Source organism: Heteronotia binoei, chromosome 6 (assembly GCF_032191835.1).
Source record: "Heteronotia binoei isolate CCM8104 ecotype False Entrance Well chromosome 6, APGP_CSIRO_Hbin_v1, whole genome shotgun sequence".
Lineage (NCBI taxonomy): Eukaryota > Metazoa > Chordata > Lepidosauria > Squamata > Gekkonidae > Heteronotia > Heteronotia binoei.
Genome location: NC_083228.1, coordinates 7,827,454 through 7,936,668, shown reverse-complemented (window position 1 = coordinate 7,936,668; position 109,215 = coordinate 7,827,454). Strand labels below are relative to the sequence as shown.

At 50.1% G+C, this 109,215-nt stretch overlaps 1 protein-coding gene and 1 pseudogene across 1 annotated transcript; both read left to right on the top strand.

The window, feature by feature from the left end:
- The first annotated feature begins 8,653 nt into the window (after positions 1-8,653).
- On the top strand, positions 8,654-79,982 carry ANTXRL (ANTXR like). The gene is made up of 18 exons (XM_060240973.1): positions 8,654-8,838; positions 20,582-20,653; positions 20,779-20,850; positions 22,273-22,354; positions 22,459-22,492; positions 28,896-28,975; positions 29,107-29,175; positions 31,451-31,531; positions 31,662-31,722; positions 36,258-36,356; positions 38,244-38,313; positions 38,879-38,957; positions 43,204-43,299; positions 46,728-46,766; positions 48,991-49,089; positions 50,727-50,894; positions 54,859-54,939; positions 79,743-79,982. Exons 1-18 carry the CDS (start codon positions 8,654-8,656, stop codon positions 79,980-79,982), a joined length of 1,707 nt encoding a protein of 568 aa, XP_060096956.1.
- LOC132573417 (heterogeneous nuclear ribonucleoprotein A3-like) lies at positions 19,752-20,402 on the top strand (annotated as a pseudogene).
- Positions 79,983-109,215: the final 29,233 nt, after the last annotated feature.

The window sequence follows — 109,215 nt, the reverse complement described above, 5'->3', positions numbered from 1 at the left end:
GATAAATAAATACATAAAATAAATCTAGTCCAGCATCCTGTCTCACATAGAGGCCAACCAGTTCCTCTGGAGGGCCATCAATGGGGTAAAGAGGTCGAGGCCTTCCCCTGAGGTTGCCTCCAGGCTATGGGATTTAGTGGTTGACTGCCTCTGGGGGGGGGGGGAGAGAGACATGTCAGTTTCATGATTCCCTCTTGTGAGCAAAAATTCTACTTTGTGAGTTACTGGCATTAAAGTGGTGAGCCACTGGCATTAAAGTTGTGAACTACTGCATCAATTAGTTTGCTCTAGGGCCATTTTTCCTGAGCTGAGACAAAAATGTACGTGGGCATTCGATGAAATTGCTGAGCAGACAGGATAAAACGGATAAAAGGAAGTACTTCTTCACTCAAAGGGTGATTAACATGTAGAATTCACTGCCACAGGAGGTGGTGGCGGCCACAAGCATAGCCACCTTCAAGTGGGGTTTAGATAAAAATATGGAGCAGAGGTCCATCAGTGGCTATTAGCCACAGTGTGTGTGTATATATATACAATTTTTTGCCACTGTGTGACACAGAGTGTTGGACTGGATGGGCCATTGGCCTGATCCAACATGGCTTCTCTTATGTTCTTATGTTCTTATGAGCTGGAGGCTAAAAAATTGTGAGCTAGCTCACACTAACTCAGAGGGAACACTGGTCAGCTTGTCAGCAAATCAGCAAGAAAGGGTCTTGTGGCTCCTTTTAAATGAACAGATCGACAGAAGCATGTTGTGGCCTAAAATCTGCTTCATGGATGCCTGAATTGAATTCTCAGCCAGTGACTTTCCATACACATAAGGTGAGGTAATTTTTCTTGAGAAATAAGTTAAACAAAATATAGGCAATTATTACAAAGCGCACTAAAACTATACTTGAAAAACACTGGCACAATCTGCCCTTGAAGCAGTGAATATTTGAACAAAGCCCTGAATCTATATAACACAATACATTTTGATATTTTGAAATTAAAAGCCTTGAACCAATAAAACAGGACCAATGATATATCTAGGCTGATGACCCTGAACCACATTAAAAGAGGACCAATTGCCTTAGTGGCCTTCCTTAGTGGTTTTGTATATACATGCACATTGTAACATATAAATGTGTTAATGCCAAGGCAGATTCTCAAAGATTTCAGGTTTTCACGGCTGGTAACATCATTAGGGTTTGTAGACTCTTTCGGGATCAAGTGCCGTGTTCTACTGGAGAAAGTTTTCCTTCCAGACGTTTCGTTCTCAGCTGCGGAGAACATCCTCAGTGGCGTTGCAGCCGGAGCAGGCGCTCAGACCTTCTTGGCTGCTGTGCATTCCCAAGGCAGATTGTTTATAAAGTATTTCAAATATCCCCATGTGGCAAAATTGGGTTGTGTAAGGAGAGCCAGTTTGGTGTGGAGAGCCAGTTTGGTGTAGTGGTTAAGTGTGCGGACTCTTATCTGGGAGAACCGGGTTTGATTCCCCACTCCTCCACTTGCACCTGCTAGCATGGCCTTGGGTCAGCCATAGCTCTGGCAGAGGTTGTCCTTGAAAGGGCAGCTGCTGTGAGAGCCCTCTCCAGCCCCACCCACCTCACAGGGTGTTTGTTGTGGGGGAGGAAGGGAAAGGAGATTGTGAGCCACTCTGAGACTCTTCGGAGTGGAGGGCGGGATATAAATCCAATATCTTCATCTACCTCACAGGGTGTCTGTTGTGGGGGAGGAAGGTAGAGGAGATTGTGAGCCACTCTGAGACTCTTTGGAGTGGAGGGCGGGATATAAATCCAATATCTTCTTCTACCTCACAGGGAGTCTGTTGTGGGGGAGGAAGGTAAAGGAGATCGTGAGCCACTCTGAGTGGAGGGCGAGACATAAATCCAATATCATCTTCTTCTTTTCTTAAAACTTTTAAGCACACACAACCAAGGAACACAGGTTTAACAGTTCTTTCTGACCCTGGCTATCTCATAACTCTTGGGAGTGCACGTATTCATATAAACTTTTAACTGACAGTAACATTCAACCTTTAACTGACATAGTTCAGAACCTTTCCACTGTTCCCAAAGCTTTGACTTCTCCCTCTCAACACATGGCGTTCCACGGAGAAACATCTCTGCTGATATCTCACGTAGGGACAATGCCCTCATACACCCACAGACTGGACGAACCGGCCATTTGCGATAGGAAAAGTACTCTTTAGAATTCAGGGGGTGTCAAACTCATTTGCTATGGAGCCCTGTGTTAAGATCCCTGTAAGCTCCAGGAGGATTGGCTATATCAAGGGGGTGTGGACTAATATGCAAAGGAGTTCCTGTTACGAAACACCCCCACACACCCATTGCTTCTCTTGTTCTGTCGTTCAAAATCACTTCTCCCCTAGTTCCCTTCCCGTGTCTTCCTCTTCCGAACTATCTGGGCACTGTTCCGAGGCAAGGATTAGATGTCACTAGCCCAAAGCCATGCCGTTGCTTTCTGTTTACTAGCGTTGACATCCCAACACAGTGACAACACCATCGCGTCAGGATGGGTGGAGGTGGTGCGGCTTCCGTTGGCGTGTCCGTCGTGTTTTTTTCCTTAAGCCTGGAAGTCTGAGTTTGGATCAGGCCGCCCGGTACAAGGGACCCAAGTGCAGGAACGCCCACTGGTGCCGACGGGTGGCCATCTTCGTCTGATCACGCTGCTTAATTCCTGCTCCTTCCCTGCCCCTTCCACTACCTGCTGTTTCTTATTGGGACTTCCATCCATATGAGCAATGCACCAGGATTTCTGGGAAAGCGAAGAGGCTTGGTGGGAGACCCTTGGGGCCATCCCGAAGGCCACAGGGCCAGGCTGAAACATCAACGTGGACAGTCGCACAAGCAGCTGCAATTTGAACATGCCCCCTGGGAAGGGAAACATCCAGCCCTGCCAGTTCCTTTCATCCCAACAGGACTCGGCTTTGCCCGTCTCTCCCCAGGGCACTAGCGATTAATTAGGTCAGCCGGCCCAGTGCCTTCTCAGGAGCTGAGGTTGGGGGGAGGCGGGGAGGGCCTGGGAACAGACGGCGGCGGAGAGTCATTCATAATTACTGCAATAACTTCAGGGGGACGGGGACCCTTTCACAAAAAGGCAAGGGCAGCGATGGAAAGCCCGTTAGGTGTCGTGGTTAAGTGCGTGGACTCTTATCGGGGAGAACAGAGTTTGATTCCCCACTCCTCCACTTGCAGCTGCTGGAATGGCCTTGGGTCAGCCAGAGCTCTCTTATCTGAGAGAACAGGGTTTGATTCCCCACTCCTCCACTTGCAGCTGCTGGAACGGCCTTGGGTCAGCCAGAGCTCTCTTATCTGGGAGAACCGGGTTTGATTCCCCACTCTTCCACTTGCAGCTGCTGGAACGGCCTTGGGTCAGCCAGAGCTCTCTTAACTGGGAGAACAGGGTTTGATTCCCCACTCCTCCACTTGCAGCTGCTGGAACGGCCTTGGGTCAGCCAGAGCTCTCTTATCTGGGAGAACAGGGTTTGATTCCCCACTCCTCCACTTGCAGCTGCTGGAACGGCCTTGGGTCAGCCAGAGCTCTCTTATTTGGGAGAACCGGGTTTGATTCCCCACTCCTCCACTTGCAGCTGCTGGAATGGTCTTGGGTCAGCCAGAGCTCTCTTATCTGGGAGAACCGGGTTTGATTCCCCACTCCTCCACTTGCAGCTGCTGGAATGGCCTTGGGTCAGCCAGAGCTCTCTTATCTGGGAGAACCGGGTTTGATTCCCCACTCCTCCGCTTGCACCTGCTGGAATGGCCTTGAGTCAGCCATAGCTCTAACAGAGTTGTCCTTGAAAGGGCAGCTTCTGGGAGAGCTCTCTCAGCTCCACCTCCTCATAGGGTGTTTGTTGGTGGGGGGGGGGAGGTAAAGGAGATTGTAAGCTGCTCTGAGACTCTGAGGTTCAGAGTATAGGTTGGGGTATAAATCCAATATCTTCTTCTTCTCTTCGTAGTACCATAACTGCATCTAAAGAATTAATTTATTTGCGTAGTTCAACTTGCTTAACATAAGAGCCACATAGCATGAGCATCAGATGTTTGAGAGCCACAAGGAGGGTAGGAAGGAAATAGGTGGGGGAGGGAGAGGTGGAAAGAAAATAACTTTTAAATGCAATCTTCTAGCCGCCAGCTGGCTTGGAGAAATGATTTAAAGAGACAAATGCCTTCTCCAAGCCGGCTGACAGGGCAGTGGGGACTTTGAGAGCCACGCAATATGTGTGAAAGAGCCACAACACCCCTGTGAGGTAGCTTGGGCTGAGAAAGAGTGACTGGCGCAAGGTCACCCAGCAAGCTTCTAAGGCACAAGTGGGGGATTTGAACTTGGTTCCCGCAGGTCTTGGACCAAGGGTGTAAACTGCAGCTCTGGAGTCACATTGTGATTCTTTCACACATATTGTGTGCCTCCTGAATCCCCCACCGCCCCACTGGCTTGCTTGGAGAAGGCATTTCTCTCTTTAAATCACTTCTCCAAGCCAGCTGGCAGCTTTGAAAACGCATTTAAAGTTGCTTTTTTCCCCACCTCTCCCTCCCCCATCTGTTTGCCTTCCTTTCTGTCTGCCAGTCTTGCAGCTCTCAAACATCGGACATTCATGCCTTGTGGTTCTCAAACTTCTCACTTTATGTGACATTAAGGAAGTTTAGTCACCCCTGTCCGAGACCAACAGTAACTACTACACCACAGCGAATCCGTACAGCATGAGCCCCGCAAAGGGTAGATTTCCATGTGAGGAGCTATGTAATGTTAAAGGCGGCTTTGTATGTAAGGCTGTAAGGCATGTTAACCAAACTAATTCCATGGAAGTACACTTTTGCTGGCTTGTATTCCAAGCAGTGTTCCCTCTAAGCTGAGTGAGCGTGCGCTAGCTCACAGTTTTTTAGCCTCTGGCTCACACATTTTTGTCTCAGCTCAGGAAAACTGGCCCCAGAGCAAACTAATGTATGCAGGAGCTCACAACTTTAATGCCAGGAGCTCACACAGTTGAATTTTTGCTCACAAGGTCTTCTCTGGTCAGCTAAGCTCCGATGGGAGACGCCCCCCTTCCACCTCTGTTGGCCTCTTGCCATGCAAACCCTCAAGGGGTCTTGCTGCTCTGAGGCAGCCTTTCCCCTTCTCCACAGATTGCAGCCTGGTCCTGCTCCGTTCCTGCCCACCCCCCCTGGGTGGGCTAGGGTTGCCAAGTCCAATTTGAGAAATATCTGGGGATTTTGGGGGTGGTGCCAGGAGACACTTGGGGTGGAGCCAGCAGCAAGGTTGTGATGAGCATCATTGAACTCTGAAGGGAATTCTGGCCATCAGCTTTAAAGGGACCGCACACCTTTTAAATGCCTTCCCTCCGTTAGAAATAATGTCGGGGCACTTCCTTGTGGGGCTCATAGAATTGGGCCCCCTGGTCCAAGCTTTTTGAAACCTGGGAGGGTGTTTTGAGGAGAGCCACTGGATGCTGTGCTGCAAATTTGGGGCCTCGATGTCAAGCATGAGATTTCAAAATAACCAGTCCTTGGATTTTGAAACAAAGTTTGGTTTATTGATAATCCATGTGACTCAGCCGAGCGAGGTATTGGAAGTGATACCTTGTAACATTAGAATACATGCTTTAAAATGGCACATCAAAGGTTCTATAAACAATTCTACATTCACGTGTGAAATTCACACTCTACATTCCTTATCAATCTTGCAGCTAGCACATTCTGGGTCCAGGCCTTGCTGGGCCTGGGAACAAGTCCCAGGAGGTCTTATCTTCAAAGAGGACATTCCTGCATTTGTTAGTAAAAGTGAAAAAAGCAAAGGAGGAGGTTTGCTACTTTTATGTGCTTGAGCTTAATTCATGGTTAGTAGCAATTCTATGATCTGGAAACTACAATATAGAATTAATATACAATGCTTGACACTCAACCTCAAAAAACAGCCCCCCATGGATCAATTCTCCATTATAGCTTATGGGAATCAGTCTCCCTTGGGAATGAAGTGCCCAACAGACATTTCCCTCCCCCCCACTTTATTTTAAAATAAAAATTATTTTATCTCCCCCCCCCCTTTCTGATGACCCTGAGGCAGAGTGGGGGAGGGCCTCCAAAACCGGGGGATCGCCTGCCCCCACCTGGGGATTAAGACAGCACAACCAAAGTTATAGCAACCAAGTAACTGAATGTATTGAAACAAAATCATACAAATATGTTCCACAGAAGACTAAATAGCAATAGCCATTTCCCAAAAGTTTCACAGTTCCATCAAAGGAGCCCCAACGAACAGGAGGTCAACTTGATTATTTCTGCTTTGAATCCTGGAGGAGGGTAAAGGAGATGGTGAGCCGCTCTGAAACTCTTCGGAGTGGAGGGCGGGATATAAATCCAATATCTTCATCTACCTCACAGGGTGTCTGTTGTGGGGGAGGAAGGGAAAGGAGATGGTGAGCCGCTCTGAGACTCTTCGGAGTGGAGGGCGGGATATAAATCCAATATCTTCATCTACCTCACAGGGTGTCTGTTGTGGGGGAGGAAGGGAAAGGAGATGGTGAGCCACTCTGAGACTCTTCGGAGTGGAGGGCGGGATATAAATCCAATATCTTCATCTACCTCACAGGGTGTCTGTTGTGGGGGAGGAAGGGAAAGGAGATGGTGAGCCGCTCTGAGACTCTTCGGAGTGGAGGGCGGGATATAAATCCAATATCTTCATCTACCTCACAGGTTGTCTGTTGTGGGGGAGGAAGGTAGAGGAGATTGTGAGCCGCTCTGAGACTCTTCGGCATTTTGAAATCTTACTGGAGACTTTCTGTCCCACTTGTCCATTGGGAATTCTATGTGCAGTCTTTGGATGCACTGAAAAAGAATCTTGTGGGTTTCGCAGCTTTTTACAACTTATTGATGCTTCAGAAAGACTTTTTTCTGAGCTTTTGCCTTCGGTTGAAATATGTGGTTGGAGCCCCCTATGCTAGAAGAATAATCAAGTCGACCTCCTGTTCATCTGGGCTCCTTTGGTAGTGTCCAGATCACGCGATGTGATGGTATCGCTTTAGTCTGCTCTGGTAAGACCTCGCCTGGAGTCTTGTGTTCAGTTTGGGGCACCACATTTTAAGAAGGATCTAGACAAGCTAGAACAAGTCCAGAGGAGGGCGGCAAAGATGGTGAGGGGTCTGGAGACCAAGTCCTATGAGGGAAGGTTGAAGGAGCTGGGGATGTTTAGCCTGGAGAGGAGATGGCTGAGAGGTGATATGATCACCATCTTCAAGTCCTTGAAGGGCTGTCATCTAGAGGATGGTGTGGAATTGTTTTCTGTGGCCCCGGAAGGTAGGGCCAGAACCAATGGGTTGAAATTAAATCAAAAGAGTTTCCGGCTCAACATTAGGAAGAACGTCCTGGCCGTTAGAGTGGTTCCTCAGTGGAACAGGCTTCCTCCTTGGGAGGTGGTGGGCTCTCCTTCCTTGGAGGTTTTTCAACAGAGGCTAGATGGCCATCTGACTGCAAGGAAGATCCTGTGAATTTAGGGGGAGGTAGTTGTGAGTTTCCTGCATTGTGCAGGGGGTTGGACTAGATGACCCCAGTGGTCCCTTCCAACTCAGGAGGTGGTGGGCTCTCCTTCCTTGGAGGTTTTCAACAGAGGCTAGATGGCTACCTGACAGCACTGAAGATCCTGTGAATTTAGGGGGACATATTTGTGAGTCTCCTGCATTGTGCATAGGGTTGCCAATCCCCAGGTGGGGGCAGGGGATCCCCCGGTTTGGAGCCCCCCCCGCTTCAGAGTCGTCAGAAAGCGGGGGGAGGGGAGGGAAATGTCTGCTGGGAACTCTGTTATTCCCTATGGAGATTTATTCCCATAGAAAATCATGGAGAATTGATCCATGGGTATCTGGGACTCTGGGGGGGGCTGTTTTTTGGGGTAGAGGCACCAAATTTTCAGTATAGCATCTAGTGCCTCTACCCAAAATATCCTCCAAGTTTCAAAATGATTGGACCAGGGGGTCCAATTGTATGAGCCCCAAAAGAAGGTACCCGTATCCTTCATGATTTCCTATGGAAGGAAGGAATTGAAAAGGTGTGCCTTTCCTTTAAATGTGATGGCCAGAACTCCCTTTGGAGTTCAATGATGCTTGTCACAGCCTTGATCTTGGCTCCACCCCTAATGTCTCCTGGCTCCACCCCCAAAGTCCCCAGATCTTTCTTGAATTGGACTTGGCAACCCTAATTGTGCAGGGGGTTGGACTAGATGACCCTGGAGGTCCCTTCCAACTCTAGGATTCTATGCTGGACCTGTGAAACTTTTGGGGAATCGTTATTGCTGTTTAGTCTTCTCTGGAACATGTTTGCATGATTTTGTTGCGACAGATTCTGAGTTATTCGGTCACTAGAACTTCGGTTGTGCCGTCTTTGTCCCACAAGTGAGCTCTGTCCCTTTCCCACTTTTCCCACCTGGGGATAGCCAACACTATGGTGGGCGGCCGGCCCGTTCCGGCCCAGGAGGCAGCGGCCTGGCCAGCCTCGCCTTTCCCTTCCCTTCCCTTCCCCGCCCCGCCGCCGAGCAAGGCGGGCTGCTGGCAGGAAACGGGCGGGCGGGGAGGCAGGCGGCGGCGGCCTCCTCCTCCTGCTGCTGCTGCAGCTGCCGGGGGAAAGGCGGGCATGTAGCGGCGGGAGCTGCTGCTGCTGCTGCGGGGATGGCGCGGTGGCGTCGTGGCGCAACTGCAGCGGGGCTCCTTGTCCTTTGCGCCGCCTGGCTCTTGGCCTCGGGCGCCCGGGCGGCGGAGGAGGAGGAGGCGGCAGCAGGCGGCGGCGACGCGGGGCCCCCGGAGCGGCGTTCCTCCTGCTACGGCGCCTTCGACCTCTACTTCGTGCTGGACAAGTAAGGCAGGCGGCCGTCGAGGGGGGAGGCTGCCCGGGGCAGAGCGCACGAAGCGCAGCGCGGCCGCTAGTTGGCACGGCGAGGCGGCGGCTTGGCGAGGGCGCGCAGGCCGGCTCGGTTGGCAGCCCCGGGGCCCGGCCCCTTCCTTGGCTCGGCCTTCGGCTCTTCGGCAAACGTCTCCGCCCCGCCCGTCGAGAGCCAGCCAAGTTTCCTCCGCTCGGACATAAAATATCCTCCCCCCAAACCCCGTTTTTGTCGTGATGGGCTCTATTTCGAATAGGTTCTGGGCTCGCTTTCTCTCCTCTGATCTGAATACAAAGCACTGTGAGTTCTAATTAGTTGGGTTGGATTAACTGGAATAGAATCGTTTGATTAACTGGAATAGAATTTCTTAATAGAATAGTGGGACAGTTGCTTGTACATTCCTACAGTAGAATCCGTCAATAGAATGTATTGCCGCTGGATGCTCTCCAGTATAGTTGCATGACCGCTCCTTGGTTCTCTGTTTTATGGATTACTCTTTCTTTTTCTTTTTAAAATTTGTTTATTATATCCTCACTAAGGCTGCATGATTTGAGGTGATAGATTACGGTGTTCTTTATTGTAAACTGAAAATCATATGAACATATGAAGCTGCCTTATACGGAATCAGACCCTTGGTCCATCAAAGTCAGTATTGTCTTCTCAGACTGGCAGCAGCTCTCAAGCTGAGGTTTTTCACACCTATTTGCCTGGACCCTTTTTTTGGAGATGCCGGGGATTGACCCTGGGACCTTCTGCTTCCCAAGCAGATGCTCTACCACTGAGCCACCATCCCGCTATGTTAATAATCTGTTAATAAAAATCTGATTAATTAAAAAAAAGTTTCCTCCGCTGAGCGAGACGCACGTTTGGGAACTGCCCGCCCGCGTGCTCGGGTTGCCAACTCCGGACTGGGGGAATCCTGGAGATCTGCGGGGGTGGGAGCAGTGTTCCCTCTAGGCTGCTCACGATTCTTTTAATCCGCTAAAAAAACCCATTTCCATGACTCAGCATACTGACCCACAGCCCACTTTCTCTCTATTCAGGACTGCCTGCCATTCCTTACTCTTGTCTGATGAAGGGTTCTTCGAGCACTAGACAGCTTCCATTCTGAATAAATCTTGGTTGGGCTTAAAGGTGCCACTTGACTCCTGCTTTGTTCTACGGCAGAGTCTTGGGAGCAACAGTGCTGCTTCGTGAGCTCCTGGCGTACAAGCGGTGAGCTCCTGCATGAACTAGTGTGCTCTGGGGTCATCCTTCCTGAGCTAAGGCAACAATGTGTGAGCTGGAGGGTAAAAATCTGTGAACTGGCTCACGCTCACTCAGCTGAGAGGGAAGACTGCTGGGGAGGGAGCTCAGTGAAGTCTAAGGCCCTGGAAGCCACCATCCCACGCTGATCCATGCTTCTGGGGGACCGGTCTCTGCAGTCTGAAAAGATGCAGTTCTGGGAGATCTCCAGGCTCCACCTGGAGGAATGGAGAAAAGCCCACTGGCTCCGTGTACAGTCAGCTTTCCAATGATATTTATCAAAAAGTCTCGCTGTCGTATTAAATAGAGTTTATTGAACCACTCCGATAATGCAAATCCAGCTTATTTTCCCAAAAGCAAACCGCCTAGAAAAAGTGTGGTTTCCAGTTTCTATGCCATACATCCACAGAGTCCGTTTTTTCTGTAGCTGCATGCGCACATTGTATTTACAGCAAATTAATCCATATCGCGACAGGTCCAATCGATCTTACTTCCCCTGTTTCGCTTTAATGCTTTATCTTAGCCCAAGCCTATCGCCTATAATGAAATACAAACAATAAATGGACTCTGTGGATGTATGGCATAGAAACTGGAACCAATCCACACTTTTTCTAGGCTGTTTCCTTTTGGGAAAATAAACTGGATTTGCATTATCAGAGTGGTTCAATAGACTCTATTTAATATGACAGCAGACTTTTTGATAAATATCATTGGAAAGCTGATTGTACACGGAGCCAGTGGGCTTTTCTCCATTCCTCCTTTCTGTGTGACTCTTTCAGTGTTTGCTCCACCTGGAGGTTGGCAACTGTAGGTTGGTGCCTGGGAACTTGAGGAGGGCTAGGTTTGGGGAGGGGAGGGGCCTCAGAGCCCGCCCTTCAAAGCAGTTGTTTTCTCTAGGGCAGTGCTCCCCAACCTTTTTGACACCAGGGGACCAGTTTTGTGGAAGACAATTTTTCCAGGGACGGGGGGTGGGGGTGGAGAGGATGGTTTTGGGATGATACAGCTGTGCACTTTATTTCTATTAGTTTGGTGTGGTGCTTAAGCATGCGGCCTCTTATCTGGGAGAACCGGGTTTGATTTCCCGCTCCTCCACTTGCAGCTGCTGGAATGGCCTTGGGGCAGCCATAGCTCTGCAGAGTTGCCCTTGAAAGGGCAACTTCTGGGAGAGCTCTCTCAGCTCCACCCAACTCACCCCACCCCACCTGTGGGAGAGGAAAATAAAGGAGATTGTGAGCCACTCTGAGACTCTGAAATTCGGAGTGGAGGGCAGGATATAAATCCAGTGTCTTATTATGATTATTATTATTGCTACATTGTACTATATAATGAAATAATTATACAACTCACGGCCCAGTTGCTAACAAGCTATGGACCGGTGCTAGTCCACAGACTGGGGGACCCCTGCTCTAGGGGATACTGATCTCTGTAGTTTGGAGATGAGTTGTAATTCTGAACACTGACCCTGAACGCAGTACTCCAGGTGAGGTCTTCACTCTGCTCTGGTAAGTCCTCACCTGGAGTCTTGTGTTCAGTTTGGGGCACCACATTTTAAGAAGGATATAGATAAGCTGAAACAGGTCCAGAGGAGGGCGACGAAGATAGTGAGGGGTCTGGAGACCAAGTCCTATGAGAAAAGGTTGAAGGAGCTGGGCATGTTTAGCCTGGAGAGGAAACAGCTGAGAGGTGATATGATCACCATCTTCAAGTACTTGAAGGGCTGTCATATAGAGGATGGTGTGGAATTGTTTTCTGTGGCCCCAGAAGGTAGGACTAGAACCAGTGGGTTGAAATTAAAACAAAAACGTTTCTGCCTCAACATTAGGAAGAACTTCCTGACCGTTAGAGCGATTCCTCAGTGGAACAGGCTTCCTCGGGAGGTGGTGGGCTCTCCTTCCTTGGAGGTTTTGCAACAGAGGCTCGATGGCCATCTGACAGCAATGAAGATCCTGTGAATTCAGGGGGAGGTGTTTGTGAGTTTCCTGCATTGTGCAGGGGGTTGGACTAGATGTCCTTGGGGGATCCCTTCCAACTCTATGATTCTGTGCTACCTCCAGGGCCCAGCTGGAGACTGGCAACCCTATGCCATGTCACAGACTGGGCTTGAAGACTTGGCCGGGGTGGGGGGACGACTGCAGGGCACGTGTGCAAATTGCTCCAAGAGACCAGCCGCATTCTGGTCACCTTTGGCTGTTGGGTCTCTTTGTTCCTCCTCTGGAACTGGGGCTGTGGTGCAGCCAGAGGCAGAAACGGTTGCATTTGTGCATCTGGAGCTGGAAGGACATTGAATCTGTGCTGAGGCTGCGGAGAGCGGACTGCAGACCACTCGGCTCAGTGCGGGTCCTACGCGCTTGCCAGAGTCGGGCCCTGTGGCTGAAAGTCGCCACGGATGAGGCCGGAGTTAATGACAGAGGGCCGCTGCTGCGGATTTCCTGCCGTTTTGAGCAGAGGAGGCAGCTCCGGCTGGCAGACAATGACCTCAGCGCTCACCCTGCTGTGCTCCCGAGAGGCTGGCTGGCTGGCAGAGGGATTTGGGAGGCGAAAGGGGCCCTCCCTTCCAAGGGAAGGCCTCCGGCTGTGCAGCTGTTGAGTTGTGCCCAGAGAAAGAAGGGGTGGGGGGAGTGAAGGTGAAAGGAGCAATGGTCCGGGCACCGCAGAGACGAACAATATTCTCGAAAGCACGAGCTTTTTGAAAGTTAAGGCTTCCTTTAGACACCCTCACCAGAGCTCTGACTCTCAAAATCTTCTGTCTTGGAAATAGGGTTGGTCTTTAAGGTGCCCCTGCGCTTCTCTTTCTACTGCCATCCAAAACAGCTGCCCACCTGAAAGGGGAGTATGGAGGAGACCTGTCTCAACCTAGTGATGCCATCAAGCTGCAGCTGATTTAGGGCAGCTCCTTAGAGCAGGGGTGTCAAACTCATTTGTTATGAGGGCCGGATCTGACATAAAAGAGACCTTGCAGGGCTGAGCCATGGCTGGCTGGGCTGTGTACGTGCCTACTTAAGACAGAGAGATGAACTTTATAAAGGACACAAAGATTTTTTTAAAGGAAAAAACCTTAAAATAAAGCATGCTTAAACATTAACACCCATTGGTCTTAAAGGTGCTTTCTTTGTAGCTTTACCATGGGATCCAGGGAACTGGGCAAAGGAAGCTCTGGCTCTTTCCTTCCTTCCCCAGGGGACCAGGACGGGGAGGAGCCTTAGCCAATAGAAGGAAGAGAAGCTTGGCTTAGTAGCTCTGCTGTGCGATTGAGAGCGCCTGGCAAAGCAAGCTCTCCCTTCCCCCTTTCTCCCCCCAAGGGAGGAGCCTCAGCCAATGGAGAAAACAGAGGCTTTCCTCTAGCTCCTGTGCAGTTGAGCAAGCCTTGCAAAGCAAGCTGTTTTGCAGAAGGAAGCAAGAGAGACAGAGAAGGAAGCAGACGACAGCCAGTTGCTCGGGGGCCTGATTTGGCCCCTGGGCTGCATGTTTAACACCCCTGCCCTATAGGGTTTTCAGGGCAAGAGACGTTCAGTGACGGGTTGCCTTCACATAGCAACCCGGGACTTCCTGGCTGGTCTCCCACCCAAGCACCGACCAGGGCCGATCCTGCTTCGCTTCTGAGATGCGACAAGATCGGACGAGATGCGGGTGCTCTGCACTATTTGGGCTAGATCTTGATGCTTGGTCCAGAGCGGTGGTGGCCAAACTTGCTTAACATAAGAGCCACATAGAATAAATGTCAGGTGTTTGAGAGTCGCAAGACATGACTGTCGCATGTTTGAGAGCCTCAGGATAAGCAGGAAGGAAGATGGGGAGGTGGAGGAAGGGGGAAGTGAAAAGAAAGCAACTTTAAATGCATTCTCCAAGCGGCTAGCTGGCTTGGCTTGGCGGAGTGATTTAAAGAGACAAACGCCTTCTCCAGGCTGACCAACGGGGCGGGGTGGGGGCTTCGAGAGGCACACAATATGTGTGAAAGAGCCGTGTGTGGCTCCCAAGCCACAATTTGGCCACCCGTGGCCTCGAGTACTTCTTCTCTGGGTCCCATTGGAGGCATCAGCGGCTGGAAGTTCATGCAAGCAGCTGTGCAACTCCACCCTAAGAGGAGGGGCTCTTTGCAAGGAGAGTGTCCACACTCTGTAGTTCAGGTTCCCTGCGGGGCAGCTCTTTGGAGGTCACCCAGAGACCTCTCTGGTGCTTGTGAAGGGACAGGCAGTGCCGGATTGAACCCTATGGAGGCCCCCAGGCAGTCAAAATCTTGGGGCCCCCTCGCAGATTATCTCAGTCCGAGCACCTGCGCCACCACCCACAGCCCCCCCCCCCTGCAGCCTGCAGGCCCCTTCTCAAAAGCCCCTTGGACAAAGCTGTGGGGGAGAGGCAGAGAGAGGCAAACTTGGGGACAGTGCCAGCAGCAGCCGCAGCGGGCAAGTGGGGTCAAAGAGTGGCTCAGTTGCTGGCTGCGCGTGCAGGCTGGGAGGGCTGCAAGCAGGGGGGAAACCAGGAGGGAAAGCTGGCCAGGGGGCCCTAAAGCCATGGGGGCCCAGAGGGCAGTGCCTGCTTTGCCTAATTGTTAATCCGGCCCTCAGGACAGGGAGGGAGAAGTCGCCACTGTTGCCACCCCCAGTCTGGTTTTGGGCAGGAGGTCAGGAGCTGCCCCCATGCCTGGTTTTAGGAGGGGTTTGGGAGATGTCACTCGAGGGCTGTGACAAGATTGTGATTTTATTTATCACATTTACACCCCATTTTTCTCCCTGATGGGGATCCAAAGCAGCTTACGTCACTCTCCTCCATTTTCTCCTCACAACAACCCTGTGAAGTAGGCTAGGCTGAGAGTCTGTGACTGGCCCAAGGTCACCCAGCAAGCTTCCCTGGCAAACTGGGTCTTCAAACTTGGGTCTCCCTTGTCCTAGGGATCCGCCAGCTTTTTGGAGCCTTTGGGATTTTGATACTGCATGGTGGGTGGGTGCAGCTACATCTGCCACAAAATGGCTGCTGCGGAAGGTGGAGCCAGCCTCAAAATGGCTGCCGCCATATAGCTTGATTCACACAGCGCAGGTCCTTGTGCTCTGGTAGTAGCTGTTCCCGAAGCAATATTTTTAAAAATCTACACTGCCCATCAAATCTCCAGCGGCCAATCAGAAGCCTTGCTAAGCAAAAGGACCCCATCCACTTTCTAAATACACTTGTTGATATTCTCCATTGTCTCAGAGAGGAAGGGGGGGGGGAGGCAGAGCTTGTTTTCCCAGGCTCTCTCAATCACACAGCAGAGCTACTGACCCAAGCCTTTCTTCCTTCTATTGGCTGAGGAAGGAAGGAAAGAGCCAGACCTTCCTTTGCCCAGTTCCCTGGATCCCATGGGAGAAATACAAAGGAAGCACCTTTAAGGACAATGAGTGCTGATGTTTTAAGTTTTTAAAGAAATATATTTAATTGTGTTTGTCTTTGTCCTTTATAAAGTTTATATCTCTCCTACCTAATCTTAAATAGGTACACCCAAGGCCCGGCCCAACAAGGTCTCATTTATATCAGATCCGGCCGTCATAACAAATGAGTTTGACAAGCCTGGTTTAGCCTTTTCCCCATTCCCAGTCAAAAATACACTCCTCTCCCAGATATCCGGATTCCCCTCCCCCTTCTGTGAATAAAACTGAAATTTGGAGAAATTTTGTTTGGAAGTCACTGTGGGTTGAAAAAAAAGTAAAAGCCTGTCTGCTGAAGAGATAGGCAGGTCAACAGCTGCATTTCAGAAGGAGAAAGTGAGCCAAGGGATCCGGTTCTGGATGGTGCTGAAGAACTCTGCCTCTGTCGCCTATGAACCACCCAAATCCGCTCTTGAGTCTTGTGGCCCGGACTTCGCGCGCAACCAGCGTCTCGGCTTGAGCGCCGGCTCACAAAGCTCTAACAAAGCAGTCTCTGTGTACGGCGGCAGCCCCATCCACGCCTTCTGAAAGGGGTTCTGTTCTGCTGCTATCGGGACCCAGCTCTGCGCATGTCACGGTCTCAAAGAGGAACATTTAAAACCATGGCAGCAGCTGGCGGGGAGACCTCCTGGCCCACCTGTTTCACACAGAAGAAGAAGAACACTGCAGATTTATACCCCACCCTTCTGTCTGAAATCAGAGACTCAGAGCGGCTTATAATCTCCTATGTCTTCTCCCCCCACAACAGACACCCTGTGAGGCGGGTGGGGCCGAGAGGGCTCTCGCAGCAGCTGCTCTTTCAAGGACAACTCCTGCCAGAGCTATGGCTGACCCAAGGCTCTTTAGCTTGGAGAAACATCGACTGCGGGGTGACATGAGAGAGGTTTACAAGATAATGCATGGGATGGAGAAAGCAGAGAAAGAAGTACTCTTCTCCCTTTCTCACAATACAAGAACTCGTGGGCATTCGATGAAATTGCTGAGCAGTCAGGTTAAAACGGATAAAAGGAAGTCCTTCTTCACCCAAAGGGTGATTAACATGTGGAATTCACTGCCACAGGAGGTGGTGGCGGCTACAAGCATAGACAGGATTGGATAAAGATATGGAGCAGAGGTCCATCAGTGGCTATTAGCCACAGTCTCCAGGGTCATCTAGTCCAACCCCCTGCACAATGCAGGAAATTCGCAAATACTTTCCCCCCTCCGGTGACCCAGAAGATGGCAAAACCCCTCCAGGATCCCCGGCCCAACTCACCTGGAGAAAAATCGCTCCTGATTCCAAAGTGGCAATCAGCATTTCCCTGGGCATGTAAGAAATGTGACAGGGTTGATGCTGGCTTGCGACGCACATGCTCGGCCAGGTGGGTCGTTTGCAGTTAGAATTGGAGCATGTCACTCCTTATGGATAGCCACCTTCCAATTGCCTTTCCAGCCCTGGAAGGCTAGTCTGACTTTGGAATGGGAATATGAATGGGGTGCTCTCCTGGACACGCTAGGCCAGATTTCTTCGGGTTCCCACGTAGCTGGAGCAATAAAATCCTCATTCAGCGTATCTGACTGCATGTCTCTTCATGTGTCTCTTGAACTGCGTGTCTCTTGAACGGCTTCTCTGTTGAGAATATTATCCCCCCCCCCCCCCCGGTGCTGAAATAGGGCAGTATCAAGGTTGGTCAGATGAATCCTCACCCATGAAGGGGCGTCCTGTACATCCAAGCCTTTGAGTTTAGTGGAAGTGTGAGGAGAACTTCTAGTCCCTGGAGTGGCCTTTCCCTCTAGATGTACCCTGGAAGGTTGAGGCTGACCCTCCTTTTGCTTTTGGGTCAGGTTTGTAACATCCCCGGCTGTCACTGCCTTGAGTGGCAGTGAGATGTGATGAGCTGATCCTGAAGTTTGGCATCAGCTACATCAGTTGTGATGCAACTCTTGACCTCACAAAAAGGAGAGATTTGCCCATCACACATTGGACGAAGATGAGGAAGAAGCCTTTCTTGGTCTTTCTAGTGAACAAGGAGAGGCAAGTTTTTTGAAAGTATTTCATACAGTGAAACTGTTACCTTTGTACTTGGACGGTGGCTCAGTGGTAGAGCATCCGCTTGGTAAGCAGAAGGTCCCAGGTTCAATCCCCAGCATCTCCAACTAAAAAGGGTCCAGGCAAGTAGGCGTGAAAAACCTCAGCTTGAGATCCTGGAGAGCTGCTGCTGGTCTGAGTAGACAATACTGACTTTGATGGATCCAGGGGGGTCTGATTCAGTAGAAGGCAGCTTCATAGGTTCATATGTTCTTCATATGTTCATATGCTCTGTTGAGCTCCGTATTGCTGATTTTTCAGTCAAGATGCACAAAATGAAGTGGCGTGGCAGCAATTACGCTCGGTAAGAGCTTCTGGCTGCACCGAGGTTGTTGTGGTGGAAAGTGCTGGCTAGTCACGGCTGATTTATGGTGATCCCATCAGGCAGGGGTGGCCAACGGTAGCTCTCCAGGTGTTTTCTGCCTACAACTCCCATCAGCCCCAGCCATTGGCCATGCTGGCTGGGGCTGATGGGAGTTGCAGGCAAAAAACATCTGGAGAGCTACCGTTGGCCACCCCCGCCATAAGGTTTTCAAGGCGAGAAGCATTCAGAGCTGGTTTGCCATTCCCTGCCTCCGTGTCATGGCCCTGGTCTGCCTTGGCGGTCTCCCATCCAGGGACTGGTCTGCCTAGCTTGCCGGAGCGGATGAGATCAGGCTCGCCTGGACTATTCAGGTCAGGGCACCGAGGTGGTTTATCTGTTTCTCTTTTTAAAATGCTTGGGTCCTGGCCTTCCATCTCGTGGTGGTGGAAAAACCAAGAGATTTACTGCCTCGGAATCTGGAGGTTCTCTTTAGTCACCATGGCTGCTAGTGGCTGAGAGACGTCTCCTCCAATTTACTCTGGCCTGCTTCATGCAACACGGTTTTCTCTCTAGAGCGGGCGTGTCAAACTCGTTTGTTATGAGGGCCAGATCTGACATAAATGAGACCTTGTTGGGCCGGGCCATGTCGGGTTGGGCCGGGCCGGGCCGTATGTGTTCTTATTTATGATTAGCTAGCAGAGATACAAACTTTATAAAGCACACAATTAAACACAACACAATTAAAGATTCTTTTTTAAAAAAAACAAAGCAAAACCTTAAAATAAAACATGCTTAAAACATTAGCGCTCACTGGTGTTAAAGGTGCTTTCTTTGTATTTCTCCCATGGGATCCAGGGGACTGGGCAAAGGAAGCTCTGGCTCTTTCTCTCCCTCCCCAGGGGACCAGGAGGCAGAGGAGCCTCAGCCAATAGAAGGAAGGCTTGGCTCAGTAGCTCTGCTGTGCAACTGAGAGAGCCTGGCTCTGCCTCCCCATTTTCTTCCCCCCAAGGGAGGAACATCAGCCAATGGAGAAAACAGAGTCTTTGCTCTGTGGCTCCTGTGCGATTGAGCAAGCCTTGCAAAGCAAACTGTTATGCAGAAGGAAGCAAGAGAGGGGGAGAAGGAAGCAGATGACAGCCAGTTGCTCAGGGGCCTGATAGGAGCCCTCTGGGGGCCAGATTCGGCCCTGAGCCACATGTTTGACACCCCTGAGCATCCGTTGGTCCAGGCCATTTCTCCACCTGCCTGTACATGTACTCTTCTGCTTCTTCCCGTCTACCACTCACTGCTGCATGCATAGACCTGGGCTCACCTTGTCTCTGGAAGAGTAGCATTGCCAACCTGCAGGTGGTGACTGGAGATGCAGCTGGTCTCCAGGCGACAGAGGTCAGTTCGCTGGGAGAAAAGGGCTGCTTTGGAAGGTGGACTTGGTGGCCCCACCAGAATCCTTCCCCTCCCCCAAACCCCCCCTTTTCAGGCTGCTTCCCCCAAAAGCTCCAATAATTTCCCAGCTTGGAGCTGGCATTGCTGCAGGAGACGCAAGCATCATATCCAGAAAAGGTCCTTTATTTCTTTATAATGTAGATGCGTCTAGTGCCCTTCTCTGAATTCGCAGAGCTCAGGGCGGTTAAACAACGCAAACTTTATAATTTAAAATCCAATTAAAATGACCTCAGAATGGTGCAGGAAGAGTCATACAATACGCATTGCTATCTTGCAATCTGCAGAAAGAGCAGAGGAGGGGAGGGGAGGGGAAGGGAAGGGTGTTGCAGGTGAAAGGGTACGAGGGCTGGACTGGAACATGGAAGGTTGCTGTATATGACCACAACCCCGTGGCTATGTTTCTAGGGGAAGATTTGGCTGAACAGGTGCTTGGATGGCAGGCAAGCTGTCAAAAGGAGCAACTGCGTCTGGACCCTCTCCCAAAGTGGCCTGTAAGGGACAAGGGGGAGAGCAAAAGATCTTCACAAAGATCTTCACAAAGGAACCAGAGCAGATGGGGAAACAGTTTGTTGGTGGCTTCAGCTTTGAGACTAGATGACAGCTTGAGAGGACACTTTGAAACCTGGGGCACACTCATTGACTATGTGGTAGTGAAAGAGCTACAGACAAAACGTTCCCACAGGTTTGGGTTTGTGACTCAGGAGGAGGCAAATGCTGCACTGGCAGCTCAGCCACATAAGGTGGTGGGACTAAAGAAAGCAGTCCCTAGGGAAGGTTCTGGGAACACCTGGGGCCCACTTAACGGGAGAAAAAAATATTTGTAGGGGGAACTGGAGACCTGGAAGAATGTAATCTAAGGAACTAAGGAACTACTTTGGGAAATATGGCCAGGTTACACACATCAATGTAACGGAAGATAAGCAGAGTGGAAAGAAAAGAGGGTTTGATTTTTTTGAGGTTGGATGATTGCGATGCACTTAACAAGATTGCTTTGCAGCGGCACCACACCATAAATGGACACCACTGTGAAGTGAAACCTGCGCTTCCCAAGCAAGAAGAGCAAGCTGGTCAGAGGAATCTGTAGAGCTGGTGACCAGGAGCGACTTTATTGGATCTGTTTTGATCTACTGTTCGTTGTTGTAATATTTGTATTCATAATAGCTTAAGGAGATATCATGAAGAAGGTTCTCAGCCTGTTGGAAGATCTTTGTGGGGCTGCTGGAGGACTGAGGCTGACACTTGTGTTATCTGTCATTTTTTTAGGTCTGGAAGCGTCAAACATCACTGGATAGAAATCTATTCCTTTGTGGAAAGTCTGGCAGAAAAGTTCCTGAGGTGAAGTATCACCCCCGGGAGAGCTGGGGGCCGTGGACTTTGGTATTACAACCTCCTTTGTAAGCCCCAGATTGGGCTGGGGTGTCCTGAGCTTCACTCCGCTCTGTTCCCTTTTTGTCCCGCAGCCCAATGCTACGGATGTCTTTCATCGTCTTTTCATCGCGGGGGGTCACGGTAATGAAGTTGACCGAAGACAGGTAAATGTTTTGTTTTTTTTAAATGAAGAATCTGGAGGGTAGAGTTGAAGAGGAGCGATCTGGTGACATTTGGATTTCTTTACTTGGGCTGCGATCACACACACTAAGTGGTGCGCTTTCAGTCCACTTTCCAACTGGATTTTGCCAGTTCACACAGTAAAATCCAGTTGGAAAGTTCATTGAAAGTGCATTGTTTGGTGTGTGTGATCGCAGCCTTGGTTGGCAGTTCCCTGGAGGAAAGCTGGTTTTAAAAGCAGGCATGGATAGTGTTTAACTAGCTTTCCCCCTTTTATGTGGTGGAGGGGAACCCTCAATTATTAAGACAAACTAGACCTTTAATCCTGGTTTAGGAAAGGAAAGGTCCTCTGTGCGAGCACCAGTCATTTCCGACTCTGGGGTGACGTTGCTTTCACGTTTTCATGGCAGACTTTTTACGGGGTGGTTTGCCATTGCCTTCCCCAATCATCTACACTTTCCCCCCAGCAAGCTGGGGACTCATTTGACCGACCTTGAAGGATGCAAGGCTGAGTCAACCTGGAGCCGGCTACCTGAAAACCCAGCTTCCGCTGGGGATCGAACTCAGAGCATGAGCAGAGCTTAGGACTGCAGTACTGTAGCTTTAATGCTCTGCGCCACTGAGCTCTTAATCCTGGTTTAGACCTGTCCCCAAACTGACATTCTACACTAGAATCAGAGAAATTTTATGACTATAATTTTATTGTAGAATGTCAGCTTGGGAACAAGGCTAAACTAGGATTAAAAGTCTAATGCGAAATTCAAAGTTTGAGTCCGGGGGCACCTTTAAGACCAACAAAGTTTAATTCTGGGTATAAGCTTTAGTGTACTTCTGTAGGCCAACACGGCTACCCACCGGAATTGTATCAATCATTAAGACTCCGTGAACGTTATTGAAACACGTATTGGAATTTCTGCCAGTTGTGCTTAACAAAGAATTCAGTAATATGTGGAATATTGGGAACTCTGACAGAACTGGAGGATTTGGGGATGGGAACCCCTCATGAGGTCTGCGTGGGGCGCAATGTGTGGTTTGGAGAATGAGACAATGTGTGAGCGTGGGAAGTGAAGCGGGTCAGAGCTCATTTCCCTGATCTCCACCTCTCTCCAGCTGCTGGAAAAGAGGAAATAGTGTTTTTCCTCCCGTGGGTCAAGCAGCCCTATGGGTCGAGCGGCCTCTCCCCTGGAAAACAGCACACACAGATGGGATGGGAGGATTCCCGCTATCGACTGTTCTTCTGAGCCAGTTCTACAAGCTGCAGAGACCCTCTCATGATTCTTCCAAATTTTACCTCACCAAGGAGGCCCCTTTCCACCTCAGGACATTCCAGAAGATTCTCTTGGGACTTTGGGGGCTTATTCTTGGGCAGCGAAAGCAGAACTAAAAGGCTTGCCTTCTCTTCCAAGGGAAGCCATCCGACGGGGCCTTGCCATTTTACAGCGAGAAATGCCTGGAGGTGACACGTTCATGCATGAAGGCTTGAAAAGGGTAGGTGCTCCCCTCCCTCCATGCTGTGATTGACACACGCACGCTTTCCTTGCTGCCTCTCAGCCTTAAAGACAGCAGCAACATTTGTGTGTCTTTTGTTGCAGGCAAATGAACAGATTTACCAAGAAAACCATGGAGGTAGGCCCAGGATCCTTCTGTTACCAGCTTTCCCCCATTTCCACTGCAGGTCTCTCTGAAGAGGAGGACTCTGTAGTTTTTGAACAGAGATGTGGTAGGAGAAGGGCTTGAAAATTCCTCCTGTGTAATTATTTGTTCAGTTTTGTATTATCCTCCCCCCCCCCCCCATTTAAAGATAGTGATTTTTAAGGTCAGAAGTGTGTCTAGAACACCTCAAGCCAAGACGTCCCAGCCGTTTGCCTTACGTGAAATGTCAGCACTGAGCTGGGGCACTGGGGAAGTATTTGGGTCTTTTCTTGTCCCTGGGTTTTTGAGCACTCAGACTTGCAAATTATGTTGATGCCGTGTGTGTAACGTGCTTCTTCAGCTGGTTGCCTGTGCTACCCTGCCAGGGGGTGAGCAGACTTTTTATCATATTTCCCTGCTCCCAAATTTTTGTCAAGGGGGTAGAATTCTCCTTGTGACTTGACAAGGCAGTAGAGACAGTCAGTTTCCCAAGGGCCAATGCACACCATCCTTTTGTATTTCAAAGATCTAGAGTCATCTCTCTTGAGAGTGTTTACCTGTGGAACCCCACTTGATTTTAATGCTAACCTGAGAATTAGTTCTGGGATAAAAATGGGTTTTTTTATTTGCATGTTTTTTTAAAAGACGGTTAGCAGTATCTAGGGCTTTTTTTGAGCAGGAACGCACAGGAACACAGTTCCGGCTGGCTTGGCGTCAGGAGGTGTGGCCTAATATGCAAATGAGATCCTGCTGGGCTTTTTCTACAGAAAAGCCCTGTGTGAAACAATGATGATGTCAGGGGAGGTGTGGCCTACTATGCAAATGAGATCCTGCTGGGCTTTTTCTACAAAAAAAGTCCTGGCTCTACCCATTTTTACTTCCCCTCTCCCCCTGATATATCCAGAATGTTTTCATTAGACTTCTTAAAGATAGTTGTGAAATGTCTCGAGCTGTTACTGGTTTCTGATAATAAGTTGCAGTTATCACTTGGTGGTGGTGGAGAAGGCTGTCAAATCGCACTTGACATATGCCAACCCTGTAGGGCAGAGGTGGCCAAAATTGCTTAACATAAGGACCATGTAGAATAAACTTCAAATGTTGGAGAGCCGGAAGGAAGGAAGGAAGGAAGGAAGGAAGGAAGGAAGGAAGGAAGGAAGGAAGGAAGGAAGGAAGGAAGGAAGGAAGGAAGGAAGGAAGGAAGGAAGGAAAATAGATGGGCGGAGGGAGGGAGAGGTAGCAAGAAAGCAACTTTAACTTTAAATGCATTCTGCATTCTGCCAGCTAGCTTGGCTTGGAGAAGTGACTTAAAGAGAGAAATGCCTTCTCCCAGCTGGCTGACAGGGCAGTGGGGGCTTCAAGAGCCTCACAATACGTGTGAAGAGCCACAGTCTGGCCAGCCCTGCTGTAGGGTTTTCAAGGCTAGAGACATCGAGAGGTGGTTTGCCATTGCCTGAGTTTGCATGGCAACGCTGGCCTTCCTGCGTGGTCTCCCATCCAAGTACTAACCAGAGCCGATCCTGCTTAGCTTCTGAGACCTGACAATATTAGGCTAAACTGGACCACCCAGGTCAGGGCAGGTTTCATTTAAAAAGGTAAAGGTAGTTACCTGTGCAAGCACCAGTCGTTTCCGACTCTGGTGTGATGTTGCTTTCACGTTTTCACGGCAGACTTTTTACAGGGTGGTTTGCCATTGCCTTCCCCAGTCATCTACACTTTCCCCCCAGCAAGCTGGGGACTCATTTGACTGACCTCGGAAGGGTGGAAGGCTGAGTCAACCTCGAGCCGGCTACTTGAACCCAGCTTCCGCCGGGATCGAACTCAGTCGTGAGCAGAGCTTAGGACTGCAGTACTGCAGCTTTCACACTGCGCCATGGGGCTCCAGGGTTCATTTAGGAGCCCGAAAATGTAAAATTGCGACCTTGGCAGTTCACTTATTTTCATGCCTAGTTACTGCATGCTGGATATTAAGCCAGGAGCGGTTGTGAATTCCCTGACATTTGCATTATGTGAACTCTAATACCAAAATGACGTTTGATTTCATTTTCAAGAAGATGATTTGTATATTTCAGGTAAAATGAAAGAAAACGTTTGAAACCAATACCCCTCTTTTCCACCCTTCTCGGAAGAAGCAACACAAACATTCTCTCCCTCACCCCCCACCCCGTTTCCCCCCCACCCCCACATCCTTCCAAGGTCACCTTGCAGCGCTTGTCTTTCTGTAACATGAGCGAGAAAAGACGATCTGGCATAAGAAACCTGTCAGCTGTGATCAGTGTCTTTAATTTCAGGCTGCATTGAGAGAGACATCTCAAACAATGATGAATTAGATTAAAAACACGTCCTGTAATGCAGCAATATTCTTAATCGCTGGGCTCGGAGTTCTTTCAAGTCGATGTAACAATGAAGCTTATTTCTTGATAGATATTTGGTTAGCGTTCTTCGTTGGGTTACCTGGTGCTTAGGGCCCAGTTGCCAAACTCTTAGCATTGCTAAGCGCTTGATGCCGATGGACGATTTGTTCAAGTTTTATGAAAATAGTTCAAAAATCCTCATTGTAGAGTAGACCGTAGGGCACGATCCAGCCAAAGCACTGCTAGTCTTCTGAGAAATTTATAGCCCAGTCTTAAGCTCGGAACCAGAACCTTATGGAAGATGGCATAGGACAGCCGTCGCCAGGGAGTAGCTGAGGGGAGATAACTGGGAGGAGAGATCAACTACAGTTGGGAATACCTTGACTGGAAGAATACCTATCAACCTATATATGAACTACAGCTGGGGATACCTTGACCAGAACCTTATGGAAGGTGGCATAGAGCAGCCATTGCCAGGGAGCAGCTGAGGGGACATAAGTGGGAGGAAAGATCAACTACAGTGGAGAACGCCTTGACCTGGAGAATACCTATCAACCTATATATGAAATACAGCTGAGAATACCTTGACCAGAACCTTATGGAAGATGGCATAGAGCAGCCATTGCCAGCGAGTAGCTGAGGGGAGATAAGTAGGAGGAAAGATCAACTACAGTGGGGACTACCTTGACCAGAACCTTATGGAAGGTGGCATAGAGCAGCCATTGCCAAGGAGTAGCTGAGGGGAGATAAGTAGGAGGAAAGATCAACTACAGTGGGGACTACCTTGACCAGAACCTTATGGAAGGTGGCATAGAGCAGCCATTGCCAAGGAGTAGCTGAGGGGAGATAAGTAGGAGGAAAGATCAACTACAGCGGAGAACTCCTTGACCAGAACCTTATGGAAGATGGCATAGAGCAGCCATTGCCAGCGAGTAGCTGAGGGGAGATAAGTAGGAGGAAAGATCAACTACAGTGGGGACTACCTTGACCAGAACCTTATGGAAGGTGGCATAGAGCAGCCATTGCCAAGGAGTAGCTGAGGGGAGATAAGTAGGAGGAAAGATCAACTACAGCGGAGAACTCCTTGACCAGAACCTTATGGAAGATGGCATAGAGCAACCATTGCCAAGGAGTAGCTGAGGGGAGATAAGTGAGAGGAAAGATCAACTACAGTGGGGACTACCTTGACCAGAACCTTATGGAAGGTGGCATAGAGCAGCCATTGCCAGCGAGTAGCTGAGGGGAGATAAGTAGGAGGAAAGACAACTACAGTGGAGAACACCTTGACCAGAACCTTATGGAAGGTGGCATAGAGCAGCCATTGCCAAGGAGTAGCTGAGGGGAGATAAGTGGGAGGAAAGATCAACTACAGTGGGGAATTCCTTGACCTGGAGAATACCTCTCACCCTATATACGAAATACAGTTGGGAATACCTTGACCAGAACCTTATGGAAAATGGCATAGAGCAGCCATTGGCAGGGAGCAGCTGAGGGGAGATAAGTGGGAGGAAATAACTACAGTGGGGAATACCTTGACCAGAATCTTATGGAAGATGGCATAGGGCAGCCTTTGCCAGGGAGTAGCTGAGGGGTTTTCTCTACTGTTGCTGTTAGTGGGATTTTTCATGTGTGTGTGTGTATGTGGTTGAACTGAACAGTACTGAATATCGGCTTATTTTGAGGGGACTGTTCTGAATCCTGAGGGGGGAATTTGGTGGAAATCAATGCTGCCTTATATATGAGTAGCAGGCCCTTTTTTAAAACAACCCCCCCCCCCACTCCAGTTGTTAGCAAGCATTTTTTTGTGAAGAGAGAAGGTGTCGAGCACATAGGGAGTTCTTTTTCTCTCACAGAATTTATGCCCTTAAAATGTCAGGCCCTCAGCAGGTTCTGAGGTTTTGAGGGGAAACGGGGCTGCAAGGCCTCATGGCCTTGTCTTCCTCTCTTTTTCTCTCTTCCCAGAAAGGCAGGCAGCTCCAGGTGCTTTTTCTTCCTGAGGCAGAAAAAGCCCCAAGCAGATGGGTCATTGCCCTACCCGTTGACTGAATCTGCTGTGGTGTTTCTGCCACTACCAGGGAGGGGAGGTTTTCTCTCCCCTCCATTCCCCAACAGAACAGCCAGGAGGGAACAGAAGCTATGTCTTCCCTTGCCATTTGCTGGCTTCTGGGCATGGAATCTGCTGTCACCACCAGTGTCAAAGGCTGAGCGAAGCGGTGCTGTGGGCATGAGGTGTCTCTTTTCTCCAGTGTAGACCTACCATTCCCAGAGGCCTTTGCTTATTTCCCAGTGGCCACAGGGTGTAGGAAGACCGACGCAAAAGGCGTTTTGACAAATACAGTTAATGTCTGGTGAAGCGCAATGTGTGCATGCCTTAAGTTGTGATGGGTATAGATGTCTTGAATCCGGGCCCTGGAGGGAGGGAGGCAACCCCTCATGTGGCCTAGAGATGCCAGCCTCCAAGTGGGACCTGGGGATCCCCCAGAGTTACAGCTCCTCTCCAGGTTAGAGATCTGTTCCCCAGGAGGATGCTTTGGAGGGTGGACTCTCTGGCATTGTTCCCCTCTGATGTCCCTGTCCTCCTCAGAATCCACTCCCAACTCTCCAGGTGTTTCCTGACCTGGAGCTGGCAACCTTATGCCCTGCTGGTGGTCAACCCAAACTCTGTTTCATGTATTTGGGGAGACTGATAAGCAGCTTCCTGCTGCTGAGAGTGCAGAATCCTGTCATGTGACTGTAGAGCCACCCTGTCAGGTACCAGCTCCCGAGTTTTCTTCCTGGAGGGTGAATGGGAAACCAGTCATCAATTTCCCATTTTTCTTGCTTAAGTGGAATTCTTCCTGTGCTTCCTTCCTTCTCTCTGGGCGGTGTCCTGGATAGACATTCCATAAAAACGTCAGCATCTTCTTCCTGTCCATCAGAGGAACAAGAGTCTAGTAGCGCCTGGAAAACTAACAACATTTGTGGCAGGATAGAGCTTTTTAAGTCACTGCTCCCTTCTTCAGATACAGCTAGAATGTATATTTATTTATTTTATTTTTATTTATTTGTAATTTATATCCCGCCCTTCCCACCAGTTGGCTCAGGGCGGCTTACAACATGTAAAATCTAACATTAGAATATAAAATAAAGCATAAAAATTTAAGCAATTCACAATTTACATAGTTAAAAACTAAACATTTCACACAGTTATATACTTAAAACGTTAGAAACATACAGCGATCTTACAGACTACACTCAGTTTCAGGTTTCAGTGCCGGTTAGTTGTGAGCCAGCCAGAAGAGGGCTGTCTTACAGGCCCTGCGGAATTGAGCAAGGTCAATATGAAGAAGATCAGTAGCTCACAAGACCTTCTGCCCTACCACAAATGTTGATAGTCTTCCAGGTGATACTGGACTCTTGCACTTTTCTATTGCTGCAGACAAACTATATGAACATATGAAGCTGCCTTCTACTGAATCAGACCCTGGGTCCATCAAAATCAGTATTGTCTACTCAGACTGGCAGCAGCTCTCCAGAGTCTCAAGCTGAGGTTTTTCATGCTTACTTGCCTGGGCCCTGTTTAGTTGGGAATTGAACCTGGGATCTTCTGCTTACCAAGCAGATGCTCTGCCACTGAGCCACCGTCCCTCCCCTACAGCTACCAGCTCTAAGCTGCGGAGTCTTCTGAGCAAAATTTTTACTTTGTGAGCTTTTGGCATTCAAGTTGTGAGCTGCTGCATCAATGAGCTTGCTCTGAGGCCGTCCTTCCTGAGCTAAGACAAAAATGTGTGACCCCGAGGCTAAAAACCCCTGTGAGCTGGCTCACGCTAACTTAGCTTAGAGGGAACACTGTTATGGCTACCCGTCTTGATCTCTGTCCATGTAAGGAGGAGTTCCCATCCCTTGTTCGTAGAGCCCGGGCAGCAATTCTCAGTGGGGCAGCTTAGTTCCTTTCCATGGTTGCTTGCTGCGTAATATGGCTTGACCAGAATCGACTGAGTGGGACCAGTTTGCACCTCTGTCTGTTTGCTGTAGCTGTCTGACCCAAGTATCTGCTTAATATGCAGGGCTCCGAACGGCAAGTGTGATAATTGCTCTGACTGACGGGGAACTGCAAGAGGCTCAGTTTTATTACGCCGAGAAAGAAGTAAGTCTCGGCTGTATCTTCCCGGTGGCATTTGGGCAGGGCATCTGGCCAGTCTGCCTTTTACCCTTGCTGCCGTCCCTGCATGGCTTCTCTTCGGGGTCTTGTTTAATGCCTTGCTGCCTCTGATTTAGGCTGACAGAGCCAGGGCCCTCGGAGCGATTGTCTATTGTGTCGGCGTGAAGGACTTCAACGAGACCCAGGTAAAGGCTGACCTTTGCCCTCTTCAGCATGGCCCAGCGGGATGGCTACTTGTGTGGCACGGGAGGAAATCTGAATAAGTGACATCGGGATCAGTAATGCTCACGACCAATAGTCCCTCTAAGCTGTTGAGTCTTGCGAGCAACAATTCTGCCCCATGAGCTGCTGGCATTAAAGCTGTGAGCTACTGCGTAAATTAGTTTGCTCTGGGGCCATTTTTGGTGTAGTGGTGACGTGTGCAGGCTCTTATCTGAGATAACCGGGTTTGATTCCCCGCTCCTCCACTTGCACCTGCTGGAATGGCCTTGGGTCAGCCATAGCTCTGGCAGGTGTTGTCTCAGCCCCACCCACCTCACAGGGTGTCTGTTGTGGGGGAGGAAGGGAAAGGAGATTGTGAGCTGCTCTGAGTCTCTGATTCAGAGAGAAGGGCGGGGTATAAATCTGCAGTCTTCTCCTCCTGCAGGAGAGCCAGTGTAGTGTAGTGGTTAAGTGTGCGGACTCTTATCTGGGAGAACCAGGTTTGATTCCCCACTCCTCCACTTGCACCTGCTAGCATGGTCTTGGGTCAGCCATAGCTCTGGCAGAAGTTGTGCTCGAAAGGGCAGCTGCTGTGAGAGCCCTCTCCAGCCCCACCCACCTCACAGGGTGTCTGTTGTGGAGGAGGAAAGGAAAGGAGATTGTGAGCCGCTCTGAGACTCTTTGGAGTGGAGGGCGGGATATAAATCCAATATCTTCATCTACCTCACAGGGTGTCTGTTGTGGGGAGGAAGATAAAGGAGATTGTGAGCCGCTCTGAGACTCTTCGGAGCGGAGGGCAGGATATAAATCCAATATCTTCATCTACTTCACAGGGTGTCTGTTATGGGGGAGGAAGGGAAAGGAGATTGTGAGCCGCTCTGAGACTCTTCGGAGTGGAGGGCGGGATATAAATCCAATATCTTCATCTACCTCACAGGGTGTCTGTTGTGGGGGAAGAAGATAAAGGAGATTGTGAGCCGCTCTGAGACTCTTCGGAGTGGAGGGCGGGATATAAATCCAATATCTTCTTCATCTTCTTCTCCTCCTGAGCAAAGAAAACTGTGTGAGCTGGAGGCTAAAAAACCTGTGAGTTAGCTCACACTAACTCAGCTTAGAGGGAACACTGCTCACAACTGATCCTTTTCTACACACTCTCTGCATGATACTCTGCAGGGGCCCCTCCCTTCTCAAAACCCCGCCCTGTCCAGGCTCCACCCCCAAATCTCCAGGGGTTCCCAGCTAGGGGCTGGCAATCTGATTCTGCCTCCTGGGGCAGCTGTTGTGTGACTTCACCCACCACAGTGTATCAGAATTCCAAAGGTTCCTGCAGGGCTTTTTTTGGTAGCAGGAACTCCTTTGCATATTAAACCACTCCCCCCTGATGTAGCCAATCCTCAAAGAGCTTACAGGGCTGTTCTTACAGGACCTACTCTCAGCTCTTGGAGGAGCGGCTGCAGCAGGGGTGTGTGGCCTAATATGCAAAGGAGTTCCTGCTACAAAAAAAGCCCTAGGTACCTGCATGCTCAGAAAGGTTTGGGGGACCCATGAGTAAAAGTGTCTATGCCAGAAGGTAGGATCAGACCCAGCGGGTTGAAATTAAATCAAAAGAGTTTCTGGCTCAACATTAGGAAGAACTTCCTGACCGTTAGAGCGATTCCTCAATGGAACAGGCTTTCTCGGGAGGTGGTGGGCTCTCCTTCCTTGGAGGTTTTGAAGCAGAGGCTAGATGGCCACCTGACAGCAATGAAGATCCTGTGGATTTAGGGGGAGGTGTTTGTGAGTTTCCTGCATTGTGCAGGGGGTTGGACTAGATCTCCCTGGAGGTCCCTTCCAACTCTGTGATTCTGTGTGGCTCCCGAGCCGCAATTTGGCCACCCCTGGCCTAGAGGACTTCTTCTCTTGGTCCCATTGAAGGCACAGGGGGAATGGTTAGAGTGGTTCCTCAGTGGAACAGGCTTCCTCCTTGGGAGGTTGTGGGCTCTTCTTCCTTGCTGGTTTTTTAAACAGAGACTGGATGGCCATCTGACAGCAATGAAGATCCTGTGGATTTAGGGGGAGGTATTTGAGAGTTTCCTGCATTGTGCCGGGGGTTGGACTAGATGACCCTGGAGGTCCCTTCCAACTCTATGGTTCTCCGATTCTAAGTATTCAAAAATGACAGCTCAAATGTCTTGTTCAATGGGGCTCCTTGCTTCATTCTGCTCAGTTTTCTTCACGAAACCTTTCCTCCCTCCCATTTGTGATGTTCTGTCTTTGCAGCTCTCAACCATCGCAGACAGCATTGATCACGTCTTCCCTGTCACGGGAGGCTTTTATGCCCTCAGAGGGACCATTGATTCTGTAAGTGGAGATTCCCGAGGCCCGGCAAATACTCCCCCCTGCCCCTCGATCAGTCACATACTCCCCGCTCTTGATCAGTCAATGTGAAACACCCTCGTTTACAGACAATTCCATTCTCTCACCTCCATAGATTCTGAAGAAGTCTTGCATCGAGATTCTGGCTGCTGAACCGTCAAGCATCTGCGCCGGAGGTAGGTTGGTACAAGGACAGGATATTACTTCATTGCTTCTGGGCTCCATTGTTCAAACCCCCTGTGAGAATTCTGCTGGACTCCAAGCTCAGACAAACTTTCTAATATTTCCCTCCACAAAAAAAAAAAAAATAAATAAAAAAAAAATGGGCAAATAACCAAAACAGATAAAGCAGACAGATGGAAATCTGCATCACGCCACTGGGGCCACATAGAAGAAAGTCATTTTCAAAGTGTGGTGGGAGTAAGGTTTGATGATGACAATTCTAATTCAAGCAGCATTTTGAGGCAGACGCCGAGCTGATCGAATTCAGTCCACCTTCCGGCGATGTCGGGGGCGTGTGTCTGATGCGAATGAGTTTTGCAAATTTGTGCTAATGAGCTCCGGCACCTCTTTTTCTACGGAACGACCCCTGATCTCATCTCTAGACACTGTGCCTGTCTTGTTGATGACACTGCTCTTGTGCTTTTTGTTTTGTGTGGCCCGGCTGACTGGTAGGAGGCAGTCCTCCATTTGTATTCTCATCTTTGCATGCTGGAACGTTCGGGGGGCGGGCGGTATCTTCCTGTTGTCCCAGTTCAAAGCGACTGAGGTGCGCCCTGCCCGCACCGCAGCACTCCCTTTGGAGTCCCGGTTCCCAGTAGCTTTGACTGACGCTCCCCGTTGACTGACTTGATGGAAAGGCAGCGCTGGATGTGGCACCCAACCGGGCCCGTCAACTCCCAGGTGTGGATGCAAACCGTCAGCTCCTTGTCAGAACGGTGGAAGCGAAGCCGACAGCCCAGCCAGCGCACACCAGCTTAGGCCCGGGCTGACCTTTCCCCCTCCCGCTGTCTTGTCAACATCAGAATTTTTGAATCTGACAGTAACTAAGGAAGAAAAGGACGCCGGCAGAGCCACGGCCCCAAATTAAATAGAATTAGCCATTTCGGCAGGCCGGTGTCTTCCCGAACGGAACTGGACTGCCTAACGTTAGGAGCCCCCCTCCCTGGGGGGGGGGAACGCAGACCAAGAACCCAAGTGGCTGTCTGGTCAGCCATCGAAAAGAATCGTTGCCCCTTTCACTCATGCACCTTGGACTGGGGTGGTGGCGGGGGAGAGAGCCAGCGCTTTGCAAACGGGCAGTCATTGCAAGAGAATGAAACAGGGCATAGAAGTCGGAGGGAATGCAGGAGAAAGAAGTCGCTGACAAGATGATCCTACCAATGTATCCAGACGTGTCCTGCTACAAATGGCGATAAGTCATGATTTCGCTCCGTCTGTTTTGTTTTGAATGAAAAAGAGCATCTGGGCTGTGATCACACACACTCAATAATACCGATAGATCCAAGTGGGCAGCTGTGTTGGTTTGAAGCAGCTGAACAAAGCAGGAGTCAAGTTTTACCTTTAAGACCAACAAAGTTTTATTCAGAACGTACGCTTTCGTGTGCTAAAAGCACACTTCTTCAGATGCACTTTCCAACTGGATTTTGCCAGTTCACACAATAAAATCCAGTCAGAAAGTACCCTGAAAGTGTATTATTTAGTGTGTGTGATCACAGCTCTGGATACTTTTGTGGCAAATGGAACAACTAAACTCTGCCTTCTTCTAAGCGTTTAGCAATTCACTTAAGAGAGAGCCAAAGTCTGAGTTGTGTTTGAACCACTTTCCTTATACAACCACACGCTTGATGTGTGTTACAATTTACTTCCCCTTAACAGAGCCCCGTGGTGCAGAGTGTGAAAGCTGCAGTACTGCAGTCCTAAGCTCTGCTCACTACCTGAGTTCGATCCCTGGCGGAAGCTGGGTTTTCAGGTAGCTGGCTCGAGGTTGACTCAGCCTTCCATCCTTCCGAGGTCGGTCAAATGAGTCCCCAGCTTGCTGGGGGGAAAGTGGAGACGACTGGGGGAGGCAATGGCAAACCACCCCATAAAAAGTCTGCTGTGAAAATATTGTGAAAGCAGCGTCACCCCAGAGTCAGAAATGACTGGTGCTTGCACAAGGGACCTTTCCTTTTCCAACAGGGGTGCACTTGTTGGAGGAAGGTGGTATTATGTGTGTGTGTGTGTGTATTTGTCAGTACATACCTTCAAATACACTCACCCGCAGAGCTATTTTGTGGGGAAAAAATGCCGGTCCTCATATATAAGTTTGTGCTGATTTCTACCAGTTTTCCCCCAAGGACTTGAGAGAGCCACTCCAAAAGGTGCTGGTACTCAATACTTTTGATTGAACTAGACTTGTAGCAAGAGCAATTAACAGGCAACTTTTATTATCTTTTATTGGTTTCCCACGCAAATGCTATCCTGACCAAATGGTCTTTCAGTTTGTTTATTACACTGTTTTCCTATTGGTATCACTTTACATTGGGCGTTTTTGCACTGACCTTAATCAGAAGCGACGCCCCTCTTCACCGCGCAGGATCGGTGCGGATTTTGCACTAATTGCTGCGGAGCACCCGGAAGAGCCGGAAAGTCCCGTGGCTTTTGCGGCGCAAACGGAAACCGCCAAAACCCAGTTTCCATTTGCGCCGCAAAAGCCGTGGGACTTTCCGGCTCTTCCGGGTGCTCCGCGGCAATTAGTGCAAAATCCGCACCGATCCTGCGCGGTGAAGAGGGGCGTCGCTGCTGATTAAGGTCAGTGCGAAAACACCCATTCTTTGCCATTTGTATCACTTTACATTCTTAACCACTGCCCACCGGCTGTATGTAAGTTCTGCTCAGTGTATCCCATTTAGAGGGAGGGGTTTACTGTGTGCAGCAGCAGGTCTACATCACAGACAACACGACCTGGAAGCGGGTGGGATTCTAGCAGGAGCTCCTTTGCATATTAGGCCACACGCCCCTGATGTAGCCGATCCTCCGAGCTTACAAGGCTCTTTTTTTGTAAGCTCTTGGAGGATCGGCTCCATCAGGGGTGTGTGGCCTAATATGCAAAGGAGCTCCTGCTAGAATCCCACCCCTGCCTGGAAGTAGCGTCATTACTTCTGGGACGTCAGGGCAATGCTCTGGCATTTGGACAAAACTCTATGGTAAATTTGGCTTCTACCACAGAGTTTTGCCCAAATGCCGGACCCTCACCCTGACAACTTGGATATGATGATGATGTCACTTTCAGGCCATGTGGACAGTGATGTCGACAAGTTGCTGTATGTAGGATGTCTCTCCCTCTTTTATGGGGTAAGTTCCCTGCTCCCACTGGCCGGCTGATCGGTGGCAGGGGACCCCCACTTCTTCCCGTGGTCTGGCAACCCTGTCTGTTCCTTTCCCTTTGACTTGATATAATGTAGGTCCTATTTTCTCTAAAGATGGATACAGTATGTAATAAAATGGTACGTATGTGATTATACACGCTTCTGCTTCTTTCACATATCAGTGTTTTCCCCTAGAGAGAGGTGGCCAAATTGTGGCTCAGGAGCCTCATGTGACTCTTTCACACATATCGTGTAACTCTTGAAGCCCCCACCACCCCATTGGCTGGCTTGGAGAAGGCATTTGTCCCTTTAAATCACTTCGCCAAGCCAAGCCAGCTGGCAGCTTGGAAAACACATTTAAAGTTAAAATTGCTTTCTTTCCACCTCTCTTCCCCCAATCTGTTTTCGCCTCCCTCCCTCCCTCCCTCCCTCCCTCCCTTCCTTCCTTCCTTCCTTCCTTCCTTCCTTCCTTCCTTCCTTCCTTCCTTCCTTCCTTCCTTCCTTCCTTCCTTCCTTCCTTCCTTCCTTCCTCCCTGCCTGCCTCCCTGCCTTCCTTCCTTCCTTCCTTCCTTCCTTCCTTCCTTCCTTCCTTCCTTCCTTCCTTCCTTCCTTCCTTCCTTCCTTCCTTCCTTCCTTCCTTCCTTCCTTCCTTCCTTCCTTCCTTCCTTCCTTCCTTCCCTCAAACATCTGACGTTCATGTCTTGTGGCTCTCAAACGCCTGACATTTATTCTGTGTGGCTCTTGCATTAAGCAGTTTGGCCGCTCCTGCCTTAGACCGAGGTGCTTCCTGGGGGCAGGAATTAGGAGCATGGGAATTCAATAGCACGGCTTCTATTTAGGCTGCATTTGTCGGGTTTGCCAGCCTTTGGAAATAGATTTGAGGGGTGGAGCCTGCGGAGGGCGGGTTTGGGAAGGGAGGGGCCTCAGCAGGGCAAAAGGTCACAAAGTCCACCCTGCAAAGCCGCCGTTTTCCCCAGGGGAACTGATCCCCTCAGTAAAAATGGGGCTCTCTAGGCCGCACCTGGAGGGTGGCAACTCTGCTGACTAATTTAGTTTTTATTTCTTGGCTGTCCTAACTCTAGATTTTAATTTGCGATATTTTACATGTTTTCTTAAAATAACTTTTGAAAAAAATATAATTTGAGGCCATCTTGAGCTCTGCAAGGCAGAAAGACGACGAGAAAGCGTTGTAACAGATGAATCCTCCTTTCCAGGTGGAGATGCCGGGGACTGAACCTGGGACCTTTTGCATGCCAAACAGATGCTCTTCCACGGAGCCATGGCCCCCTCCCCAGGGCATCCCACAGCCCTTCTACCGCGCCCTTGCTTCATTCTAATTGCAGAATTGTTGCTGTTTGCAGAATCCTACCAAGTGGTGGTGAAAGGCAATGGCTTTTACCACGCAAGGAATCCCGAGCAAGTCCTCTGCAGCTTCAAGATCAACGGCACGCTGACACTCAGTAAGTCAGCTGATTGGTGGATGTTGCTGTTCTGGCCTGGGAGGAGAGCTGGGCGCTCTTCTCGCTGAGAGAGTTGAGGTGAACGGGAAGGGGAGGGGAGGAGAGGATTTTCTGCCTCTGAATCTGTCGCTGGCAGTCTTGAACGCCAGGGCCGTGCTGTGGGTTTATGCTCGACAAATGTCCACCATGCCGGCATCGCTGTGGAGAGGGCTTCCGTGAAGATTTCTGTCCCCTCAGCAATAACGGTAATGTTTGCATTGGCCTTCGGAGGCCTTCAGAAAGCCAGTTTGATGTAATGGTTAAGTGCGTGGCTCTTACCTGGAGGAGCCGAGTTTGATTCCCCACTCCACGAGCACCTGATCTTGGGTCAGCCAGGGCTGTTCTGTCAGAGCTCCCTCAGCCCCACTTTCCTCACAGCGTGTCTGTTGTGGGGAAGGGAAGGGAAGGGAAAGGAGATTGCAAGCTGCTCTGAGACACCTTCAGGTAGTGAAGAGCGGAGTATAAATTCAGATTTCCCGCTCACCTTACGCCGCTTTCACGTTCCTCTTAGCAGGGCTTCCTTCTGATTTCACACTATCTGCCCCGGGACTGCAGGCAAAGATTGGTGTTTTCATGTAGCAAACAGAAACTGCCAAAAACCAGTTTCTGCTTGCTGCGCAAAAACGGTGATCCTTTCTGCAGCCCCGGGGCAGATAGTGGGAAACCGGAAGGAAGCCCCGCTGAGAAGAGGAATGTGAGAGCGGCGTAAGGTGAGTGGGAAATTGGTCACAGTCTCTTCTTCTTCTGACCCAGAAACAAGACCTGGGTCTCACCCAAGAAATTGGCAGCATCTTTCAGCCTCTCTTGAGACTTCCAGTGGAACCTCACACAAAAAAGATTTCCTTCACATCGGAAGCTAAATATGGATTGGCAGCATTTATTTATTTATTTAAAATATTAATTTCCTCCATTATGGCGCTCAAGGTGGCTTACGGCACAGATAAATATAAAATAAAATGCATTAATCAGAAACAGGTTTTTTGTTTTTTTTTTAAATCACAATTCAGGACTGCTAGTGGGCTTAATCAAAAGCAGTTCTAAGTAATACTGTCTTCAGCTGCCAGTTAAAGATTGGAAGGTGGGGCAGGTGCACCTCCCTGGGGAGTTTGTTCCTAAATTGTGGGGCTGCCACCGAAAAGGCCCTTTCTGAAGTACTCACCAGATGATCTTTGATTGATGGGACCATCAGGCGGGCCTCTCCCTGTGATCTGAATTCCCTGGTAGGAACAAATGGGAGAAGATGTCAAGACTCCGTCTTGTTCCTCTTGTCATATGTATCCAGTTATACAATGCTGCGCTTGTGCTAGCTATGCTGCTTTGATGTAGTTACTACTTGTTGCTTATCTGAAGGGAGGATGGTATGTCTGGGAGCTGGCTAGTTGCTATGCAACCAAGGCCGTGAACAGGAGAAGAAGCGACCCGAGAACTGATAACGACACCTGTGGTGATGAGAGCTTAATAGAAACCCCCGCACAAACCCCCCGCTTTAGCTTGGCGCGCTTTGGCTTGAATTATAACGGTCAGGGCAAAGGTTTATAAGCTGAGAGAACTGGCGGGCTTGTCAGTTCTGACAATGCGTGTGTATGCCCATGGAAGCTGAAATAAAGATCTTAAACTCTGCTTGTCTTTTCCTTGGCTCTGGGTCTGACAGAAGACAGCCCTTCAGATACCCGGTCCCAAGCCGTATAGGGCTTTCAAGGTCAAAATCTTCAAGGGTAGCTCCAAACAGCCCTTTTCTTGCCTGGGAAGAGCCTCCTTAGCTCTCCTCCTCTGCTGGCCTCACTCTCGCCCCTGGCACAGCGCAGTAGTCCATCTAGATGTAACTAAGTTATGGTTTCTTTCCGTTAGATGAAAAGCCGACCGTTGTTCAAGATACGTACTTGCTGTGCCCTGCTCCTGTATTGGAAGATGTTGGACAGTGAGTAGATCATGTTTCTACACTGAGGGTCTAAGCTGAGAATGGTGCTCAGGTCTTTCCCCCAGGTAGCACAGCTAATGTAGAACCTGTTGATCCTCTACGATGGAGATATTTGAGAGCAGGGGTGGAGTTCTAGCAGGAGCTCCTTTGCATATTAGGCCACAAACCCCTCATGTAGCCAATCCTCCAAGAGCTTACAAAAAAGAGCCATGTAAGCTCTTGGAGGATTGGCTACATTGGGGGTGTGTGTGGCCTAATATGCTAAGGAGCTCCTGCTAGAATTCCATCCCACTTGAGAGCCCTTTTTTACGGCAGCAGAGGGTTGGCGTGGCAGCAGTCTTTCTTGGAGGGGGTGTGTCTTGTATTCCCCCCCCACAGTTTCAAGAGACAACCCCACTCTGCTTGGCTAGCCTGAACGGGGCAACAGCACAGATGCCTGAGCCTTTGGCTTTCAAGGTGTAGAGAGCAGCTTCTTTGGGGGTGGGACACCAGAGCGATGGCAAGCCATGGGCAGAGGGAGACAGCCCTTCTGACGCTGCGCTTCTCTTTCCTGCTTCCGTTCTAGGGTGGTTTACCTGCAGGTCAGCATGAACAGTGGCCTGACATTTGTCAGCAGCTCCGTCAGCATCACCAGCACACGCTGCGTGAGTATGCGCCTGATGAGCACTGATGTGCTGAAATGGGAGGAGACCACATGGCTCCTTCAAGGGCAGGCTGGGGAGAGGGAGGACACAGTCCCAGCATGAAGATTCCAAGCAAAGCAGCCTCTTTGGTGTAGTGGTGTAGAGCCAGTTTAGTGTAGTGGACTCTTATCTGGGAGACCCGGTTTGATTCCCTACTCCTCCACATGAACCTGCTGGAATGGCCTTGGGTCAGCCAGAGCTCTTGTAGGAGTTGTCTTTGAGAGGGTGGCTGCTGGGAGAGCCCTCTCAGCCCCACCCACCTCACAGGGTGTCTGTTGTGGGGGAGGAAGGTAAAGGAGTTGTGAGCCGCTCTGAGACTCTTTGGAGTGGAGGGCGGGATATAAATCCAATATCTTCATCTACCTCACGGGGTGTCTGTTGTGGGGGAGGAAAGTAAAGGAGATTGTGAGCCGCTCTGAGACTCTTCGGAGTGGAGGGCGGGATATAAATCCAATATCTTCATCTACCTCACAGGGTGTCTGTTGTAGGTGAGGGAGATAAAGGAGATTTTGAGCCGCTCTGAGACTCTTCGGAGTGGAGGGCAGGATATAAATCCAATATCTTCATCTACCTCACAGGGTGTCTGTTGTGGGGGGGGGGGGAGGTAAAGGAGATTGTGAGCCGCTCTGAGACTCTTCGGAGTGGAGGGCGGGATATAAATCCAATATCTTCTACCTCACAGGGTGTCTGTTGTGGGGGCGGGGGAAGGTAAAGGAGATTGTGAGCCGCTCTAAAACTCTTCGGAGTGGAGGGCGGGATATAAATCCAATATCTTCATCTACCTCACAGGGTGTCTGTTGTGGGGGGGGAAGGGAAAGGAGATTGTGAGCCGCTCTGAGACTCTTTGGAGTGGAGGGTGGGATATAAATCCAATATCTTCTTTTTTTCCCAGCTGAAGGCTGAAAGTTCTCTCCCTCCCATGCTGCTGAAAGTCTGGCCAGCTGTTGGTGGAGCTGCGGGGTGGGTGGGGGGGGAGAGGGTCTCTAGGGGTCCCTTGGCCCAAGCGTTCCTTTCTGGGCTTTGGAAACTCTGGTGGTGGATCCTGCATGCAGACGTCCTGAGAGTTGCTGTAAAGAGCTGCCCAAGTCACAGCAAACCTGCTTACAGATCTAGGCGTTGCCTTCTCCAGTAACTCTCACGAGCTCTCATTCTTCCCCTTTCTTTTGGCAGCCTCCTCCTGTTGCCTTTTCCCTCTCTTCTTGACTGGGAAGAGCCTCCATAGCTCTTTTCCTGTGCTGGCCTTGCTCTGGCCCCTGACACAGTAAGTGTGCCGCTTTGCTCTGGTCTTGCTTTGCTCTGCTGCCTTCTTGCTTTGGGAACCTCTCATAAGGACATAAGAGAAGCCATGTTGGATCAGGCCAGTGGCCCATCCAGTCCAACACTCAGTGTCACATAAGAACATAAGAGAAGCCCTGCTGGATCAGGCCAATGGCCCCTCCAGTCCAACACTCTGGTCGTTTTCGCACTCACCTTCCGCCGGCGCGACCCCCCTCTTCACCGCGCAGGATCTGCGCGGATTTTGCACTAAACGCTGCGGAGCAGCCCGAAAAGCCGGAAGCTCCCGGCGCAAAAGCCTCTCAAACTGAAACCGCCAAAAAGCAGTTTGGCGTTTGTGCGGCTTTTGCGACGGGAGCTTCTGGCTTTTCTGGCTGCTCCGCAGCGTTTAGTGCGAAATCCGCGCAGATCCTGCGCGGTGAAGAGGGGGGTCGCGCCGGCGGAAGGTGAGTGCGAAAACGACCTCTGTGTCACAGAAGAACATAAGAGAAGCCATGTTGGATCAGGCCAGTGGCCCATCCAGTCCAACACTCTGTGTCACAGAAGAACATAAGAGAAGCCGTGTTGGATCAGGCTGGTGGCCCATCCAGTCCAACACTCTGTGTCACAGAAGAACATAAGAGAAGCCATGTTGGATCAGGCCAATGGCCTATCCAGTCCGACACTCTGTGTCACTTAAGAACATAAGAGAAGCCCTGTTGGATCAGGCCTATGGCCCATCCAGCCCAACACTCTGTGTCACATAAGAACATAAGAGAAGCCATGTTGGATCAGGCCAATGGCCCATCCAGTCCAACACTCTGTGTCACATAAGAACATAAGAGAAGCCATGTTGGATCAGGCCAGTGGCCCATCCAGTCCGACACTCTGTGTCACATAAGAACATAAGAAAAGCCCTGTTGGATTAGGCCAATGGCCCATCCAGACCAACACTCTGTGTCACATAAGAACATAAGAGAAGCCATGTTGGATCAGGCCAAAGGCCCATCCAGTCCAACACTCTGTGTCACATGAGAACATAAGAGAAGCCCTGTTGGATCAGGCCAATGGCCCATCCAGTCCGACACTCTGTGTCACATAAGAACATAAGAGAAGCCATGTTGGATCAGGCCAATGGCCCATCCAGTTCAACACTCTGTGTCACATAAGAACATAAGAGAAGCCCTGTTGGATCAAGCTGGTGACCCATCCAGTCCAACACTCTGCGTCACATAAGGACATAAGAGAAGCCATGTTGGATCAGGCCAAAGGCCCATCCAGTCCAACACTCTGTGTCACATAAGGACATAAGAGAAGCCATGTTGGATCAGGCCAGTGGCGCATCCAGTCCGACACTCTGTGTCACACAGTGGCCAAAAAAACCCCGAGTGCCATCAGGAGGTTCACCAGTAAGGCCAGGACACCAGAAGCCCTCCCACTGTTGCCCCCCCCCCCCAAGTACCAAGAATACAGATCATCGCTTGCCCCAGACAGAGAGTTCCAACAATATGCTGTGGCTAATGACCACTGATGGACCTCTGCTCCATATTCTTATCTAATCCCCTCTTGAAGCTGGCTATGTTTGTAGCTGTCACCACCTCCTGTGGCAGTGAGTTCCATGTGTTAATCACCCTTTGGGTGAAGAAGCACTTCCTTTTATCCATTCTAACCCGACTGCTCAGCAATTTCATTGAGTGCCCACAAGTTCTTGTATGGGGAGAAAAGGACTTCTTTCTCTACTTTCTCCATCCCATGTATAATCTTGTAAACCTCTCCATCTTGGGGCCCTTGAGCTCAGCCTTTCCCTGTGGCTTTTCTTGAAGACAGCAAAATGCTTTAACACTGCAGGCATTGAGAGGGCTGTCCAAATCCCGTGGGAGGTGTGAGGAGCTCACCTGCATTGGCGGGCAAATTCCCCCGAGATGGTCTGTGTGCATTGCTGACTCTGTACTAGTGTGTGAACACACATGAGCTCATGAAGCTGCCGTATACTGAATCAGAGCCTTGGTCCATCAAGTTGAGTATTGTCTACTCAGGTTGGCAGCAGCTCTCCCAGTCTCAGGTAGAGGTCTTTCACATCAGCACCTTGCCTGGTCAACATATGATTCTACTGAATCAGACCCTGGGTCCATCAAAGTCAGTATTGTCTACTCAGACTGGCAGAGGCTCTCCAGGGTCTCAAGCTGAGGTTTTTCACGCCTACTTGCCTGGACCCTTTTTAGTTGGAGATGCTGGGGATTGAACCTGGGACCTTCTGCTTACCAAGCAGATGCTCTACCACTGAGCCACCATCCCTGCCAGCAGAGTACAACCATTTGCCCAGTAGTCAAGCCAGTCATATATGGACATATGAAGCTGCCTTCTACTGAATCAGACCCTCGGTCCATCAAAGTCAGTCTTGTCTACTCAGACTGGCAGCAGCTCTCCAGCGTCTCAAGCTGAGGTTTTTCACGCCTACTTGTCTGGACCCTTTTTAGTTGGAGATGCCGGGGATTGAACCTGGGACCTTCTGCAGGCCAAGCAGGTGCTCTACCACCGAGCCACAGACCCCTCCCAAAAACGTGACCCAGCAAGAGCACTGCTCTTTACGTGATACACTCAAAGCTGCCTTATACTGAGCCAGATCCTCGGTCTGTCGAGGTCAGTCTTGTCTACTCAGAGAGGCAGTAGCTCTCTCCAAGGTCTCAGGTAGAGATCTTCCACATCACCTCCTGCCTGATCCTTTCCACTGAAGATGCTGGGGACTGAACCTGGGACCTTCTGCACGCAAAGCAGGTCCTCTGCCACTGAGCCACAGCCCCACAGCCAAAGCAAGAAAGGCCTGAAACGGAGGGTGGGCGCTATAGCATTATAACCTTCCTCCTCAGGCCCCGCCTTCAAATCTCCAAGGATTTTCTAAGCCAGAGTTGGTAATTCTGTATTATTAACTCAGAGATGTCTGTCTTGCTTGCAGTTCAGCGGGACGATCCTCTTCATTGCCCTGTTAATTCTCTTCCTGCTCGTGGCCTTGGCTCTCCTCTGGTGGCTCTGGCCTCTCTGCTGTACTGTGGTAAGTGTGGGGTTCTGTTTGGCTGGCAGGGAGGAGGGCAGAGACAAACAGCAAGGGCTAGAGGGGGTGGGCAAGGAAGCTTGATCCCCACCTCTCTGGTCAGCTGGTTGCAACTCCTGGCAGCCTGGCACAGAAGAGCAGGGGGGTGAAGCTTTTCGCTCCCACTGGAAAATCCGTTTGACCCTGCCCTTCTTTGCAAATGCCCTCTGGAACGATTCTGTTTTATGCACTTCTGCGGAATAGTTAGAGCGTGGGGGCCTTCCCGCTGGCTCCCTCTTGCAGGCCATTCCACAAGATGGGAGCTACAACAGAGCACGCTCGGGTACAAGCAACTGCTGACCTTACCTGCTGGCAGGGTGGCATCTTCAGCGGCCTTCGCTGCGACGGGCACCGTTGTCCCAGTGGGGCAATCAGAAGGGGCTGTCCTTTAGATATGTGGCTTTTAGGCCAGGAAGGGTTGTCAGGACCTTGAACTAAACCCAGGAACTAAGGGGTAACCAGTGGAGTGACTGAAGAAGAGGTGTCCTGCAGGGCCCTCCCAGGCAGCTTCACCTGTCTAAAGGAGGGATGCCAGTCTCCAGGTGGGAGTGAGGTTCCTGCCTGCTTGCCATCTAGCTGGCTCCTGCTGGGGGCGGGGAACCCCCCACCCTAGAGGGCTGCAGGCCGCTAAGGGGATCCCCACTCCCGAAGAGCCCCGTCAGCGTGCGCCGTCCTGGCGCGACGGTGTCACCCGGAAGTGAGGTTATTGCACTGGGGACGTCGCACCAGGGATGCTCTAGGAATCATGGTAAAACTCTATGGTACCATCGAGTTTTATCGTGCGTCCTAGAGCGCCCCTGGTGCGATGACATCACTTCCAGGTGACATCATTGCGCCACGCACACTTCACATGTGTGAGGAACGAGGCCTTCGCTGCAGCAACGGAGGGGCTTGGCAACCCTATAGCTGGCGGGGGGAGCCCCACCCCCAACAGCCACAACTCTGTGCAAACTCTGCCCCCCCCCCAAAGTTCCCTCCTACCCCCTGCCTGCGAGGAGGTAAAACTTGGCAACCCTACTCTAAAGCCATTGGCTTGAAGGTGCTGCTGTGTTTAGGACCACAATGTCAAAATCTTGGGTATCCTCCTAAAAACATAAACCCGGAAGCGTTTCTACGTGCTTCCTTCCTGTAAGCTTAAGCCCGTTGTTTTGCTCGGACATCTGGCAGGTTTAATGCACAGGAAGCAAGCGTCTGGAAGCACATCTGGATTTGTCCTGCCTCTGACATCTAGTGAACTGCCTTCCGCCCCATTGCAATCAGTTGGGTTTTGTAGTTCTGTCCTTCAGTGGCCTCTGATGGTTGGCTTCTGAGTGCCTCTTTAAAGTAAATATTGCAGCAATCCAGAACTGGGAACATCTTTTTGTCCATAGGGGGCTTTCAGGGGAGGCTGCAGAAGGATGAGATGAGGGTATGTGGCCGGGACCCTGGTGCCTTGAGTTTTCCCTGCATTTGGCATTTTCCTGTATTTGCATTTTCCTTCTTGGGGGAGGCAGGTCTGTTCTGCACATGTTTTGCGCCCTCTAGTGGTTGATTCAATATTACACCAGTTTTTGTCTGGCATGCTGCAGATTTCAACTGCAGAATTTTATGCCAGACGTAAACCAGAGTAATCTTGAAGCAACCAGTAGAGGGAGCAAAACTCATGTGAAAGGCGGGGGGGGGGGGCAAAGAAACAGGAACTTCCAAGCAAGGAAAATGAGGATGCAAAAAGTTTGTCTTGTGATTAATTTGTGAATTGGCAAGTCCTAATGAACCTCCACATATATACCTATTTCCAGGTCTTTTTTTTTTTTTTTTTAGCAGGAACGCAGTTCTGGCTGACTTGGTGTCAGGGGGTGTAGCCTAATATGTAAATGAGTTCCTAGGGTTTTTTCTACAGAAAAGCCCTATGTGAAACAAGGGTGATGTCAGGGGTGTGTGGCCTAATATGCAAATGAGTTCTTGCTGGGCTTTTTCTACCCAAAAAGCCCTGCCTGTTTCACAGAGCCATGGGGTGGCGGTGGGCGGGGTGAGAAGCTGGGCCACTCACGAATAAGGCAGTGTGAATTGCAGATTGGGGAATCCCTCGTTCAGATCTCACTTGGGCTTTTGTGTTCTGCAATAATGCATGTTCAGTTCTCTTTCAGGACACTTTAGTGATTGTCCACCAATGAATTTTGCTGCCTCCCACAGTAAAATCCAGTTGCAAGGTCTATTAAAGGGGATTGAAAGTGCATTATGCAGTGGATGTGTGAAAGTGCCACTAAGGCAAGCTATTCTTTCTCACATTGAGGTCTACCTTGGTGGATTTCAATTTGCTTCCCACGTTGCATTCGCTGCCTCCGAATGGAATGGGGGCACACACACATCTCAAAATCTATTAGTAATCCCTGGGCCGAAGGAGGCCAAACTAAAGATCACCAGAGACAGGGCCTTCTCGGTCGCAGCCCCCTACTGGTGGAATCAACTGCCAGAGGAAGTGAGGGCCTTGCGGAACCTGGTCCGGTTCCGCAAGGCCTGCAAGACCGCTCTCTTCCGGTTGGCTTTCAATTGACGTGGAGCCTGCATTGTAGGGAAACTGAAGAAGTACCGTCACCGCTGAAAACATAGAACATCAAAGAGATTAGCACCAAATTATTTCTGAACATAAGAACATAAGAGAAGCCATGTTGGATCAGGCCAGTGGCCCATCCAGTCCAACACTCTGTGTCACATAAGAACATAAGAGAAGTCATGCTGGATCAGGCCAATGGCCCATCCAGTCCAACACTCTGTGTCACAGAAGAACATAAGAGAAGCCATGTTGGATCAGGCCAATGGTCCATCCAGTCCAACACTCTGTATCACACAGTGGCCAAAAATTTATATATATATATATATATATATATATATACACACACACACACACACTGTGGCTAATAGCCACTGATGGACCTCTGCTCCATATTTTTATCTAACCCCCTCTTGAAGCTGGCTATGCTTCCTGTGGCAGTGGATTCCACATGTTAATCACCCTTTGGGTGAAGAAGTACCTCCTTTTATCCGTTCTAACCCGACTGCTCAGCAATTTCATCGAATGCCCACGAGTTCTTGTATTGTGAGAAAGGGAGAAAAGTACTTCTTTCTCTACTTTCTCCATCCCATGCATTATCTTGTAAACCTCTATCATGTCACCCTGCAGTCGATGTTTCTCGAAGCTAAAGAGCCCCAAGCTGCCTTTAACTACAGTATGTGTAATTTATAATACGTATTGATTTTAACTGTTTGTTGTGATTTTATACTGTGAGCCCCCATGAGCCTGCTTCGACGGGGAGAGCGGGATATAAATCAAATCAATAAAATAAATAAAAAGAATGTAATGAGTGTGAAGAGTCTCCCCCACCCTTGAGCCAACTCTGTGTGTCTTTCAGGTCATCAAGGAGCCCCCGCCTCCGCCACCCCCAGAGCCGGTAAGTCTTCTGAAGCGCCTTTGTGTGCTTTGGGCAGGGAGAGGGACAGCGAGATGCTGAAATGGGGCAGGGAAGGAAAAATTTCCATCTTGAAGAAAAGCGTCGTTAGGAGGCTGTTTTCTCCTACGTTGCTGTCCCCTTGGAATACTTCATTTTGAAAAAAGTTTTCATATTTCAGCAAATTTGATCCTCGTAAGAGACTACTAGCGATAAGGGATTCCACCCCCCCCAATGTATCAGCGCAGTAACCTGCAGTTTTGCTTAGCTACGTGAGTGGATTTCCTAGCTTTAGGATCTAGGCGTTCTTTGTTTTTCTTTGGTCTCCCAAGAACTGATTGCATTACAGAGAGTCCATATCTAATGTTCATGGTTTATATTTTTTTTGTCAAGCAATTACTGTGAGGTTTTGGTTATGTATAGAGCCCCGTGGCGCAGAGTGGTAAAGCTGCAGTACTGCAGTCGGAACCCTCTGCTCATGACCTGAGTTTGATCCCTGCGGAAGCTGGTTTCAGGTTGCCGGCTCCAGGTTGACTCAGCCCTCTATCCTTCCGAGGTCGGTCAAATGAGTCCCCAGCTTGCTGGGGGGGAGGAGTGTAGAGGGCTGGGGAAGGCAATGGCAAACCACCCCGTAAAAGTCTGCCATGAAAACGTTGTGAAAGCAACGTCACCCCAGAGTCAGAAACGACTGGTGCTTGCGCAGGTAAAAGGTAAAACCTTTACCTTTACATATTTGTAATGAAAACGGAAAGACCACTGCATAATGTTGTTTCTCCCTCAGTATCACAACCAGCCCAGGGTTTTTTGGTGACCTAAGCGCCTGTATGCGCACAGTGTGCCACAGGGTGTCCCATCTGCGCTGAAAGCATGGTGTGTTTGCATTTGCAGCTGATTCTCCATGCCGTGCAGTGCTAACGCGACAAAAGGCAGAAACATCTGCAGAAATAAAGTGAGAGGCTTCCCACCTTCTGGGGGGGCTCCCAGGGCAGCTTTCTCAAGTCTGCGGTTCCAGACCGAACAGGGAGATACTCTCCGGGCTTTCCCGAAGGATCCTCGAGGAGCAGAAGAGTGAGGCTCCTGCATTATTGGAGTGCATGCTTCCAAGACACACACAGGATTTCTGGAGCACAGTTTAAAAAAAGAGAGAGAGAGAAGAGGTGCAGTGGTGGGAGAATGAACTTCAATTCAACCCTGGAACGCCCCGATGAAGCATGCACGAAATGTGTTGCTCATTAAGCTGAATCCTCTCGCTGCACTGTGGGAGCCCAAGCCAAAAGTCTCTTGCTTTTTTGTTCCGTGCTTGTGCCGTCCTCTTTTTCTTGCTGGGTCATACGATGTGCCTCGCCAGGGCTTTTTTCATAGCAGGAACTCCTCTGCATGTTTGGTCGCACGCCCCTGAGGTAGCCATCCTTCCAAGAGCTTACAGGGCTCTTCTTACAGGGCCTACATGTAAGCTCCGGGAGGATTGACTACACGGGGGGGGGGGGGGGGGTGCGGCCTAATATGGAAAGGAGTTCCTGTTACAGAAAAGCCCTGTGCCTCACAGTCCTTCAAGAAACCTGGTTACGAGAGGGATTTTGTGGTGACCTGCCTCCAGGGCCCCTGTGGAGCCTGTTCCCACCAGCGGCACGGACTCTGCAGCGTCTGTTTGGATCTCTTTCGACTGACTTGCTTTGGGCTACCGCGCAAAACCACTGTGCAGAGCAGAGCGGAACATGGGAGAGTCCGCCGGATAGCCCTGTGACGCTCACTCTTGCTAGGCCTTCAGAGGTGGTTTGCTGTTGTTTGCTTCTGCGTAGCCCCCCTGGACTCCTGTCTGAATACCGCCCCTGCTCAGGTTCTGAGATCTGGCGGGCAATCCAGGTCACGGCATCAAGCATTCAGACGGCGTGTAAAAACGGTTCCACTTGAGCATTGATTGCTTTGCGTTCTCGTGATGCAGCCAGACATCTGGTGGTATAATGTGCGGTGCGTCTCTGTTTCGCTCCTCAGCAGCTAGAGGGAATACTGTCGCTTTATGTGCCTTTGACTGCAGAGACAGGGACGTCGCCGAAGAGGCGGGGGGGGGGGGGAGCGGGGGGCACCCTCTTTCTCTCCCCAGCTAAGCAGACAAGAGGCTGCTGTGGGCTGCCAGACCAGCAGTGCCAGTAGGCAAAGCTGGGGAGAAAGATTTCAGACGTCTGCTTGTTGACCAAACGCCGAACTAGAAAACACCTCTCTCCCACAGGAGTCAGACGACGAAGATGGGTTGCCGAAGAAGAAATGGCCGACAGTGGATGCATCTTACTATGGAGGGAGAGGTGTCGGGGGCATCAAGAGAATGGAGGTCAGTTGTCCGGCATGTATTTCATCCGTGAGTCTACCTTTACGCTTTGGGACGTTCGCTCTGGCAAAGACTGTCCCCTTTGCTCGCTCTGAGCAAGTGATAGCCTTGCTGCTGGTCTCTTCACTTCTTTGTCCCCCCTTTCCTAACGCAGCGTATGGAGCAAAGTGGGAGAGTCCAGAGGTCTCTGTCTCTGAGAGAGGGGCACATAAGAGGGGGGTGGAGGGAGCAGAGCTGCTGTGACTGCTCAGCCAAAGGGGGGGGTTAGCTTGTGGAACTCGAGGCAGCTTACAGTGCTGAGAGCCCTGGGCTGCCAAACTGGGTGCCCCCCCCCCCAAACATCAAATCCTGCTCTTGGCCCCACCAAACATGAAATCCTGGCTACAGCCCTGCTGACAGGCACTTCTGATCAATCAAAATAAATCTGCAGCTGCCAGGACTGCAGCTAGTAATGATGGAGTCGCTCACCATAAGATAAAAGAAGCCATGTTGGATCAGGCCAATGGCCCATCCAGTCCAAGACTCTGTGTCACACAGTGGCCAAAGAAACCAGGTGTCACCAGAAGGCTCACTAGTGGGGCCAGGGCACTAGAAGCCTTCCCACTGTCCTCCCCCCCTAAACACCAAGAATACAGAGCATCACTGCCCCAGACATAAGAAGATAAGAGAAGCCATGTTGGATCAGGCCAATGGCCCATCCAGTCCAAGACTCTGTGTCACACAGTGGCCAAAAACTCAGGGTCCATCAGGAGGTCCATCAGTGGGGCCAGGACACTAAAAGCCGTCCCACTGTGCTCCCCCTAAACACCAAGAATACAGAGCATCACTGCCCCAGACATAAGAAGATAAGAGAAGCCATGTTGGGTCAGGCCAATGGCCCATCCAGTCCAAGACTCTGTGTCACACAGTGGCCAAAAACTCAGGGTCCATCAGGAGGTCCATCAGTGGGGCCAGGACACTAAAAGCCGTCCCACTGTGCTCCCCCTAAACACCAAGAATACAGAGCATCACTGCCCCAGACATAAGAAGATAAGAGAAGCCATGTTGGATCAGACCAGTGGCCCATCCAGTCCAACACTCTGTGTCACACAGTGGCCAAAGAAACCAGGTGCCCTCAGGAGGTCCATCAGTGGGGCCAGGACACTAGAAGCCCTCCCACTGCGGCCTCCCCCCACCCAAGCACCCAGAATACAGAGAATCACTGGTGCAGCCATGTCCTGCATTCCACAGGGGACTGACCTGTTGACACTTACTTTGCCTCGTGGTTTGGGATTTTATCCAGGCAGTTGTTGCTGGCGGAAAGCATGTCAAGTTGCAGCCCGCGTATGGGGCCCTGCACGGTTTTCCAAGCAAGAGATGAGCAGAGGCGGTTTTCCATTTTGCCCTTGCCTGCCTCTGCGTAGCAACCCTGGCCTTCCTTGGTGGTCTCCCAATCCGCGTACTCACCAGGGCCAAGCTTGCTTAGCTTCTAAGATCTGATGAGATCAGGCTACCCGGGGCCGTCCAGGCCGGGAATGTCAGCAGTTACCAGACGTGTTTTAAATTGCAAGGGGGGGGGGCGGTCTAAAGATATCTGAGGAGTGGTAATGGTCGACTGCACTGCTGGGCAGACAAAACCTGACTTGTGTGTTTGTAACCAGGTGAGATGGGGGGACCGAGGATCGACAGAGGAAGGGGCAAAACTGGAGAAGCCCAAAAACGCAGTCATCAAGTTGCCGGAACAAGAATTTGAGCCGTGGGAGCCCAAGCCAAAGAAACCTCACGTGCGGAAGTTGCCCTCCCAGAGGAGATGGTACACCCCCATTAAGGTAACGTCCCGTGTTTGGCAAAGTTGAGGGAAAACTGAGACATCCCTTTCTAGAACTGAAGGCCAGTGGCCCATCCAGTCCAACAATCTTTGCCACACAGTGGCCAAAAAAACCAAGTGCCATCAGGAGGTGCGTCAGTGGGGCCAGGACACTAGAAGCCCTCCCACTGTGCCCCCCCCAAGCACCAAGAATACAGAGCATCACTGCCCCAGACAGAGAGTTCCAACGATAAGCTGTGGCTAACAGCCACTGATGGACCTCTACTCCATATGCTTATCCAATGCCCTCTTGAAGCTGTCTATGCTTATAGCTGCCACCACCTCCTGTGCTTTGCTGTGAGTGTGTGGCATGTAAAAGGCTGTGCCCATCGTGGACTGTGAAGCCGAACTGGGTGGAACAGGCATTGATAAGCATTGTGTGTTGAGTTAGACTTGAGTCCCATAGCACCTTAAAGGTCTATAGCACCTTAAAGATTGCCAAGGGTATAAGTTTTCAAGACCCAAAGCTCCCTTCATAGAATCATAGAATTTAGAAGTTGGACAGGGTCTAAAGACCATCCAGTCTGACCCCTGGCAGCTCTCAGGATGACCTGATGTGAAACATGTGGCCCAGGGGCCAGTTCAGGCCCCCAGAGAATTCCTATCAGGCCCACGAGCAAGTCTGCTTTCTTCTGCCTCTCTCTTGCTTCTTTCTATGTCACAGCATGTTTTGCCAGACTTGGAGAGCCAGTTTGGTGTAGTGGTTAAGTGTGCGGACTCTTATCTGGGAGAACCGGGTTTGATTCCCCACTCCTCCACTTGCACCTGCTGGCATGGCCTTGGGTCAGCCATAGCTCTGGCAGAGGTTGTCCTTGAAAGGGCAGCTGCTGGGAGAGCCCTCTCCAGCCCCACCCACCTCACAGGGTGTCTGTTGTGGGGGAGGAAGGTAAAGGAGATTGTGAGCCGCTCTGAGACTCTTCGGAGTGGAGGGAGGGATATAAATCCAGTATCTTCATGTACCTCACAGTGTGTCTGTTGTGGGGGAGGGAGGTAAAGGAAATTGTGAGCCGCTCTGAGACTCTTCGGAGTGAAGGGCGGGATATAAATCCAATATCTTCATCTACCTCACAGGGTGTCTGTTGTGGGGGAGGGAGGTAAAGGAGATTGTGAGCCGCTCTGAGACTCTTCGGAGTGGAGGGAGGGATATAAATCCAGTATCTTCATCTACCTCACAGTGTGTCTGTTGTGGGGGAGGGAGGTAAAGGAGATTGTGAGCCGCTCTGAGACTCTTCGGAGTGAAGGGCGGGATATAAATCCAATATCTTCATCTACCTCACAGGGTGTCTGTTGTGGGGGAGGGAGGTAAAGGAGATTGTGAGCCGCTCTGAGACTCTTCGGAGTGAAGGGCGGGATATAAATCCAATATCTTCATCTACCTCACAGGGTGTCTGTTGTGGGGGAGGGAGATAAAGGAGATTGTGAGCCGCTCTGAGACTCTTCGGAGTGGAGGGCGGGATATAAATCGAATCTCTTCATGTACCTCACAGGGTGTCTGTTGTGGGGGAGGAAGGTAAAGGAGATTGTGAACCGCTCTGAGACTCTTCGGAGTGGAGGGCGGGATATAAATCCAATATCTTCATCTACCTCACAGGGTGTCTGTTGTGGGGGAGGAAGGTAAAGGAGATTGCGAGCCGCTCTGAGACTCTTCGGAGTGGAGGGTGGGATATAAATCCAATTTCTTCTACAGAGCAAAGCCTCTTTTCCTTCTATTGGCTGTGGCTCCACCTCCCCTGGGGAGGGAGGGAAAGAGCCAGAGCTTCTTTTGCCCAGTTCCCTCGATCGCACGGGAGCGATACAAAATCTTTAATTGTGTTTGTCTGTGTCCCTTATAAAGTTTATATTTCAGCTACTTGGCGTTGCATTTTATGACACACGGCCCGGCGCGACGAGGCTTCATTTATGTCAGATCCAGACCTCGTAACAAATGTGTTTGACACCCCTGACCTAAAGTATGCTTGGCAAATAACCATTCAATCCAACTAAACGCCTCCGAGGAGGGGGAACCCACCGCATCCCTGGACAACTGCTTCCACCGTTGAACTGTCCTTATTGTCAAAAGGTTTCCCCTAATATCCTGCCACTGTCTTGTCGTCTGTAATTGAAACCCATTATCCCTACTGCCAACTGAAACAGCCCCCACTCTTCTAAATAATAGTCCAGGGCCAGAGGGCCAGATCTGACATAAATGAGACCTTGTCGGGCTGAGCCGTGTTGGGCTAGGCTGTGTGCGTACCTATTTAAGATTAGGTAGCAGAGATACAAACTTTACAAAGGACCTAGGCAAACGCAGTTAAAGATTTTTTAAAAAACACTTAAAACATTTTCAAAGATTTCAGGTTTTCGCGGCTGGTAACATCATTAGGGTTTGTAGAATCTTTCGGGCTCAAGTGCCGTGTTCTACTGGAGAAAGTTTTCCTTCCAGACGTTTCGTTCTCGGCTGCGGAGAACATCCTCAGTGGCGTTGCAGCCGGAGCAGGCGCTCTGACCTTCTTGGCTGCTGTGCATTGAGTGAGGCCAGGGCTGCTGGAGAGCTGCCCTTTCACCACACCCCCAACAGCCCAGAAATAGCAGCTCTCCAGCAGCCCTGGCCTCACTCAATGCACAGCAGCCAAGAAGGTCAGAGCGCCTGCTCTGGCTGCAACGCCACTGAAGATGTTCTCCGCAGCCGAGAATGAAACGTCTCGAAGGAAAACTTTCTCCAGTAGAACACGGCACTTGAGCCTGAAAGATTCTACAATCCCTAATGACTTAAAACATTCACACTCATTGCTCTTAAAGCTGCATTCTTTGCATCTCTCCCACGGGATCCAACCAGCCGCCTGGAGCTTTGCCACACCCCCAGAGGTCCTCATTAACCCCTGGAGAAGTCCACACCACCCTTTCTCCACTTCTGATGTGATTTTGGGCAGTGGGTGGCTTGTGGGTAGAAGTCATGTTGGCAGAAGCCCTTTGACTGTAGGGGGCGGTGGCCAAAGAGCGCCCCAGGTGAGCGAGGCCTGCTTGGGCTGGCTGGATCTCTAGCCAGCCCAATCAGGACTCACTCACCCGGGGCATCAGGTTGCTATTGGCTGCAGGGAAGGCGGCATATGCTAATGAGTTATGCTCATGAGCTCCACTACCTATTTCTCTACAAAACGACCCCTGCTGACCTCTAATACCAAATCTGTACTCACAAGGATTTTAGTCAACTTTCCTTTTTGAAAGCAGGGGTTTTTTTTTTGGCTATCTTGGCTGTTTGAAGATGCTTGTAAGTAGCCGTGAGATCGACACTGTTCAGTCACATGTGCCTCTTCAGGCTGGATGGCAACATGATGCAACACACTCACACACAATGTCGGGTCCCGTCACAAGCAGCCACTTGTAGGAAATTGTTTTTCCAAGCTTGAACTGTCCGCAGTGACCAGTTTGCCAGGTTCACATAAATAGGCGCTAGATGCGATATGATCGCATCTAGCTGAGAAGTGATAGGATCACCATCTTCAAGTCCTTGAAGGGCTGTCATCTAGAGGAGGGTGTGGAATTGTTTTCTGTGGCCCCGGAAGGTAGGACCAGAACCAACGGGTTGAAATGAAATCAAAAGAGTTTCCGGCTCAACATTAGGAAGAACTTCCTGATCGTTAGAGCGGTTCCTCAGTGGAACAGGCTTCCTCGGGAGGTGGTGGGCTCTCCTTCCTTGGAGGTTTTGAAACAGAGGCTAGAAGGCTATCTGACAGCAATGAAGATCCTGTGAATTTAGGAGGAGGGGTTTGTGAGTTTCCTGCATTGTGCGGGGGGTTGGACTAGATGACCTTGGAGGTCCCTTCCAACTCTACGATTCTATGTGAGGCCAAGCTAGCTATGCACCAGTCATATGGTTGGATTCCATCCCCGTGTCATTTGCCTCTTTTTAGGGGATTCAATTCCTGTCAAATGTTTTGTCTTTTCAGGGCAAGTTGGATGCCTTGTGGGCTCTGGTTCGGCGGGGTTACGATCAAGTGTCTCTCATGAGACCCCAACCCGGGGATAAGGTAAGGCATTGCGCGACTCCTCATGGAACTGCTGTGTCAGAAGTCAGCAGTTATGTTTTCCCTTTTGTTCTTCCAGTTGGTGTGTCCTCCCAGAATCTAGTGAATCTGAGGGTCTAATTTTGGGGTCCTACGAGTTTGGGAGCTTAGACAGGGAAACCCTGTCTGGTATTTTTAATACACTTTTTAATCATTTTGTTATCCAAAAAAGACAGGTAACAAAATATACTCATAGAACTCAAAAGGCATTGGACTGATAATTTGGTTTTACAGCAAGTTAAATCTATTGCTTTCATTTGTGGAAGAGTATGCATTGTTAAGTATTATTCCCTGTAAAGTGTTTCCACTTTAAGTAAATGAGCTGGGATTCAAGAGAAGAAGTGGAGATTGGCCCTTCACTTGGAGTCTCTGAGCCGTTTACAATCTTCTTCCCTTCCTCTTCCCATAACGATGAGGCAGATGGGGCTGAGAGAGCTCTGAGAGAGCTGCTCTTGAGAGAACAGATCTGAGAGAACTTGAGACTGCCCCAAGGGCTCCCAGCTGACTGCATGCGGAGAAGTGGGGAATCAAACCCAGTTCTCCCAGTTTAGAGTCCACCGCTCTTCACCGCTACACCAAACTGGCTCTCGAGGAATCATGGGGAAGCAGCTGGAAACACAGATACCCCACCCCAAATCTTCCTTTCCCTTTCATTGACGCCTAATAACGTGTCAGCCTCCTGGAGCGGGTTCAGATATGAGGCCGCTCTGGCGGGAAGGCAGAGGGGAGAAGATTTACTTTGTGGTTCATTTTCAACATCCTCCTCTCGTCAGGACCGGATCTACGTTTTTTTGAGGGGGGGCAAAATTAAAAAAATGGCGCCCCCTTATGGGCCCATAGATAGAATGGGCTCCATACCCAATTTGGTGCCCCACCTCTGCCCCCCCCCCCAATCCCGCCCTGCCTCTCATATAGAGCCCCCTTTTCTGGCTGGGAACGGCCTGGCCTGACTGGTGCTTTTGGGATGAAGGCACTGTTGGAGGCAGTCGCGTAGTTAGTAGATTACAGCGACCTACGACAGAGATTTGTGCACACTGGAGAAGTCTAAAGCCTCTATTAAATTATAGCTGTGCTTGACATTCTGAGAGGGTTCTAAAGGGCTGGTGAGGGAGCGCTTCCGCCACAAAAACAGTTGTTCTTCCTTACTGATCATTACAGCTCTCTTCATGCTTTCAAACAGTTTGTGTGAGAAATGTCTTAGGAGGCCTGTGATATCCTGGTTTCTCTCTCCTGTTGACTCTGCATCCCAGTGCTCCGCTGAAGAGCTCATTTTTAAGGACAAGTGTTCATTTTTGTCAGACCCCCCGCCCCCCCAAAGTATGTCTTCTCAGTGTTTTTTTAAAGGTCTCAAAAGGAGCATGCTGTTCACATCTGTGACATTGTAATAGTTGATCTGTTAATTAACTGGAGAAGGTCACGTTGGTCGTTTTCGCACTCACCTCCAGCCGGCGCAACCCCCCTCTTCACCGCGCAGGATCTGCGCGGATTTCGCACTAAATGCCGTGGAGCAGCCTTTTGCGCCGGAAACTCCTGTCGCAAAAGCCGCGCAAACGCCAAACTGCTTTTTGGCGATTTACGTTTGAGCGACTTTTGCACCGGGAGTTTCCGGCGCAAAAGGCTGCTCCGCGGCATTTAGTGCGAAATCCGCGCAGATCCTGCGCGGTGAAGAGGGGGTCGCGCCGCCTGGAGGTGAGTGCGAAAACGACCGTTGAGTCTAGTCACTTCAAGATTACCCTTTTTTTGCCCTGTTTCAAAATTTTTATTCACAAGATTCCTTATAGCATAAAATATAATAAAAGCAAAAAATTGAAAAACAAATTATTTATTTATTTATTTATTTTATTTAATGGACTTATATCCTGCCCTTCTCACCGAAGTGTCTCAGGGCGGCTCACAACACAATAATTCACATAGTTCAATTTAAAACATTTACAAGTACAGTTAAAACCACAATTGATAAAACAAGATAAAAATAAAACCAGCGGTCTATAAAAGCATTTTGTTCCATCCAAGATGTTCTCGTCTTCAGTTAGGTGTTGTAGGCCTGCCGGAAGAGGGCTGTCTTACAGGCCCTGCGGAACTGCCCTAGGTCCCGCAGGGCCCGCACCTCCTCCGGCAGCTGGTTCCACCAGTAAGGTGCCGCTATTGAGAAGGCCCGATCCCTGGTGGATTTTAGACGGGCCTCCTTTGGCCCGGGGACTACCAACAGGTTTTGTGAACCCGAGCGTAGTACTCTCTGGGGAACGTGTGAGGAGGGACGGTCCCTAAGGTAGGCAGGTCCTAGGCCATATAGGGCTTTAAAGGTAATGACCAACACCTTGTACCAGACTCGGAATATTACTGGCAGCCAGTGCAGATCCCGGAGCCCCGGCCGGATGTGCTCCCATCTTGGGAGCCCTAATAGCAGCCGGGCAGCAGCATTCTGCACCAACTGCAGCTTCCGGGTCCGGCACAAGGGTAGCCCCATGTAGAGGGCATTACAGTAGTCCAACCTCGAGGTGACCGTAGCATGAATCACTGTTGCTAGGTCGTCGCGTTCCAGGAAGGGGGCCAACTGCCTCGCCCGCCTGAGGTGAAAGAAAGCGGACTTGGCAGTGGCTGCTATCTGAGCCTCCATCGTCAGAGAAGGCTCCAATAGCACCCCCAGGCTCTTGACCCTGCCCGACGCTGTCAGCGGCGCGCCGTCAAAAACTGGCAGGGGGATTTCCCTTCCCGGGGCGCAGCGACCCAAGCAAAGGACCCAAGCAAAATAACATACAATGAAGGTGAGATAAGCAGTTACTTTCTTAACCTCTATCTATAAGCGACGCTTTATTCTTTCTTATTTTGTCCTTCTTGTCTTGCCCTCTCTTTTTATGCCTTCTACCCTTCCCATTCGATGTTATCCACATATTCAATTTTATTTACATTTACATAACCAGTCATAAAACTTCGGCCAATCCTGTACTTTTACTCTTGCAAGTTTGAGTGCTGAGCTTCTAATTACATTCATCAGTTTCTGCTGCATCCATTATTTTTACTACCAGGTCATCTATGGTCGGCATCTCCGTTTTTCTTCCAGTATTGCGCAAACATAATTCTTGCCGCTGTTGTTGTATGAATTGTCATATACATTGTCATTTTATCTGTCTTGGTCGGGAACGTATTTAACAGAAATAGCTGTGGCTTAAATGGTATAGACAGTTTCAGTACCTTTCTTCATATGATCCCCCACCCCCGACAACAGCGGTTCACGCTCTGGGGTACCTGCTGTAGTGGTGGTCGACGCAAGGGATTCCTTCAGCTCCTCTGCAGTCTTCCCATCCAGCTTCAATACGCCTTTCTTGCTAGTTTGTCATCTTACGGCCCAGCCGCTTTCGAGAGTGATCTGTGGGGGTCCACTTGCAGCTGTTTTACCAGAGCATGGGCTAACAGGGGTGGCCAAACTGGCTTAATGTAAGAGCCATGCAGAATAAACATCAGATGTTTGAGAGCCTCAAGACATGAATGTCAGATGTTTGAGAGCCGCAAGACAGGGAGGGAGAGAGGAAGGAAGGAATGGAGGGGACGTGGAAAGAAAGCAACTTTAACTTTAAAATGTATTCTGCAAGTCCCCCACTAGCTTGGCTTGGAAAAGTAATATAAAGAGAGAGATTCCTTCTCCAAGCTGGCCAACAGCGCGGTAGTTGCTTCAAGAGCCACACAATGTGTGTGAAAGAGCCACATGTGGCTCCCGAGCCACAGTTTGGCCACCCCTGGGCTAGGGCTTGGTTTCCTCATTTGAGCAGGACTTCCCACTGTGGAAAGGCAGCCGCTTCTGCCTTTCCTAACTGCCCGACCTTTGCTCATGAACTACGCTGCCTGTTGGCTCAGGCACCTCGGAGTGATCTTCCTTTCACCTGCTTTCAGTTCCCTCATTTTTGAGAAGATGCCTGTTTTGATTTTTGTGGACGACTTTCCACACATGTGACACCATTGGTTACTCTTCCAGGCAGACTCGAGATCGCATCTTGTACCAGAGCCTGGACACCTCGTAGCGATGAATCGCAGCCTCCCTCTTTCTGGCTGGGTCTGGGACTAGCTGCTCTGAGGCCCAGTCACTCAACCTGCTGCCTCTGCTATCATTTCCCATCCTCGTCTGAGGGGGCCTCCATTTTAATGATATTGATAAGTTCCCATTGGCAGATTCCACGTTTGTTTTTCTGTGCCTCAAGATCACCATCAGAAGTAGGGCTTTTTTTGTAGCAGGAACTCCTTTGCATATTAGGCCGCACACCTCCTGGAGCTTACAGTAGGCCCAGCACTTAGGGCCCCTCTAAGCTGTTGAAGGATTGGCTACATCAGGGGTGTGTGGCCTAATATGCAAAGGAGTTCCTGCTACAAAAAAAGGCCCTGCTTCTTAACCAACATGGAAGCATTGGTACCACAGTCCAACTGGTGTTTTTTTAGAGCAGGAACTCCTTTGCATATTAGGCCACACACCCCTGATGTAGCCAGTCCTCCTGGAGCTTACAAGAGGCTCTGTAAGCAGAGCTCTGTAAGCTCTTGGAGGATTGGCTACATCAGGGGGTATGGCCTAATATGCAAAAGAGTTCCTGCTACAAAAAAAAAAACAACCCTGGTCAGAAGTGTGCTCAATTGAACAGCTCTGTGTCCTCTGGCAGGGATTTCCACTGTTGTGAGTCTGGGAAAGAGTTTGTTGTGCTTGATGGGGGGATCTGCAGCCACATTAACACTTCCCTAAGTCTATTAAAGGGTGTTGCTCTGCTCTGATCACTCTGCGGATTGTGCTTGATGGGCCGATGTTCTGATTCAGCATCAGGCAGCACATACGTTCCTGGAAGTCATGGCTCTCCGCCAGTTCTTCCGCTCGGTGACTTTGGAGACCAGCCCTGTTCCTTACACTAAGGCAGCCAACTGCATTGGAACACAAATCAGACTAGAGGCTTTTAATTGGCATTTGTTGCCATAGGCCAACGCCATGCTGGGAATTATTGGGAAGGGAATTGAAAACAAATCAGCCAGTATCATCATGCCCCTGTATAAATCGATGGCGCGGCCTCATTTGGAGTACTGTGTACAATTCTGGTCACCGCACCTCAAAAAAAATATTATAGCATTGGAAAAAGTCCAGAAAAGGGCAACTAGAATGATTAAAGGGTTGGAGCACTTTCCCTATGAAGAAAGATTAAAACGCTTGGGGCTCTTTAGCTTGGAGAAACGTCGACTGAGGGGTGACATGATGGAGGTTTACAAGATTATGCCTGGGATGGAGAAAGTAGAGAAAGAAGTACTTTTCTCCCTTTCTCACAATACAAGAACTCGTGGGCACTCAATGAAATTGCTGAGCAGTCAGGTTAGAACGGATCAAAGGAAGTCCTTCTTCACCCAAAGGGTGATTAACACATGGAATTCACTGCCACAAGACGTGGCAGCTACTTCAAGCATCGACAGCTTCAAGAAGGGATTGGATAAACATATGGAGCAGAGGTCCATCAGTGGCTATTAGCCACAGTGTTTTGTTGGAACTCTCTGTCTGGGGCAAGTGATGCTCTGTATTCTTGGTGCTTTGTGGGGGGGGGGGCAATGGGAAGGCTTCTAGTGTCCTGGCCCCACTGGTGGACCTCCTGATGGTACCTGGTTTTTTGGCAAACTGTGTGACACAGAGTGTTGGATTGGATGGGCCATTGGCCTGATCCAACCTGGCTTCGCTTGTGTTCTTATGCTTCCTCTGTTAAAGACCTTTCACATTTTTTCTCTCCTTTGCATTATGACCCCACCCAGTGCATGAAAGTCCACCATCTGTAAGAATCCTTAGTTTAGAAAGAGAAGGTCCAGCTGGAGGACATTTGGCAGTTTCCAAATTCCGCTCTCAAGTATTGCTTTAGCAGTAGCACTTTTTGTGGCTCGTCTTGACTCGCAGAGTGTGGACTGAACAGACATGCTGAATGGTACGTTTATGTCCCGCTGCAGGGCTGACATTTTAGGGCTGACTCTAAAGTCTCCCTGTCTTGGACAGGGCTGGCCACTGGGGCACAATCCCTCCCCTGTGTCCGAAGGGAGCTGAGAAAACGCAGTGGGCCTGTGAGCATAGTCCAGGCTCTTCCTCATCGTGAGGTGGGGTGAAAGAACACCAAACAGAGACTCTTTAAGGCAGAATAAGCCAGAGAATTGTGTGTGTGTGTTTGGGGGGGGGGGGGTGGTATTTAGCAGGCTCCAGTGCACATCTGAGAAATGGGGGGGGGGGGGGGAGAGAGAGAGAGACTCACATTCAGAGGAAGGGAAAGGGCCTCTTCTGTTCCCAGGTTTGGGAGAGAAACTAGGAATGAGATGAATACTATGAGGGGAGCAGCAGCAAAAACAAACAGGTCTGTGTTTCCCAGATGAAAGCCCCCGTGGAGACGAGCTTCCTGCCCTAGAAGGCGTTGCCAGATCCAGCAGGGCCATGATACCACTCCGGTTTCTATGCATAGAGGGTGCCATTGTACATGGCCCGCACGCGTCGAGCGGCATGTGAAGAAGAAGAAAAAGATATTAGATTTGTATCCTGCCCTTCACTCTGAATCTCAGAGTGGCTCACAATCTTTTTTACCTCCCTCCCCCACAACAGACACCCTGTGAGGTGGGTGGGCCTGAGAGAGCTCTCACAGCAGCTAACCTTTCAAGGACAACTCCTCCGAGAGCGACGGCCGACCCAAGGCCTTTCCAGCAGGTGCAAGTGGAGGAGTGGGGAATCAAACCCGGCTCTCCCAGATAACAGTCCGTGCACTTCACCACTATGCCAAACTGGCCCCACAGAGATCAGCGGCACACAGGCACACCTCTGCAGAGGACAGCAGCAGACAGGCCATTTATTCAAAAATAGGCCCTTCGTTCCTCCCCTTCCAGCCCCCACCGGCACATTATTTCTAATCCTCCCTCTCCCCCTCCCCCCAGCCAGGTGCAAAAAAATCGGTAGCAGAGCAGTGCATGGAAGCCAGAGGGAGAAGAATCAGCGACAGACCATCTGCTTGGTGTGGAGAAGGTCCCAGGTTCAATCCCCCGCAGCTCCAGTTGAAAGGACCGGGCAGTGGGGCAGGGGTCGTTTTGTAGAAAAATAGGTGGTGGAGCCCCGGGCGAGCGAAGCCTGCATGGGCTGGCTAGAGATCCAGCCAGCCCAAAGAGGCCATGCTCACCTGGGGCTCTCCTTGGCCACCCCTCCCCACAGTCAAAAGGCCAGCAAGCCACCCGCCACTCAAAATCTCATATGAAGTGGAGAAAGGGTGGTATGGGCTTCTCCAGGGGTTAATGAGGGGTGTAGTAAAGCTGGCTGGCTGCCCGCTCTCCTAATCCAGGGATTGTTATGCAGCTGCACCTACTATGCAATGGACAAAATAGGTGGGGGGGGGGAGGAGGGGGAACCCTCAGAAAGGTTCAGGAGCTGCGCTCCTGTGAGCTCCTGCTGAATTCAAGCCCTGCAGTAGGGTGACGTGAAAGGCCTGCGCCTGAGACCCTGGAGAGCTGCCACCAGTCTGAGCAGACAAGACTGACCTCGCTGGAACGTCTGAGTCAGTAAAAGTCAGCTTCTAATGGACAAGGGCGGTGGCTCCTCATATTCTTTGGCAACCCCACACCCCCACTGCTGCAGTTACAAAAACACATTGACTGCAGAAACGTGAGTTTCGGAAGCCCACGGTGGTTAGGGAGCAAGCAAACTGCAGGCCAGGCAGAAGACAATTTAAACACCCCTCCTGTTGCGCTTCTCTCCTGCCCGTGACCTTTCCCCAGATGCTGGACCCAGAAGGAAGAACCTCGGGGCTCTGGTTACACACGTTTTGCATGTCTCATGTCGCTCAGCCCCAGCTGGCCAAGCAAACAGTGCCAGGGTTGTTATCTGAGCTGGTGGAATGCTCAGCTTCACACAGTGCCCCGTGAATGAACCAATCCCGCAGAAGGATGTGGTTGTAAATTTTTGATTAATTTAGACAAATGTTGTTAGTTGCCTGAAGGAATGAATCTTGGGACCTTCTTGGTGCAAAGCAAGGGGTTAGCAGAAGTTAAGACGCTGGCCCGTTTCCGGAGCTGCTTCTGGTGGTTCCTGGCAGATCGTGATCTGATTCAGCAAACCGGGATTTCTTCGGTTCTGAAGCGAGGACTCCGGGTCAGCTGACACGAACAACTTAGACCTCAACTGCTGAAAGACCCTGAATAGGAAATCTTGCTGTTTCAACCGAAAATGCATTGGTTTCAGAAGGCAGCCATGTTGGTCTGCAGTTTGTTGTTGTTGTTCAGTCGCACAGTCAGTGTCAAGCGCCGATATTTCTCAATAACCAGTCCTTTGTTTCGAATCAAAAGTAGGATTATTGTTAGAAACTCAGGAGCTTTACCAAGGACACAAGCCTTGGGAGTAATGGAGTACAAACAGTTTCTCTCTCGGCTTGGCTTGGCGAACGAAGATTTAAGAAGGGTGCAGTAGTCCACGTCTGCTGCAGGCTCGCTGGTGGCTGACAAGACCAATGCGGGACAGGCAGGTCCGGCCACAGTGGCTGCAGGGAAAAGTCTGATTTAGGGTTGGTGCTGTAGCAGTGCGATTCTTCCTCAATCTCCTTTTGTCCTCAAGACCAGCTATGCGTGCGTTCTCAAAAGAAGAGACAGCCTGGTGGATGGTGTGCCTCCATGCTTTGCGATCTGAGGCTAGGTCAGACCACTGGTGATGGTTGATGCGACAGGTGCCAAGGGATTTCTTCAAGGAGTCCTTGTACCTCTTCTTTGGTGCCCCTCTATTTCGATGGCCGGTGGAGAGTTTGCCATACAGGGCAATCTTGGGAAGGCGGTGGTTTTCTATCCTAGAAATATGCCCTGCCCAGCGCAGCTGCGTCTTCAACAGCAGTGCCTCGATGCTGGTAACCTCCGCCCGCTTGAGAACTTCAGTGTTGGTCATAAAGTCACTCCAGTGGATGTTGAGGATCTTGCGAAGGCAGCGCTGATGAAAGCGCTCAAGGAGTCGCAGGTGATGACGGTATAAAACCCACGATTCGGAGCTGTAGATGAGGGTTGTCATCACAACCGCTTTGTAAACATTGATCTTTGTGCCTTTTTTAAGAACAGTTACACAGTTGCTATATAGGATATCATCAAAGGTTACCCCGCAGATGCATACTTGAGTCACAGGTTCAAAGGTTACTAAGCAACTACCTGTTTTATTACTAAGGAATTTTGGGCTATCGGAAACATCAAACCTTCTCACACTTCTTTGGGAAGAGATAAGGGTTGTCTGTGTGAAAACATGGGAGAGGCGACTTGAAGGTAATAGCAGCCAGTCTTGTAGCAGAAACATCCCAGGGCCAGATGGATTTATTACTTGCCCGCTGGCTGTAAATAAGGGAGGGAGAAATGGAGAGATGGTAACCTACTCTCTATCTAGAAAATGGCGTGACAGAAATGAGCGTGCTTGACAGTCAAGTCCGACTCTGTGACCCCATGGACCAAGTCACACCAGGCCCTCCTGTCTTCCACCATCCTCTGAAGTCTGTTCAGATTTGTGTTAGTTACATCAGTAACACTGTCCAGCCATCTCATCTTTTGCCATCCCCTTCTTTTGCCTTCTGTCTTTCCCAGCATCAGGGTCTTCTCCAGGGAGTGCTCCCTTCTCATTTGGTGGCCAAAGTATTTGAGCTTCAGCTTCAGCATCTGACCTTCCAGGGAACAGTCTGGGTTGATTTCCCTTAGGACTGGCTGATTTGATCTTCTTGCAGTCCAAGGGACTCTCAAGAGTCTTCTCCAGCACCACAGTAGAACAGCTCAATTCAAGTCCAGCGGCTCCTTAGAGACCAAGATTTTGGGGGTGGAAGCGCCCGTCTTCTCATCTGAGGAAAGGAGCATTGACTTTTGAAAGCTTATGCCCTAAAAATCTTGTTTGTCTTTAAGATGCTACTGGACTTGAATGCTGGTGAAAATGTTTTGGTGGCCCCTGGGGATTAAGGGTGGTGGTGAAAAGTGCCACCAAGTGGCAGCTGGTTTATAGAGACCCCGTGGGGTTTTCAAGGCAAGAGATGTTCAGAGGTGGTCTGCCCTCGCCTGCCTCTGCGTGGTGACCCTGGACTTCCTGGATGGTCTCCCATCCAAGCGCTGACCACGGCTGAGCATGCTTAGCTTCTGAGATCAGATGAGATCAGGCTAGCCGGGGCCGTCCAGGGATCACAGTTGTTGCGGAAAAGTAGACCGCATGAGACCGAAGCCAGCCTCCCCCTCGGGGTACAGAAACCCTGACTTAGCTCATTCCTCTTGAGGATGAAGTTGGAGCCATTGTTTTGTGGCTCTCTGGAAACGGCCAAACACTTGCCCACAAAAAGGCAAACCGAAGGCCTTTTTGCCGCAGCAGAGATGAACTTGCCTTCCCCGCCCGCCTTCCAGCGCTGTGCGCATTTGCAGCCGTGCGATCTGGCGAAGGCCAAAAGACTTGGCGGGGGAGTGAAATCTCTGCCTGCCTCATGAAGATGGTTGCCTTATTTCCTCCCCCTCCCCCTCCAGTCCTTTCCCAGACTGCTTTCTTGCTGTCTGCAGCAGATCTGCTCCTCTGCCGTTTGCCACGGGAAATTCCCAGAAGCTGGGCTGACCAGAAAACCTCAACGGACGCAGTCAGCAGTCTCTTTTCCAAGGTCTTGTTTACTTAGTCGGAAAAGCCCGTCATTTGCCTTTGAGAATCTGCCTGCCCGCTGGCCCTCCTGGGTGAAGAGTGTAAATATATAGGAGGAGGGGAGGCAGAAATGGATTATCTTCAAATGCTGCAGGGACCCAGATATTGCTTGTTTTAAAGGAGGAGGAGACAGCAAAGGGCTGGTAGCCAAAGCCACATCTGGCGACTGGACCGAGGCACATTCCAGGCAAGAAGCGAGGAGTCGGATGTTTCATTCCAATTTCAAACTTGACCCCCAAACTAATTTTAGATGGACAGTCATGCTAGTCTAGAGCAGCGAAAGGAAAATGGTGGCACCTTCAGGGGTGGTGAGGACCAAGGAGGGCCTCTATGCCTTTGTTGGCCCTCCAGAGGAACTGGTTGGCCCCTGTGTGAGACAGGATGATGGACTAGATGGACCCCCACTGGTCTGATCCAGCAGGGCTCTTCTAACGTTCCTATGGGGGGGAAGGCCTTAGCTTCTGTGCTCTGTTGTTAGTCCTCCAGAAGAGCTAGCTGGTGTGAATCAGGATGCTGGACTAGATGGACTTTTGGTCTGATCCAGCAGGGCTCTTCTGAGGTTCTTATGAAGGCCTTGGCCTCTATGCCCTGTTGCTGACCATCCAGAGGATCTGGTTGGCCACTGTGTAGGACAGGATGTTGGCCTAGATGGACCACTGGTCTGATCCAGAAGGGCTCTTCTGATGTTCTTATGAAGACCTCAGCCTCTCTGCCCTGTTGTTGGCCCTGCAGAGGAACTGGTTGGCCACTGTGGGAGACAGGAGGCTGGGCTAGATGGACCATTGGCTCAATCCAGCAGGGTTCTTCTGGTGTTCATATGAAGGCCTCAGCCTCTGTGCCCTGTTGTTGGCCCTCCAGAGGAACTGGCTGCCCACTATGTGAGAAAGGAGGCTAGACAAGATGGACCACTGGCCTGATCCAGCAGGGCTCTTCTTAGGTTCTTAAGAATGCCTTAGCCTCTACGCCTTGTTGTTGGCTGTCCAGAGGAATTGGTTGGCCCCTGTGTGAGGCAGGATGCTGGACTAGATGAATCTCACTGGTCTGATCCTGCAGGGCTCTTCTGATGGTTTTCTGAAGGCCTCAGACTCTATGCCGTGTTGTTCTCATGTTTCCAGTGGCTTTTATTCTCTGTGTTTTATGTCTGCCTTGAGCTCTGCAACGAAGAAAGACAGCTAAGAAACATTTTAAATAATAATACAAATCATGAACATCAGTTATCAGCTCACATCTGAAGGACTCCAGCTGACAGATACACTGAAAATTAGTATACTCCAGACTGTCGCTATTGACAGCCCTGAACTGAGGTCAACCCTCTGTAGAATCAGGTTTCATTCCACCACCCCATTTTACATTTTTTACTTTTGGGCCTGCTCATATTTTGAGGGTCAGTATTTCTTTATTTATAGAGCCCCATGGTACAGAGTGGCAAGCTGCAGTCCTGCAGTCCAAACTCTGCTCACGACCTGAGTTCGATCCTGGCGGAAGCTGGGCTCAGGTAGCCGGCTCGAGGTTGACTCAACCTTCCAGGATCTGTCCGTGCGGCCTGGAGGAGGTTGACACTGTTCCCCATCTTATTCTGAACTGTCTTTTCCATACAGAGGTAAGGTACAAACTTCTACGGAACCACCTAATGTTAGCTGAATCTTTAAATCAGGCTCAAGTCTTGCACTTCCTCCTTGGGGACGGGTGTGATCAACTTTCCCTGGATCTTGCAAAGTTTCTATATGTTTCCGACCTTGACAGGAAGAAATTTAACACTGCTTGTATTTGAAAGAAAGTTGCCCTTATTAAGTATTGCCTATATCAGCTAATTTTATTACTACTTTGATGGTTGTACATAGTTATTATATTGTTATGTGATATTTTAGCTTGGTGTTGTGTTGTGTTGTATTGTTATCGATGTGTTGTGTTGTTGTTGTTGATTGGCCTAGAGCCGTATTAAACTGACTGACTGACTGACTGACTCAACCTTCCATCCTTCTGAGGTTTGTCAAATGAGTACCCAGCTTGCTGGGGGTGGGGGGGGGGAGTGTAGAGGACTGGGGAAGGCAATGGCAAACCACCCCGTAAAAAGTCTGCCGTGAAAACGTCAAAGCAACGTCACCCCAGAGTCAGAAATGACTGGTGCTTGCACAGGGGACTACTGTTTCTTTCTTAGAACTGAAGTGTGCGAAGTTATTGCACCTTACGGAGTCAGCTTTGATAGGGGAGATCACAAGCTATGGGAGTAATTTGTTCAACAACGCCCTCTTTTGGGACACCTGGTCTTCCCCTAAGAATCTCTTCCGCCATCCTCTGGAGGTCGTCCGTTTTGTCCAGACCTTTCTAGGAATGACTAGCCAGCTGCTCTTTTTCTGACAGGCCTGTCCAGTCAACGCAACCGACTGATTTCCCATCCCTGTCCGCTCAAAACAGCGGGGAGCTGCTGAAAAGCAGGAATACAAAACAGAGCGCCCTCCTAGAAACGATGGGAAGGACTCTCCACTCTTTGTCTGATCGATTCTTTGTCAGCCTTTTCTTTCTGCCTGCTGGAGTTTGGATGGGGACTTTGGGGGTGGAGCCAGAATACTTTGGGGGTGGAGCTGGGAGCAAGGGTGTGAAAAGCATGACTGAACTCCAAAGGGAGTTCTGGCCATCACATTTCAAGGGACAGCACACCTTTTCGATGCCTTCCCTCCATTTGGAACAATGAAGGATAGAGGCACCTTCTTTGGGGGCTCATAGAATTGGACCCCCTGGTCCAGCCTTTTTGAAACTTGGGGGTCGTTTTGAAGAGAGGCACTGGATGCCATGCTGAGCCTCTACCTCAAAAAACAGGGGCCCCCCGGATACCCAGTTTTCTATTATACTCTATTGGAATCGGTATCCATAGGGTATAATGGAGTGTCCAGCAGTATAATGGAGTGCCCCCTCCCCTACTTTCTGATGACCCTGAAGTGGGAGGGCCTCCAAACCGGGGGATCCCCTGCTCCCACCTGGAGATTGGCAAGCCTAAGGTTGGAAGGGATTTTGACCAGTGGTCTGATTCAGGAAAAGGCAGCTTCGTGTGTGTTTGGGGGAGGGCCTCTGGCGCATCTGCCTGCCATTCAGAAGGTTCCCGGTTCAGTCCCTGGCATCTCCCGCTAAAAGGCCCATGAAATAGGTGATGGGAAAGAGCTTCCTCTCTGCCTGAGACCCTGGTGAGAGCTGCGCCAGTCTGAGTAGGCAAAGACTGACTTTGAGGGACTCAGTATATTTTAATATAAGGCAGCTTCGTGTGTCTAAGTAGGGGAGGGGGGGGGAAGAAGCCTTGGGGATCTCCTCTTTTCGGATCTTTCTTTGCGAAGATTAGCCTGGCAGGGTCAGCCTAATCCGCTTTGATTGGAACAACTCTTTTACCTCCAGTTGGCAATTTTTTGGCATGACAGGTCAGATAGTCCATGCAGAGATGCTGTCTGTCAGCGGCTGACGCGGTTTGACGAGGCACGAGTTGCATAATGCGAATCGCGTGGCCTCTGCTGGGAATCGGCATGACACATGTCAGCGAAGGCAAAGGGACTGTTTCGAAAGGGTCCTGGAAGCTCAAGCAGGCGGCTCCCAGACGGCCTCCTTCTTCAGATTTGTTGACGCTCTCAAAGGCTGGTGAAACTAGATATGTTTTTTCTGGAAGTTTAGTCTTCTGGGTGTTTTTAACCACTCTAAACACTGTAACTGTTCTAGAGTTCTTAACACCTGCCACTTAGGGATGTGGGTAGACCAGGTTATGCAGATATCTCGGGTGTCCCCCCCCCCCCATGACCCCTACTTCCAGTCTGTTTTTCCCTCCAACATTGGTGGCATGCTGCCTTCTAGGGCCGGATCTAGGTGTCAGACGGTGGCACTTCAAAGTAAGCAGACTTCCATTTGTTACAATGTTAAGGCTTTATTTGATAGTCCATAGTTTCTGAGCATAGATACAATGGAACTGATACTCTTTTCCTAGAGCCTAGATGTTTTCACTCAATGCACATCAAAGGTTTTCTAAACAAAAGTACATCCCCACACTAGAGTGATACATTTCACACGTTTGCTTCCCCTTATCTCGTTGTGGTTCCCCTTCTCCCAGGAACAGCTCTGCTGGCTTCCCGGAGGCATTTTATCTTCAAAAGATTGTGGCCTTTGTTAGTATCGAGGACAGGAATTCACAGTGGGGTTAGTAACAGCTTCACTTCCGCTTTGATATGCAAGGCTTCTATTTGAGGTTAGTAACAAATGTTAGAAAATGGAGTCAGTTAAGTCAAGCAATACATTGCAGTTTGCACACAGCATCATATCATATCACAAGAGCGTTCCAGTGTCTGACACAAGGGAGGAGCAGAGGGGGCACTTGCCCTGGGCACTACCTGAGGGGGGGGGGCACCAAATTGGCAATGGCGTTCATTCTGTTCTGTGGAGGGCATTCGCGGGGGCATTATTTTTTATTTCCACACCCCCCCCTCAAAAACATGTAGATCTGATCCTGCTACTCCTTTGGTAAGGTGGCTGCCTTTAGACAGAAGCTAATTTGATGGGTAGTGATGGAACTCTGTCTGGGGCAGTAATGCTCGGTATTCTTGGTGCTTGGGGAGGGGAGGGCTTCTAGTGTCCTGGCCCCATCGATGGGCCTCCTGATGGCACCTGGTTTTTTGCCCACTGTGTGACACAGAGTGTTGGACGGGATGGGCCACTGGCCTGATCTAACATGGCTTCTCTCATGTTCTTATGTCTGGGGCAGTGATGCTCTGTATTCTTGGTGCTTGGGGAGGGGAGGGCTTCTAGTGTCCTGGCCCCACTGATGGGCCTCCTGATGGCACCTGGGTTTTTGGCCACTGTGTGACACAGAGTGTTGGACAGGATGGGCCACTGGCCTGATCTAACATGGCTTCTCTTATGTTCTTATGTCTGGGGCAGTGATGCTCTGTATTCTTGGTGCTTGGGGGGACACAGTGGGAGGGCTTCTAGTGTCCTGGCCCCACTGATGGGCCTCCTGATGGCACCTGGGTTTTTGGCCACTGTGTGACACAATGTTGGACGGGATGGGCCACTGGCCTGATCCAACATGGCTTCTCTCGTGTTCTTAATTTTTTACAATTAAAAGAACAAAATTTTTATACTGGCTCAAGAATGCTCGGGCTAATGCTGTCTTGTTAGTTTTTTTGTTTTAGTTTGTACTAAAGCTTCCCGCTCCGTTTGCTTTTCTGTTACTCTTCCGTTCTTTGCTTCTGTTCAACGTAGTTCTTCATCTTCCCTCTTTGAGAGCAGGTGACCGAACTGCGGCGTTTGCTCTGCATCTCCTGCAGGGAAAACTTGTACAGGGAATGCAAAGTCTGTGTCCTCTTTTGGGAATCCTTTGAACATATGAACCTATGAAGCTGCCTTCTAGTGAATCAGACCCCCCTGGGTCCATCAAAGTCAGTCTTGTCTACTCAGGCTGGCAGTGGCTCTCCAGGGTCTCAAGCGGAGACTTTTCACACCTACTTGCCTGGACCCTTTTTAGTTGGAGATGCCAGGGGTTTTAGTTGGAGATGCCAGGGATTTAGTTGGAGATGCCAGGGATTTTAGTTGGAGATGCCAGGGATTTAGTTGGAGATGCCAGGGATTTTAGTTGGAGATGCCAGGGATTTTAGTTGGAGATGCCAGGGATTTTAGTTGGAGATGCCAGGGATTTTAGTTGGAGATGCCAGGGATTTTAGTTGGAGATGCCAGGGATTTAGTTGGAGATGCCAGGGATTTTAGTTGGAGATGCCAGGGATTTTAGTTGGAGATGCCAGGGATTTTAGTTGGAGATGCCAGGGATTTTAGTTGGAGATGCCAGGGATTTTAGTTGGAGATGCCAGGGATTTAGTTGGAGATGCCAGGGATTTTAGTTGGAGATGCCAGGGATTTTAGTTGGAGATGCCAGGGATTTAGTTGGAGATGCCAGGGATTTTAGTTGGAGATGCCAGGGATTTTAGTTGGAGATGCCAGGGATTTTAGTTGGAGATGCCAGGGATTTTAGTTGGAGATGCCAGGGATTTAGTTGGAGATGCCAGGGATTTTAGTTGGAGATGCCAGGGATTTTAGTTGGAGATGCCAGGGATTTTAGTTGGAGATGCCAGGGATTTTAGTTGGAGATGCCAGGGATTTTAGTTGGAGATGCCAGGGATTTAGTTGGAGATGCCAGGGATTTTAGTTGGAGATGCCAGGGATTTTAGTTGGAGATGCCAGGGATTTAGTTGGAGATGCCAGGGATTTTAGTTGGAGATGCCAGGGATTTTAGTTGGAGATGCCAGGGATTTTAGTTGGAGATGCCAGGGGTTTTAGTTGGAGATGCCAGGGATTTAGTTGGAGATGCCAGGGATTTTAGTTGGAGATGCCAGGGATTTTAGTTGGAGATGCCAGGGATTTTAGTTGGAGATGCCAGGGATTTAGTTGGAGATGCCAGGGATTTAGTTGGAGATGCCAGGGATTTTAGTTGGAGATGCCAGGGATTTTAGTTGGAGATGCCAGGGATTTTAGTTGGAGATGCCAGGGATTTTAGTTGGAGATGCCAGGGATTTTAGTTGGAGATGCCAGGGATTTAGTTGGAGATGCCAGGGATTGGGACCTTCCGCTTACCAAGTAGATTCTCTACCACTGAGCCACAGTCCCTCCCCATTTTGATGCATTCTTGGTTTCTCAAGTTTGTACTGTTATTTTCAATCCTGATTTTGGGCAGTATTTCCACCTCTTCAAACGAGATTTATTCCATGGAATCGGGCCATTGGTCCCATCAAGGCCTCCTGTATGCCAAGCCAATGCTCTGGACCCAATCCACAGCATCTCCAGTTAAAACGACCAGGAAGGAAGCAATGGGAAAGACCTCTGCTTGAGACCCTGGAGCGCCACTGATTTTATGATTGCGATCATAGTATGCTATGATCTGATGTACGCTGCCCTGAGCCTGCCTCGGTGGAGAGGGCGGGGACTAAATCAAATTAAACATAAACATAAAAAAAAACATAAGAAGAGAAGATATTGGATTTATATCCCACCCTTCACTCCGAAGAGTCTCAGAGCGGCTCACAATCTCCTTTACCTTCCTCCCCCACAACAGACACCCTGTGAGGTAGATGAAGATATTGGATTTATATCCCGCCCTCCACTCCGAAGAGTCTCAGAGCGGCTCACAATCTCCTTTCCCTTCCTCCCCCACAACAGACACCCTGTGAGGTAGATGAAGATATTGGATTTATATCCCACCCTCCACTCTGAAGAGTCTCAGAGCGGCTCACAATCTCCTTTACCTTCCTCCCCCACAACAGACACCCTGTGAGGTAGATGAAGATATTGGATTTATATCTTGCCCTCCACTCCAAAGACTCTCAGAGCGGCTCACAATCTCCTTTCCCTTCCTCCCCCACAACAGACACCCTGTGAGGTAGATGAAGATATTGGATTTATATCCCGCCCTCCACTCCGAAGAGTCTCAGAGCGGCTCACAATCTCCTTTCCCTTCCTCCCCCACAACAGACACCCTGTGAGGTGGGTGGGGCTGGAGAGGGCTCTCACAGCAGCTGCCCTTTCAAGGACAACCTCTGCCAGAGCTATGGCTGGCCCAAGGCCATTCCAGCAGGTGCAAGTGGAGGAGGGGGGAATCAAACCCGGTTCTCCCAGATAAGAGAGCTGTGGGTGACCCAAGGCCATTCCAACAGGTGCAAGTGGAGGAGAGGGGAATCAAACCCGGTTCTCCCAGATAAGAGAGCTATGGCTGACCCAAGGCCATGCCAGCAGGTGCAAGTGAAGGAAGAAGAAGATGATATTGGATTTATATCCCACCCTCCACTCCAAAGAGTCTCAGAGTGGTTCACAATGTCCTTTCCCTTCCTCCCCCACAACAGACACCCTGTGAGGTGGGTGGGGCTGCAGAGGGCTCTCCCAGCAGCTGCCCTTTCAAGGACAACCTCTGCCAGAGCTATGGCTGGCCCAAGGCCATTCCAGCAGGTGCAAGTGGAGGAGTGGGGAATCAAACCCGGTTCTCCCAGATAAGAGTCCGCACACTTAACCACTACACCAAACTGGCTCTCCCACTGCAAGTCTGAGTAGATCAGAATGGTCTATTTAACCATGTCCTTCCTTTTGGACTTCGTGGTGCTCTCTCTCTCTCTCTCTCTTTCTCTACTCTGTAGCATCTGAAATGGCTTTAAAGTTTCCCGAAAGATTCTGACTTCCTTGAACATCCTTTTCATCAGCTTTTTAACCAATCCTCTCTATTCCTTTGCTTTGGAGGCCCCCTCCCCCTTTTGGAAATGAAATGTGACCGTGTTGGGCTTTCTGGGCCATTTTTTCACTCACAATTATGTTGGATTTGATAGGGCTGCGGTCGGATTGTGCCTGCAAGTAGCCTGGGACCACATCGCGCACTGGGTTCTGGGGCCCTTTTTTTAGTCGAATCCTGTTGAACTCCTGCCCCGCTCATTTTGAGAATTGTTATTTTGATTTCTACTTTTTGCTGGGCAAATCCAGTACTGGAATACTCATGTACAGCAGCCAAGGTCTAGTTAGAATGGGATAAAGGAATTTTTCTACCCTAGAGAGCCAGTTTGTGTAGTGGTGAAGTGCGCGGACTCTTATCTGGGAGAACCAGGTTTGATTCCCCACTCCTCCATTTGCGGCTGCTGGAATGGCCTTGGGGCACCCATATCTTTCTTATATAGGAGAACCAGGTTTGATTGCCCACTCTTCCACTTACAGCTGCTGGAATGGCCTTGGGTCAGCCATAGCTCTCTTATCTGGGAGAACCGGGTTTGATTCCCCACTCCTTCACTTACGGCTGCTGGAATGGTCTTGGGTCAGCCATAGCTCTCTTATCTGGGAGAACCAGGTTTGATTCCCCACTCCTCCGCTTACAGCTGCTGGAATGGCCTTGGGTCAGCCGTAGCTCTCTTATCTGGGAGAACCTGGTTTGATTCCCCACTCCTCCACTTGCGGCTGCTGGAATGGCCTTGGGTCAGCCATAGCTCTCGCAGAGCTGTCCTTGAAAGGGCAGCTGCTGTAAGAGCTCTCTCAGCCCCACCTACCTCACAGGATGACTGTTTTGGGGGAGGAAGATAAAGGCGATTGTGAGCTGCTCTGAGACTCTGAGATTCAGAATGAAGGGCGGGATATAAATCCAATAGCATCATCTTATATATGAGGCTTCAATTATTTACTTTGCCAATTTTATAAAAGAACGACAGTGCTGAATCATTGTTCTGTTTTGCAGCTAAATCTTTTTCCTGTTTGCCCTACATTTTTGGTAAATGCAGGATGCTGCCAAGACCCAAAGCATTTTTTTCCCTCAGCGATGGCCTCTTTGTCCCCTGATATGGGCTCCGATATGGGGCTGTGGCTCAGCTGGGATGTCTGGATGCCTCATCGGCTGTGAGCGCTTCAGTACGAATCAGAGGACATCCCGGTTCTCTCCGAGAATCCCGAGTGCAGAAACGTCACTCCGGATATGCTGATCAGCGGGCTGGTTTGGCATGTCGGCCCTTCCAACCCCGCTGCCCTTTTTTCCACGGCGGACGCAGCGCTTGGCCTTTCAATTATCCATCTGCCTGACACATCAAGTGTTGTGGCAAAAACATGGCTCGAGTTTGACGTAGCCCATCACTTCCATTGGTGCAGAAGTAATGCAGAATGATCTACAGGATCCCTTTTCATCGTAGACTATGAACATGGCCGATGCTTTGGGGGGAAAGGCCAACCGCGGGAGCTGTGGCGCTGAGCAATACGTGCCTTGAAGTAAGGAAATGCCTTTCCACACGCTAGTCGCTGGGAAATCACAGCAAGGAAGATGCTTATTTCCTTTTATTTTCATTGCAGAGGTCAGGATACAAATTCTGACTACCCGAGCTGCCGTTTCTCTGCCTCTCTGACCCCGGAAGCTGGAGGCCCCTCGCATACTTTTTAAAAAACTAGGGCTATTCAAAAAAAGGGGCAGGCAAACTTACTTAACATAAGAGCCGCATAGAACAAAGGTCAGATGTTTGAGAGCTGCAAGGCATGAACAAATATCACACACGTCATTATTAAAACTCTTTAATACTTTCTTTGCACAGAAAAGATAAAATATATAAGCAGGGCTTTTTTTGTAGCTTCGTGGGCTCTTGGTACAGGGTACAGGAGGACTGGCTACATCAGCGGTGTGAGGCCTAATATGCAAATGAGTTCCTGCTACAACAAAAAAAAGCCCAGGATACAAGTATGCACTTTACAACAAAACCATGCCAGAAGGAGACTTTTTAAAAAACAATTGCTGGGAATAACAGTCCCCATAAGACCAGCATAGGGAAAGGTTAAGGAATTATTTTTTGGCGCCAGTGGAAGAAGGAAACACACGCACACCATATAAATCACCAAACACCGTTTGCATCATTATGCATCTCTCTTTGCCGACACCAAGGTTAGTAAATACAGCTCCTACTAGAGCTATGAAACTAAGGGAGAACCCTGCGCTGCCCTCTTTGATTCCATCCCTCTTTCCAGTGGCTTTCTCAGTTCTTGCACTCTCTCTCCGAGTCCCCACTCGAGGTCTCTGAGTGATGTCTGTGGTGGAAGAGAAGAGCTTGCAAGCCTGCCTATTTTCCCCTTCTTCCCTGCTTCACACTCAGTGGAAATAGTCGGCTACCGATGGTTCAGCACTCAGAGGCTGTCTGAGGTCCTGATGCTATGCATGCTTACTTGAGAGTAAGCCTCTATTAAGTTCCTCCTCGACCTCTGGGAGCCACACAATGTGTTTGGAAGAACCACATGTAGCTACTAAGCTGCAGTTTGGCCACCCAAGTCATGATGATGATATTGGATTTATATCCTGCCTTATACTCTGAATGTCAGAGTCTCAGAGCGGCTCACAATCTCCTTTCCCTTCCTCCCCCACAACAGACACCCTCTGAGGTGGGTGGGGCTGAGAGAGCTCTGACAGAAGCTGCCCTTTCAAGGATAACTCTGCCAGAGCTATGGCTGACCCAAGGCCATGCTAGCAGCTGCAAGTGGAGGAGTGGGGAATCAAACCCGGTTCTCCGCACACTGAACCACTACACCAAACCGGTAAAAGAATAGTGCAAGGGAGGGTAAAAAAGAGACAAATCTCTTCAGAATTTATAAATGTTATTTAAACCCACAGTAATGGAACTGCTGGTAGTATTACATGCCGAGGTAGGATTGCCAGTCTCCAGGTGGGGCCTCCCAGAATGACAAGTCGTGTCCCAACGACAGAGATCAGTTCCCCTGGGGAAAGGGGCTGCTTTGGAGGGTGGACTCTTTGGGTCAGAAGCACCAGTAACTAATGACTGGAAAAGTTTGCTGTTAGAGGCAGTAGAGGCACTAATAAGTAGATCCCAGTTCTTAATGCATAATTGTCTTTTCTTATGGGCCACTGTATCTCTGAGCTTATTTTTCAGTTCAAAGTCGCTCAAAGGGATATTGGCAGCAAGGCTGTTACGATAAGTGCGATATCCTGCGCTCAGTTGGTGTTTCAGTTTTTGGCATTCCTTATCAGACCGTGGGCCTGACTTCCAAACAGGGGAACTGGGTTTAGCAGACAAGTGTTGTTTATCAAAGCTAATGATGGCAGAGGTTATAGTGCTGTAAATTTGGAGGGCCTCAGAAGGGTTTCCAGCTTCAACCAATTGTTGGTTTAGTTCTGTTAATTTACCTACGCCGTATTTTGGGGGGTCCCCAACTGTGTTAGCTATGCTGCAATGTGCCTAGAAACTGGAACCCATTTGATCGAGACCAGGGCACGGCTACTAACCGTAAAGTTTTGGCTACGCCTACATTTTAGGGCAGACCCTGCTAGTTATATTTGTGTGATGCTAGCAGACTCCTTTGTTTCCAATTGGTATAGTCAGATCCAGAAGAAAAATACATTCCATAGATATCTCCCTGGACAACCTTTGTATGCTAAGTGAAACGCAGGCATTCAGAATTCTGAAACAGGGGATTTTAGATATTGAGAAACAGTCCCTTTGTTCCTCTGAACATAAAACGTGTTCCCCTTTAGCAGTTGGTGTGGAGAAACGACATCTTAGTTGGGAGGGAACATGAAACTGCTAGGCAGGCTTTGTGGCCTAGCCTTCCCTTCATCCCCCCCCCTCCCTTCCAGAGCTAAACCAGCGCATCTAGGGGGAAAGCCTCCTAGAGGGGCAGGAAGTTCTTTTGTTCTTTTTATTTGAGTTAGGCGGGAAAAAGGCAGTTCTTGGCTGGCGCTCAGGAAGAGAGGTTGCCAGCCTGTGGGCTCCTGCCTGTGGGACCCCAGGCAGTCATTCACAAGGTAGGGCAAGTTTACACCAGGGACGAGAGGATGCGTTTAAACCCACCTTTTATTTGTCCTGCTTGTTGCTGTTCAGGTGCTGTGCTAAACTTTTACATGTAACTGTTTTTGTTTTTATTTTTCTTTCTCTTCCTATTAAACATTTTTACTGTTTTGAATGCTGGCAGTCAAACTCTGTACCACATAGATCCCCAGCCGCTTTAGACCAAACTGCTTTATGAAGGGGGCCCCGGGGAAGGGGGAAGGCATGCAGTTGGATAAGGTGCCAATCCTCCAGGGGTTCCCCGAAGAAGTGCTGTGGTCTCTGTGATACCCAAGTACAGGGGGGCAGAGGACCTTGAGGCCTGGCCTCAGAGCTGGAGAGGGGGATTGGGAGTCCTGTTCCTCTCAATCTGAACCCCTAGACTGAGCAGGTGGTGGCAGCGAGCCCAAGTGGCCGGAGGAGAAATAGCTCCCTCCAGGAGTTGGCGACTCAATAGGGAGTTGACGGGACCGGGTCTGAAGGCAGAATCGGGCCGGCTCTGTCACAGTTGGTATTATGGGCTGCCTGCTGCCTACCTTTCCTAGCTTACGTCACCCCAATTACGCCGCTCCTTTGTTAGGAAGACTTCATGTTTTACCCTCAGCGGGACTGTCTGGGAGGTTTGCCAACAGCCCTTATCAGGAAAGATTCTGCCCATGTCATGGAAGGCACCTCGAAACGGTCACCCATGTCTGTCTTCACTGTGATTCCTATGGGGATGTGCGGGTCTGTCTAATCAAACCTCTCCTGTCTAACCTTTATGGACTACCTGAGGCAAAGTTGGTTTTCTTTCTGTTATCTGACCGATGTTCCCTTAGCACTAGCCTAGTTGCAAAGTACCTTTTGGCTGCTACAACAATCAGGGAGCAAAAGACCAGCTCCCCTTCTTGACGCTTGATGAGTTTTTATAACTGAAACTCTGTGCAACTTTGCCATGCTGTACTTTTGACTTCTATGCCAATAAAGGGATTTGGATTTGGGTTCCCTAAACCCCACTCTCCAGAGGCTGTACCCCCAAATCTCCAGGAATTTCCCAACCTGGAGTTGGCAACCCTAGCCCCGGGGGCACGAAAGGCTCCATCGGAATGAAGAGGATGCTGTCTGGATCACAAATGAATGATCAGTTAACAGAAAGCTTCCCTCGAAAAGGGCTCATACAAAAAAACCTAGAAAGAAGAGGGTGACTTGGGCAAAACAAAACATCAGCTGACAGAAAGGCAAGGGAAAAGAACATTTGGAGAGCGTATTGCTAAAAAAGAAAAGATAAAGAGAAGGATTTCTTGAGACACCCCAGAAGCAGGGAATCAGCTAGGGGGGCAGTGGAGCCGATACAAAGGCAGGAAGGATTTATTTACTCTGTTTGAAAGACTTCTGTTTTATAGAATGGATTTGTTTAATAAGATGTGGATTAAGAAACTTACCAGTACTTTGCGACTGCTGGAGACATAGGATTTGAATATTTTGTACTGTCGGAGATATATTAATAGAGTAATTGCAAATAGCTCTGTGTCTACTATTGCATACAACCAGGGCCTTTTTTTTTGTAGCAGGAACTCCCTTGCATATGTAGCCAATCTTCCAAGAGCTTACAGGGCCTATTACTGTAAGCTCTTGGAGGATTGGCTACATCAGGGGTGTGTGGCCTAATATGCAAAGCAGCTCCTGCTCCCCAAAAAAGCCCTGCATATAACATATAAATTTTACTGTGGTATAAGATATTGAATTGAATGAGGAGTGCATTCTCCTGTGTTCTATAATGGCTTAAGATGAGCCTCTGAGAGGACTGGGCCGTAACGTCTTGTGTCTGTTTGCATCCCCAGGGACGATGCATGAACTTCACGCGGGTGAAATCAGATGGGAACATCGTTTCATACAGTCCTTCCCAGAAGCCGTCGAAGCCCCGTCCCGTCTACAGAGCGGCCCCCAATCCATCCTCTCCGGGACCCGCCCAGCCCCCTCCCCCCTGCAGGCAGCTCCCGCCGGGCCCTCCCCCTTCAAGGCAGCCGCCGGGGCCGCCTCCGTCCCGCCCTCCACCCCAGCTCCAGGCCCCCAGCATGTGAAGCTCAGAGCTTTGCAGACGGGAGCCTATTTATGCGCCATCAGGATTTGTTGCTGGTCAGCAAAACAGAAGCACACAACCGATTGCCAGGTGTCGGTTGATACAACAATGTATTTATACAACTGCAAACTCCCCCGGACGATTTTGGAACTGCTGGGTCCGATCAGAGAGAAGAAACGCACGGACAACGGCGACAGTCTTCGTGGCTGCAATGATGCACGAAGAGATTCGCACGCGTGACCTCACGACGTTTTGTATGTCGGATGGCAGTGTCCCCCTGCGAATGAGCTGAGGAACTGGGGGCCGGGATTTCCCGAAGCGTCCGTAATAGCCGTGTTGGCGATGGCTCGTCGAAAGAGGAGGCTGTGTGGCGTGGGTTCTCGGCCTCAGGAAGTCAGAAGTTGGCAGCAAGGGGTGTTGGTGAAGATGCTGGGCAGCCACAGGATTGAACAAAAACACACACACCGGATGAAACCCCATTTTGTGCCAGCTGTTACATTAAAAACCCTGGGAGACTTGTGGCCCCATTCCAGAGGGAGCCTGAGAAACCAGATGCCGTTCTTAATTCGGAGGAATGATGTGCTTCAGCCCCTCGGCGGCTCTCTTCCCTCGAGGGGCCTTTGTTCCCTAATCCACTCTTTTTTCTTCTTTCTGCCATCAAGTCGCCGCGGTCTCACAGCAATCCCGTAGGGTTTTCAAGGCAAGAGATGTTTGGAAGCGGTTTGTCATTGCCTGAGTTTGCGTAGGAACCCTGGACTTCCTGGGTGGTCTCCTCTCCAAGTAACAGCCAGGGCCCACCCTGCTTAGCTTCTGAGATGTGATGAGATCAGGCTAGCCTGGGCAGTCCAGTTTTCCTGAGAGGGGTGGGAGAACTGGCAGCACAGCTGTCCAGTTGGCGCAAAATGTCTTTGCTTCTCGATCTGCCGTGACGTTGAGTGGAGGGGTGGGGTAGAGGCCAGAACTGCACGGCCATTGGGTGCTTTGCTTTCAGCCAACCTGAGGTGACCCTGTAGGGTTTTTCAAGGCAGGAGCTGTTCAGAGGTGGTTGGCCATTGCCTGCCTCTGCGTAGCGACCTTGGGGGTCTCCCATCCAGGCGCTCACCAGGCAGCCCTCACCTGGCTATCCCAGGCAAGCCCGATCTCATCAGATCTTGGAAGCCAAACAGGGTCGACTCTGGCAAGCAGGGATGCAGTTCCCGCTGGCACGGTGTCAGGGGTGTGGCCTAATCTGCAAATGAGTTCCTGCTGGACTTTTTCTACAAAAAAAAAAAAGGCCCTGCTGACATTTGGATGGGAGACCTCCTTGAAATACCGGCAGTGGGAGGCAGGAGCAGGCTTTCTTCAGCCACCTCCCTGAATATCCCCCAGGCTTCCAGCAGGGGTCAGTCACCAGAGGTCGCGCCATGACTTCCAAGCGCAGAAACACACATGCACGCACATGCATAAAAATACAAAACAAAAAAATCAAGCCAACCCCGCTTAGCTTCCAAGATCCGATGAGACTGTGCCAGATGGCCTAGGCAAGAGGATTTTGAGATGCAAACCGGGATTTCGCCTTGGCCCAGGAGACTGGCACTTGTAAGACTGACATGCCCTGACTTGGGTAGCCTGGATTTTGGAGGCTAATCAGGGTCTGCCCTGGCTAGTACTTGCATGGGCGACCACCAAGGAAGCCCAGGGTCTCTGCACAAATGCCGCTCAGGCAGACCGCCTCGGAACCTCTCTCGCCTTGAGAAGCCTTACAGGCTCGCCATTGGGCTGCAACTCGGCCAAAATAAAGTTTGACAAAAAACAACCTGGAGAAGGCAAATCAGCAATGAAGATCCTGTGAGTTTGGGGGTGGGGGGTTGTGAGTTTCCTGCATTGTGCAGGGGGTTGGACTAGATGACCCTAGAGGTCCCTTCCAACTCTTATGATTCTAGGCTGCGTTTCATGCAGTATCATTTCCAAACCCCCTTGTCTGATGTATCATAGAGAAAGGTTCACCCCGAAGCGGTCCCTCCTCAGACAAATGCTATAGAATGGGTGGCCAAACTAGCTCTTTCACACATATTGTATGGCTCTTGGAGCCCCCACCACCCTGATGGCTGGCTAGGAGAAGGCATTTCTCTGTTCAAATCACTTCTCCAAGCAAGAGTGCATTTAAAGTTAAATTTGCTTTCTTTCCACCTCTCCCTTCCCATCTATTTTCCTTCCTGCCTTCCTTCCTTCCTTCCAGTTTGGTGTAATGGTTAAGTGTGCGGACTCTTATCTGGGAGAACCGGGTTTGATTCCCCACTCCTCCACTTGCACCTGCTAGCATGGCCTTGGGTCAGCCATAGCTTTGGCAGAGGTTGTCCTTGAAAGGGTAGCTGCTGGGAGAGCCCTCTCGGCCCCACCCACCTCACAGGGTGTCTGTTGTGGGGGAGGAAGGGAAAGGAGATTGTGAGCCACTCTGAGACTCTTCGGAGTGGAGGGCGGGATATAAATCCAATATCTTCATTTACCTCACAAGGTGTCTGTTGTGGGGGAGGAAAGGAAAGGAGATTGTGAGCCACTCTGAGACTCTTGGGAGTGGAGGGTGGGATATAAATCCAATATCTTCATCTTCTTCATCATTATCATCTTCCTTCCTTCCTTCCTTCCTTCCTTCCTTCCTTCCTTCCTTCCTTCCTTCCTTCCTTCCTTTTTTTCCTTCCTTCCTTCCTTTTTTCCTTTTTTCCTTCCTTCCTTTTTTCCTTCCTTCCTTTTTTCCTTCCTTCCTTCCTTCCTTCCTTCCTTCCTTCCTTCCTTCCTTCCTTCCTTCCTTCCTTCCTTCCTTCCTTCCTTCCTTCCTTCCTTCCTTCCTTCCTTCCTTCCTTCCTTCCCCTCTCAAACATCTGGCATTTATTCTATGTGGCTCTTACATTAATCAGGCTAGGCCACCCCTGCCAGTTTGGTGTAGTGATTAAGTGTGCGGACTCTTATTTTGGAGAACCAATATCTTCTTATCTTCTTCTTCTGCTTGCTATAGAACTGACCCCTCAAGATTTTCATTGGCATTGGCAGACTCCCCCCCCCCCCCCGCTTTCTCCCGGCAACACAGAAATTCGCATGCAAATTCTGAAAGAGTTCCGGTGCTGCTTTTCAGATTGAGGCTAGCGATTCATCGGCCACTGGGAAAGTCAGCTTTCCAAGACGGAGGCAGGTGCAAATCAGGCCTCCCGAAGCTCTTTGGTTTCCTCAGATGGTTTCCTCAGATGGCCGCCTAGTGAAGTCCACTGGCTGCAAAAACGATAAGGGGAACTGTCAGAGGGAGCTGCCGTCTCCAGCGCCACATGCGTCGCAAAGAGACAGCGCACGCAGGCAGCATAAAGCACAGTCCGGACTCTCGGAGCCTTGTCGGCGTTTCCGGGCCTGTCAGCGCTGTGACTCCTCCTCGGACTGAGTCTGCAAGTGACAGGCTGGCAAGGAGCGCTAGTCTGAGGGTTTTGTTTGGACCTCGCTCACCAGCCTCCCCGTTGCAATGAGCCAGTTCGTCGTCTCAAAGGCTTCTCTCTTTTTTTTCTGTCTGTCATGGACCAAAGATGAAAGTAGCAACCCAGCGAGCCCATTAGTCTGCTTAAGGCAAAGGGAGGCCAGACTGGTTGGAAAGTGAAAGCGGAACTGAAATTAGGGCCTTCTCATGGCACAGCACCAGCCAGGTGTGGAAGGAAGACATGCCCCCCCATCCTGTAATCCCAGGATGCCACCCACATGGCTGTAGTGATGTTCCTACCCTGTTCCTGCCCACCCACTGTATGGAAAGAGGGCTGAATGTTTCCTAGGTTCACAGTCCAAATCAAATGATGGTTAAATTCGAATCCAGAACCACCTTCCAGGGCAACAAGATTTTCATGATAGACGTTTTCGAGAGTCCAAGCTCTCTTCGTGAGATACGAGTAGGAACGGAGATCTCCGAGTCTTTATATCCCAGCCGGAAGGTGGTGTGTGGGTGTAAAGAATGCTTGTACAGGAACCAAGGGCACCATGGGTATAGTAGTCAGCTGGATTAGAGCAGAGGGGGCAGGAAATGAACGTCTGCGGTGAGACGAGAATGGTCAAAAGCACTTAACAGGCCCACGGGGAGAGAAGAATCCCACATTCCTGGGGGAAGATATCCATTGTTCTGAACTTGTGAATGAACTCAAGTTCAGCCATTTCTGCGTTGTAATTTCCCCTTGGAATGCGTTTGAGCACTTTGGTTTAAAGGCCCTGATGGATGAGGGTGAAACAACCGCTGAAAAAATATGAACCCAGCGTAGGTTTGTGGCTTTTTACAACCATTCACAGGCATAGCTGCTTAGCACTTGGTTATTGAGTCATAAAGGTAAAGGTAGTCCCCTGTGCAAGCCCCAGTCGTTTTCGACCCTGGGGTGACGTTGCTTTCACAAGGTTTTCACAGCAGACCTTTTACAGGGTGGTTTGCCATTGCCTTCCCCAGTCATCTACACTTCCCCCCCCCCAGCAAGCTGGGGACTCATTTTACCGACCTCGAAAGGATGGAATGCTGAGCCGGCTACCTGAACCAGCTTCCGCTGGGATTGAACTCAGGTCGTGAGCAGAGGGCTCCGATTGCCGTACTGCGGCTTTCCTGCTCTTCTCCACGGGGCTCTATTGAGTCATAGAATCATAGAGTTGGAAGGGGCCATACAGGCCAGCTAGTCGGAGGACTTCAGTTGCTTCCAGGGCTATTCCCCCTTCATCCTCAGGTATCCCAACAAGGACCACATACTTGACCTTACGGTGCTGAGGTACTACACAACCCATCAGAATTGACTGTTTCCTGATATGACTAAGGGCAGACAGTCATTTAGAATTCGGGCAGTGCCTGCTATTCAGGTAACACGGGCAATCCTAGCTATCAGCAATCATAGATTGCAGGTCTTTCATAACATGTCTGCCGCTTCAGCGGAAAAAGCCAGGCCTCGTTTGTTTCTGACAGATTTTAGCCAAAGAGTCTTCCTCTTTTGGTGCACTCCTAGCTGGAAATAGGGGCAGTTGGCTTTGTCTGGGTCATTTTGATATTTAAACCTGTTCTCCCAAGCTTTGCAGCTACATCATGGGTACCAGCTGTGCATGGATGTAACTATGGCTTTTTTTGAAGCAGGAACTCCTTTGCATATTAGGCCACAGCCCCCTAATGTAGCCAGTCCTCCTGGTGCTTACAGTAGGCCCTGTACGAAGAGCCCTGGAAGCCAGTGTGGTGCAGTGGTGAAGTGTGTGGACTCTTATCTGGGAGAACCAGGTTTGATTCCTCCCTCCTCCTCTTGCAGCTGCTGGAATGGCCTTGGGTCAGCCATAGCTCTCACAGAGCTGTCCTTGAAAGTACAGCTGCTATGAGCTCACTCAGCCCCACCTACCTCACAGGGTATCTGTTGTAGGGGAGAGGAAGATAAAGGAGATTGTGACTGCTCTGAGAGATTTACTGATTTCCTACACAGCTTACCACGCAGTCACGTTCCTGTTCTCTGCACAGCGTCCGTCGGATTTCCCACTATCTGCGCCAGAGTTACACGAAGTGTCACGGCTTTCGCGTAGCAAACGTAAACCGCTAAAACCCAGTTTACGTTTGCTACGCAAAAGCCGCAGCACTTCCTGTAACTCCGGCGCAGATAGTGGGAAATCCGACGGACGCTGCGCAGGGAACAGGAACGTGACCGCAGGGGAAGCTGTGTGTGAAATTGGTCTCAGAGTACAGAGTGGGATATAAATATATCGTCATCTTCTCTTGGAGGATTGGCTACATCAGTCGTGTGTGGCCTAATTTGCAAAGGAGTCCCTGCTATAAAAAAAGCCCCGGATGTAACAGGGGCCTGGTTTGGCCTACAATTCCACTAGGGCCCTTGTATACCATTGACTTCCTGGGTGCAGGATTCCATCCTTAATGGCTGGGTATGTGCGTGAAGGGAAGCTCAGTCTCTTAACAAACATTTGCCGCTAACATGATTATGGAGAGGTGTTTTTTTTTTTTTTAAATCCACTGAGAACGCCAGCTTGCTTTTGTAAATAGAGAAAAGGGAGTGACGCTTGGGGAAAGACGGTATTCTTCTGCTTCACTGCTGGACAGTCAGAATAACTTATTGAATGTTGACTTTCTGCAGAAAGCGGATGTCGTGAATCCTGTCACAAAATGACTCTCGCGGCGCATTCACACCATGCTAAATAATGCGTTTTACATCCGGATTTTTGCTATTCATACACGGTAAAAATCTGGATAGAAAACACATCATTTGATGTAGTGTGAATGCACCAGCCGCCTTTGTGTTGAGTTTGGGGGAAATATTTTGGTGCACCCCTCCGCCTTGCGTTTAGGAGATTTGCTGTATTAAGCCATGTCGACGTGTATCTCACTGAAAAGGCGCTTGGAACAGGCAACGAAACCGGGAAAGAGGTTGTCTTGCTCTTATTTTCAGTTGTGGTTTTAAAAAGTATGGCACAGATGGTATCTGGAAAGGCATCTCCAAGGGCCTCGGTGGAGTCTTTTGGAACAGGCGGGAAAAACAGGAAAGGTTGTATGAGCTGGGATGTGTGTTGACGGGGAAACTTCAGTGGAATTTGCAACAGAAGAGAGTGCACTGTTCACAGACCCCATTATCTCTGCCGCTTTCTGTACTTAATACGCAGCTTCCGTCATAACATTTTGTAAAATAACCCTTGCGCGTCGCAGCTATCTCGGCATCATCGAAAACGACTGCAGCGGTTTTACCGAGGAGGGCTTTTGTAGCAACAGTCTCATAATCCGACTTCATGTAGTCCTAATGGATTGTACACTCAGAAATAAAACTGCTTCTTACGTTACAGGCTGTCTTGGGAAATGCTTTTCTACTTCGCAAGGGCTCTGCCAGCCTCCAGTTCAAGGATGAAGCACAGACCGTCACCAGGGCATCGGTCAGACTGGCTGGGGTGTGGGCAGGATTGGAACTCGGTTCCCCTCAGGTCTCTTCATCTAGGACCGTACCACTTCTGGATCCCTCTGTAGCGCTCAACACGATGGAGAACTTGATAGAACCTTAAAAACATGATTTCCAGGGTATAAGCAGGCCTCAGATTCAGCAGGAACTCCCAAGAGCACAACTCCTGAACCTTTCTGAGGGTTCTTCCTCCTCACCTACTTTGTCCATTGAATAGCAGGTGCAGCTGCATAACAATCCCTGGATTAGGAGAGCGGGCAGCCAGCCAGTCAGCAGGGGCTTTGCCATACCCCCAGCAGCCCTCATTAACCCCTGGAGAAGCTCACACCACCCTTTCTCCATTCTGATGTGATTTTGGGTGGCAGGTGGCTTGCTGGCCTTTGGACTGGGGGGGCGGGTGGCAGCCCAGGAGAGCCTCAGGCAAGCGAGGCCTGCTGGACTGGTTGGATTTCTAGCCAGCCCAAGCAGGCCTCGCTCACCTGGGGCTCTCCTTTCTTGCATCAGGTTGCTTTTGGCTGGGGGGGAGGCAGCATATGCTAATGAGTTATGCTAATGAGCTCCACCATCTATTTTTCTACAAAACAACCCCTGGGTATAAGCATGCAAGAAGCAAGGTAAAGGTGCAAGCACTGGGTCGTTACCAACCCATGGGGTGACATCACATCAGGATGTTTTCATGGCAGACTTTTATGGGGTGGTTTGCCTTTGCCTTCCCCATCAAGAAGCAAAGCTCCCTTTAAAAGCTTACCAGGGGTGGCCAACGGTAGCTCTCCAGATGTTGTTTGCCTACAACTCCCATCTGGCTGGGGCTGATGGGAGTTGTAGGCAAACAACATCTGGAGAGCTACCGTTGGCCACCCCTGGCTTATACCCTCGAAATCTTGTGGGTCTTTGAGGTCCTGTGGCGGTGGACAGTGCTGTCAAATCTCAGCTGACCCCCCTAGGATTTTAAAGGCAAGGGATGTTCAGAGGCGGCTTGCCATTGCCTGCCTCCACGTCACACAGCCTTGGTATTCTTTGGAGGTTTCCCATTCAAATACTGGCTATGGGCCAACCTTGTAGAGCTTCTGAGACCCCGCAAGATCAGGCCAGCCTGCATTATCCAGGTCGGGGCTCTTTACGTTTCAGCTGGATTCGAATCTTGATCTTCTCCTGCAGACCAACACAGCTACTCTACCAACAACTATGGAGCCCCCAGCTGAGATGGATTTTTGCCAGCTGCTGGGATGGAGCTTAAAGAGCGGCTCGCCATCACAGGAGGCCGGGCATCGAGGGTTCTCTTTAGCACTGCATTTCTCCCCCTTTGCGTAGATCCAGTTTGGCTGCACAGGGTCATATCAGCTGGCTGAGCCAGTCCAGGGGGGGCCAGGGATTCGTTGAGGTGAAGCCTGAACACGGCAGGGTTAGGCTGGCAGGGGGGGAGCCTCCCCCTACATCACTGGCGCAATGACATCACCCGGAAGTGACATCATCAAAATGGCAGCGCACAACGGGGCCGCTCTGGGCGTTTCCGGGGAAACTCTATGGTTTTCCCGGACGCTCTAGCCATTTGGGAGGGAAAACTCTATGATACAATAGGTACCATAGAGTTTTTCCTCCCAAATGACTAAAGCGTCCAGGGAAACCATAGCGTTTCCCCAGAAACGCCTAGAGCGGCCTGCGTGCACACTATTTTGATGATGTTACTTCTGGGTAATATTGCACGCACGCAAAGTCCTTTGGTACAGGAAGCTGGGGACTCAGCAACCCTTTGTGTAGTCTTGCCTTCAGCATATGCTTTACATTTGTTGCTGTGACCTGCAAATATTTGCACGTCTCAGTGACGAGCGGCCACAAGATGAGGATCTTTCCTCCGGTGCCTGCGTCACTGTCTCGCCACCCTCCAGATCCCCACAAATCTGCCCTGAGTCCCGGAGCTGGGATCCTGCCGTGCCGTTCAGCTAATCGGCCGGGCCTAAAAATAGCCTGTAAACCAGGCTAAAGGGCCTTAAAATAGGCATTGCCTTGAGGAAGTCGGGCCAGTCTGTAATCCCACAGTCCTGGAGGTAGACGAAGTTCCCAAAGGCAGGCCTGATCTCCGTCTTCTGTCAGTGCAACCCAGAGTTTTCATTCGGGGACTCTGGTCTCTCCTAGAGTTGGAGAGCTGGGCCAGGAATGGGGCTTGGCCTGACCCCTCAGCAGCACAGTGGCCTCTCTCTCAACCTTCCTGCCCACCGCTCTGCTTACCAATCCTGTGATCGCTCTTTGGTTACTCTAACCACCTGGAGGGTGGCAACCCTCCCAGAAGCACTCATACCTGCCACTGTTGAGAATAGTCTAAACAAGACTATCGGGCTTCCAGTTGAGGCTTGGAATTCTGAAATCACAGCGATAAGTTATGCTGAAGAAATTGCAGCTTTGGAGGGTGGACTCCATCATCTACCATAGAGTCTAGGAGAAACAGAAGTCCTAGACTAACACTGCATCCCCACTGTATTCCCTTCCCCTCCCCAAACACCACTCTCCCCAGCACAGCTCCAAACTTCCAATTTCTCAAGCCAGACCTGGCGACCCTAAGCTGAAATGTGTAGTTACGTCTGTCCAAACTTACATTACCTTCCGAGTGATGGGATCCCACCCGCGGTTTACTCCCCTGGATTCATGGTTGCCTGGTGCCACTGCTCTTCCAGTTAGGGACGATGCTTAAGCTCAATCAGTCTCTGGGGATTTCAAACTGCTGACTTCCTGTCCTGCCAGTAAATGAGATGAGCGATTCCCCTTCTCACCTGCTCACCTTCTCACAGCTGAGCTTCTCACAGAGATTCCCACAACATTCTTCTTCTGCTTTTTAGGCCGTGTTCTGGAGGGTGAAAGGACAGCTATGGCACAGTTCACACACACACAAAAGCAGTTTAGGAATGTAAAAACCACAGCTTTGGAAAGTCAATGCAAAATGCGCACTCAGCAAAACAATCACAGGGTGGGAATGTTACCCCTATGAAGAAAGCCAAGGAGCTCTTTTGGGTTTAGACTAAGGTGGGACATGATTAGAGTTGCCAAGTCCAATTCAAGAAATATCTGGGGACTTTGGGGGTGGAGCCAGGAGACTTTGGGGGTGGAGCCAGGAGACATTGGGGTGGAGCCAAGAACAAGGCTGTGACAAGCATAATTGAACTCCAAAGGGAGTTCTGGCCATCACATTTAAAGGGACGGCACTCCTTTTCAATGCCTTCCTTCCATAGGAAATAATGAAGGATAGGGGCACCTTCTTTTGTGGCTCATAGAATCGGACCCCCTGGTCCAATCTTTTTGAAACTTGGGGGGTATTTTGGGGAGAGGCACTAGATACTATACTGAAAATTTGGTGTCTCTAACTCAAAAAATAGCCCCCCCAGATACCCGTGGATCAATTCTCCATGATTTTTCTATGGGAATAAATCTCCATAGGGAATAACAGAGTTCCCAGCAGACATTTCCCTCCCCTCCCCCCGCTTTCTGACGACCCTGAAGCGGGGGGAGGGTCTCCAAACCGGGGGATCCCCTGCCCCCACCTGGGGATTGGCAACCCTAGACATGATCGGGGTTTCTAAAACCATACAGCCAAATCATATAAGTTTAGGGTTGCCAAGTCCCCTGCAGCCTCTGGTGGGGGACTGTTTTTGTGCGTGCTCTGCGCGCATGGAGTGATGTCACCCACAAGTGACATCACCAAGCCAGTGACATCATGTGCCAGCTGCTCTAAGGGCTTCTGGGAAAACTCTGTGGTTTTCCTGGACACTAGCAATTTGGGAGGGAAAACTCTATGGTACAATAGGTACCACAGAGTTTTCCCGGAAGCTTCTAGAGCGGCCGACGCGCGACGTCGCTGGCACAATGACATCACTGCGAGTGACATCATCATGCCAGCCATGTTGGGGGAGGATCCCCCCCACCAGCCCAAGGTGGGCTGGCAGGTTGGGAACCTCCAGGGTGGGGGAAGTTGGCAGCCCCTATATAAGCTCAAATCGAATTACACAGCCCAAAACAAACACTCATCCGGCCAAAGGCTGACAGGCTAGGAAGAGAGGGGAGATTGACTTCCAGACTACAGAGATCAGTTCACCTGGAGGAAAGGGCTGCTTGGGAGGGTGAATTCTGTCTACGGCCTTCTACCCCACGAAGGTCCCTCCTCTCTTCCAGCCCCGCCCTCCCCAGGCTCCACCCCCAGATCTCCAAGAAATTCCCAACTTGGAGCCAGCAACTGTGACTCCCTGCCTCACTTTCCAGCATCACTCTATGCACGCTGCATGAGCTCTAATGTCTTCTTTAAATGAATGTAATTTCATTGCCTATCGGAAGGATTGGCTGCCTCCGGGATTTAAGAATTTAACAATTTGTCAAAATAATACAAAGTTTGAGTCTTTAAAAGACCCACAAAGGTTAATTCTGGCTATAAGCTTTTGGGTACATGCTTTGGACTGAAAAGAGCCCCATAGCTCAGAGTGGTAACGCTGCAGTACTGCAGTCCGAGCTCCCTGCTCATGACCAGAGTTCGATCCCGGCAGAAGCTGGGTTCAGATAGCTGGCTCAAGGTTGACTCAGCCTTCCATCCTTCCGAGGTCAGTGAAATGAGCACCCAGCTTGCTGGGGGTGGGGGGGGGGAGTGTAGATGACTGGGGAAGGCAATGGCAAACTGCTCTGTAAAAAGTTTGCTGTGAAAATGTTGTGATGCAACATCACCCCAGAGATGGAAACGACTGGTGCTTGCACAGGGGTTTTTGGCGGCGGGGGGGGGGAGGTTGGGGTTATTTTTGGGGGAGCTGAAACTTTGTTCTTTTGTTTCAGACCAACCCGGTGACCCACCTGAATCTTTCTTTTCATGTGTGAATGCCCACAAAAGCTTATACCCAGAATTAAATTTTGTGGGTCTTAAATGGGGCGGCCAAACTTGCTTAATGTAAGAGCCCCATAGATTAAACATCCAATGTTTGAGAGCCACAAGACATGTCAGAGGAAGGAAGGAAGAAAAATAGATGGGGAGAGGTGCAAAGAAAGCAACTTTAACTTTAAATGCATTCTCCAAACCACTGGCTGGCTCAGCTTGAAGAAGTGATTTAAAGAGAAAAATGCTTTTTCCAAGCTTGCTGATGGGGCAGTGGAGGCTTCAAGAGCCACACAATATGTGTGAAAGAGCCACATGTGGCTCCCGAGCCACAGTTTGGCCACCTCTGGTCTTAAAGGTGCCACTGAACTCAAAACATTGTTATGTTGTCTCAGTTCTGTGAGGCTGCCTGTCAGACGATGGGATCTCAAATTAACCAGACCTAGAATTGTTGCAAAGTTAAGCTTTATTTGATAATCCATAGGCATCAGAAAGGAGAAAATTGAGACTGATACTGTGTAGCAGTACAGAGCACACTTTAAGGGGTATACATCGAAGGGTATTACACAAAGCCACAATTCTAAACATTGCTGAACTGAGGTGCAAAGATTCACACGGTCTCTTTCCCTTAACTTATTGTTACCAGGGATGGCCAAGCGGCCATCTCCAAAGGGGAATTTCTGCCTTTGTCAGTATCAAGGGAAAGAAATGTTCACACCAAGCACTAGCAACAATCTACAACTCTCTACTTTGATATGCAAGGTCTTTCTCATGGTTAGTAACAGCGTTTCAATATGGCAGTAGTGCAGCTAAGCATTTCATTTCAGGAAAAGTTACATCCTCTGACACGGCCCTGGATTTGTCGAAATGGGACCCAAAGCAGAGAGCAAAGTTCACTGGCAGAATTCCTGCTCCCCCCTACTGGATTTAAGTAGGAACTGCACTCCTGGTTCCTGTTCTCCTTTTTTCCGTCCATTCTTTACAAAAAGAACCAACCGGACAACTGCAGGCCGTGGGGGGAAGAATGAGCTGAGCTGGGGAATCGTCTCTGACCGAGGCCGTGCCCAAATCTATCCCTCCGGTTGCTGACTCAAACGATTCCCTCTCCAAAAATGCAAGCGCCTGCCCTTCCAGCAGCCGTGGGAAATGACTCTGAATAAACAGGGAGCCGTTTCCTTTCCTTTCTCACCAACATTTCAGGAGCTGGGCCATCATCTCTACTACTCGGCTGGGGCAGGCTCAGGCACCAGAACACACTGAAGAAGGGTTCCCAGGTCCGATTCAAAAAATATCTGGGGACTTTGGGGGTGGAGCTAGGAGACATGGGGGTGGAGCCAGGAACAAGATTGCGACAAGCAGAACTGAACTGCAAAGGGAGTTCTGGCCATCACACTGGAAGGCACCGCATACCTTTTAAATGCCTTCCCTCCACTGGAAATAATGAAGGCTAGGGGCACCTTCTTTGGGGGCTCATGGAATTGGACCCCCTGGTCCAATCGTTTTGAAACTTGGAGGGTCTTTTGAGGACAGGCACTGGATGCTATGCTGAAAAGTTGGTGCCTCTTTCTCAGAAAACAGCCCCCCCCCCAGAGCCACAGATACCCACGGATCAATTCTCCATTATACCCTATGGAAATCGATCTCCATAGGCAATAATGGAGTGCCCAGCAGACATTTCCCTCGCCCCCACCCGCTTTGTGTTGACCCTGAAGTGGGGGGAGGGCCTCCAAACCAGGGGATCTCCTGCCCCCACCTGGGGATTGGCAACCCTACACTGAAGGGAAGGGCTGCTGCCAGGAGTCTGAAGGCTTGTCCCGAAAGGAGAGCAGATTGCTCTCAACCCCAAGCGGCTTCCCCTTCTTCTCCCCGCAACCCGAGAGCAGGCCTTCTCAGTAACGGCTCCTCATTGGTGGAACCAACTACCAGCGGAGGTTCGAGCCCTGCGGGACTATAATCATTTCCGCAGGGCCTGCAAAACTATCCTTTTTCAAATGGCCTACAAGATTGAATCCTGAAATGACATCTAGCCATCTGATATACATCTGATGTTTTGTATTATAGCACCTTAAATTGTAATGGTTTTAATTAATTAATTAATTCATTGTATTTTAATGTATTTTACCGTATAATGTATTAACTGTAATCATGGCACTTTCCATGTCTGTAAGCCGCCCTGAGCCTGCCTCGGCGGGGAGGGCGGGATATAAATAAATATTATTATTATTATTATTATTATTATTATTATTATTATTATTATTATTAACAGGCACTTTGTGAGTCAGCTGGGGCTGAGAGAATTCTGAAAGACCGGGGACTGGCTGAAGGTGAACCAGCAGGCTTCCTGTGGAGAAGGAATAGGGAATCAAACTCGGTTCTCCAGATGAGAGCCTGCCGCTCTACACCACACGGTTCTGAAACCCAGCGGAAGCAGTTCAATGGTCTCACTGCTGGAAAGATCACACCTACACATACAGCTGCCTTCTACTGAATCAGACCCTGGACCCATCAAGGCCAGAACTGCCCACTCAGCCGCCCTGAGCCTGTTTGCCGGGAGGGCGGGATACAAAAATGAATGAATGTATGAATGAATACTCAGACCAGCAGCGGCTCTCTGGGGTCTTTCCTGCCCCCTCCTATCTGATCCATTCAACTGGAGATGTCAGGAATTGAACCTGGGAGCTTCTGCATGCCAAGCAGAGGCTCTTCCATTTACAGTTTGCATTCTTTAAACAAAATAGCATTTGGTGAGCAAAAGAACCCAGAATTATACTCTCTTTTTTGCACTTTTTTTTAAATCTTAGCCTGTAAATAACATTTCCATGTGCTTTTAAAAAAACAACAACAACAACAACCCTCTGTCTGTCCTAGGGTTGCCAGGTGGGGCCTGGAGATCTCCTGCTTTTACAGCTGATCTCCAACTGGCAGAGATCAGCTCCCTTGGAGAAATGGCTGCTTGGAAGGGTGGGCTCTATGGCATTGGATCATGCTGAGGCCCCTCCCCTCCCCGAACCCCACTATCTCCTGGCCCCTTCCCCAAAGTCCCCAGGTATTTTCCAACACAGACCTGGCAACCCTACTGCAGGGGGAGGCTGAAGTCCTGTCCTTTCCTGTTTGGGGAGGCAGGGGGCTGAAGTCCTGTCCTGTCCCCACAGAGCCCATCCCCTGGCCCTTGTGGCCTCAGAGGCCTGGTCACAGAGGAGGGCTGGGCTGATGGGGGAGAGGCTGCTGCTGCTGGGGGAGGCAAGGGGTTTGAAGTCCTGGCCTGTCCCCATGGAGACCATCCCCTGGCCATTGTGGCCTCGGAGGCCTCGTCAAAGAGGAGGGCTGGGTTGTCTGGGGAGAGGCTGCTGCTGCTGGGGGAGGCAGGGGGTCTGGAGTCCTGGCCTGTCCCCCCAGAGACCATCCCCTGGTCCTTGTGGCCTCAGAGGCCTGGTCACAGAGGAGGGCTGGGCTGACTGGGGAGAGGCTGCTGCTGCTGCTGGGGGAGGCAGGGGGGCTGAAGTCCTGGCCTTTCCCCACAGAGCCCATCCCCTGGCCCTTGTGGCCTCAGAGGCCTGGTCACAGAGGAGGGCTGGGCTGACTGGGGAGAGGCTGCTGCTGCTGCTAGGGGAGGCAGGGGGGCTGGAGTCCTGGCCTGTCCCCACAGAGACCATCCCCTGGCCCTTGTGGCCTCAGAGGCCTGGTCACAGAGGAGGGCTGGGCTGACGGGGGAGAGGCTGCTGCTCCTGGGGGAGGCAGGGGGGCTGAAGTCCTGGCCTGTCCCCCCAGAGACCATCCCCTGGCCCTTGTGGCCTCAGAGACAAAAGACAGTATATTCTTGTTATATGAAGCTGAAGCTAGAAAGGATTCCGCAAGTTAAAATATTGTGCTGTTTTATTGGTGTAACAATTAAAGAATTGCTTGTTCTGATTCTGTCTGAGAATCAGAACTATGCCATCGAACATCCATGATCCCACAGCCAGGGACAGAAGCTCGCAATGTCCAGCCATTTCATGTATTCCTCTGGGTCTTAGGCTCATAGCATTGACTGTGAGATTTCTGTAATGAATGTCAGTAAATCAAAAGGAGGTTTGCAAGTGACACCCAGACACCTGAGCAGCCTACTCGAGATGGCTACACCACAGAGATGTTCTCAGATAGTGATGCAATAATTCCGAGCAAGAGGTCTCAGTTATTGTTAGATAAACAACATATTGCAAAAGCGCTGATGTTTTAAGCATATTTTATTTAAAGGATTTTTTTTTTAAATTGTGTTTGTGTGTGTTCTGTATAAAGTTAATATCTCCGCTACCTGGCATTACATTTTACGACACACACGGCCCGGCCCGACAACCTCTCATTTATGTCAGATCCGGCCCGCATAACAAATGAATTTAACACCCCCGTTCTAGTGATAAATCCACTATTATTTAAAAAACACACACCCCAAAGAGACTGAGAAGAAAGAATGGAGTATTACCCAGTGCAACTGAGGGCTTTTTTGGCAGCACGAACTCCTTTGCATATTAGGCTACACCCCCCTGATTGTAGACAATCCTCCAAGAGCCAACAGGGCTCTTCCTACAGGGCCCTACTGTAAGCTCTTGGAGGACTGGCTAAATCAGGGGGGTGTAGCCTAATATGCAAAGGAGTTCCTGCTACAAAAAAATGCCCTGGTGCAACTGCTCTGTTTCTCACGGCGATGAGACATGAAAGACGTCCGCCGGAGATCCCGGAGAGCCGCTGCCAGTCTGAGTAGACAGTACTGGCTGACGGACCAGTTGGTTTGATTCAGTAGAAGGCAGCTTCAAGTGTTACAGAAATTACTATATTCACGGAACAACAAAAAACCAGTATATTCTTGTTATATGAAGGCCCAAGCTAAAAAGGATGCGGCAAGTTAAAATATTGTGCTGTTTCAGGGCTTTTTTGAGCTGGAATACCCAGGAACACAGTTCTGGATGGCTTGGTGCCAGGTAGCCTAATACGCAAATGAATTCTTGCTGGGCTTTTTAGAATCATAGAGTTGGAAGGCATCTCCAGGGTCATCTAGTCCAACCCCTTGCACAATGCAGGAAACTCACAAACACCTCCCCCTAAATTCACAGGATCTTCATCCCTGTCAGATAGACATCTAGCCTCTGTTTAAAAACCTCCAAGGAAGGAGAGCCCACCACCTCCTGAGGAAGCCTGTTTCACTGAGGAATTGCTCTAACAGCCAGGAAGTTCTTCCTAATGTTGAGTTAGAAACTCTTTTGATTTAATTTCAACCCCTTGGTTCTGGTCCTACCTTCCGGGGCCACAGAGAACAATTCCACACCATCCTCTATACGACAGCCCTTCAAGGACTTGAAGATGGTGATCCTATCACCTCTCGGCCTCCTCCTCTCCAGGTTAAATGTGCCAAGCTCCCTCAAACTTTCTTCATAGAACTTGGTCTCCAGACCCCTCACCATCTTTTTCTACAAAAAAATAAAAGCCCTGTGCAAAACAACGGTGATGTCAGGGGGTGTGGCCTAATATGCAAATGAGTTTCTGCTGGGCTTTTCCTACAAAAAAAGCCCTGTGCTGTTTTATTGGTGTAAAATTTAGACAACTGCTCGTTCTGCTCGAGAATCAGAACTATGTGGTTTAACCTCTATGATCCCACAGCCGGAATAAGCCATCAAAATGGTTAATTTTTCACCTTTTAACAGATGAACTCTTGCTATGCTCATATTAGCCACTAGAGGACAGCACTTCACTTTATATTTCCCCATCAGACTGGTCTGAATGCAATAGAGAGTGTCTTGGTGAATGTGTCTCTTTGATGAGCACAAAGTCACTTTGTTTTTGCTGCTGATCATCATATTGAGGCATTGCTACTAGCATTTAGACGGATCACAATGTGGTGGCAGGCAATAGCAAATCACTACTGAATGCCTCTTGCCTTGAAAACCACACAGGGTCCCCTTTACGGCCTGGGGCCCACATATCTTCAGGACCGCCTCTCCTCATATGAGCCCCCCCCCCCCAGGTTCTGAAGTCAGCCACACAACATCTTCTTGTGATCCCTAGTCCTAAGGACACCTGACTGGCTTCAATGAGGTTCAGGGCCTTTTCAGTCTGGGCCCCCACCTGGTGGAATGAGCTCCCGCTGGAGATTCGGGCCCTGCAGGACTTATCCAAGTTTTGCAGGGCCTGTAAGATGGAGCTCTTCTGCCAGGCTTTCAATTGATCCAGTGTAGGGTTCCCAAGTCCAACCCCAGAAATATCTGGGGACTTTGGGGGTGGAGCCAGGAGACTTTGGGAGTGGAGCCAGGAGACACTGGGGTGGAGCTAGGGGGGAGGGGGGAAATGGCGAGCCGCCCCGTCTCAGAGCGGGCGAGGCCGCTGCCGCCTCTTCTCCGCTCGCCGTGGCTGCTCCTCCGAGATGGGCTCACGCTGAGCCCATCTCGGAGGAGCAGCCACGGCGAGCGGAGAAGAGGCGGCAGCGGCGCGGCAGCCTCGCCTGCTCCACTCCGCCTCTGGGGTGGAATCGGAGGGGGGGGTGGAGGCGGGCCGGGGACATGGCGAGCCGTGAGTCCGGGTCCTAGAAGGGCCCGAATTCACAGCTCGCCATGCTCCTCGCCTGCCTCGCCCTCCCCTGTGCTGCTGCCGCCTCTTGGTTGCTCCTCCAAGATGGGCTCAGCCTGGGCTCGTCTTGGAGGAGCAGCTGCGGTGGGCGGGCAGGGGGCGGCAGCGGCGCGGCGGCCTTGCCCGCTCTGGGATGCGGCGGCTCACCATGCTCCCCGGTGCCATTTCCCCCCTCCCTCCGCTTTTGTTTTTTGGGGAACGGGGGAAGAGGGTGGAAATCCTGGGGTCCCCCGCCAGGGCGGGAGGGTTGGGAAGCCTAATCCAGTGGGTGTCCCCTTACATCATCACCCCCCCCCCCCCCAGCACCTTATGCTTAATGTTACGCTGAACATTACCAGTCTATATGTGGTCTATGACTTGTTGCCAATAATGTGGATCATGGTTTCTGTTAATTATGAGATTATCTAGTTTGGATGGAGTTTGTTTGATGTTTTGTGAGGTTTCTTAATGTTGTAAGCTGCCCAGAGCTTGCTTACAGGAAAGGGCGGGGGGATAAATTGAAAAATTAAATTAATCAGAAAAGTTTTATTGAGAATCAGGATTTGCATATGAGAAGAAAGTCAAATATCTGGGGATTCAACTTACTAATAAAGTAAGCATCTTGTCTAAAGAGAACTATGAGAAACTAATTAAGGGGAAAAAAAGATTTGGAAACATGGAAAGACTAGAGTATTTCGTTGATGGGAAGAATAGCAACAATTAAAACGAACATACTGCCAAGGATGCTTTTTCTTTTCCAAACTATTCCTATAGTGTTACCGAAGGTGTTCTTTCAAGAGCTAAATAAACTAACTACTAGTTTTATTTGGCAGAACAAAAAACCAAGAATCAAGTTGAAAGCACTTCAAGACTCCAAAGAAAGGGCAGGGACTGGCAATTATACTATAAAGCCTGTGCACTAACATGGGTGAGAGACTGGATACTATTAAAAAATCAGAGATTGTTAACATTAGAGGGTCATGATCTTGTTAAGGGATGGCATTCATACCTGTGGTACCAGAAAACAGATACGCAAAAACGTTTCAACACTCATTTAATCAGAAGGTCTCTTAGTCAGGTGTGGTCCTGGTTAAAACCAAAAATTCACAACAAGGTCTCTAAGTGGGTCTCACCAACTGAAGCTTTTATTCAACCAACACTATTGTCATCGAATATGATACATATGAAGAATGTTAAAGACTAATGAGGAACTGAAAACACAAGAAGAGTTATTGACCTACAATGTTACTCTCAACTTTGAAATAGGGGTGTGGGAAACATTGTGGAAATCACATATAAAACTTACCAGAGCTATTACCTTTAAAGAACATATTTATAAAATGTTTTATAGATGGTATATAACACCTGTATTCTACTGTATCTAACAAGTGTTGGAAATGTACTTCCCATGCTGGCACATTTTATCATGTGTGGTGGACATGTGTGGTGATGAAAAAGTATTGGATTACGGTACATTATATGTTACAAAAAATATTGAAAATTCATAGACACTTTAAACCGGAACTTTTCTTCTTGAGTATTCTACCGATGGACCTTTCGAGACAGGACAAACATTTGATGATACATATTATTACTGCAGCAAGACTTTTGATAGCACAAACCTGGAAACATCATGAATCTCCGAAGAAGCAGGACTTGATTCATAAAATATTAGAGACGGCTGAAACAGATGCCCTTGCACTTCGTCTTAAGGGTAGACTAATACGAGATGAAGAGAACCCTTGGAAACCCTTTTATGAATGGCTGAAGACACAAATTTGACTCTTATAGGACACATACTTGTAATTCCTCAATTTGGACACTTTAGTGTTGACATTAGCAAACTGTTAGGTATAATACAAAGACTGTAACTTTTATAAACTATGAGAAACATTTGTAAATGAATGATGCAGAGTTTATATCGAAATAATGTTATTTCCCTTTCCCCTTTCTGTATTTCTTTGTCCTATTTCTTAAAACTCTTAATAAAAATATATATAAACGAGAATGTAAACTTTTAGCACACGAAAGCTGACCTTCTTAATAAAATTTTTGTGCTACTGGAATCCAACATTGTTCTATTGTTTCAGACCAACACGGCTGCCCACCTGGATTTGCCACCTGGATTTGCCATAAAAATAGGTGGTGGAGCTCATCCAGGGATTGTTATGCAGCTGCACCTACTATTCAGTGGACAAGGTAGGTGGGGAGGAAGAGGGGGAATCCTCAGAAAGGTTCAGGAACTGTGCTCCTGTGAGCTCCTGCTGAATTCAAGGCCTGACCAGAATCATAGAATCCTAGAGTTGGAAGGGACCTCCAGGGTCATCTAGTCCAACCCCCTGCATAATGCAGGAAACTCACAAACACTTTCCCCTAAATTCACAGGATCAGCATTGCTGTCAGATGGCCATCCAGTGTCTGTTTAAAAACCTCCAAGGAAGGAGAGCCCACCACCTCCCGAGGAAGCCTGTTCACTGAGGAACTTCTCTAATGGTCAGGAAGTTCTTCCTAATGTGGAGCTGGAAACTCTTCTAATTTAATTTCAACCCCTTGGTTCTGGTCCTACCTTCTGAGGCCACAGAAAACAATTCCACCCCATCCTCTATACGACAGCCCTTCACGGCCTTGAAGATGGTACTCCTGATTTCAGCTGAGACTTGACAGCAAAACAACAACCAACTGCTCTTTAGTTCTCTATCTGCCCCTCATCTGGCCAAAGTGCACTCCTATGGGCATGGGGTGGGGGGTGGGGGACTGATGCAGCACAAGAGAAGGAGACGGATTTCCACACGGGAGGGGCTGTTGTTCATCCAGCTCCACCCCCCTGCGGTGCTGATGCCCACAGAACCAGGGAGCCAATGCACCATCTGCCCACCATCGGACTGGCCCCCGCTCTAGGTCTCACTGGTTGCTAACTCCAGGTTGGAAATCCCTGGAGATCTAGGGGTGGAGTGGGGTGGGGGCAGTGTCCTGATCCCCCTCCTCTGGCTCAGTCCAGGGGGCTAGCAAATCAGCAGGACCTGAAGAACGTCTTAAGCGGCCAGTGGCAAGATAAAAACAGTAGGCAGATGAAAACAAAACCAAATCTGGCAAAAATGGTTCCCCCCTCCACCATATGTCTGCTGGAACAGCAGGGACACCTATATGCCTTTTTGAATTCCTCAGCATCCACTCCAGTAGACCACTTCAGGCAGATCTAACTCTGTTAAATCGAGTAGCTCTAACTGTGTTCGCAATCTGCTAAACATACGGTCCTAGCTGGGGGCACCAAACACACACCGTTATATTGTCTGTTGTTTCCTTCAAGGGAACTGATCTCCATCATCTGGAGTGCAAGTGTCCTTCCAGGAATCATAGAGTTGGAAGGGACCTCCAGGGTCATCTAGTCCAACCCCCTGCACAATGCAGGAAATTGTGCAGGAGAAATGCAGAACATCATCAGGCTGCACCTAGAGGGTGTCAACCCTAGAAAACCCTGTTGCCGCCGTGCTGTAGCAGTATCAGCAGCCGCACTAGCAACAGGGAAACCACTTAAGCCTGCCCCTCTGTGGGAAGCCCCTGGATGAAGTCCATTTGGGTTGGGTTGCATGGGACCATCCCCCATACGAGTCTGTCTGCTGCGCATAATCTGGGCTCCTTCCCTCCCTCCCTCCCTCTGTCGCTCCAACTTATCTTGCTGCGAAGGCGAGGCTGCAGATGAGAAGAGAGAGCCCAGCAGAACTCACTGGCTCGATGCCCTGAGCTGGCTGGGAGCAGATCTTCGGCGGGGCCAGAACCAAGGGAACAAAATTCAGATCCAGCAAAGGCATCTGCGCGTTTGCGCAAACAGAGTTGGGCAGTGTCAAAAGGGTAAGTCGTCTTTAAATTCTTTGCTTCAGTGTCATCACTCAATTCTTTCCATTTGCTAACTTCACTATTTTGCCATTGGATTCTAACTCTGTGCCATTTTGCATGCTTAACCACTACCCGTGAGCTATATGGAGCACTGCTAACTGTACCCCATTTCATTGTCAGATGAAGTGTGCTTTTTATTTACATTTTCCCATTAAACTGGAGCTGAATGCAATAGAAAGTTTCTTGGCGAATTTGTCTTTCACGAGCACGAGTCACTTTGTTTTGCTGCTGATTGTCATATTTAGGCATTGCTACTAGTATCTGGAGCCCCGTGGCGCAGAGTGGTAAAGCTGCAGTATTGCAGTCCAAGCTCTCTGCTCATGACCTGAGTTCGATCCCGGCGGAAGCTGGGTCCAGGTAGCCGCCTCAAGGTTGACTCAGCCTTCCATCCTTCCGAGGCCGGTAAAATGAGTCCCCAGCTTGCTGGGGGGGGGGGGGAAAGTGTAGAGGACTGGGGAAGCCAATGGCAAACCACCCCATACAAAGTCTGCCGTGAAAATGTTGCGATGCGATGTCACCCCAGAGTCAGAAAGGACTGGGTGCTTGCACAGGGCACTACCTTTACCTTTTTAAACTAGTATTTAGATGGGAGGCCGCCAAGGAATATATATATAGCACTGCTAACTGTACCCCGTTTCATTTTCTGATGAAGTGTGCTTTGAGCACATGAATGCTTACATTCTCAATAAAAGTCTAGTGGACTCCAACTTTGTCCTGTTGCTTCAGAACAACACAGCTGCCCACCTGGATCTGTCACTCAAGAGCGTTAGAAAGAACAAACCAAGACCCATAGCCAATGCTCCCTCGAAGCTGTGGAGTCTTGTGAGCAAAAATTCCTCTTTGTGATCTACTGCCATTAAAGTTGTGAGTGACTGCCTAATTCAGTTTGCTCTGAGGCCATCTTTCCTGAGCTAAGACAAAAATGTGTGAGGGTGTGAGCTAGCTCACGCTAACTTGGCTTATAGAGAACACTGTCTGTAGCCGGCCTGGTCTGTTCCTGTGATCTCTTGTGGCTTGGGGAGATGGAATAGGAAACAATTCTCCGCTGACCCCGATGAGTTCTTCGGATCACACTTTAGCTATCAAGCGTTTGCCAGGGGGGATGGGTGTCTAATCCCTGTGGCAGGAAATGTGAAAACCGAAGCTGCCTTCTGCTGAATCAGACCCTGGGTCCATCAAAGTCAGTCTTGTCTACTCAGACTGGCAGCCGCTTTGCGGGGCCCCTGGCTGAAGTCTTTCATATCACTTTACTGCCTGGTCTCTTCTAACTGGAGATGCCGGGGATTGAACCTGGGACCTTCGGCATGCCAAGCAGAGGCTCTTCTACAGAATACAGCCCTTCTCCTGAAAGTCCGGCTAGTGTACGGGATACAGAGACAACAGCATCAGCCCTCCAAGAATGCCCAACTAACCATGCAAATGAATACTGAGGTGGCAGTGCCGGATTAAACCCTGTGGAGGCCTCTAGGCAGTCAAAATCTCGGGGGCTCCCTTGCAAATGATCTCAGAGTCAGAGTGCCACCCACCCCTCCACCCATGGCCCCCGCTGCAGCCTGCCTAAAAGCCCCTTTAAGAAAGCTGCGGGGGAGAGGCACAGAGAGGCAAACTTGGCGACAACGCCAGCAGCAGCTGCACCAGGCAAGTTGGGCAAAGAGCAGCTCAGTTGCTGGCTGCATGTACAGGCTGGGAGGGCCCCAAGCAGGGGGGAAACCAGGGGGGAAAGCCATCCCGGCCCCCCTAGGCCCATAGGCCAGTGCTTTCTTGGCCTAATTGTTAATCCAGCCCTGTGAGGTGGGTTACGGAGCACAGAAATAGAGGGTGTTTTTACACTGACGGTTCGTGACTCTCTATCACCGCATCGGAAATTCACCTTTTACATTACCTAACATCTGGTATATTTGGCTCAGTTTAGCGCCAGTCCTTTCTTTGATATTGTCCTCAGAAAGGTGTGCAGTGGAACCCAAGTGGGAATCAGCCCCACTGCAACTTGGACCTCACCTGATGGATTTTTAGAAATCAGTGTCTTGAAAATGAACCTCTTGAGCGATTTTGCATCGTTGCTGCCCGAAGCATCTACATTTGTTTCGGTGACATGAGTTTCAGAGCTTCTGCTGCAGCGTTTTTCTCCACGCTAGTGTTGATCTGGTCTTTTTCTCTACCGGCGTTTCAAACTTGTATTGTAGAAGTTTTCCTGTGTTTTAAAAGACTCCTCCAAAAGCCACCACAAGTGTGCAGCCACACTTCTTCAGATACAATGCTTCAGACCAAGATGGCTACCCACCCGCAGCTCAAAGAGAGTTTTAAGTGGCCCTAAGAGATCACAGGATAATTTTGCCCACAAACATAATTGTAGATGTTTGCTGTTGAGAAACCTGTAACATTAAAATAAGTATCAGAAATGTTCAGCTTCCCATAAGCACCTTCTAATCATGGCTGGCCAAACTTGCTTAACGTAGGAGTCACACAGAATAAATGCCAGAGCTTTGAGAGCCACAAGACATGAACATCAGATGTTTGAAAGCCACAGGAAGAAGCAAGGAAGGAAGGAAGGAAGGAAGGAAGGAAGGAAGGAAGGAAGGAAGGAAGGAAGGAAGGTGGTCTCCCATTTAAGTATGAACATATTGTGTGGCTCTTGAAGCCCCTGCTGCCTAGGGTTCCCAAGTCCATCCCCAGAAATATCTGGGGACTTTGGGGGTGGAGCCAGGAGACTTTGGAGGTGGAGCCAGGCGACACCGGGGTGGAGCTAGGGGGGAGGGGGGAAACGGCGAGCCCCGGCCGGCCTCCACGTCCCCGGCCCGCCTCCACCCCCCCCTCCGCTTCCACCCCAGAAGCGGAGCGGGCGAGGCGGCAGCGGCACAGCGGCCTTTTCTCTGCTTGCCGTGGCTGCTCCTCACGCACGTCAAGGCCTTGGGGGCGCAGCTGGGGCTCCAGCGCCTCCAGGGCCAGGCTAAGAGAGCCAGTTTGGTGTAGTGGTTAAGTGTGCGGACTCTTATCTGGGAGAACCAAGTTTGATTCCCCACTCCTCCACTTGCACCTGCTAGCATGGCCTTGGGTCAGCCATAGCTCTGGCAGAAGTTGTCCTTGAAAGGGCAGCTGCTGTGAGAGCCCTCTCCAGCCCCACCCACCTCACAGGGTATCTGTTGTGGGGGAGGAAGGTAAAGGAGATTGTGAGCCGCTCTGAGACTCTTCGGAGTGGAGGGCGGGATAGAAATCCAATATCTTCTTCTTTTTCTTCTAAGGGCGGGTTGGACGCGCGGCCAGGCCCAGGGGAAGCCAAGGTTGCGCTCCGGCAGCAGCACCCCACCGTCACCTCCACCGTCGGGACGGCGCTGGCTTTGGCGGCCACGGAGGAGGGCACCCCCAGCAGGGTTACCAGCAGGGCCCCGAGGAGCAGCCGCCTCCGTGGCGCCATGGATGGGGCGGGCGAGGAGCTCTCGGAGACAGCAGCTGCAGAAGCCAGAGAGAGCTCGTCTGTGGGGGAAAGGCGCCCCCCCTCCCGCCGGATGTCTGGGCAGGGGCGGGGCGAAGTTGGACGTGGCCACCCCTCTGCGCCCTCGGGCGCAGCCATCCCGGACCCAGGACTGGCTGAGGCAGGCAGGAACCAGAGCTGAAAGCTGAGCAGCGCTCAGCTTTCTGAGCCCACCCCCCCCCTTGCCCACTGAGCTTTCGAGGATTGTTAATAGATCCGCCCAGGGTAGCAGCCACGGCGAGCGGAGAAGAGGCCACCACGCCGCTGCCGCCTTGCCCGCTCCGCTTTTGGGGTGGAAGCGGAGGGGGGGGAGGCGGGCCGGGGGCGTGGGGAGCCGCGAGTCCGGGTCCTAGAAGGGCCCGGATTCGTGGCTCGCCATGCTCCTGGCCTGCCTCGCCCTCCCCTGCGCTGCTGCCGCCTCTTGGCTGCTCCTCTGAGATGGGCTCAGCCTGGGCTCATCTCGGAGGAGCAGCTGCAGTGGGAGGGGAGGGGGCAGCAGTGGCGTGGCGGCCTCGCTGGCTCCGGGATGCGGCGGCTGGCCATGCTCCCCGGCGCCGTTTCCACCCCCTCCCCCCGCTTCCGTTTTTTGGGGGAGCGGGGGAAGAGGGTGGAAATCCTGGGGTCCCCCGCCAGGGCGGGAGGGTTGGGAAGCCTACTGCTGCCCCATCAGCTGGCTTGGAGAAGGCAGTTCTCTCTTTACTTCTCCAAGCCAAACCAGCCAGCAGCTTGGATAATGCATTTAAAGTTAAATTTGCTTTCTTTCCACTTCTCTCTCCCTCTCTCTCCCCATCTATCTTCCTTTCTTCCTCCCTCCCTCCCTTCCATTGCCTTCCTCTATGTAGCAGCCCTAGTCTTCCTTGGTGGTCTCCCATCGAAGAATGAACCTAGTTTAGCTAGTTCGTTTGTTCGTTCGTTCGTTCGTTCCTTCCTTCCTTCCTTCCTTCCTTCCTTCCTTCCTTGTCTGATGTTCATGTCTTGTGGCTCTCAAACATCTGACATTTATTCTATTTGGCTCTTACATTAAGCAGATTTGGCCATCCCTGCTCTAGAATGTCCCCCTAGAAGGGGAAAATTCCATTCTTTATCTTTAATTTGGTGGGGGTTTTTAGCTAATTTATACCCCATTTTTCTCCCCAGAAGAGACCCAAACTAACGTCCATCATTTTCCTCACTTGCTTTATCCTTACAACAACCCTGTGAGGTAGGTTAGGTTGGACGAACGAGACTAGCCCAGGATTAAGAGCGGAGATTCGAACCACGATCTCCCAGATACTAGCCTAATAACCACCACACCCTACTGGCTCATCCTATAGGAGTGGGCGGGCACAACTTCTTGCGTGCCCCACCATACGTTGAATCAGCTCCATCGTTGATCAGTAGAAGCACACAGTGACACGTAGGATTTACACCACGTTGCCTCCTCTTGAGCAAGAGGGCAACTGCTGCCCAATAGATCACTCCTGATTAATTGTTCATAAAATTGCACTGTAAACCAAGTTATCGCGTCCCGGTCTTGTTTTCTCTTTGCCGGGTCAATATTTGAACGTTTCTCTTTATGGGACCTTTCAGTCCTGCAGTTCTACCCCGGTCAGACAGAGGAGGGGGAGAGAAAGGCCAGGAGAGAACCCTCCCCCTGGGAATCGGGAACCCACAGGGTTTGTTTGAACGGGCAAGTCAGGGCTGGTGGAGACACGCAGGGCAATTCCATTCTTTATCTTTAATTTGGTTTTTTTTTAAAGCTAATTTACACCCCATTTTTCTCCCCAGAAGAGACCCAAACTAACTTCCATCATTTTCCTCACTTGCTTTATCCTTACAACAACCCTGTCCTTGCATTTCCTCGGAGCACCCACTCATTTCAGGTTGCCAACTCCAGGATAGGAAATTCCAGGAGAGTGGAGAGGGGAACCTGGGGAAGATGGGGCGTGTTGAGGGGAAGGACTTCAGCAGGGTATAATGTAGGGTTGCCAAGTCCAATTCCAGAAATATCTAAGGACTTTGGGAGTGGAGCCAGGAGATTTTGGGGGTGGAGCCAGGAGACACTGGGGGCAGAGCCAGGAGCAACGGTGTGACAAGCACAACTAAACTGCAAAGGGAGTTCTGGCCATCACTTATAAAGGGATGGCACACCTTTTTAAATGCCTTCCTTCCATAGGAAATAATGAAGGATAGGGGCACCTTCTTTTGGATCTCATAGAATTGGACCCCCTGGTCCAATCTTTTTGAAACTTGGGGGGTATTTTGGGGAGAAGCACTGGATGCTATGCTGCAACATTGGTGCCTCTACCTCAAAAAATAGCCCTCGCAGAGCCCCAGATACCCGTGGAACAATTCTTCATTATTTCCTATGGGAATGTCTCCATAGGGAACAATAGAGTTCCCAGTAGCCATTTCCCTCCCCTCCCCCCGCTTTCTGATGATCCTGAAGCAGGTGGAGGGCCTCCAAACCGGGGGATTGGCAACCTATAACAGGTTCCAACACACGCACACTTAACTGTCCCTGGTGCCTCCACAATGAGGTCTGAAAAGTACAGGGGCTACGCTGCTCTCTTTTATGCACACACTTACATGCTCTGAAACGAAAGCAAAACAAACTGAGGGGTTGTTCTCTGCCTAGGTCTGCTGCTGATCCTTCCCCATGAAGTACTTCCTGCTCCCTGCTCAAATTTTAAAGGCATACACACACATTTTGAAACAGGACCTGTTTGCAGGCTTCTAAACCTGCTGGAGATCTAGAGGTACATGGTGGCTGTGGAGGAGGGGCTTCACCCACCAACCAGCTGGTTGGGGGCAGGGGGAAGCCTGTAAAACTGGGGGATCCCCTGCTGGGACCTGGGGATTAGGAAGCCTAGTATAATGCCACAGAACCCACCCTCCGAAACATCAGTTTTCTGCATGGGAAATGAACCCTGATGGCTGGGGACCGGTTGTGATTCTGGGAGACATCCAGGCCCCATCCTGTCCGCCCACCACGGCCCTCTGTTATGTTCCTTCGGCAGCAAGGGGACAGATAAGGGAACACACATGATGCACCTCAGCTGAATCAGAAAGGCAAGAAGAGGGAAAGAGAAGTTGTCAGATCTGGGTGGGGAAATCCCTGGAGATTTGTGGGGTGGAGTGGGAAGGTGAGGGACATCAGTAAGGTTCAAGGTAGGGATTCCAGCCTCCAGTTAGGACCTGGGGACACCAGGAATTAAAGCTCATCTCCAGACTAGAAATCAATCCCCCCCGCCCCGGAGGAAATGGCTGCTTTGGAGGCTGGACTTTCAGGCATTGTACCCCAGCTAGGGTTCCCAATCCCCAGCTGAGGTCAGGGGGTGGGGATCCCCTGGGTTGGAGGCCCTCCCCCTGTTTCAAAGTTATCAGAAAGGGGGGGCCTTTAAAAGGAGTGCAGTCCCTTTAAATGTGATGGTCAGAATTTCCATTGGAATTCAATCATGCTTGTCTCACCCTTGCTCCTGGCTCCATCCCCAAAGTCCCCGGATATTTCCTGAATCGGACTTAGTAACCCTATACCTCACTGAGGTCCTTGACCTCCCCGGGCTCC

Bases quoted from the DNA above. Each gene is read 5' to 3' on its own strand.
- ANTXRL (XM_060240973.1), top strand. From the start codon at position 8,654: ATGGCGCGGTGGCGTCGTGGCGCAACTGCAGCGGGGCTCCTTGTCCTT. The intron at 8,839-20,581 runs GTAAGGCAGGCG...TCATTTTTTTAG, and splicing joins CTCTACTTCGTGCTGGACAA to GTCTGGAAGCGTCAAACATC. The intron at 31,532-31,661 runs GTAAGTGGAGAT...TCACCTCCATAG, and splicing joins TCAGAGGGACCATTGATTCT to ATTCTGAAGAAGTCTTGCAT.